This window comes from Lampetra fluviatilis, chromosome 19 (genome assembly GCF_964198595.1).
Source record: "Lampetra fluviatilis chromosome 19, kcLamFluv1.1, whole genome shotgun sequence".
Lineage (NCBI taxonomy): Eukaryota > Metazoa > Chordata > Hyperoartia > Petromyzontiformes > Petromyzontidae > Lampetra > Lampetra fluviatilis.
In genome coordinates this window covers 10,135,195-10,257,282 of record NC_136293.1, presented here as the reverse complement: position 1 = coordinate 10,257,282, position 122,088 = coordinate 10,135,195, and the positions used below count along the sequence as shown (strand labels likewise).

At 46.8% G+C, this 122,088-nt stretch overlaps 2 protein-coding genes across 6 annotated transcripts; both read left to right on the top strand.

Moving 5' to 3' along the window:
• The first annotated feature begins 21,146 nt into the window (after positions 1-21,146).
• Positions 21,147-51,298, top strand: LOC144937647 (short transient receptor potential channel 4-like). Of its 5 annotated transcripts, XM_078865025.1 has the most exons (13): positions 21,147-21,669; positions 21,901-22,151; positions 23,887-23,974; positions 29,542-29,933; positions 35,893-36,414; positions 37,699-38,035; positions 39,943-40,082; positions 41,173-41,492; positions 42,797-43,022; positions 46,817-47,044; positions 48,117-48,158; positions 49,596-49,685; positions 50,043-51,298. In XM_078865025.1, the coding sequence occupies exons 4-13, from the start codon at positions 29,556-29,558 to the stop codon at positions 50,856-50,858; spliced, it is 3,099 nt and encodes a 1,032-aa protein (XP_078721151.1). In that variant the 5' UTR covers positions 21,147-21,669; positions 21,901-22,151; positions 23,887-23,974; positions 29,542-29,555; the 3' UTR covers positions 50,859-51,298. The 5 variants fall into 5 exon arrangements, with proteins under 5 accessions (XP_078721151.1, XP_078721154.1, XP_078721152.1 ...); XM_078865028.1 differs by lacking the exon at positions 23,887-23,974 and having other exon boundaries at positions 42,797-42,992; XM_078865026.1 differs by lacking the exon at positions 23,887-23,974 and having other exon boundaries at positions 21,148-21,669; positions 21,906-22,151.
• A 10,088-nt stretch (positions 51,299-61,386) lies between these two features.
• Positions 61,387-108,420, top strand: LOC144937650 (transforming growth factor-beta-induced protein ig-h3-like). Its single transcript, XM_078865032.1, has 18 exons — positions 61,387-61,630; positions 65,962-66,060; positions 70,100-70,164; positions 70,907-71,064; positions 73,074-73,238; positions 74,173-74,319; positions 77,286-77,427; positions 79,391-79,603; positions 80,953-81,090; positions 83,431-83,579; positions 86,797-86,933; positions 88,345-88,475; positions 91,770-91,903; positions 93,395-93,497; positions 95,157-95,233; positions 96,513-96,546; positions 103,853-103,930; positions 106,972-108,420. Exons 1-18 carry the CDS (start codon positions 61,482-61,484, stop codon positions 107,142-107,144), a joined length of 2,292 nt encoding a protein of 763 aa, XP_078721158.1. The 5' UTR covers positions 61,387-61,481; the 3' UTR covers positions 107,145-108,420.
• The last annotated feature ends 13,668 nt before the right edge of the window (positions 108,421-122,088 follow it).

The following is a 122,088-nucleotide window of genomic DNA, read 5'->3' as shown; positions in this document are numbered from 1 at the left end:
GAATGAGGGCTGCGTTAAGTTGGATGGAGGCCTGGGTCTGTAATGATATTGAGGAGTCTCTCTTTGTGTGGTCACTCCCCTGCCCTCGCTCTTTCCCCACCACTCACGTCCGATGCCAAACGCTCCTCTGTTATTCGCCTTGGTTATTTCCGATACGTGTCTTTTCAAACGTTGAATATGAATATTAAAGCTAAAGCGAGGTTAAAACTAAAACAACTAGTTAGATTTCTGCCCATGACCTGTGGTAATGCACATAGCGATGCTATGGGATCAATGACCAAATTCTATATTTGAAGCTTTCGTGACTGCAAGGATTCATATTCTTAGGTTTTTTCGGTAAAGTCACGTAGGTAAAAAATTTAATTAATACAAGTCAAATTAAAATACTTTTATTAATTTTCATTTTTTACCTACGTGACTTTACCCAAAAAAAACGAAGAAAAATGACCAAATTACCTACAGCTACGTGATTACATTTCATCCATTAGAAAGTAGTTCATGTTGTTGGTGGGGAATGGTGCACCTCAAATTCCGAGGCTCCGGGCTGCAACTCCTAAAGCCCCAACCGCGTTGATTGTCGTGATAGTGACGATGAAGCAAAACATTACGTTCGGCAATCTCCTCGCCACGATTAGATACGCTGAGTGTGCAAATAAGTAGGGCTCGAAATTCACAAATGCGCCGTTTGTGCAATCGTAATGATCTTAATATTTGTACTGCTCCTGCTTAATTGCTTATTATTAAACCATTACGAGGTTCGACACACGACGGCGATTGTTCGCAGATCACTAGAATTACCGAGGCGCAGAGCAAAATCTGGTCGCGTGAAACCGCGTGAAATATTGCCACCCATTCAAGCCACACTGACGTCCCGCTGCTCAGATGCTATCGTATGAGGCTGCCTGTAATTGGAATTTTTCCCACCTGCAGAAGACACTGCACGCAGACAGATGGGACTTAAGCCTTCAACAGACTGCAATGGAAAAAAAAAGCCTCACCGCTTGGATCCACGGCCCTGGAGTGATCACGTAGCGAAGCCACTTACTTAGCGTTAAAGCTCTTCAATATGTAATTGCATTGGTTTTACTACCATGCCACAGAATATGTAAGTAACGTAATATGCGAACTCCGTACAGGTGTGAAGGTTACGGAAATCTAAGACTCGTAATCGATGGTGGAAAAATGTGACCGTCAGATGCACAAGATGATGGAAGCTTGACACGGGTATAAACTCTACCTGACTATATACAGAAGTGGAAATAATCAGAAAATAAAGGAACCGCAACTGAAAATATCCAGAGGCAGCCTCGAAAGTGTTTCTGAAAAATGTCCTCAGGTACTGGCGCGCTTCCCGTTGGGCCCGCACTAGATACAAACTACGGGGGGTCTTTGATGTCCTCCTCTCCCCTACAGTTTTATGCCGATTGTATGATTGTTATCAGGTCGAGATGAAGAATCCATTCTGATCTCTCGCACAAGACTAGAACTCCTTCGTGCTCCACAACTGCTCACGAAAGCAGGTGTTGCAGAGCAACCTCCGGACATCCCTAAAAGAGCGGTCTCTGTTCCACACAGTTGTTGGGTGCATATTGCGTGACATGTCGTACGTAGTCAGTACACGTCATCCCTCAAAGCCACTATTAATGCTACCATTCACTGTTCTGTTCAAAAGAGAATTGATTCTTGGATCAAATTGTGACCTGGAAGAGTGATAATTAATCCGATTGCTGAGGGGCGGATTGTTCCGTCCCTCGTGATCATTGATTACATCCTGGGAGCTGGGGGTTATAGCAAATGGCACAGGTCATAATTCTTTGACATATACACACACTTCACAGAATCCATCTTTGTGTAACACACACACATGCTCGTATATGGGTAGCATTGCTTTTGCACAATTATTCATTGCTTGACATTTATGGATATTACCAAAACATGGGAATGCTGACATGGATACAATGGTAAGCACACTCCACTTATAGTCCAGATGTCACTGATTCGATCTCCAGGCCCGGCAGATGAAACAATGGTGCAAGTTTCTTAATTCCCCACGCCTATGCCCATCCAACAGTGTTGCCAGACTAACCAGTTAGTCGATCGGACTAGCCACAGTTAGTTGATCAGCAGGCTCCGTGTGTGTGTGTGGGTAAAGTTTGGATAATCCCACATCTTCCAAGACATCCGTCTAGCCTGGAAGAGTAGGCCAACATATCCTCTAACGAAACTCTCTAGAGGTTCCTCTCGTGGACGGCATTCTGCTAGCAGTGGCACGAGCAAGTTATTTCAGGGCTGCACCTTTAACTTTTACTTTTTATTTTAAATTAATACAATATATGGATAGCAACAACAAGTGGTGTGAATAACGTATTGATCAACAGCAGATTGACTTCATAACGAGAGGGAAAACCGGAAGGATTTGGTTAAGTTCAATGCTTCTCTGGGGTTATAGCCTGGGGTTAGGATTAGGGTATGGGTCAGAGTGTCTTCAGCTTTTTGATTGGGTCACGTCTTTTGAGTTGAGGACCGAGCAAATGCATCGCAAACTTTGCACATGACGTTCACAATTCTAACAAATACGTCACATCTCTCCCAAACCATCGAGCCACAGCTGGTGTCTTAATGCATTTTTCATGAAACGATCAAGGCGGCAAACAAGCCAAAAAAGCAAAATTCTCTCAAAATAAATAAACAAATAATATGTGTACAGTGCTTTTTTTCTCTCCCTATAAAGCAGAGTACCCATGACTCCCCAGGGCATTGCCTCCAGGGGCCATTGAATGACCTCAGCTATCGAAAACGATGGCCTTCCTTAAATCACCATAGTTTATATTTATTTATATAAATGGACAATTTGAAAATAAATCCACGAGAGTGGAATTCAATAGATCGCAGGCCACGGGAACAAGATGTGACAACACACAAACAGCCAGGGATTATTGCATTGCTCGTTTACAGAACATCCGTCAGCAATGCCTGCCCTCGGCCGGACGTGTTGTTTCCCCCGTCAACATGTGGCTAATGGAGTGACATTTTTCATTTACCCTACCAGAGACACCCCCCCGCCCCCCCCCCCTCAAAAGGTGCGAAGGAGCCGATCTCCGCAGGGCACAATTGCATAGCTCGTGTCAATTTAAGAAGCATTTGTCTGCAAAACATTGCCATGCGGCCGTTTATATTTATAAATGATACAAGGGGTGGAGCGGTGATGAAATGGTTCACGCTCGCCGCGCTTTGAGTCCGGAAACCGAGTTTGATTCCTTAGTCACGGTGAATGGGAGACCTTCATCCATTGGTGGGCTGAAAGTGATGGGAATTTAGTTTGGTATTTGTATTATATCGAATAAATTCATGCATTACCTACAAATTCCTTTCGTTACTTGTGATGAATGTTCGTGGATTTCGTGATGACTATTTATCACGGGTAAAAAAGTGTCCGATTATTTTTTTCCGTGGCTGCCTCAATTGTGTCCCGTAGCATCTCTCTTCGATGTGTGTGAGTACGTATGCATGTCTTGCCCCTGAACGTCAAACACTGCAGTCTGAAGCATCCTGCCTATCGGACTAACGTCTGCATCAGTGTCTCACACCGTCTTCCCGCCACCTTGCTGTCAGCTGAAGATATATAGTGGCCCAAGCTTGTGAGCCATAACTAAGCAGTGATCCGTATTTTTTGAGTGGGTTGATACTTTCTTATTATTTGAGAGTGGGTATTTTGTCATTATTTTTAATACTATTTTTTTATTGTTCTTATTATTTTATTACTTTATTTAAAATCTTATTATTTATTATTATTACAATTTTCAGTGGGTTGATACTTTGTTATTATTATTATTTTAGAGTGGGTCTTTAATCATTATCTTTAATAATATTCATGATTTTCATTATTATTTTTATATTGTTATAGTTCTTATTATTTTATTACTTTATTTAATATCTTATTATTATTTATTATTATTACAATTTTCAGTGGGTTGATACTTTATTATTATTCATACCGTGCCCTCTCCGTGGAAGTGCTTTGATTTTCTGCTGTGATATTATTATTTGCACCATTTCCTAACGTTGGATCTGCCTATTTCCAACCTCTGATATTCCCCGTTAACATATGTGAGCAACTATGACAATTATACGGCTTTCCCTGCGAGCATTCGATAACGATGCCAGCCCTTTAACGTGCTTTAACAATCGCAGTATGTGCGATAAAAGTAAAACGAACGGGAAAAAACCGTGAAAAAAATAACTTTCTCTCACGTTTCTACTTCGCGTATCTTGTTAATAACCCGAAGTTGTATTATTCATGAGCATTTGCCGCGAACATAGAATGCAATTCATTTTATACGAAATAAAACGACAAATCCATTGAATCGGATAGGCCTCATCTCTTGTAAAAAGAAATGGCGCACAGCTTTGCAAATGCCGAACGAGCTCAGACTCTTCTGCACGTCGTTGAAAACAGCAGAGGTGTGGACTCGAGTCATGTGACTTGGACTCGAGTCAGACTCGAGTCATGAATTTGATGACTTGCGACTCGACTTGGACTTGCATAACAATGACTTTGTCCCACCTCTGAGATGTGGACTCGAGTCATGTGACTTGGACTCGAGTCAGACTCGAGTCATGAATTTGATGACTTGCGACTCGACTTGGACTTGCATAACAATGACTTTGTCCCACCTATGAGATGTGGACTCGAGTCATGTGACTTGGACTCGAGTCAGACTCGAGTCATGAATTTGATGACTTGCGACTCGACTTGGACTTGCATAACAATGACTTTGTCCCACCTATGAGATGTGGACTCGAGTCATGTGACTTGGACTCGAGTCAGACTCGAGTCATGAATTTGATGACTTGCGACTCGACTTGGACTTGCATAACAATGACTTTGTCCCACCTATGAGATGTGGACTCGAGTCATGTGACTTGGACTCGAGTCAGACTCGAGTCATGAATTTGATGACTTGCGACTCGACTTGGACTTGCATAACAATGACTTTGTCCCACCTATGAGATGTGGACTCGAGTCATGTGACTTGGACTCGAGTCAGACTCGAGTCATGAATTTGATGACTTGCGACTCGACTTGGACTTGCATAACAATGACTTTGTCCCACCTATGAGATGTGGACTCGAGTCATGTGACTTGGACTCGAGTCAGACTCGAGTCATGAATTTGATGACTTGCGACTCGACTTGGACTTGCATAACAATGACTTTGTCCCACCTCTGGAAAACAGCTTCCTTGCCCTGGAACTAGCGCAACATACTCCTCCTTAAACAACATTTCTTCAAATTTTCCGAATAAAAAACCTTTGCACAATTGTAATAATGGATGACGGAATATATATCTTATTTCTATTTTATTAAGACAGAGAGAGAGAGTCCAGCAAATCTCCCACTGTGGACGCCCAAGCCCTGAGGGTCCGTTTGACCACGAGTGCCTTGTCTGAAAAAAACGCCAGTGGGGAAGGGCAATCGATATGGACATGAGCCCAGGAGTGTTTTTTTTTAAGAAATCATCTTGACGACCGATTCCATTAGGTGGCTCACACTGCAGTGGAAAATGTCTCTGGCCATCCAAACATTATTGCTGATGTTAGAAGGCCATTAATTCAAACAGGAAAGAGTCCCATTACAAGATTACAGCAGGTGGTGGTGATGATGATGATGATGATACAATAAAATTGTAATGCCTGCCACATACCGAAATGGGGTAGAGCAGTGGCGCAGTGGTCAGCATAGCGTGCTATAACAACGCAGTGCCTTGAGTTTTGATTTCGAGACGTGTTCTGATATTAACACATTCCTGCGGAGGGAGCTGGTAAGAACGTTGGGTTGCTCGGTCAATGGTCAGGGTCAACGGCGGTGTGGTGCATTCCGCAAATATGCCCGACTGTGAGGGCGGGCACAAGCCGGCGTGAGTAGGTTAAACGTTGAGTTTTATAAGGACACCACGGGGTGACCAGCCCCTCCCCACCCAGCCCCACCCCTCCCACCCCCCACCCAGCCTCACCCTCCCCACCCAGCCCCTCCCCACCCTCCCCATCCAGGCCCTCCCCACCCAGCCCCTCCCCACCCAGCCCCTCCCCACCCTCCCCTCCCCACCCAGCCCCTCCCTCCCCACCCAGCCCCTCCCCGCACGACGGACGGACGGACACAATAATCCCCTGTGGGCTGGTGTAACCAGGAGGTTCCTACCAGTATCACTGGGGAGCGATGTCTGATTTGAACTCGCACTGACCCGTGTGGTGAAGTGTACGGTCAAACAAAATGCCCATGACCAAAATTGCGCGGGGAAGTCTTCACCAGGCCCAGGACTGTGAATTCAAATTGTTTCACAATGGCTGTATTTAACACGTAGGCTTTCGCGACCAATATTATTCATAATCACCGTTTTTGGGTTTAGATCGCGTTATGTATAAATGTGTCGTAACCCTCCACCACCCGACACGGCCATTCTGGCGAATTGCCCGATGATGCTGGATGCAATTACCAGCGAAACGTCGTACTCAAATTGTAAATGTTGTGGTTTCACGCTTCAACACACCGGTGGGCAAAAGCAGTGAACTATTTGTCTTTTGTCAACGTGACACTTTTTTACTGATTGGCCGTGTCGGGTGGTGGAGGGTTACGACACATTTATAAAGAACGCGATCTAAACCCAAAAACGGTGATTATGAATGGCTTTATTATTACACGGCGATGAGTGATCAGGCCTCAGGAGTCGCCCGTCGCAGAGATGAAGCGATGAGATTGGTTCGCGTGGAGGTTCGAGCTACATGGCTCGTTGCATTGTGGGACCGTGAGACATGGCGGTAGATCTGGGAGGCCTTCAGCTACAGTACATACATTATGATTGACTATGATGATGATGATGAAAGTTTTTATTAAAGTGTTGTCGAATCAGCTTTAACAATAATCTGTCTTATTACGGTCCAAGGAGTGAAACTTGCAAAGATTTGTTTTCGTATGGCCCAACAGAAGTGTGAGCACAAAGCAGGGAGATTGATGTTTGTTTTCAGAACATGCTAAGGGCAGACTAAATCATTTCTGCATCAATACTTTCAAATTATTCAGCGAGTGAATGCTGTAAGCATACACTTGGTTGGATTGAAGTGGATGCTTTGCCGGTGATGTTGTGATGCGTGTTATGTACAGGCAAATGAAAACAAAAACGATCAAATGAATGAAAAATACGAAAGAATTAACTCAATCATGATCTTGTGATCTTCAGCGATATACATAGTGGGGAGAGGTGTGGTGGAAGCAATCACCTTTGAAGGCTTCTTTTTATTTCGTATGGATTCAAAGCCGCAGATTAAAGATGTAATTTTAGATGTGTTATCCAATCAATTTGAAAGCCAGCACGGCACACAAGGGAGTGGGTGAACAGCACCACGCCCGACCGCCTTTGTCTACCCAGTGACGATGCTTATACACTGGACCAGGTACTCATTTGAGGCTGAGTCAACCTACGGGAAGCCCAAGATCGGTTCAGATAATCGGATTCTTATTCTAAGACATGATTTCGAATTAAGTCATTGGAGGATGTTTCATGTATTTCTTAACGTTTGCACTGTCCACATACTGAGCTGTTAAAACGGCAAACATTAATATTTTATGCATTATAAAAGAAACTCTCTAAATCAACTGGCAGCTTTTCCCAGGAACTACGAGATCCTTTCAGAAGGAATGTTTTTGTGAGTCTGCTAAAACACGACCCGACATTACGTACCGTAGGATTCAATCTTCAACGTCGCGATGCGGAGAAACTGGAGACAATGAATACAATAATCCACATTTTCCAGGCACACTTATTCGATATAACTTAACGTTACGACTCTGCTGTCCGTGTGTGTCCATCTCAACGCTAACAATATGCTTCACATACTCTTTGGTTCTTTCGGTAAAGCCAGGTCGGTAGAAAAATAATAGATCACGATGTTTCGATCGCAACACAAGCAATCGTCATCAGGTGGGACAACCCTTCAGCATTTTGTTCTTGCTGTGGTTGTCCCACCTGATGACGATTGCTTGTGTTGCTTGCGATCGAAACGTCGTGATCTATTATTTTTCTACCTACGTGACTTTACCAAAAGAACCATAGCGTATGGATTCCTGCAGTTACGAAAGCTTCAAATCAACACGCTTCACTTCACAGTAATGATCATACCCAGTGGCTGCATACCGCAGGGCCCGGCACCACGTGGTTTGGTTTGCCTTCCTGGAGCAATGACAGTGAAACATCTCTTGCGTCGATATGATGGGGGTACTTTAGGCGATGAGACCCTTGCAAACGAGATGTTCCATTCACAAAGGGACTTTCCAGGCGAAATCTTTTCCTGAATTATCGTGACTTGAAACATATCGGCCGATCGGTGACAATCACTGCTGGCATCTGCGCAGGTTTTCCATTCTGAGATACCGATAATGGGATGCGATTGCTGCAACCTCTGCGTCACGCTTCTCATCCCTTGGAAAAGATCAGATAGCAAGGAGTATGTATGTATGTTGAACTTCTTTCGCACCGTATACGTGACCAACCGTGCCAATCGGAGGTGCGGGGGAAGGACAGCAACAAATGTGTTGAGCATTTGTGGTGGACCACCTTCGAGTGACTCTTACCCACAAACCAATGTGGATAATGATCCGCATTGAATTGGTGGCAAATGTAACCTTTTCTAAGTGTAACGACTTCGGACTCGAACTGTAGAGGGTTATTTTATTTAACTTTTAACGCGGATTAGGACCCCGGCGTCACGAATGTAGCAGCGACGTCGACGAGACAACATCGGAGGCCGTCGGACTGCGAGAAGGGCTGCGTGCAGAACGAGAGAGTGAGCGAGAGAATGAGCGACAGAACGAGCGAGAGAGCGAGCGAGAGAGTGAGCGAGAGGTGGGGGTTTACATAAAGCAATGTTTAAAAAAATAAAAAAAAACATTTACGAAATGATGAACGAAGCAAAGTGCCGAATACATCGAGCATCTTCTTGTTTCCATTGATCGTAAAAAAAAAGAGAGAGCGAGAGAGTGACCGAGAGAGTGAGCGAGAGAGTGAGCGAGAGGTGGGGGTTTACATAAAGCAAAGTAAAAAAAAATTACGAAATGATGAACGAAGCAAAGTGCCGAATACACCGATCATCTTGCAACCATTTTATTTTCTCTCTCTAGCCTGTTGTCACCGCTTGTCCCTTAGTTGACGCACTGTCTTTGCAATCGGTCGAATTTGCCACCACTTCCAGGTTCCGTGACACACACACGCACACCGATTAACGGAAGAAGAATAATGCGCGGATGATAGGAATGTTTTGTGGATTTATTGGGGGCCGTGGATAATGGGAGCTGCGGGTGATGGAGTAACAAATCACGTGATGCTGCAGGTTGTTAAGTCGGGGACACAAATCGGCGCGTTGTGCGTGGGGGCCGCTGTGGGTCACGTGGGGCAGGCGGCTTTCATTTGTCGCGCAAAATACGCGGTTTAAAATTACCGATTTGGCGTATGCCGCGCATGGATGTATGTTGACCTTCGTTCGCGCCGTACGTAGCCGGCCGTTTCACGCACGTGGAGGTGCAAAATAATTCGTGTTCATCATTCGCAATATATTATTATTTTGTCACAAACTAAAGACATTGATTTAAAGGTAAAAAAAAATAATGTGTTATTCATGGGCACGTTTTACCACTACAATTTAGGCCGTTGGTGTCTACATGCCTGTCCACAGGGACTGTTGGTTTGGGGGTGCTGATGTCCATTGTTTGTCTCTTAAGTGCTACACGAGGGTGCCATAACACCCTGCTCTCCCATACGGCCTCGTCTAAGGCCATGCTAATAACTCCGTATTTGGTACAGTGGTCGAAAATCACAAATATACGGCAGTATGCCATGCTGGCGCTTATCGGTACATCGGTGATGTATCCCTTCACTTTTACAAACGGTTCCCCTTCCTATGCCACGATGTTTCCACAGAGGGAGGGACGGCAGTGAAGGTGGCCTGCAGGAAGAAATAGGTGTCATCCCGGTTCTTTTTTCTCTCTCCAATTTAACCACTAAAAACAAACATGCTTCAACTGACGGGCAGACCTCCCGTAATGCCTGCATGCGCATTCAATATTCACATTGCACGCAACGGGGGACCGGACCACCAGTTTGGAAAACAAAATTATGATAAGAGGTCTTTGTGGAGGGATCTCACATTTGCTTCTGCGGTCGGAGTGAAATTGTATTACGTGCGTGCAGTATGTGCGATTTGCTGAACTTCTTTCGCGCCGTACAGGTGCAGCATCTGCTTGGCTTGGACTTGCACAGCAGCAGCAGGAGTCGGGGGGACGGGGGTGGGGGGGGGAAGCGTCGACAGGCAAAGTTTCCACCCTGCTGACGTGACCGCTGAAAAACCTTTCACCGCTTCGGCTGACCCAAGGGAAGAGATGCCTGTCATTTGTGCTAAAACGCAATGAATCCCACTGCGAATACAAAAGGAGAGAGAATAAAACATAACCCTGCTTTTATAAATGCTTCAGGGCTTTCTCTATATATACACATATCCCCCGTATGGCCTTTAGCAGACTGTTGGGACAACTGCTGTTAGTGAGACTGCGTCGACGTAAGGGAGGCCCAGGACCGGTTCAGATAATCGTCGCTGGTGTTGGCCGTGAGCGAGAATCGAACCCAGGTCGCCAGGTTCGTGGCGCAGCGTAGCGCTAATCGCTTCACTACCACACACACACACACGCTCGTATACACGCGTACAAATACGACCAGGTGCCATTGTGCGTGCATTTAATAGCGTGACGTGGAAGTACGGCTGGCAGGTCCCAATTAGTTCAAGAACAACAAACGCAACAATATGGATTTATGAAAGCGCGCGAAAGCCAACTGGATCTCAAGACAGAAGAAGAAAAGACACCGTGGTGGCGTGCGCGGCACGAGAAAGGATGGGACAAATATCTTTACTTATTCAAAGCCATGGGACAGTGATCGGTAGGAGACAAAAAAGCAGGCCCACCCCTTCCCTCCATCCCCAGGTACCCACCGTAATTTCCGTGCCCACTAAACCTCCCTCCCCATAACCCATCCCTATTCTCCGCTACCCTCATTGTACCACTCATAACCCTTGTGAAGCGCCTTGGATAAAGGCGCTACATATAAATAGAAGAGGTCTTAAGCCTAGACTCGAATAGGGTGGGTGGGTAGGGGCGGCAGGGGGACTTTCAGCGCACGCACGGATGGCTGATGAGAGCCAGTTCCAGACTCGGGGGGGGAGGGGGCACGAGAGAAGGGGGAGAAACTTCCCACTGAGCGAGGCGGCTCGACTGGGGGGGGGGGGGGGTTCGCAGTCGCTGTAGTGGCGTACACGTGAGTTAGGGCGAGGGGGGGGGCAGTGCGGTGAGGTGTGAAGGAGGGAGAGGGGGTCTGGTGGGGGACGGTGAATCCGTGGAGGTGTGCGTGTGCATGCATGTATGTATGTGCGTACGTATTTTGGACTTCTTTTGCACCGTATGTAGCAAACATCGCGAATCGGAGGTGTGCGCGCGCGTGTGTGTGTGTGCGCGCGCACGATACTCACTTGCAAGGCAGTAAAGGGTAATAATAGCAATAAGCGATTTAGCAAATAAGTGTCTTTCTTAGGCAGGCAGTGTTTATGTTTTATCCCACAGCGTATGTCGTTTTTAATCCTCGTTCAGAATTTTTTTTTTTAACCCAGTGAAGAATTGGGGGGGGAGGGGACACTTTTAAAGACTCGATGTACAGGTAATTAATTAAAATGTGACATAGCAAAAGCTGCACATATCACATTACGTACTCCGTGATTTATTTTTGCCTCCTCAAAGGAAATTAATCTCCACGACCGCATTTAAGAGCACCGTCTTGATTTGAAAGTATCAATTTTTTTACGAGGAGCACCGTGCAAGCTTTTCGTGACACAAGAGAAGGGTTTAGGCCATGTGCTAAGTCAAAATGTTTCTCGACGATTCACCTACATGCGAGGCCTCCTCTTGTTTTCACGCCATTGTGCAGCCAGCAGCAATCGTTCCAAAGGCTCTTCGGGTCGAAGAGTTGTGATGAAGACCTCGCCGCTCATCAAATCCGCATTGCCGCGTCCAGAAAAATTGCACAACATTAACACATTCCTTTGGTGTTAAATCCATCTCCTCTCATTCCTATAAATCGTCAACCATCAGTCGTTTATCAACCGACTTCTGGATACATGTTTTTCCGAGTCTGTCGCCATCCTACATGGCCCCCACAATGCCACAATCCAAACGACTGTCACAAATTACCCTAAGCCTATCACTCCATCTCTATGGCATCCCTGTTGTGCAATTTTCTTTTGGGCTGCCACTCCATGACCAGTCTCGAACCACCAGCCATCACCGCGCTGCGTGGTGTAATCTGCCCGAGCCCACCTGACTTAGCAGTCAATGCGACGCCTCTGCCTTGCGTTCATTCTCTAATCCACGTGTTCCTCTTTCTGTGTCCCAGTGCCATTCCTAGGCGTGGGCATAGTCATTATTCTGGGAAACTGATCATTTGGTGTTGCTGCTGCATTGGAGTGGTGCATACGCAGAATTAACAGACAACGATACAACTCTACACATTCGACAATGACACTGCCTCATATATAATCGACAACGTTTCTGGAAATGGTGCTTTATAGCTATCTTGTGCCATGAAAAAGGGTCTTTGCGTTAAACGTCATCTATTATGCATTTTTTAATGCAGTGTTATTAATGGTTATTTTTATTTGTGTTTTTTTTCCATTATTTTTTTACCATGACCAATGTTTTGTTTAATTGTATTGGTTCATGTCAACCTTTCTGTCCATCTCTTTATTTAATCATCTCCATCCCAATATTTATTTCAATAAGTTACCTTGATATTCATCATCTTCTGTTTTCAAGTTGTGTCCTTTCCAGCGTGTTTCGTTTCAGCATTTATTTTCCTCCGAATTATATTGCCATAAAATATAAATTGTGGGGTGTGGGGGGGGAGTGATTGCGCAATGCTTAGTGACCAGCATTACATTCTCAGCCAGGTTACAGATTCGAAAGGCAATTTTCTCTGCTCAGTGCCCAATATATAAAACACTTTGCCTTCTTACAAAATGGCTTGAGGAACCAAACCGAAATGATAAGATCTAAATGATTGCCTCTGTTTTGCTAAACACTACATTGTCCTGACCACGGAAACTACCTTTGTTGAAGAAATAATGGCATGCAACGACTGACTGATTATTTTGAAGGCTTCCTTGAGTTGAGTCAGATTTGTCACACTTAGGCTTACTCCGTTTAAATGCTTACATCGACTATACCATGCGGAAACATCCAAAGTAAACTATTGCCCTTCGCCCAAGATGTCCTCCGAATATTCAGCAAACATTACCATGACATTTTTTAATAAATAAAAAATCACAGTCCCTTTGTCAGGTCTCCTAGTGACCGACGTGGCATTATCTAGGACCGCTCTGCTGGTCGGTCTGAGTTGGACCAGTTCAGTTGTTAGCTGCGACCGCCACCGCTGTTAGCCGTGTGCTGGGAGTCGCAATTGCACGCAGAGTAGCAGCCAGAGTAGCGAACACGCCCCAGAGGGCAACCACGGCGGACATGGAGCCACGTGATTCACCGGTGGGCATGCGCCAGACGGATTGTTGAACAGCGAGACAATGAGGGATGGAAACTACTTGGAGAGGCCTGCCTCCAATAGTGGCATGACAAAGGACTATAGATCATTATGATTATCATTGTATGTACTATTTTTTTAAATGTATTTTTCAAGCTTGCGAGCGTTCAAAGATGTCATTATCTCGTTTCAAACGTAGTGTCAGTGACGTCATGAGGCAATGCTTTCTTAACAGATAAAAGCTAGCATAAATATTGGGACAAATATGCATTGCAACACACATGACCAATGGAATAAGATCAAGCCTTAACTAAACTTGGACGTGAATAAATGTAGAGTGGTAACATTGAATGCGAATTTTTTGGGACTACTTTATATATTTTAACATGATTTCAATAATAGGAAATGTGTTCTCGCAAGACTACAGAATATTGTATGCAGATAAGATTATTTAACATTTAATCAATTTAACAGCCCGTAGTTTAAATTACTGTACGAAAATTTGTCAGTTTCATAGTGGACTGATGACTAATCACTGAAGGCAATCTAATTCTAATTAAAACTTTTAAAATATATAATTTTGCATGCATGCCGTAAAGTGGACACGAAAGCACAGTGGACACGTTATCCCCAAAAAGTGAGTAAAATATATATTTTTGTAAACACTAAGCAGAAGCATTTGTGCAAATTCACAACCCATCTGCCATTGTCACTCTCTGCCATTTGGCAAAGCGGGTGAACTGCATTTTGCTGTGGCATTCTGATGAGTTCAGAGTTGGCAGTGTAACGTCCCCAATTGTGCCCCCCCCCCCCGACCCCGCCTCCCCCACCACATAGATAGTGTATTGTGGGCGACAGTCCAAAAAGCATGCCATCTGCTTGCTTGTGCAGCTTAACTGTCCCGTGGTACTCTTAATGAAATTGGCAGATTTGTACATTCCGCCTTGGCCCAGCCATTTACACTACCTCCAATGAACATGTAAGCACCGCGGATATATCGAAAAGAGAATACAGGGCTTTTTCACGACAAATCATAATCATAATCTGTGCAAAGATAATTGGAAAAGTTATATTTAAATCGGAATAAGGTCTTGTTTGCCGAGGGAGCCAGTTACGTAGGGAAATCATCGTACTATGTGTGGTGGGCATTGCCGAATATTTGTCTCCGACAAATTCCACCAGTGTGTTTGCACATACGCCGTGGAAGACTTTTCAAAGTTCGCCCACGAGGTGTGAATGGAATACATTTTATTTGGCGGATGTTTTACGTGCTGTGTAAAAATGGGCCACTGCCCAAAACGTTGCCTCTTGTTATCTGTTTCATTACCAGGCCACCAATGTTATGGACCAATGTGTTTAGGTTTGCATTACAGAACACCCCACAGTTACAGAGGGCATGCTAAAATAGCAATTTTAACAAATGTCACTTTTTTTCGATTTAAAGCTTTCGTGACTGCAGGGATTCATCTTCTTGGTTCTTTCGGTAAAGCCACGTAGGAGGGAAATAATAAAATAATAAAAAATAAAACATAATAAAATAATATTATATAATAAAATAATGTCACTTGCCAATTGAAGGCCTCGCTTGCAATTGTGCTGCAAGCTTCTGCTTTAGCACAGGCTCGAGTCCAGTGCAGGAGAGGATGAGCCATTGTGATGCAACTGCATGTCTGCATTTACAGTGCTTCATTAAACACAAGACCAGCAAGTGTTGTGTGTGTATTAACTTGCCCATGCGTGCAATCTGTGGTGCCACACAGCACAATACTATTAAGCCACATCTGCTGGCTTATGCAATTTATCTCAATGCTATTGGGAATTTTAATAATATGCCTTCATTTTGGCTTTTTAAATGTGTTGGACCTCGCTGCTGAATCTGAAGAGCCCGAATATGATAGCTTGTATGAAGGCAACTTGTAGTGAGCCACAATCATAGCTCTTTAAAACTATTATTATTTCAACATTAGTTTCCTGAAGATTAAGTTGGTGACAGTGGTTATAGATGGGTTCCATGGCCCTTTATGACCGGTACCAGTTGTAAGGGAAAATGTGGACGGAGTAGATGACTTTGTATGCTTTTGTCGTGAATGGATAACACAGGGCATTATGAAATGGAGGTCAACATACATATAGCGTTAGTAGCATAGCTTTTGATGGAGTACATAAACCACTTTGGAAGATTGGAAAAGTCAACAAATGGATGTTTGAGGCAGGAGTAATGCCTTTGTTTGCTGTAAGGGCCAAAGGCTTGTATTTCAATGAAGCAACTAGGAAAGGTGGTACGTGCAATTTGAAAATGATAGGAATTTCATGGATGCAACTCGGACGTTTGCAATAGAATGTGACGACGTGTTGTTGTAGATGTAGTCACGAAGAGTTGGCTGTGATGGGTAAGACACGTCCAAGTCGGAGAAGGGTAGGTGGCCCAGACTGGCACTGGAGTAGCACTCAGGGTCCGGGGATCAAGGGGGAAGCTTAAATCCAGGTGGCGTTGATGATGAGGCTGGAGGTGGTCAGATGTCACCGTTGCGAGACCCATGGGGGTTCGCGGAAAGAAGCAATACTAGTTTTAGATTTGAAGCTTTCGTGACTGCAAGGATTCATATTCTTAGGTTGTTTCGGTAAAGTCACGTAGGTAAAAAATTAAAATCAATAAAAGTAAAATAAAAATAAAATAAAAGTCACGACGTTTTGGAGGCAACACAAGCTTCCGTCTTCAGGTGGAACCGTCACATCACTTGATACAGCAATCTTGCTGTTTTTTGTTTGTTGCGGTTGCACCCGATTCAAGAGCCGAATGACTCACAGGGCTATACCTAATAAATGAACTTGAACTTGACGTGCGCTATGGTATTTAGAGCCGCGTGCCTCGCAGTTACGTTGCCTATCTCCACAAGCAGTTCATATGAGAGTAAACATACGCCCGCAAATGCCGGTAATAGCATCATCACCTTGCGGGGAAACTGTGATTAAGTGTAACAATATGAAGCAGAACGCTGTTTGCAGGAAACAAGGGGTGTAGATATTTACAACAACTGAAGAAAATAATCCTCGTCGCATGTGGATGAAATGCATCGGGATTGACAAAAGACCCCGGCTAGCTGGCAATACTCAGAAACACAATCATATGTAATTGCCCACACTATTAAAGTGATTTGCTCCATTATGTTAGAATGACATCAGTAGCAATGGCTTTGTCGACTGTTTAGAGAGTTTCTGTTTTAATCTACTTTTGTTTAGTGTGTCTGTGTGTGTTTTTTAATAATAATGATTGACAGTTCTTTGTCAATCCACTTTTGGATGAAGGCCTTTCTATGGCTGTGTAGGTCATGCAGGTCATGCAGGCTGATTGACCATGCGTCATGTTGGTTGGTTAAAGAAAGGGGAATCAAGCAAGACCAGTGCAATTACCACTCCTGTTAGCCGTGGCAGATAATCAAACTTGGTACAATGCGTGAACCATTGCGTTCCCCTTTCATTTCAATACAATTATTGACATGCACTTCACCGAATATTGCAAACTTGATATAAACCTGCCACGATATACGCAGATATTCTATTCTTGAATTTCAATGAATTCTTGAATCCACCCGGGCAGAGCGTTGAGTTTCACGCCTGCGTACATTGTGGGTTTTCTCCAGGCACTCAGTGACAAATACCTACGAATGCAATTGGTTAAACATCCTAATGCAGGACCCTCGTGAAACAAACCAAAAAACAGTCATGAGACTAACCGAGGCTTGCATGGGTAAATAAAGGGCTTTCTAGTTCATAATTACAAAAGCGGGTTTATTGTAAGAAAATTACCCATCGTTTGACGGATAAATGCGCTTCGCTTACATCTTAATGTGTTTTTGTCCTACTTTGGAAATGTATTCAATTAGTTTTATTTCCTATAATGGACTGTTACTCTGTGTGATGCAGCCCCAGTGCTCCTTTTTATCTCGACACACCATATGCTCATCTACTGAGCGGATAAGGAACCCGCGATGTTATTTAGTACCGTGGACAGCTCCTAATAATAAAGGCACAACGGCAGGCCGAATAAGCTGTCCGATTCAAAGCGGTCAATCATCATAAACACACATGTTACCCTTACAGTATAGCCATTGCCAGACTGTTGGAGAAAGTGCTGTTAGCGAGCACCTATTCAGGCCGGCGCGGCACACGAGGGCGTGTTGTTTTCAGCACCAAGCCTGGCTGCTGTTCTCTCAGCAATGGTGATGTTTAAATGCCTGTACCAGGTGCTCGTTTTTAATGTCGAGTTGACCTCTGGGAGGCACTAGGACCGATGCAGATAATTGTTGCCATTGATGTTAGTCATGGTCAGCAAAGCGCAAACCGCTACACCGCCAATCCCTACATTGTTGCCTTTATTAGTATTATTGTTATTGTAAACACATACGTAGGTTACGGAACATCGCATCTTCAGAGTCAGGAAAAAAACTGTTTGGTTAGCTTGTTCAAACGCAACATCCCATTATTATGATGGTTACCGCAAAATGCGACGGCTACTATTATTGCACTCAGGGTCTTGTTATTCCCTTTTGTTGTTGTATCCCTCCTCTCCCGAGTTCCAGCTGACGGAGGCGATGCACAGGGACGTGAACCCGAGTGCTCTGCTGCCCCGGAGGGCACGAATAGCGGTGGCGGAATGAGTTAGCTGCACGCAGCAAGCCACGCAAAAAAAACAGGAACTCACGAATCTAACGTTCACCGCAACTCTGTGTGTGTATGTATGTACGTGTGTGCGTGCGTAGTGGGGAGCGGTAGTGTAGCGGTTAGCGCGCAGCGCTACAAACTCGGCGACCCGAGTTCGTTTCCCGCTAACGGCCAACACCAGTGACGATTATCTGAACCGATCCTGGGCCTCCCTTCGGTTGACTCAGCTTCAAAGGAGTACCTGGTGAGGTGTGTAAACATCGCCACTGGGGAGACAAAGGCGGTCGGGCGTGGTGCTGGTTACCCACCCCCTCGTGTGCCGTGCCGGCCTTCTTAGGTGCTTGCTAACAGCACTTGCCCCAACAGTCTGTTAAGGCTATACGGGGGATCTTTGTCTTTGTGTGTGTGTGTGACCCTGGCGTGACAACCATTTCCTATCGCGTTGATGAAATGCGAAAGTGAAAGCTTTAAAAAGGAGAGGGTGTAATTCAGCACAGCCCCTTGCGTATATGTTCACGGTTGTGCTGTACTGCAGCCCTCCAATTCGGTGGGAGCGAATAACACGTCAGGGGCCGCAAGAGGCGGTTGTTTTAGTACCATGGACAGCTCTCCGTGCTCGACTCGGCTACGAGCGAGTGCGCCTGCAAAAGCCGCCCTCGCCCAACGCGGTTTCATAATCGTACACAAAAAAATAAAAAAAATATCCCCCCGTGTAGCACCTAGAAGAGACTGCTGGGACAAGGATTACGTATGTGCATACCGATAATGTAGACTGATGTACTTACTGTAAGTAGTTAGCAGCGTATGGCCTTACAAACCCCCAGGACCGATACGGCGTGGGGAGCATGCATGCCTTCATTGAGCAATGGACTCACAAAGAGCTGGAGAAGAGATGGTGATCTGAGAAAATCGATATTGATGCATGGATATATCTGGGTATTACAATTACGGGCACAAGTTCGTCTCCACATCTAAAACACAGTATTATTTAAACTACTGTCATTAGGTAAAGCACGCTTACACACACTTTTGTTGCCAGAAAAATGGGGAAAAACCTATTCTCATATTGTGGTGCTGGCAAAGGAGGTCCCATGATGAAAGCACACTTAGCTATATTTCTTTTTTCAGAAGCGACCTGGCCACCAATGATAAGCTCACCGAAGTGGATTATCGTGGAAATGTACAGCAGCCAAAAACTCCAATCACGGTTGGGATCGAACCCACGACCTGCTGCATACCAGGCGAGGGAGTTAACATCTCGCCACCGTGGCGCCCCTACAGTTATATGACATTTAAGCCTATTGCCTATGAGCGTAATACAATCCACAGCATTTGATATATATAGCGTCTGCCATAAATACACGAGCATGTTGGGACTCCGTTTAATTTTGGCACTAGCATGCTGCGTGGACCGGCCTAACATCGTGACTATGGGGCATGAGTACGAGTTATAAGCGCGAATTTTAAGCCATCAAATTTAATTAAACATAAATAAGTAGGCACGCAGAGTCAATATTGCGTGACCGAATCGTACGCAGTGGAGGAGAGAGATGCGTCTTCTCTTTCGCTGCGTTATTTAAACAATGGGCTCGAGCCAAAAAGGATTGCCAGCGGTAAGAGAACACCGCTCCAATTATTTAGAGTATCGGTGGATTAGCCACCACGGAGAATGATATGAGGTTCAGTCGGCTCGTGGTGTTTTCTGTTTACCGATGGGTTTATTTTTCCCGCACGACACGCCACGTGCAGCAATCCGCTCGAATGCGTCCGCGTGCAATGTGCGCTTCCTACATACCTGAGGTCAGCGCTTCGTGTCAGGCGGGTCCGTTCGGGTTGGCGACAAGGAAAAAATAGTTCAGTCAGCGGCACACCACATTCAGTACACGCTCCAGCTATGGCTGTGGCTAATAGTCGCGTCCCTACAGCGGTCTATCAGTGACCCGGGAAATATTAGATGGGAAATGAATCTCGTCTCAAGCTACTTTCTCGATGTACGCGTGCACGCGTGCACGCAACAGCCCACGCCGCAAGCAATGCCTCGTGAATGCGCAGGTGTCTGAATTACGAAATATCGGCGACATAAATTCGCGTGTTTTATTCATGTGTGTGCATGCAGAAAACATCTTCGCTGCACACTGCGCACCAAGGAGATCCCTGCATACGCATGAGTAAGATGGATTGTTAATGCGGCGCCGCGAAGGACGGTGATGGCAGGAGTCACTCCATCTAGCAGTTGATAGAAAATGGAAGTTGATACGAATGCGTTTGAGTGCACTTCAACCAATTACCGCATTATCTGCCGCTACTGCACATGATGCAGTGCTATAGTGTGCCCAAGAAATCACAATCTGCGCTCGTGAGCAGTCTACGTGAGAAATTAATCGACCGTATTGTATATCTAAATTGTATATCTAAATTGGTTCAGTCTCTCGACCGGAGAGCATTGAAGGCTTGTGTTAACAGCCACCGTTTGTCCAAACAAGAACACTCTGGACGGGGTTCGACGTGCTACGTCCCATCAGCAGCGTCGGGCCCCACGAAACGAATACTATAATGTCATTACCATTAACGACAGTGCAAAGACAAAGATCCCCATATAGCATTTACAGACTTTTGGGACAAGGGCTCTTAGCGAGCCCCGATGAAGGCCACCGTCCTTGGGGATAATGATGATGAAGGCCGGCACGGCACATGAGGGTTGGGTGGCCAGCACCACGCCCGACTGCCTTTATCTCCCCAGTGGCGATGTTTGCAAACCGCACCAGGTACTCGTTTGAACCTTATTCGACCTCGGGGAGTTCAGAGGGACCGGTTCACATCACCGTCACTGGTGTTGGCCGTGAGCTGTTATCGAACTCGAGCCACCGGTTTTGTAACGCAGCGTCGCGCTAACCACCTCACTGCCGCTCCTCGTACGAGAGTGCGCGCGCGCGCGTGCGCGCGGACAGAGACAAACACACACACACGCACACGTGCAGTGTTACTGCAGCGGAGAACGCACGCAGCGGCTGCGAGAGTGGGGGAGTGTTGTACGGGGAGGAGCGCGCAGAACGCGCACACACACACACAGCCCCACTCACTCGCACGAGGCACGGGGCACTCGCACAGACCCGGAGGAGGAGGAGGAGGCGCGCGCGCGTGCACGCGGAGCTGCAGGAACGGAGTCGCGCGCGGCTTCGAGGGATGCCGCTTGCACAGTCGCTCGTATTGCGTACCGTGGACGTTCCAGCGCAACGATAATGATGACGACAATTACCATTGTAACAACAACAACAACAACCGGTGTGCCTGTCCGTGCCAGTATGATTTCAAATATGCAGTTTTCACCAGATCGTATCAATGCGCTCTCGTCTTGCCAAGCCCTTGGACGACAAGAAGACTGAATTCAGGTATTACATTAGTTGCAATTATGTTTTGCAAACATTGATCAGTCGGACGCTTTTGTTTTGAAGAGCGACTTTGATGTGCGCTGTGCTGTATCTTTGTACGTGTTTTATTATTATTATTATTAAATATACATGCACATGATCTCATTACGGTACAGGTGCCGCATCCGCTTTGTTTGCTGCGGCTGCTGTTGATGATAATGGTGATGATGTTTTTGTTCGCTTCAACGACAGCGCAGCGGATCGAACGCGAGACGCACGGAGCGTCCGTCCATCGCACGGACAAAGCGCAATGCGTGCGTGGATAAGTGACCTCGGCAGACGACCACCACCACCAGCAACAACAACAACAGCAACAACAGCAACTGAGCTCCGGACACTGTCATGAGCTCCTCAAGAGTCCAAGAACCCCAAAGGACGACGAGCCGTCGTGTCGCACCCTCGGGTCTCGCTTCACGTTCTGCCTACGCAGCGCACAAATGACGGTGGGTTGGTTTGGCCCCTCACCTCCTTGTTCCGCACACGAAACATCACTCCGCATACTTTCATCGGCTCGATTGCATGACCCCCACCACCCCCCCCCCCCGTTTGTTGCCAGGCCACTTTTGCCACAGCGACGATCTGAACGCGCAGAAAGCGATGTTTGTGTCTTGCTTGATTTTTCGTTGTTGTTGCTGTGTGGGTACAACACACGGGATGCTCCTTGTTCGAGTGGTGTAACCAGATGGACCGGAGGGATGAAGAATGAAAGAGGGGGGGGGACGTGTTATTTTGCATATTTTATAAAGTGTCCGTCAAACGTGGAATTGAGATTCGACCCACGTCCGTGCTTGCTCGCTCGCCAATATTGAACGTGTTTACTTAGCCGTGGGCTCACTCACACTTCGGCTTGTGGTTCTTTTTGTTGTTGTTGTACTACGCCGCCGCCTGTGAAACGCGAAGGCTTCAACAGGTGACTTTGATCATCGTGGCTGCGTGCGCTGCGAGAATTCTAGATCGGTGCTTACGATACAATGGGGGCGCGGAGACCGCAACGGGTTGTCGAGAAATCGTCTCGCGCGTCGCGGAGCCGATGCATCGTTTTAGTTGTTCGTTTAATCAGCGTCAGCAGCAGCCATGATCGATCCACCGCTGGATGAAGGCCTCCACAAGCCGCTTCCGTTGCTCGCGATTCTTGCGATGTTAATGATGATGATGACGATGATAACAACCACAAAGCAGCGGCGCGCGAGCTCATTTCACCGCTGCATCTTTTATCGGTGGGCGGACTTACTCCACCTGGCCACGTTTCATTTTGTTGGATCGCCAATCAGTCATTAATTTTTCTCGACCGTCGGCCCACCATCCCTTCTGAGCGACGCGCCCTGTCCCCAAGTGCGCACTTTACTTTGGATCGGCTCGGCACGTGGTGATCGCTAAGAGGCTCCAAAACGAGACGCCAAAGAGGCAGAGGGAGCGAGCGAGCGATGGAGCGGGCTGCTCCGGTGATGACTCTGAACAATGCGTCCGGAGAGGCGCGCAACAGACGCGGCACAAAAGACCGGTGGATCGCGATATCGCTCCCGAACCGCGAAACGCGTAATTCATTCGTCATCTCTCTCGCTCTCTCCTCTCTCTAATCTCTGCCCGCGTCGGTCACAATCACACAGGCTGCTGCTCGTTTTTGTTCGACGGAGCAGCAGCGAGCTTAGGAGCCCTTTTCAACACGACGAGCGCGCGAATGCCCTCCACGAGGAACGCCTTATCCGTGCATAATTAACCCTCGGTTTTCTTTTCGGTTAGTTGCAGAGGTTATGGATAATTATTAAAACCACCGATCGCGGGATGGCGGTGGGGGTAGGAGAGTGGTGATGCAGTTACGTTCGGATAACGACGCTGGTTCAAAAGCGACGTGGCTCCCGCAGCCCTGCGGCGAACCTGCTTGGGCTTTAGCGGCCACCCATCAAACAGCACATTGAAGGCTCAACCCGCTTAGAAATTAAGGGAGGTTTTCATTTTATTAATTGCCGTATGGTGTATTGATTTTTTAAAATATAATTAAGACGGTGCTAGGAGGATTCTTGTTGATGCGACTGGTGGCGTGCCTGTCGATGCTTCGGGTGCACATATTTTTGTTTAACTTAGTAGTTGATGGGGTGTTTGTTAAGTCTTTTTTTTATTCTGGCCAAAATAGAAACTGTGCGTTTGACGAATACGGCCGACTGGCGTTGTGCGTGGCAGACCGAGGATGGGATTTTTGCCCCCGAACTGTGCTTCTGTGCCGCCACCTGGTGGTAGTTTCCACTCCCACGGCACGACAAGACACAACGTGAGCAACGCATTCGTTTATCGGAGCCACAAGACGAAGACCCCCCCACCCCCGTATAGCCTTAACAGCGCCTAAGAAGGGCGGAACGGCATACCAGGGGGGGGGGGTGGCCAGGAGCACGCCCGGCCGCCTTTGTCTCCCCCGTGGCGATGTTTACACACCGCACGAGATACTCATTGGAGGCTGAGTGGATGTAGGTGAAGCCCAGGACCGGTTCAGATGAACGTCACTGGTGTTGGCTGTAGGCAGGAATAGTATTGTATATAGGTACACCCCCCTCCCCCTCTCTCTCTCTCTTCCCAACAGAGACACTCTAATTTTACAGGGAATATATATTATTTGAGAAAACATTTTATTTCAAAGCCTCTACGCACCTTCCACCAATCTTAATATTTATATTAAATGTTGGGACCATTCCACCTCTGTAAGATATGGAGCCATCATCACTTTAACAATATAACAAAATAAAATCACCTGTCGGAAATGTTTTTTTTTAATGAAAATGGTTCATCCATTTAAGGCACTAAATCAATGGGATCTCTTTAAAGTACTCACCCTATGATGCCTAGTGGTTCAAGTGCAATTCATACTGATAGGAACCTCCTGGTTACACCAGCCCACAGGGGATTATTGTGTCCGTCGTGCAGGGAGGGGCTGGGTGGGAGGGAGGGGTTGGGTGGGGATGGGAGGGTGGGGAGGGGCTGGGTGGGGAGGGTGGGGAGGGGCTGGGTGGGGAGGGTGGGGCTGGGTGGGGGGTGGGAGGGGTGGGGCTGGGTGGGGACGGGCTGGTCACCCCGTGGTGCCCTTATAAAACTCAACGTTTAACCTACTCACGCCGGCTTGTGCCCGCCCTCACAGTCAGCAATATTTGCGGAATACACCACGCCGCCGTTGACCCTGGCCATTGACCGAGCAACGCAACGTTCCTACCAGCTCCCTCCGCAGGAATGTGTTAATATCTGGGTGGTATTCAGGTAGGGTTACCACCCATACTCGATTAGCATGGACAGTCAATATTTCAGATGCAATATTTACATCCCTCAGCACTTGCTATTATTATCACTACTGCTACGCGTGTTTACCCAGCAGAGCCTCACTAATTCTTTTTTCAGGATGTTCCAGCCAACTTCTCACAGCAGGGGGCAATGTTGCTATGTATTGTCCCAATTGGGTTAATTTGCAAGTAATGTTTCAGCAATGGTATGTGTTTGTTGTTGTCAATATCAGTTACACATTGTGCGTGTGGGTTTCTTTTAGCTATGGGAGGAAATCGGGGAAACCAGGAGGAATCCCACACACAGAGAAATCCACACGGATAGAGTCGCCAGAGTCGGGAATCAAACCCAGGCGCCTGTTGCTGTGAAGCACAACGCGTTACCACTGCGCTTTCGTGCTGCATACTATTTTACTCTTTCAATTGATTGTACGGTTTGATTATGTTGTCCAATTAAAACGGGTTGCCAGCTAATATGACTTTGAAGTGCAAATTACCAAATTACCCTGACTGCCGAAACTTATCAGATCGCAGCAGCTAAGCTGGGTTGAGCATGAATGGTGCTTTGATTTGAGCTTTCCGCAGACTTGATTAAAATGCATTTCTGAACGGTATTCGGCCCACGAATGCGTGTGTGACTTCATCTTTGCATTCGTTGCTCGAGTCTCCATCTGATCTCCGTAGACCACACCGAAGGCAGGCAGTGAATGAGGATTCATGAGTGGGCATGTAACAGGGTGGGCAACGTTCTCACCAAGCGGGTGCAGCTGTAATGCTCGACGATTGCGATTCCGTACCAACTGCTTGGCCACGGAACAGGCGGCTTGTATGGGAGTAGCATGCGCAGTAGCAACAGCAAAATTGCACGGCAAACGGACTCTACAACAGCGGCAGTAGCCGGTTGTAAATGCCTTACTGCCACCGGACTCAGCTGATGGTGAATTATATTCACACTGCTAGTTCACCCGTTGCCTCTGCGGTGTACGGAGAACGAGGTGGTTTAAATGGAGGGCGACTTGAGCAACAGCCTGGCGTTGAGGTCGCAGCGACGCAGTCGGTCGCGCACGCAGCGTGTGCCAAGGGGCTGGCTGCGGTTGCCTACGTGGTGAGCGGTAGAGACGGCCAGCAGTGAAGCAAAGTCAAGCGTTGCTCCGTGCGTCCTCTCCTTCAAACGCATCTGCGCTTCTCGCCGTCGCCAACCCCGCCCCGAACATGGTGAAGTATGGTCATGTAATGCAGGTTTTTGGGTTAGATCGCCGCCAACATAATTTAGTAAATAATATTGGTCGAGAAAGCCTTCGTGTTGTATATGCTCAAATAGCCCCCCCTTCCCCCCAGCAGTGGATGGAGAAAAGCGGGACTACGTGTGCACGAATCTGCAGTGCTGTACATATTATTATTTTTTTACGCGCGATTTCTGTCCGTATTTTTTGAAATCACAAGGTTGGCAACCCCAATATTCAGGTCACATGGAACGTGATATGCTTTCGACTGGCGCTACGAGGACGTTGATGATCGCCATTCCAGGTGACGTGGTGGTCACGTTTCGAATTGTAAAATGTCAATATTTTTACGGGGAGCGATTTTAATAGCCGCCAATTTTTTTTCGTCTAGGAAGCAGATTAGGCAACTGCACGAGACATTCCTATTTTTAGTGGTCCATTTAGGGTTTACTTTTACAGATAATTAATAACACACGGGCCTGACCATGGAACATCAACACGCGTCGAATTATTTGAGGTCTCTCTAGGTCATTTCATTGTCATACCAAACCACGTGACCGTACCAAGGTAAAAACACGTGATTGGAATGTCTCCCTGTGAATTCGAAGTGTTTCGTACGGACATAGCATAGCCGCTGCTGGGCATGAAAATCCTTCTCATGTGGCTAAGTAGGTGTCATTACATCCTGGGGCAATTGCATTTGCCACGGTGTGTGACGGCTATTCCATGAAACCGACATGCGACTACCCCTTCAGAGCCTCGTATATAAATTGCTATTTTAAAAAATATATCTATATTCATAATCAAACACAGCGAAAGCAACACATGCAATTGATTACTGCTTCTCATATTTGGACTCGTCACTGGGGTTAAATTATCGGCGAGCCATGAAATCCTTCAGGGCATACATATAAATAACATCGATACTGAACCTACACGGCAGTAGAGTAATTGTATCATTTAAATTATTTACCTTGGCATTGTTATTGACATCTATAATTTAGCGGGCTTTGATTACAGATAAAGTGCTAAGTGTTATTCAATTAGCAACGGCAAGCCTTCCCAGCGACTGCGTCACTGAAATTCATCACGCTTACCTCGACTGTTGCGTTTAGGAAACCTAAAAGAGTGGTTTGCAGTGAGATGGCTGAATGGGGAAGCGATGGCGCAGACGTGAGAGCACTGCACTCGAGCGAGCTGAGTTTGAGTCGCATCCGCGGCAGAGGTCGCAAACGGGTTTTGATTCCTTACCCGTACCCGTACCCGGCCGCACCAGGGTCGCAAATGGGTACCCAGCCGGATAAGGGTACCCGTTCCCTACCCGTACCCGTACCCTACCCGAAATGAGTGACAAACGGTTACTCACCAGTGACTCACGGCCTACCCGTACCCGTACCCGGCCGCACCAGGGTCGCAAACGGCTACCCGTACCCGGCCGGGTACGAGTAGCCGGGTATCGGGTAGGGTACGGGTATCGGGTACCCGGTTGCGACCTCTGATCCGCGGCTATCATCACAGTGGCGCGCAGTCTCTGAACGCGACCTGTGCACTCCGCTTCACCGAGCCGCATTGACCAACGTGGCCATGTCAAACAACCCCAGTGAATTTAACACGTAGGCTTTCGCGACCAATATTATTCATAATCAACGTTTTTGGGTTTAGATCGCGTTATTTATAAATGTGTCGTGACCTTCCACCACCCGATATGGCCAATCAGTAAAAAAAAAATATGAAAATGTTGTGGTTTCACGCTTCAACACACCGGTGCGGCTAAAGCTGTGAACTGTTTGTCTTTTGTCAACGTGACACTTTTTTACTGATTGACCGTGTCGGGTGGTGGAGGGTTACGAAAACATTTATAAATAACGCGATATAAACTCAAAAACGTTGATTCTGAACCACAGTGAACAATTTCTGTGTGGAAGAAGCCTTCCGCCAGCAGTGGATTGGCGAAGGGCTGTAATTATTATTTATCGTAATTGTATTAACAATACACAACGTTCAGAATACATACTTTCATTTTAGGAACTGCTCCCATCGTGACATCTCGGCGAGTGAACCAATAACTATACACAAGGCCGTAGCCATGGAGTCAACATTTGGGGGAACAAATCTTCCAGGGGGTCTGGAGGTCCCGTCCCAGAAGAAAATCTAAATTTGAAAACGAATTTCGTGCCATTTCCTGCCTAAAATATTAAAAACATTCACTAACACATAGGAAGGACTTTTTTTTTACAATAATGTCTAATAGTGTATTGTATTACATTGCTCTGTTTTTTTCTTTTTTTACCTTTTCTTGTTTCATTGTATGTAATGGCAGAGATTAGGGATTAATAAAGTACAACCATAACCACAATCATATAAACAGAAATCTATTTTATAGCAATATATTGGGAGGGACATTTTGAGCATATTTGAATATTGGGGGGGATGTGTGTCCCCCAATATATATTATAATTACGGCCTTGACTATACATTTGCACATGAGCAAACGAGATCTTACATACGTACGTCTACGCAACAGAAGGACCCATGAAAGCCAACCATAAGTACATCTGGTATTTGTGCCAGCCTTATAGTGCACGGCGATCGTAAAGACGCGACGTGTCACAGACAATTATAATCTTCAGTAGTTTGACAGCAGGGGGAGGGGGGCCGGTGGTGGTGGTGGGGTGGGCGACGTTGCTAAGTGACTTCACTCCAATTGGGTATCTTAGCGAATTATTTTTAAATGTGGCAAGTTTGAGACCGTCATTCCAGTCGTGCTGCTGTGCTTCAGCCGGGCCTCTCCTGCCAGCATCGCCGACCGCCTTGCGTGTACGTGTGTGCTCGTGCTGAACTTCTTTCGCACCGTACGTAGCCAACCGTGCTAGAATCGGAGGTGTGGGAGGACACAAAAACACAAAAATCTGCTCTAAAGAAGCCAGTTTTCAATCCTGACGATTTAAAAGTGCACAGCTCATCTTGTCCGCCACGCCGTTTGCCTTGCGTGCACATACGTATGCTGAACTTCTTTCGCACCGTACGTAGCCAACCGTGCTAAAATCGGAGGTGCGGGAGGACACAAAAACACAAAAATCTGCTCTAAAGAAACCAGTTTTCAAACATGACGATTTAAAGTGCACAGCTCATCTTGTCCGCCACGCCGTTTGCCTTGCGTGCACGTACATATGCTGAACTTCTTTCGCACCGTACGTAGCCAACCGTGCTAAAATCGTAGGTGGGGGGCGGGGGTGTGAATGACGACAAACTAAAAAAAAACACGAAATTCATCACGAAAGTTAAAAAAAGTGAGTTTTCCAACCGACACGACGTGAGAGTGCACGTGTCCTCTTGTCGGCCGCGCGCAGGCCGGCCAGCGAACATGGCCCAACTCTACTACAAGCGCAGCGAGCAGGCCCCCTACCGCGACCGCATCCCGCTGCGCATCGTGCGCGCCGAGGCCGAGCTGTCGCCCGCCGAGAAGCTCTACCTGAGCGCCGTCGACAAGGGCGACTACGCCGGCGTCAAGCGCTCCCTCGAGGAGGCCCAGATCTACTTCAACATCAACATCAACTGCACCGACCCGCTGGGCCGCAGCGCGCTGCTCATCGCCATCGAGAACGAGAACCTGGAGGTGATCGAGCTGCTGCTGAGCAGCAACGTGTTCGTGGGCGATGCGCTGCTCCACGCCATCCGCAAGGAGGTGGTCGGAGCCGTCGAGCTGCTACTCAACCACAAGAAGCCCCGGGGTGACAAGCAGGTATGAGTCGAAGTCAAAGGTACACCGCAATCCGCACCCCACTCCTTGTGTCCCCACTGCAGAGGTCGCAACCGGGTACCCGATACCCGTACCCTAACCGATACCCGGCTACCCGGCCGGGCCGGGTACAGGTACGGGTAGCCGTTTGCGACCCTGATGCGGCCGGGTACGGGTACGGGTAGGCCGTGAGTCACTGGTGAGTAATCGTTTGTCACTCATTTCGGGTAGGGTACGGGTACGGGTAGGGAACGGGTTTGCAGCCCTGGTGCAGCCGGGTACGGGTAAGGAATCAAAACCCGTTTGCGACCTCTGCCCCACTGGCACATCCTGAGCCGAGCCGGCGTAAGGAGCCCGGCGTCTCAAGCTGAACGTGCACACCGCCTACAGACAACTTTCATTACGAATAAAGAAAATGTTGTTCCACTCGCCAAGCCGAGCCACCATGGGAAACTGACTTGTGTGGGATAGTTTGGCACTGGTTATATGCCAAGCTGTATTATGCTGGCCTCGCAAGACATCTGAGTCTGATTTGGGGGGGCAACTCGGGGCAGGGTACGGGTGGGTGACGCGTTCATTGCGTGTGACGCGTTCATTGCGTGTGACGTCAGTCAATGCAAGTCTGGGTTGTTGTGGTTATGGCTACTTGCCATGTGCCGACTACTGCAATCGACCAGCAATCCAGAAAATATTCAGTGAGTAATTAAGCCTTCCTCATTCCCTAACTTCACGATTGCCCATTTTTATCGGATTTATCCACACACAAAAATGTGACAGTGCCTCCACCGCCAACAGGGGAGATGTGAACTATACCCAGAGTGTCTCACTGCTCAATTAGGGCTGTGTTCGTGTCCATCTCAAGCCCTGGGCCAGCGATGGAAATTCATCATTGTCAAGATGGGAAAGAGTTTCTTTACAGGATGGCCACTGTTGACTTTTGACCTGATGCGGTTGTCTGGCTTGACCACCTGGATGTGAAATTGGAGTTGTTGCTCTGCATCTACATCAGCCAATGCAGCGCCCCTTTGTGTGTGGTTAACTCTAAATGTACATCGACAATACATCGAAAACAGGTCCAAAATTGCCTTTGAAATAAAAAAATCTGAAAATCTAAAATATGAAAATGTTAAATCTGAAAGGCATCCTTAGCGCTGATATAGAAGAACAAGCAGTCCACGTATCAAAGCACGTTGAACTAAAAGTGTTTAGAAAGGCTGCGATCAGATTTTGTGATATTTTAGTGTTTAAAAAAAACCGAAAATTAAGCCGAGATCCAAAGTTTCAGACGATCTAAAATCTGTGATGCTTTTGCATTCATCCAAAACCAGAACTGAAGCCAATAATTGGCCATCATTTTCACATTTCCCCCGCCAAAATGGTGACGACGCTTTTGCTATTGTGCAGACACATAAATGTGCAGTACATCACAATGCAAATGATCCAAATACCCGAAAAACATCCGAAAGTGTCCTTGAAAATCCCAATATCCCAATTCCGATATATTTTAATCTGAAACTCATCCCTCGTGTGTACATAACTCAAGGCACTGCTGCCATGCTCATGAAAAATCTACAGATGTTGTCAAATGTCAGAAGGGCTATCGATTGGAGGCTGCGCGTCTCAAAGGAACTAAAGCATCATAAAAATCCCCCACAACAAAAAAAACGTTTCCACGATCCATGTCACGATCCGTCTTTCGCTTTTAAACGTGATGGAGACCGTTAACGAATCAAAACAAACATCACCATCGGCAATCCGAGCGACAATTTGGAATGGTGCTTCGGGATTTGTTTTTTAATTCAATCTTTTCCCTCCTCAATCGTAACTCAGTTGTGGAGCTGCCATGGCGTAATGGTTAGCACACCGTACCTGCAATTCAAAGGTCGCCAGTTCGATTTGACCTCTCGGTCTGAGCAGTTGAAACAATGGGCAAGTTGCTTAAATCCCCCCCCCCCTCGCTTCTGTCCACCCACCAGTATAAATTGGCACCCAAGAGTTAGTAGATTTGCAGTTCCCGTGTAGTGAGGTAAAATGCGGGTACTTCTTCTAAAACGTGTGGCGAGCGTGGAAAAAAATCTTCTCTGTTCACCTCCAGAGGGAATCTGAAGAGCTCTTTCTAGCGGAGGCTGATCATTACAAATTGAAATGAGATTTGAGATGCAGTATATAAAGAGGCTGAAACGTCCCCATTTGTTCAACACCGGTGTACTCCAAATCGACAGGGAGCTGTCTCAACACTCAATAAAACCGATAGTCTCTGCAAGATCAAATCGCTCTGTATGGGCCCTCTAGCATTCCATAGCAGTCCATTAATAAACACGTAGTCTATTCTCTATTTTCCAATTAATGGCTTTGTCATAGCCATACGACGATGGTTATCATCCCACATAACAAAACACATTAGATTGTATGAGAATAGGTTTGTCCCTTTCTGGCAATAACACAGTTATGTTAAGATGTTAAAACACCAAACAAAAACCTTTTGCAAGGAGTCATGTCTGCATTAAACACTTGTGGTGAACATGCAAACAAAAAACAAGCTCTATGACAGTATATGCATTCTTGATTTGAGGCTTTCGTGACTGCAGGGATCCACACTCTTTGGCTCTTTCGGTAAAGTCGCATAGCTTGTGTGGCGATCGAAACGTCGTGATCTATGATTATTTTCTACCTACTTGACTTTACCGAAAGAACCAAAGATTGTCTTTGAAACTGATTGGTCCACACCAGAGACGGCTTTCTTTAGAGCCTAGTCTCAAACAGTGTTAGACCAGAGGACGCCAAAAGGGTAAAACCTATTCTTATATTTTGATACTGGCAAGGGAGGTCCCATGAAAATGATATCGTATTTACTCTGCCTTGGAATGTCACTATTGATTTCAGCCGTGGGCTCCGCAATCTTCGGTATAAACCATCACTATCCAATGATCCTGAGCATGTTGACACTGTTTGTTCAATATGTTATTTTATCCCAATTTTATTTCAATTGTGCCATTGCCGTCAGGATCTCATCGGCGCCATCTGACCACCTCGGCAAAGACCCCCCCCTCCCCCCCGTGTCCTTGTTTAACCTGGTCGGGTGGCACCGTTGGTAGATCACTCGACTCACGATTGGAAGATTACAAGTTCAAAATCGCAATCAGAAGTCGACTCGGTCAGTATAATAGTGTCCCACACTCTTCTACTTATTCTTTGGTTCTTTCGGTAAAGTCACGTTGGTAAAAAAAAATTTTTTATAAAAAATAACAAAACCCACAACGTTTCGATCGCAGTCTTAATGACGACCGCTTGTGTTGTGATCGAAACGTCGTGGGTTTTTTTTCTATCTACGTGACTTCACCGAAAGGACCAAAGGATATGAATTCCTGCAGTCACGAAAGATTTAAGTAAAAATTATTCTACTTATTCTGCTTTCGTGTGGCTGCTGTAGGTGCAGAGCAACAACTCCAATTTCACATTCAGGTGGTTAAGCCAGACAGCCGCGTCAGGGCCAGCGGGGTGTATCGTACAATGGCTCACTCAGCCTTATCTAGACCACCAGCTCAAGGAAACTGAACGTGTCGGCCATTTTTTTTGCGAATCAGTTGTAGAGTGCAGTAAAACCGTGTGTTTGTTATTGATGTTGTTGTTGTTACGTTACAAGACAGTGCCGTTACGTCTCTTCTCTACCTAGCCAACACTTGGTGGGCCACTGTTCCGAATGATGTGTTGTTTTATCGAACACTACACCGATTTATTGCAAAGATGGCAATTCAATAAATACGTTTAGGCACCTTGGGGATGTGTATAAATGCAGCCGATGCCATTGCAACTCCTCGTTCAGTAGCTTGGGGAAGAGCGAGTGGTCTGGCACAAGGAGTTTATTTTACTATGTTATTTATTTTGCAGTCTTATATTGCCACGCAAGCCACTATCCGCCTGTCCGATGGTGGCTTTGTCGATTTTTTTAAACTGTCATAATTAATGAAGCGACATTTGCATGAGTGACATGAAGCCCCATTGTGTGCTATGAAGAATGTCCATAGCCAAAAACGTCACCGACTGAGATATATATGTTTTTCCTATCAGCGACACAGTATTATAAATAATGTATTGAGGTTTTTTTTTTCGTGATTTGAAGCCTCATTTGGATTTGTCCTCCACTGTACTTCGGCAGGTAGCCCCTCACCTCATTGCGATTAGCACGGCCATAGGTTATCTGTAGCTCATCATCAATGTCATAGCTTCCTGATTCTCTCTGGATAAAATGAGCTCTTACTGGTCTCTGTATGACAAAAAAAACTCCACTAGCAAGTGCTGTGACTGACAGACAAGAAACTAAAGTTAATTTTATATAATTATTGTGCTGCTTTCAAGTCATATCAAGAGGTGGCCAAACATCTTGCAATCTTTAAAACAGTCTCGCCAGATAAATGTACTGATAGATGAAACCACACAGCTATTTATTGCAGTCACTGCTATGGCCATCTCTGACGCTGCACTTTGTATACAATACTCCGTTCATCCACTGCAAAGGGCTTACCGCACACCACTGACACAATAAATCTACGACGCGCTGCCCTTGTGAACTTGAAACTGAAAAAGGAATTTTTCCGTGCGGTTCGTGGTGAGCGTGTGAATTGCGATCCACTCCGCCTGAGAAGCTGATTAAGCCTAATTATAGATTTGAAGCTTTCGTGACTGCAAGGATTCATACTCTTTGTTCTTTCGGTAAAGTCACGTAGGTAAGCCTACAAGTCGAGTGCCCACATTCAGGTGCCAGGAGCTCGCACGTTCTCAATTCATGTTCCGACGAGGCCACAATGAACCCGAGTTAGCCAACTCTCTGCCCTGGAGACTGCGAGTGTTGACATTCTCATCATCATCATCATCACCCTGCGTTCGTGCAATTAAGCTGAAAGTGGCTTTCTGGAGAGGGCAGAGCCCCATGGGCGGAGTTTGCGGGGGGGGGGGCAATACCCCTCCCAAACTGGACACCTTCATGGATTTATATTCAGTAATTTACAATTTTCTTGGTTCTTTCGGTAAAGTCACGTAGAAGGGAAATAATAAAATAATACAAATAAAACATAATAAAATACTTTACCGAAAGAACCAAGAAGATGAATCCCTGCAGTCACGAAAGCTTTAAATCGAAATTTAGTTTACAATTAATATTACATTTTTATTAATGATATGCACCTGTGATTCATAATGTGAGGGACAAAGCGAACTCGTGCCTCCCCAACTATAAAAGAAAAAACTCCGCCTATGCTGAGCCCCAGCTGCTGAAGGCTGAGCCCTCCTTTGACAATCTTCTCCCGATCCCGTTCCGATGACATACGTGTACATCAACAAAAAGGTTATTTAAAATAACCGAATCGGTTCCTTGGCACCCACAAGGCCATGCAGAAGGGCATGTGGCACAGTTAAAGCGCCAGCTATCGGAGAGTGCGGTCGTGTCGCTGCAGTTCTCTGCGGTGAGTACAATGTCTTTAAAAACAGCGGCGCAATATGTATCCTCTTATACATTCAGGGTAAGATGCATTTCAGGCAACGGCAGATCGTATCGTTAACTCGTTCTGCTTGCGTATAACATTTGTTGAGACTTTGTTTCGCGTTGACCGCGTTGTGCCGTGCCCCCCCCACCCAGCCACCCCTGTGAGATTTAACATGCCCCCACGTAGCACGAGGTCATACTACAGGGGCCGGTGCTCGCGAAGCCATTCCTGGGGCTGCAAAGCATTAAATAAAGTTATTTTGATGTCACACGTCAATTATTATTCACCGTTTAGCATTTAAGATTCGTTCAAAGTTTGTTTAACATTTACTGCTCCCCGCTCTCCCCGAATTTAGCATGCATCCCCTATAATCAAGATTAACGCCACAGGGCCTGGCTTTCTCACTGCCTCCGTCTTTTCGTGTTTAAAATCCTGCACACGCACGCACGAACGCACGAACGCGCGAACACACGAACACGCAGGTGCCGCCCGTTCTGCTCGACCGCCAGTTCTCCGAGTTCACGCCCGACATCACGCCCATCGTGCTGGCGGCGCACGCCAACAACTACGAGATCATCAAGCTGCTGGTTCGGCGCGGCGTCTCCATCCCGAGGCCGCACCCCGTGCGCTGCTCGTGCGTCGAGTGCGTGTCGAGCTCCGAGGTGGACAGCCTGCGGCACTCGCGCTCCCGCCTCAACATCTACCGCGCGCTCGCCAGCCCCTCGCTGGTGGCGCTCTCCAGCGAAGACCCCATCCTCACTGCCTTCCAGCTCAGCTGGGAGCTCAAGGAGCTGAGCAAGGTGGAGAACGAGTTCAAGTCCGAGTACGAGGAGCTGTCGCAGCAGTGCAAGCGCTTCGCCAAGGACCTGCTCGACCAGACGCGCAGCTCCAAGGAGCTCGAGATCATCCTCAACCACAACGACGACCCCAAGGCGGTCGTGGACCCCAACAATCCGTACAACCTCGACCGCCTGCAGCTCGCCATCAAGTACCACCAGAAGGAGGTGCGCGTGGATGACGTCGTAGGGAGAGGCACGGGCAAACATGATGAATTGTCACAATTTGGGGAAGGCGATTCGAATTTCGATTTGAAGCTTTCGTGACTGCAGGGATTCATTTTCTTGGTTCTTTCGGTAAAGTCACGTAGAAGGGAAATAATAAAATAATTAAAATAAAACATAATAAAATAAAATGATGAGTAAACTCCTTTGTCAAGGCGCTCTGCTCCTCCCGCCCAGCTTAAAAACACGCTGCCAAGCTTGGCGGTGTTCATTGGGACGCTGTCTTTCCGACAGCCCTGTTCTTCACCTGTGGACGGCTGCTTGTGTTGTGGCCGAAATGTCGTGAGAATTTTATTTTATTACGTTTTATTTGTATGATTTCCCTTCTACGTGACTTTTCCGAAAGAACCAAGAATGTGATTCGAATTGTCACAATTTGGGGTCATGATTCGATACAGTTCGTCTGTTGGCGGGTTTATTCGTTTTGTTTGTATTTGGCTATTAAGAGTCAAATGTGGCATCAGCTCAAAAAATCAATCGCCTCATCTTGTACACATATTCTGTCCGACGTGGGTTTGAATCTTCGTCCTTAGCCAAATGTGCCAGCACATCACACTCCATGTACATAATTTAATTGAGAGTGACGCCACAGTGATGGAGTGCTATATAATGACATTAAACTTCAAAGTCTCGTCTACATCAATGAATCTTTGAACTCACGTCAGATGGCACCGGACGCAACTGCGCGATAACCTACAAGACAGGAAGCTTATTTGTGTTCCAGCGTCATTAGCGTCGCTGCGCCGAACTCAAAGGACCCATCTAGAGGTCTTCCATAATAGAGGTTTTTTTTTTAGTTAGATCGCGTAAATATATATGAAAGTGTCGTTAAAACCAGCCACCACCCGACACAGCCAACTAGTAAGGGTTGTCACGTCAACAGAACGTGGCCAATTCGTCACGAGTACAGCACACCGGTGTGTGTTGGAGAGCCAAGCCACAACATTTACAATCTAAGCACGACGTTTTGCCAGTAATTACAACCAGCTTCATCAGGCGACAGCCATATTTGTGGAGAAGTCCTCCTGTTTCGTTCCTTATACAGGGGCGTAGCTGTGGTGGCCACGCTGGATGATATTGGCCGTGAAAGCCTACGTGTTAAACTTCCAGAGGTCTGTTCGTAAGTTGGATGTTCGTAACTAGAGGCGTCCCTGTACCTCGCTTGGCACTGATGGCGATCGTGCCTTGTTGTTGTTGTTGTTTTTGTTGTTGTTTTTCTCCTCGCAGTTCGTCGCTCAGCCCAACTGCCAGCAGCTGCTGGCCACGCTGTGGTACGACGGCTTCCCCGGCTGGAGGCGGCGGCACTGGGCCATCAAGCTCTTCACCTGCCTCGCCATCGGCCTACTCTTCCCCGTGCTCTCCCTCTGCTACCTGATCGTGCCCAAAAGCAGGTTCGGCGTCTTCATCAAGAAGCCGTTCATCAAGTTCATCTGCCACACGGCATCGTACCTCACCTTCCTGCTGCTTCTGCTGCTGGCCTCACAGCACATCGTGCAGACGGACCTGAGCATGCAGGGTCCGCCGCCGACCAAAGTGGAATGGATTGTGCTGCCGTGGATAGTAGGTGAGGGCTTGGTTTCGCCTGTGATGGTGTGTGTCGCGTGTGTCTGTGTGTCAGTGCGCGTGTGTGTGGGGAGCGGTGGTGTAGTGGTTTAGCGCGATGCGCTACGAACCTGGCGACCTGGGTTCGATTCCCGCTCACGGCCAACACCAATGACGATTATCTGAACCGGTCCTGGGCCTCCCCTAGGTCGACTCAGTCTGAAATGAGTACCTGGTGCGGTGTGAACATCGCCACTAGGGAGACAAAGGCGGTCGGGCGTGGTGCTGGCCACCCACATCCTCGTGTACCGTTCCGGACTTCATAGGTGCTCGCTAACAGCACTTGCCCCTACAGTCTATCAAGGCTATACGGGGGATCTTTGTTGATTTTTGTGTGGGGAGTGGTAGTGTAGTGGTTTAGCGCGCTGCGCTACGAACCCCGGCGAACCGGGTTCGATTCCCGCTCACGGCCAACATCCGTGACGATTATCTGAACCGGTCCTGGGCCTCCCCTCGTTCGACTCAGCCTCAAATGAGTACCTGGTGCAGTGTGCACACATCAGCACTGGAAAGAGAAATACGGCCGGGCGTGGCATTGGCCACCCACCCCCGCGTCTGCCGTGCCGGCCTTCATAGGCGCTCGCTAACAACACTTGCCCCAACAGTCTGCTAAAGGGCTATCATGGGGCATCTTTGTCTTTTACGTGTGAGTCTGTGAGAGCATGGGTCAGCTTGGCCACATTCCACGTGGGACATGAAGGGACATGCACAGAAAACGTCAGCTGAGGCCACACGAGGCTAGGGCTTAGTTCAAGGGTGATGAACCTATGGCCCGCGACTTCATTTCATACGGCCCGTGGCCACAGGAGGCTGCAAGCAGTATGCAATTAATTTTATCTGTCACTGCGAGCATCTCAAGCGACAATAATCGAGATCTCGAGGGGGGGGGATATTTTCAACGCTGCGTACTGAGGGACCTCTTTTAAGTGTCGAGGTTGTGTGATCATGTGTGGCCCACCACAGAAATGTCATCAGTGGAATCATGTACCCTACTCGGAAACAAAAACGGGACGTGTAATAGCCATACAGAGGACTTTTAAAGGGTTAATGTTGTTATGATGTATTTGTCAATGTGACGTGTTCATGTATTGCTTCTGAACTAAATTTGGCTTCCTATCATTTAAAAAAAACGTGTTTACGGCAGGTTTAGTATTCACCCTCTGATGTATAAATTATTAAAATAATCACCATTTTCTTTGGTTTTAATGTGATTTTGGGATTCAAAGGAATGCCTCAAATATGTTTTAAAAAAATAATATAATTTAATAGCGGTCGAAAAAATATAACAGTACACCACGGCAAGATAGGCCAATCAAAATTATTTTGTAATTACGCAATGGCTTTTAAATCCAGCGATTGTTGATCAAATGTAGTGGCACGATTTAGAGTGAGCAGGCTTAAGGCGTTTCGGGGCCGTCCATAAATGACGTCACGCACCTACGGGGGGGGGTCAGACATTTGTGATGATGTGTGACGGGGGGAGGGTTTGAGAAATGTGACGTCACATCAAAATGCGCAACTTCAAATAAATATAGACAACACGTTCTACTTAATGAAATAGACTTTTTAATAAATATTTTCTCCTACAACATCAGAGTGCAGCGCCACATTAAATACGCACTACAATGACAATAGTTTCAAGCGATTTGAAGAATGTTTTATTTTGGGGGGGGCAGAGCTTTGTGACGTCATATTTGAGCCCCCCTCTGACTTTTTGTGACGCCGTGTGACGAAGGGGGGTGGTAAAAAATCGTCCAAATTCGCGTGATGTCATTTATGGACAGCCCCTTAGGCGCTTGACCGAATGCGCAGGATTCGGGGTAAACGCGTAACGACGACATCGAGTGATGGCGTGTGCTGTTTTCGAAGGATTCATCTGGGCAGAGATCAAACAGATGTGGGACCGTGGACTGATGCAGTACGTCAACGACTGGTGGAACCTCATGGACTTCGTCATGAACTCGCTGTATCTTGCCACAATCTCGCTCAAGGTTGTGGCGTACGTCAAGGTACCCACAGCACTATCAGCAGCAGCAGCATCAAAGCATGGGATATTTTTGTTTCATGTTTATATTAAATCTTTCCCATCATCAAAAAGAAACCGGAAGAAAAACTGAAATAAAAAAACTTTATAGGTACCGAGGCTCCCACAAGGCCATGCGGGAGGGCGTGTGAAATAAATTGGCGCCACCTATCGTAGATGGCGGCCGTGTCGCTACAGTTCTCTGCGGTGAGTACAGTGTCTTTAAAAACAACGACGCTACGCCTCTCTAAATACAATTAACGCTGAGCCTCTTGTACTTTCCGAGACTCAGAGGTGAACGGGAGGGACCCCACCCTGCAACTTGCAAACGTCTCAGAACAGGAAAGAGTTAATATTTTCAATTTTGCACTTTTTCTAATCTTTTCCTCCAGTTGTATTTCAATTAAGGCAGGTAGCGCTGTTTGCCCTATGCCTCAGATCTGAGGGGTACCTCAGAAGGTACCTATTCATTTTCGGGGGGTATTTTCAAAGGGGGGGGGGCTATCCCACTATTTTTTCCCGGGTCTCCAAATAATTTTCAGCGGTGCTTCAGAAATTAGATGCAACAACAACAAAAACAATCTAACACGTAGGTTTTCGCGACCAATATTATTAATAATCAACGTTTTTGGGTTAGATCGCGTTATTTATAAATGTGCCGTAACCCTCCACCACCCGACACAGCCAATTACCAGCGAAACGTCGTACTCAAAAAATTGTAAATGTTGTGGTTTCACGCTTCAACACACCGGTGGGCTAAAGCAGTGAACTATTTTGTCTTTTGTCAACGTGACACTTTTTTGCTGATTGGCCGTGTCGGGTGGTGGAGGGTTACGACACATTTACAAATTACGCGATCTAACCCAAAAACGTTGAATTATGAATAACAAAAACAATTCCCGTTTCCAACCATGCCACCTCATGAAATGACCAGGCGGCGGTGACCTCATTCCATCTCTCGACATTCACCTCACGGAGCGAATCGGCCCCTGCCACTAGGCAAGTGTCTTTAGAACCACACCGCGGGCGGTTCTGATGACCACCGTGTGTGCCCGCGTGCCTCCTCCACTGTGCAGTACAACGGCTCGCGTCCGAGGGACGACTGGGAGATGTGGCACCCTACGCTCGTGGCCGAGGCCCTCTTCGCCATCGCCAACATCTTCAGCTCGCTGCGTCTCATCTCGCTCTTCACGGCAAACTCGCACTTGGGGCCCCTGCAGATCTCGCTGGGCCGCATGCTGCTCGACATCCTCAAGTTCCTCTTCATCTACTGCCTCGTGCTGCTCGCCTTCGCCAACGGGCTCAATCAGCTGTACTTCTACTACGAGACCAGCGCGGACGATGAGAACAACTGCAAGGGCATCCGATGTGAGAAGCAGAATAACGCCTTCTCCACGTGCGTAACCACAACGGGACCGGGAAGAGAGAGAGAGAGAGAGAAAGGCGACGGCTCGGACGGTTCTACCGCTTTTCGACACTTTCGCGGATTTTTTTGGTTGTTTTTTCTTTCAAATGTGCGGTCTCTCTGCTTTGATTGAATGCATTGTGTGCGGTCACGAGGTGAATGGTTTATCTGTGAGTCAGTGCGTCGGCTGGAGCCCTGCTGTGTTATTTTTCATGTTTTTCACATTTCATTGTCAGCTCTGTCCTTTTTATGTCTGTAACATGGGGGTCATGATAACTGTCGTCGAGGATTGTCCGATTGAAATATAATTTTAGTTTGTTGTTGTTGCTGCTATAAGTGACTTGCTCTGTACAACAAAACAAAACAAAAAACGGCCACATTTATGAAAGGGTTTCCCAAACCCTAGGAATTAACAAAAATATAAACCGGCGCAAAAGTCAAATAATCAATTTTGACCACGGCAATGAAGTCACGCACGGGATGCGCCGTGCCTCGCTTCCCCATGGTGTCTTTCTACGTGACGCCATCTCGTTGTGTGCTGCGGCAGGGAAACATTACAATCGCACGCTAAACACCGCCGACGACAATCTGCATGTTGGAAAACGTTGCATGATTCATGGCGTTTGCATGTTTTTTTTCTTCCTTATTTTAGAACTGCCTCCAATTAGCTGAGCTATTTTAAGAGACTCTGGAGCACATGGTAAGCTGCGGAAAAAAAAAATGTAAAGCATCACTTTGGTTCGGCGAATTACCGTAGTCATCTGTGTGTGTGCGGGCGCACATATCCATGTATGTCCGCGTGGCACATGCGTGTGCATTTACACTTGTGTGCAGTGAAGGGAGCGGTGGCAAAGTGGTTAGTGCATTGTGCTATAATCTCACTAGCCTTGGCTCGATTCCCGGCCATCAATAATATCTGTGGCAAGCGGTATCTGAACCTATTCTGGGCCTACTCAGATTGACTCAGCCTTAAGTAAGTACCTGGTGCATTCTGCGAACACCAGGTATGGGCAGACAAAGGTGATCAGTTCGTGGTATACCGATTGTACCACGTATTTCCACGTGATAAGCCACTTCGTTGAGCTATCATTTGTGGCCAGGTCGCTTCCGAAAAAAAGATCTGTACAGCTCAGTGGGCCTTACCTGGTCAAATAACAAATAGTTAAGACCACAACCCTGTGTGCCGCACCGGGGCCTTATAAGGCGTGCAGCCTTATAGACTGTCCCAACAGTCTATAAGGCTACAATGGGGGAATCTCTCTTTGTGTGTTTGTTTATTTCCTACCCTCGTACAGGCTGTTTGAAACGCTGCAGTCGCTCTTTTGGTCCATCTTTGGGCTCATCAACCTGTACGTGACCAACGTGCGTCCACGGCACGAGTTCACCGAGTTTGTGGGCGCCACCATGTTCGGCACGTACAACGTAATCTCGCTCGTGGTGCTGCTAAACATGCTCATCGCCATGATGAACAACTCGTACCAGCTCATCGCGGTGAGGAGCGGCGAGTCCAGCATTATCAGCGTGCGCACTCTCACGATGCGGCGCGACACACGCACACACACACTCACTTGCCCGTCTCGCGTGCCCGCGCGCACGTGCGCACACGCACACGCGCGCACGTGCGCACACGCACACGCGCGCACACGCACACGCGCGCGCGTTACTACCGTATCGCGCGCGCGCACACACACGCACTCAGTCGCGACTTCTTCGCACGGTCCATGCGCAACGCCTTTTTAATGCCGCAGCAGAATGAGGGCCCCCGTTCAACACCGTGCCCAGTGCGTTGGGAGCGCTGGGCTACAACGTCACCAAATTGGCCGTCGTGGGTTGGTGAAGGACGGGGACATAAAGCTGAGTTTCAGATATCCCTCGCCGCCACCGACGTTACCCGTGGCCAGGTACTGAATGCAGGTCCCCAGGTTCATGGTGCGGCGTGCTGATCACTGCGCCACTGCCTCACGCCCACGGCGTTGTGTATCCCACCCAGGACAATGCATGCGCATCGAGCAAAATGTTAAACAAAAACAATGAACCGCTCTACACTGTAAAGTTAGACTGACCTAATTTTAGACTTCATTTGAACCGAGCCCCCTGCTAATAATCTTACATCCGAATCAAACGAAATTGATAAATGCATTGCCGTTAGGGGCAATTACACACGCAACAAAGGAGTTATGCCGAATGCATCTCTCTCATAGCCCTTTGATCGCACTTCCTCTCAGTACTCCAGTGACTCTCAGCACATCCGAACCTCATTGAATTGCTCGAAACTTTATTTTTTTTTTCCGTGAGCAAATCAACGTCGTGGCTTTCGTCATACGGCGAGCAGATAAATTCCGTACTTGGCCGTGTCCAAACTAAAATCTCCACGCCAGAAGCCGAATGCGTTCTGTTAAAAATGTCTCCATATATTGCAGTCGGGTGGTGCGCAGCTGGTGCAGTCAATGGACACACTGCCTGCACCACGCTAAGAACGTGGCCACTTGAGTTTGATTCCCGCCCACGGCTATAGAGCATCATCAGTGGTGGGTGATATCTTTCTTCACCAAGCCGGCACTAACCGGTACGGTGAAGCACGGTCATGAACCACCCATTAGATGGCATTACAAAATAAATATCATGAGAAGAAACGCAATCTTTGCACGGCGAATTGGAGTGCTTGCGCACAGCAATGGTTGTCTGCTGTTGATTGTTATTTGGAGTTTGCGCCTCCCTCTGATGGCACAGGCGTAGAGAACCCACAGGCATCACGTGACTTCAAAACGGCTCGCAGACAATATTTCGCCATCGCCGCAAGCATCTTAGCCACACTTATCAGGTGCTGAAGGGGGGGGGCGGATATTTTTTGACCTGGCAGTCACTTCCGTCACTGTAAGGGAAGTGACAGCAGTGTGTTAAAGCGAGGCATTGCAAAGAAAGGTTGTTTTTTTTAAGTCCTGTTTGCCCCTCCAAAGTTACTAACCCCTCCTTTAGCAGCGCTAATTGTCCGTGCGAGGTCTCAGGACACCGTTTCATTGTCCGAACAAAGCCCACGCGAGTGCAATGGAGTCACTAAACAGCTGCTTGCAAGAGTAAAACATAAGGACAGCACGCAGTAGCATTACGGCCTCGTAGCAAGGCCAAATGGATAATGAACGCCAGCCAAGTAACGCACTCAAGTACAAGGGTAATGTTTTCTACGTCTTAATCGGCTGTCAGTTACCACTGTCATATGTTACTCACACATTGGCTTAAGACACTCATATGGAAATGCGTGCAAACTACTCGCCTTGACTTGGAGGGTTTTAAAAGGGACATTTTTTTCTGTGTCAAACGCACGTGATGTCAAAAAATCATGATATTTCTAAATGTGCACACTGCCAAGCGCTTAGACCGAATGATCACAATGCACAGCTCTTAAGGCCTCTAGGGTCCGATTTTATATCCAGCCATTTACACCTCCAACTGTTGCCAATTAAAACGTGAATCACGTGGCAGCACTGTGTGCAAGGCACATCACTTTATTTTGCTACGTGGACAAGACTTTCACGTCAATTTGCATTTACGCACTAGGCATGTTTTTCTTTACACTTCCACTACAGACTCAATTAAAATGTTCGTTGTTTTTATTTTGTGTAAACATTGAGAGCTGCGGACTTAATCATAACTGTAAAAGCATAAATAATACAACCCCTCTTTTGTCGATATGCTGCTGGATGATGGTTATTATGGGTTGATGAAAGAGGATAGTGGCTCGGGACCACTAATGAAATATCACTCGCCACTGGATGTTAGCCGTGACCAGGATTCGAGCTTGGCACACGCCCAGTTCACGGCACACAACGCGCACGACGCTCGCATGAATTGAAATTAATTACGGCTTAAGCCCAAGGTCGCGTCGTAATTATATTTACGTAAGCAAAGATGAAGCCAATGTAATTACTCTAGCCGAAACACAGTACGAGCACGAGCGGGTATGAATCATGCGGGCTCGATGGTGGAATTCTCCACTTCGGTGTCAAAAATGAACACATTTAATTATGGAGTGGGGAGAAATGGAAGTATAATGACAAACTCATCGATAAATCTTGATAGGCAATCAGAAATGCGTGTTGTTGTTGTTAGGTTAGATTCGCTGATCTATGATGCACGATGCTCATGCATGACCGTTAGTGTCACATCAGCGCTCATGTTAATGTGTCTTGCCTGTGCTTTATGACAGAAAAATGGGGCTTGTTTTTTTTTTACCAGCTTAAAGCCATCAACATTCCAGCCAGATGGTGTTCTCCCTAATTGGATTTAACAAATATGGAATTATAACGAAATCCTAAACAGAATGCGAAACCATTTTTAAATCGCCGTCAATTACACTTCATTATAATTAGGGGTCATAGACCCCACACAATAAACCTTTCATTATGAAGAGCTAGGCACACAATAAGGCTCCATTTCAGCCAGACAGCAAACACATTTCAGGATTCACAAGTGCTCTTTGACTCACCCCGTGAGCCACGCGCAATTTAACATTTGGACACCGTTGCGATCATCATCCACCGATTTGCAAAACTCAATGAAGAGGCGCTGCGAGCACTACGGAGTGTCGCGATTTGATTCGACGATCAAACTCTCTTTCATCTCGGATTTACCGTCGCATTATATTGCTGCTGTACTCATATGCCGTTCGGTTCGCTCCGTCACCAATGCCATCACCGAGTCTTCGACACAACTAGTAACGACTATTTAAAACATTTATTTATTTTGCCTGATTAAAGTCCCCACTAAGCTATACCGCTCTTTTTTTCAAAAACGACCTGGCCACCACAAATGTTAGCTCAACAAAGTGGCTTAATCACGTGGAAATGTACCGCAAACAAATACTCGAAACGCGTGTTGATTCTAAATGTGGAGGGGAATAAAACGGAGCACCCGGAGAAAAATCCACGAGACTACGTGGCAGAACATGCATTACTCCAAAGATACAAGAGTCAGGGTCGGGCTCGAATCTAGGACATCCTGTATACCAGGCGAGGTCGTTAACATCTCCCCACCGTGGCGCACCCCACGGTCGATCCGATACAGCCACGAGGCATCCTCCTCCAACTCCACCCACGAGGTTCTCTCGCTCACAGAATCCGGTTGGCAGGGTCAACCCGATGGGCAGGGTCAACCCGATGGGGAAACGATGAGTCACAAAAGGGCCCAAAAGCGACGCAGTTGCCCCCCGCCCCGCCCTGCGTATCGTTCTTCCCGCACTCGGCGCCAGCTTCGGCATTAACGCCGAGTCCCGCACACGTGCCGCTCCCTCCCTCCCTCCGTCTCCCCCGCCCGCGCAGGACCACGCCGACATCGAGTGGAAGTTTGCGCGCACCAAGCTGTGGATGAGCTACTTCGAGGAGGGCGGCACCCTCCCGACCCCGTTCAACATCATCCCGAGCCCCAAGTCCGTGTGGTACCTGTGCCAGTGGCTCGGCCGCCGCCTCTGCCCGTGCAGCCTCCTGAGCGCGCGACGGAAGAGACACGAGAGCCTCGGGACGCTGGGAGTGCGGGCCCAAATGACGCTGGTAACCAGTCGGTGGCGCTTGGCACGGGCAACACCAAGCTCGAGCTTTAAGCCACCCACCCACCCATCTCTCCCACACACATACACCGCCACAAGCAGATAACAATTCTCCCCTTACCGCCACCCCCCCCCGCCCCCGGATTCATGAAAAGCTATGAGTGTGGCAAAGGTCGGCTTAATTTCGCATGATAATCATAACGTGATTATTCACATTACAAGATCGAATTAATCTCTCTCATCTCTATCTCGTTTGCATCGCTCTACTCTCATCTGGCTACGTATCGATCTCCTGTTCATATCTGTTCTGTCATTTCACTGGCATTTTGTAAATGGAACTTGGGGCTCCCAAAAATATTTTTTACTTTCGGCCCCCCCATCCCTCCCAGTGGGCCAGCCACTCCTTTTGAAGCGAGGTTAATCGGTGGCTCACCGGTTATCACCCTGCGCCATGAACCCACCCACCCGAGGTCGATTCCGGGCCATGGCTAACACCAGTGGCGAGTGATGTCTGAACCAGCGTGGCCACTCCTGGGAATGACGTCAGAGAAACCAGCACGTGACACACAGCTCACCTTGCTTTGTGTGTTTAGTTTGTGTCGTCCTTCCTCCGATTTGCACTGCTGGTTATGTCTTGTGCGAAAGAAGTGCAACATACATACAACTGATCGTATGGAAAGCTTTTGTTACTACTGAGCAACTAAATGTGACCTACATTTACAAATGCTGCTGTACCGGTAGATGGTAGGCAACTGCATGCCGACCAGGGAGGTGATGCCACGCGACGGTGCTGTACGAGACACTTCAAAGTGAAGGAGAGGCAGTCAATCATGGGCAGAGGAGACGAGGAAAGTTTTGAGCTTGGACTCGAACGGGGAGAGTGGGAGTCGGCAGCGCAGTGACCCCTAGGTGCCCCCAGCCACCTGTTGTGTCGGTGCTAGTCAAACGCGTTCGTCTGGTGATCGTTTTGATGTGGCAGGGAGGTCGTGTGTGTGTGGCCTCTAGAGGGACGGAGCTGCTGCCCTCCGCTGATGAGGATCGAGTCAAATGTGCTTGTGTCATCGCTGTGTTTGCAGAGACGTGCGGCCGACAACTTGAGACGCAACCACCAGTACCAGGTGTGTAAGCGGGGGTCACCACCCCTGCGTAATTGGTATGGCCTGCGTGATGTTTCAGATGGGTTTACTGCGCGCTATTTTTTTGGCACTTTAAATAGCAACTGTCCCAAACACCTGTCTTCCAGGATGTATGACTTTGAAGTACAACACGTCATCTTCGTCCGTATTATTTTTTTTAAATGACACCTAGGCAGCCAGATGTGTATCGTCTTTGCCATCGTGACAATATAATCGCACTATGTAGGGTTTTTTTTGCGGTTGTGCTGTATACAACTCCGTGGTGTGTTTGGGTTGAACACGCGTGTCATTCGGATTGATGCCTGAAGATTCGCTCCACGTGTTGCGACCTTCATCCGAACATCCTGGGAGCTTCGCGATGAGCTGAATAACTGATCAATTCTGTTTTTTTTAAAGCTCCCATCGAACAAAGATGGCCACTGCATCGCACGCTTCCACAGCCGTCTGGAACTCTCTTCCTTCCGATATTAGGAAGCCATTGGAGCTATGCACTTTTAAATCATCTAGATTGAAAACTAATACTGGTCGGAACCACCTGGTTCCACCAGCCCACAGGGGATTATTGCATTGTGGCCGAAACGTCGTGAGAATTTTATCATGTTTTATTTTTATTATTTTATTATTTCCCTTCTGCGTGACTTTACCGAAAGAACCAAGAATATCTTAACACCTGTTTTATTACCGGAATGGTAAACCCCATTCTTATTTTTCATCATTTTCTCTGTCAATTAATTTGGAAACTCGAAATCCTAATTCGTGAGTCAAATGTCGAGGCTCCGGATTGAGAGCTGGTGAAGTAAGCCTTACACCCGCTGAGCGGTGAGGGAATTAATGAACCTCGTTCATCAAGGGGGCATTTTAACTTACATATTTAAGTTCCATTTGTTTTCGGTTCGATCACGGACAAGCTCTGCTGTTTCGATTTAAAGCTTTCGTGACTGCAGGGATTCATCTTCTTGGTTCTTTCGGTAAAGTCACGTAGAATGGAAATAATAAAATAATGAAAATAAAACATAATAAATTAATTCTCACGACGTTTCGGCCACAACGCAAGCAGCCGTCCTCAGGTGAAGAACAGGTCTGTCGAGAAGACAGTCATTCAGACTCTGTCTTCTCGACAGACCTTTTCTGTCTTCTTCACCTGATGACGGCTGCTTGCGTTGTGGCCGAAACGTCGTGAGAATTATTTAATTATGTTTTATTTTTATTATTTTATTATTTCCATTCTACGTGACTTTACCGACAGAACCAAGAAGATGAAGCTCTGCTGTTGTCTTTTGTTTTCGTTGCTGCTGTGCTCACGCAGCACCACGAATCCAACCCCTTTGTAAAATAGCCGGGCAACCGGCTAAAGGGGTGCGTCCGTGTAACGAATGAAATGAACTCGAACAAACCCAAGCACTGTGCACGGTCGTTCAGGAGGTCATCAAGAACCTGGTGAAGCGCTACGTCGCTGCGATGATACGAGAAGCGAGGACGGAGGAGGGTCTGACGGAAGAAAACTTTAAGGTAGCATTTAACGATTGCATGTTTGTACAATGCACCGCGACCGCTGTGAGAGACTTGCGCTTTAAGCTACGTCATTATCCAAGTCACGGTTTACGTTAAAAGTGCTGCGGGCAGCGCAGGGCAGTCCACCAACATCCATTATCGTACGGTACTTCTATGCGCCTATCTTTACTTCCCGCCTTCCATAGCCGCGCGAAGTATGGGTCAAATAACCCCCGTGGCTCACGCGGTGCACGGATGCCATCATCCAGCGGTGGATTGACAAAGGGGCCATCCACGTACGCACGCACGTGTGCGCTTGCGCTCCGAACTTCTTTCGCACCGGTACGTAGCCAACGTGTGTCCCCGTTCGCACAGGAGCTCAAGCAAGACATCTCGAGCTTCCGCTACGAGGTGCTGGGACTGCTCAAGAAGGGGTCCCGGAAGCGCATCGCCGACCGTGGCGACGTCCTCAACGCGGCGGACTCCCGCGGCGATCGCTCGGCGGAGGAGGAGGAGGAGGAGGCCTGCGGCGCCGCGTCGTCGCTCGCCGTGGTGGACGCCACCGCCACCGCCGCCCGGGCGCCCCTGTGCCTCAGCCCCAACGGAGTCCTGATCTACGACACGGACTCCGCCAGCGCCGCGTGCGCGCGCCTGGACGATCGCAGGTCGCTGTCTCGCAAGCGCGTCTTCGCCTGGAGGTCGAAGGTGAAGAGCCGCGGCTGCGGAGGCGTCGCGGCGACGACGGCGGCGGCGCGAGAGCCGCACGCCGCGCCCTCCGCCGAGGCCGCGGCGGCGGCGCCGTCGCAGCTCAACGGCGCCATCCGCACCGTGTCCGAGGAGGTGGACAGGCTGCCCGGACGGGGCGGGTGCGACGACGGGCCGGGAGGGGCATCCCGGGCGCTCGAGGACGCTCACGACGCGCGGGCGCTCCCTCGCTCCCCGGCGGCTTTCTTGAGCGCGGCGACCGTGACGTCGCGGCCGTGGTCGTCGAGGGGAGGGCGGGCTCCGGCGGGCGGCACGGCGCGGGGCGACGGGCGCGAACGGACGAAGGGCGCGTGCGCGCCGTCGCCCCCGTTCGCCTCGGACGCGGAGCTCGCCGACGCGCCGGACGAGTCTTACGACACGTGCGAGGAGGATGGGGCTCCCAAGCGGCCCGTCTACCGGGACTCATTTGCGACCACGAGGCTGTGAGCGGACGAGCGGCCGCAGATCGTTGCGTTTGTATCGAAGGCTCTGTGCCGCACCGGGGGTGGAGGAGGAGGAGGGAGGAGGTAATGGGGACGGCGGTGGGAAGCTGCTTGGCTCACAAGTAGCATGTCGACTATTAAAGGGCGTGTTCCATACGTTTGTTACACAAAATAGTTTAATATGAAATAAAAGCAATTACGAAGAGCATAGTACGTTTGAATTTATTGCCATGCTACGCTGGGTTGTGCTCGTCATCTGTGTCCGTGTGGATGGGTGTTATATAAGTCAATACAACTACCTTGAGAATGCGTTATTTCATAAATTAATTATCAGTGGGTGGAGCGGTGGCTCGATGACGAATGCACCCCGCTAGCATCAGTGGCGGGTCCTCGCTCCTCCGGCCCCTTCACCAACAGTGCAATGTTTGCTGGGTCGGCCTCACGTATCATGACATTCACATGTCATGATACGTGAGAGAGGACGACTGTGGGCGTACGTTTTGTGCAGAGAGTGACAGTAATTTCAAGATTCCTCTAGTTCAGCTCAATATATATATATATGCATGTATATATCACCATCATTGTGATCGGCCATGATCCATCCGCTGCTGGATGAATGTCTCCTAAAGCTATTGCACTCTGTCCAGGTCTTCCTCGCAGCGGCTTTTGGCGGCCGTCTGGAACGCTCTTCCTTCCGATATTAGGAAGCCACTGTAGCTGTGCACTTCTAAATCTATGTTGAAAACTAATTTCTTTAGGACTGCTGTTTGTGTTCAGTTTGTTGTCCTTCCCCCGCACCTCCGATTTGCACGGTTGGCTACGTACGGTGCGAAATAAGTTAAACGTACGGCCATACAACAATCACAAAGAGCACCTGTGCATCGTCTGATCTCATTGCTCCATCGCTGCCGTGGATCTACTCTCGAGTGTGGTTCAAGTTTTCAAGTTTCAAGTTTCATTTATTAGGTATAGTCCTGTGAGCCATGCGGCTCTTGAGTCGGGTGCAACCGCAACAAACAAAATATGAACACAGAACATCTTAAAGCGACGACGCGCAACAGAAGCATCCTGGATAAACCAGCAAATCGTCCCTTTCCTGCCGCTCAATTGTAAGTCTCAACTGTGGGTCTTCCTCCCTGTTAGTGACATGGCCTGCTCCAAGCACACACTCGTCACAGCAATTGACAGGATGTCTTTTCCTCCCATCATATCCCCCAATCTGTGCGTTCCTCCTTAGGTCGCTCGATAGGTGGGGGGGAGTTATATTCAGCAGCTAACACAATTAAAATCCCACGCGAAACTTACAGGAAATGGTCAAATCCGATGAAAGTTAGAGCTGGAAAGGACCACCGCTTGACGTGCAATTATGACCGTAACCCACGAAGGCAATTTTGACTGCAGAATAATTAATGAATTCGTACACGAGGATCATTATGGTGTCAAAATGAATTGCACGCTGTTTTAACGGGAAGGCCACCATGCGTACACTGCTATTAGTGGATGCCATATTTCTCTCACATTCAGAGTTATTATGCACGTCTAATTATGAGGTCATACGGCTCGATGAACTAATCACAAATGAGCTGAAAGCATACCAAAATGTCAACCGCAGTCTCTTGATGTTAAATGACCTCTGAATCATTTTACACTTCTACCAGCCGCCCGCTTCCAAGATAAGTCTGGCCAGGGTTGAAGAGTAGGCCAAGTTCCCGCCTGGAGGGGCTCTCTGGGCTGCCGACGAGCGGATGGCCTTCCACCAACAGTCGTGTGAGCAAGCAATTACAGGGCTGCACCTTTATCGACGACTGCACCAGCTCCCGTTCGTGCGGTTGCACGACTGCTCGCGTATTCTAACCGACCCCACACCTCACCTTCCCGTCCCCCCCTACAAAAGCGAGTCGTGTTATGGGCATTAATCCCACAACCAAAATTGACTCCGAATGCACCTGATCTGTTCAGATCTCGCACAGCTAGAGCAGTATGGAGCCTGGCTGTTACCTGGATGGGTCACCACCGGGTGGTAGGGGCGGCCATTCTTATGATCGCGTATCCAAAGGGAACGTCATCCTCCTCTTATTCTCGTTGTTTTTCATCGTTTGGATCCTGAATCCTTCTCCAATGACTGCCCAGGTGCACGCATTCTGCCGCGTTTTCGATTTTTTTGGTGTGTCCCTTCAAAGGTCTTTTCTTCGCTCAAACTTGTTGGGCCACACTTTTGTTTTGCTTTTGCAGTATTTATCGTGTGACGATTACCATTGTTATTATCTCAGGGATGTTGCCATGGCGTAATGGTTAGCACGCTGGAATTCGCAACCCAGAGGTCACCGGTTCAATCGCCCCAGTGTGGGAGATCAATGGCCTGGTGCGTCGTGAACCCTCCCCCGTCCACCTGGAGACACCACACGTGTACGGCGGAGGGTGTGGGGGGGGGGGGAGTAAAACTTGGGTAACTCCCACATCTTCCAAGATGTCTGGCCATGGCGAAAGCGTCGGGGCTTTCTTGAGCCCTCCGTCGAGCGGGAGCGCTCATCTGCCAGCAAGTGGCATGAGCAAAGCAATTGCGACAAATTATACCTTTCCCCCCTTAATTTGTTCATAATCTCAGGCAAATTTTGGCTTGAACAACAACAACAAAACTCCTTGCAAAGAATCCACATGGTGTCGCTCTCGGTCAACGCCGTCTTTGAGATTACCCCCCCCCCCATCACCACCACCCACCAGGCGATGCACGGGAGGGAAATTCCTTGGGTGTCGATGAAGTCCCGCCACTGCGTTCTCTCACTTGGGTCCTGAGGAGCCATCGCCGAGCAGTCGAGTGGGGCGGTCGGAGGGGGGCTGAGCGACCGCCGGTGCACGCATTCCACACGTCAAGTGAGGCTAACTTTTACCAGCTATTGTCAAGGAGATGGATAGCGGAAACTCCTGTGTGTGTGTGTGGAACATTTTGGGTTTATTTTTTTATATACGTATAAAATATATGATTATATATATACACACAACTCATAAATATGCAGACGGGTGTAATTCATTTGCAGGTTCTCCAGTGTTGTTATTCAGCCCGAAGGAAAAATTAACTTGAGAATTTGTAATTGAGCCCACACTAAAAATCAGTGACACAAGCATAATTTAATCCACCCATTGTGCCCACAGGCATGTCATGAATAATTAACGGTGTTGATGATTAAATTGTGCCACACCACGAATTACGTGCAGCCCTTTGCCACAACTGCATGCGGACTTCTCAATACCGTGCATGCGATGGGGAGGTTAATCGACCACACTTCACTACACTGGTCAGTGCGTACGAGTGTAGTTGGGATGCACAGACTTTGGAGCATAGGAGTACACCAACAATAAATATTGCTGCCCTGTCCTTAACTGACAACGTAGCTCAGCAGCAGCCGACAACTCCAGTCGTATGCATGGTGGTCACCCATCCAGCCGCAAAGCCAGGCTCAACGCTGCTTGGCTTTCGAGATCTGGCAAAACCGGGTGCATTCCGGGTGATCTGGTCGCAAGAGAATGTGGAATTTCCGCCAACGACTCCGGACTGTGAACAAAAGACGAGTGGCGCCCAAGCAATTGAGGAGGAGACTGCTCGACCTTTGACCTCGAATGATAATTCAAACGGTTTATGTCGTTTCGTTTGTGGTCACGAACAAGCTGAGCATATACAAACAACCGGAGAGCCGTTAAAAATGGTTGGCAATTAGACGCGATGGTGTGTTTATGCCTCGTAAGAAGTTGAATTAGATTTACCATCGCTGGCCACGCACTCCCGCAACAATAACATAACAGCTGTTGTTATCCTCCCCTGAGCCACATGTGGCTCGGGATATCAAGGCACCCTCATCCCTTTTGGCTGCGAGTCAAACCTCAGCCACTCCTGCGGCCGGCTACTGTGAAGCAGATGCAGCCAGAGCTCTGCGTGACACTCCTGCACTTGGGCCAAATTCTCCGCGCTGCTTGGACAGAGCGCGCGCACTCGGACGCACAGATGCACACACGAGCGAGAGTTTCACTCTTCAGTTACATCACCGGTGATTCAACATCACCGTAATCTTGGGTGAGGGGCGCATTGGCACAAGGTATGGCAGGGAGATTAAGGAGCTGGGAAAGAGGGTGCTTTTGCACTGGGTTAATCGGTACCGTGGGCATATGTGCTTTTGTCGGGTGGAAAATTGACCTTTGACCTGATCATCATTCACTCTTCGCTGCTAGATGAAGGTGTTCCTCCGGATTTATTTGACAGCTTTGCCTTTGGTGTTGTGCAGCTGCGACCAATCACGTTTAGCACACGGTGAACTTGATTCCGCAACTCCATCTCCCCTTTGGAGGTTACCACCAGATGACCTTCCTTTTCTGACCACCAGGCCATCACTGGTTTCCATATAATGAGCATGGTGCATTTGTTATCCCAAGTCCACTTGTATTTGTTTAGGTACCTTTTTTTAATATGTTACCACCGATTATATTCCATACCTCTTCCAATACATCTGGCCAAATACCCTCTGTAGGGACTCTCGTGCTCCCTCGAGTAAGGGCCCTGCCGCGAGCAGTGGTGCGTTCAAGTTATCTAAGGTTGAAGTTAACTAAACTAAACTATTTTTATTTTACCACTGTGCTACGTAGCTCTTTTTCAGAAGCGACCTGGCCACAAACGATAGCTCAACAAAGTGGCAGCCAAAAACTCTAAACGCACATTGATTCTAAACGTGGAGGGGAAACCCGGAGGACCCAGAGATAAAAATCCACGTGCAAACTCCAAATATACAACAAGTGTCAGGGTCGGGATTGAACTCACGATCTCCTGTATACCAGGCGAGGTAGTTAACATCTCGCCACCGTGGCGCCCTGTAATTTCAGGGCTGTACCTTTACCTCTAACGTGGCAGGCGTGGCGTATTGTCAACAATTGCGTCTAACAGCGAGAAGGGCCTGGGGTTGATTCCTGATGCTGGCGCCTTTATGCCTGGAATTTTTATGTTCTCCTGCTCTATGTGGAGGTTTCTCTGGGTTCTCTGGCTTCCTCCCAGAGCTAGAAACCATGCGATCATCTCAGCGGTATCGCCCAAACATCCAATTGCTTAAAAATTGCCTGCAAATTACTCAATTGGAATCACACACCGCAGCAACATTGACTCCGCCCCCCAATCCCGCTTCAAAAACTTGGCAGGACCCTCATTGAAAAGGAGTCTGAGACTCAGCGAGGCTTTCCTCACTAAAATCAGGCGTGATTATATACAATCCAAGTCGCGTTATCGGAGCAAGTGCAATAGGCAAAGAACCCTGAGAACCCCGCAGTCAGCAAATCATCACGTCATGTCGGAAAATAGCCTTGAGAAGGTGATGTCACGTAGAAGCCGCGGGAGGGCACTTCAAAGGGTTCTTGTGAGCCAGTCTCACTCGATGAAGAACAGTTCGCGGCCACGTCAATCATCGGACACGTTTATGAATCAGTCGAGACCCAGGATGAACCAATTTTTTTTTTTAACGAAATTTTCCGTGACTGGGCCTAGACCAGAAAGCTGTCTGCACTTGAGAAATGGGATTAAACGCACGTGGTCGCCAGCATTTGAGGACGGAATTTAAGAGCCGTTGGCTCATTTACGATACCGCTGACCGCCCTCCCCCCCAACGCCCCTCACTCACGCCCCCAGCCTCATCCACTTAGCCACACGTTTCATAACGTTGAGCATAAACACGATGAAGGAAGTCAACTCTTTACACCAAACGAGCGTCTTTACGTGACAGCTACACGACGTGCCGTTGCATGCGGAGTCTTGTTTAAAACAACTTTCTTATGTTGAGTGCCGACTGCCGCGGGTTTCTTTCCGTTGCGGAAAAAATGCTGCCAACTCCAACTTTTGCCTTGGGATCGCATTCATTCGCTTCATGCACTCAAGTTGTATAGCTCCAAACAATCCCCTTTGGGGGGGTGGGGGGGCAGGAGTGTCTACCGTGAGACCTCTTATCAGCGCGGATTATCTAAAAACACTATCCCCTATCCCCCATCTTGCAGCTCAGTTCACACAGTATAGAAAATAAGTGCAGGAAGCATTGATAGTTATCACTGCAGATTCCCTGACAAGGGATTATACATGATTGCGCTGAAATAAAATACACAGGCAATGTTTTTTTACATTTTATTGCTTTGAATGCCATGTGTAACCGTGCTACAGACAACACATCAGTGTGTCGTTGTGACATCGACAGTAGACATAACAATCTATGTTTAGTGAATCACGTTTAGTTCATCCCGTACGCTGTGGGCGGACAACCCCATTTCACGTAGAATGAATATTTAACAGCGCCATTTATTTACCCAGGAAAAGCCTCGCTGAATCTCAGGACTCTTTTTGAGGAGCCTGCTCTGAGACCGTTTAGCCATCCCATGGTGAACAGTTTGGCTTTGTGCAGAAGACAACAGGCGTACCCGGACAAATATCCACCGTGCGTACGTGGGAATGACGCTCGGTACGGCCCTCTGCTCGCCACGTTGCAGCGCAATGCCCGCAAGAGCAGGCAGGCCATGACAAGGTCACCGACACAAAACTAACCGGGCTCATATTTGCGAAAATTCCAAAAGCAAAGGGCAGCGGACGTATTTAGGGAAATCCGAGCACTTAAACCGCATCGATGTACAACCCCGCACGCAGTTCTTTTGTAGTTCACACAATATGTGATTTGTTTGGATGCATTTTTCAATATTTGCAGGCAGTGACCGCGTCGGAAATCCTATACCATTGATCGCACGCATCTCCCCCCCGGGGGGAGGGACGTTACTCGCGTCTCAAAGTCTGGTTCGCGTTTAGCCAGGTCTGTTAAGTGCGTTTGCCGTTACTCATCCGGCGGTCAGAAGTTGACCTGTGACCTTCCCAAAAAAATCTTTATATACTCCTCTCTTCATGCGCCCCCCTCTACAACTCAAACCAGCGCCACACCACCTCACCCCACAACCCCGCCACCCCCTGCACCCATCCGGCGCCCAGAAACGTTAACTTTATTCACATGGTCAGCATGCGCTAGTGATAGCGTAATGCCTAAGCATAAAATATATGCGGTCACTTCTGGATGACTGTAAATCGTGTCGTAAGTTGCTTGTGCAATCTTTTTTAGGGGCGCCTCGATGGCGAGATGTTAACGACCTCGCCTGCGGGTTCCATCCTGACCCCGACGCCTGTTTATTTGGAGTTTACGTGTCTCTCTCCCCGTGGTCAAATTATGTTTTTTCTCCGGGTCCTCCCGTTTTCCATTTAGAAATATTTAGAAATATACGTTTCGAGTAATTGTCTGCGGGAAATTGGCAAGTGATAAATCACTTTGTTGAGCTATCATTTGTGGCCAGGTTGCTTTTGAAAAAATCTTTTAGAGCTCAGTGGGGCTTACCTGGTAAAACATGAAAAGAATTGTTTAGTTTTTGTAAATAGTCAGGGCCAATTCTCCACTGGTCACGTAGCTCAGCGGTAGAGCGAGCTACTTGCAATCAGGAGGTTGCGAGTTGGGGGTTGACTCAGCCCATCATCCCCTGGGGTTGATAAAATACGGAATCACTCTGTGAGGAAGCCAACAGTGGTTGTCATTTAGATGGAATTCTAACCTGCCATTGGAATGTTGATCTTCCACGGCTGGCTCAAGGAGGTTAACAGGTGACCACTGCCTCAACGCTCATTTGAGCATCGGAAATTACTTTGACTTTTGATTGGCCAATAGGCAATCAATAAATACTTCTTTTAAGTGCCAATTTCTCCCTCAATCAAGTAGGCATCGGTGCACATGGCCTCAAATTATGGGTTTTACAAAGCAGGAGGGATTTTTTTTATTCCAAGTACATGATGCAAGAATAATGTCAAAGCTTTTGGACTTAAAAAGATAAGGGCATTGATTTTTTTTTATCTGTTACATACTTACAACAAAAACAACAACAACAAAAACCCTGCTTGTATCTCGAGAAACGTGTGTCTCACGCATTGTTTCGCGAGTTATCTCATTCAACAAAACTATGTGTCGCCCCTGCAGTCAAGCAGGTTGGTAGACATTACCTTTCGAAGCCTTCCTGTCTCCCATCTTGGTGTGAACAGATGAGCACCACCTCAGTGCTTATTTGAGAATTTAGGCGGTGTATTTTATAAAACGCCTATACGTTTTAAAAAAAAACACATCTACCACCATCTTTCGTGGTTCTGCAATGCAATGGTCCGTCCAGCTCCTGCACGTGACCCAAGTTCTTTGCCCACTCTCCCTGGTGGATAAAACATGTGCGCATTGGCGGGGTGTTTATAGTATTTGGCTGCTACAAATGTCCACATGATAAGCCAATAATTTCTGGGAGCCAGGTCGCTTCTGAAAAATAGCTATATAGCTCAGTGGGCCTTACCTGGTGAAATATAAAACATATATACAGATAGTTGAGGTTACGTTTATTAATAGTTGATGCGTGAATGTATCTCAAGATGCTGGAGAGATAACTGCAAATGTGGGCATCTCTAGAGTGATATTCTTGGTTCTTCGGTAAAGTCACGTAGAAGGGAAATAATACACACCTGATGATGATTGCTTGTGTTGCAGTCGAATCGTCGTTAGAATTTTAATTGTTTTATATTTATATTATTGTATTATTTCCCTTCTACGTGACTTTACCGAAAGAACCAAGAATATGAATCCCTGCAGTCACGAAAGCTTTAAATCAAAAAATCTGTAGAGTTATTGAGATGTATTTATTTTTAGCAGGGAAAAACAGGCAGACTGCTTCAGGACGGAGATTGTTTTGATACAAGAGCAAATGACGACGCAGCAGCGAGAGGCAGAACCTCATCGACAGACAAGAAGGGGCAATTCTTGAGGCATCGTCATCGTCGGCTTTGATCTCTCCACTGATGGATTGAACAAGGAGATTGGTCTCAAGAGGGTGCGGGCAGCCAGAGGACGGCTCGATTAGCAAGCTTGGCTACGTAAAATGCGAAAGAAGTTCAACATACATACTGCACATAGACTAACACCACCCATAGACTCAACACTGCGCCTCCGATTAGCATGGCTGGCTACGTACGGTACGAAAGAAGTTCAACATACATACTGCACATAGACTAACACCACCCAATAGACTCAACACGGCACCTCCGATTAACACGGCTGGCTGCGTACGGTGCGAAAGAAGTTCAACATATGTACTCGCTCTTCATCACCGTTCTCTGCTGCCCTCTCTTTTTGGCGTGGCCTCCAAGACACCATTTTCTTCCCTCCGTCCCAAACTCAAGAGATGGACTTGACGATCGCTTCCCTCTGCCTGCTTCACCGCTAACCCTGCCACTTGAGCCTTTCGTGTATCTGACCTGCCGAGCGATGTCTCCTTTATCTCGCTATGTGCCCGCTGTGCACATTCCTCTTTGAGTCCCGTCTCATTGTCATCACCGTGCTCGCAAGGAATTGCCTTTCAGCTGCTTTCGGTGTGGCAGTTTGAAAATGTGTGTACAAAAAAAAGTGCCCATCTTTGCTCACTTATCGAGTGCGTCTTGATAGATTTCCCACGGATTTCCGTTTCAATATGAAACGATGTCATCATTAGCCATGACCTATCCACTGCTGGATGAAGGTATCTCCAGGCTGCCACCATCTTCCGAGGTTCTGCGATGCAATGGTCTATCTAGCTCCTCCGCATGAGCTAATTCCATTGCCCTATCTTCCTGGTGGACAGACGTATGTATCTATATCACTCTTCATGAATATATTTGGGTGCAAGTTTTTCAGAGTTTGCTCATTAATGAAGATGATTAGTCAACTTACCATGTTAAACTCATTAAATAATTGTTCACCAGCTGAAATGCAATGATTGCTTGCAAATTTCATAACGTGAAATAACAGGTGGTTTCATTTAGTTATTACCAAGAACGAACCATCAATGGGTGGCATTTTTTCCCAAATTTGCATGCGTGCTGCATGAAGTAATAACATAAAAATGCGTTTCTTTATTTATTCCACCCCTGACCTCCAAAAATGAAAGCGTATCTCTTATCGCCACACATCTGCAATGGAAAACGGCTGCACGCATGGTGTCAGATTTTACAGCCTGTGTAATTGCAGCTATGCAGCGCTGAAATTGCGCTCATTAAAAGGAGGGGTGGGTGGGTGGGTGGGGAGAAAGTTCAAAACATTTCCTGGAGTCCGGAAAGAAACAAAAGTTGCGATGCCTTTGGGTGGAGCGAATTGGGTCTCTAATAGGATCCCAAATATTTTCCTAAAATTTGACACACACACACACACCATCCCACCCATGCTCTCTTTCCTACCCTACCCCCCAACTCACAATCTCACCCACTCCCTACTAACACCCTCCCCCTCCCCCGCCTCACCATACATCCCTGGAGAAACTTCAAAACCCCTTCCCCTCCTCTTCCAACGCTGCAAACAACGCCCCCCCCCACCCCCAAACCTACTCACACCCCACCAACCCCCCCTAACCAATCCCACCAGCGTTAACGCACACATAAAAGTGGAGGAGCCAGTGAGCCGTGCTGTTAATTTGGGTGAACGGGACCCAGGAGGCTCTAGCTACCACCACTTGAACTGAGGACAAAACACATTGTTGTTGTTGTTGTTTTTATTCTTCCACTAGTTCAGTAACATTAACAATGGGGTATGCGAGCGCACTTCGGAGTGTGTCTGTGGCCCAGCTTGGCACCTTACTGCTGCATCTCCTGCTGCTGCTGCCCGACGGGGAAGCGAGCCCCTACTTCAACCGACTGCTGCTGCACAGTCGCATCCGAGGCAGGAGCGAGGGGTAAGTGCGACGAGCGAGTGAGGCTTTGGGCTGACCCTGGATCGTGGTGTTTTGCCACCTTTTTGGCACGAAGAAATTTGACCGCCATGGGTCTTGCCACCCGTCCTAATATTCCCCAGGATCGTCCTCTTTTTGAGCTAGATGTTTTCTTGGAAAAAATGTAAATCTTCGCAGGACGTTAAAGGTCCAGGTTTTTTTCTCAGTTGCAAAATAAAAATATAAATATTTTAATACACCACCCAAGACAATGCACTTGCGTGTGGTTAACCGCTATTCTGGTATTGAAGTATGTCCTGTTTTTTTTAATATATATACCTCCGAAGGTGAAAAGAATGACCGTGCACAAGGGATATGCAGTCAGTTTCCATGGCAAATTGGATTCAATTTATTCTATTCGCGTATCTTTTTTTCTTTTAAATTAAATGTATTTAAAAAAATTCACTGAACAAATGAAAATGTAAAAGTCATTCGATAAATGTGTTTCGATTCATGAACAGTATAAATAAGTATATCATCTTCACGTTTTGTTGAATGCATTTCGGATATTTTAAGTTGAAATAAAGTTGTTTTTAAATGTGATGGATTCCATCCAATTACACGCGGATAATTAGGAACACAGACTAAAACAATACATAACTCACTGTATACAATGCCAGTAGTGACCACCCCACGTGCTAGTGTCAGGCAAATGCCAGTTAAGCATAAATCATTTGTTTTTTTTAAAATGGAAAGTTCGCAGTGTTGCTCTATTTGTTGTGAAATCATGACTGATTTTCACGATGTAATTTGCTCTGGATAGCTTGATCTCGTGCCAGCCCGTTTCCCCAACATGACCTGGCACTATTCCTTTTGTTCATTCTCTTTTCCCTCTTTCCTTCGGTGTGGTTCTGGAAAAATGCTTTGGAATTTCTCAGCTTACTTGGAGCCCAGTTGGTTAGCGGGCTATGGGGAAGTGGTCGATTGGGTTAAAATGGAAAATGTCATAATACTTGGTCACATTATTGGAGTGTATTTCATCTGGGTCACCATAATAAATTAACCGTGCACTTTGATGGATCTCATTGCCCTGCTACCTGGAGAGCTTGCCAGCGCTGATGCCATTATTTAATTTCCTCACTGCCTTGATTTACTTATTTGTTTTGTTGCCATTTCCTCAAGTGTTATTCCAACTGTGCTATCAGGATCATGCTGGGTGACAAACTGGTCACGTCGAAATCCTCACGGAGCATTCCATCACGCCCGTGTGTTAAAGTAAAGGCTCATTGAAGCAGATGTCACGAAACAGTTTCTCAGATCCCTTCTAGACCCTGTTATACAAACACTAAAGGGCACATTTTCCCACTTAACCTGCTACAGAGAAATGTCCATCGCCTGGCAGTCAAAGCAACATTTTTCTTAACTCAAACCAAGTGGAAAAAAAACACAAATTATAAAGTGATGGGGGATTTTTTGTTGTTGTGCAGTCATTGGTGACGTGGCTGAGAACATCACCTCGCTAGCCTTGAGAACCCAGTTGAAACAAGCGCAAGCGAGACCCGGATTCAAACCCAAGGTCTCATCGGTGCCAGATCAGTGCTCTGACCCCAGGGTCACTCAGCCACGACTTGCTCCCATATCATCTGCATTGCTTTAAGTTGGCCCTTTGTATTGGTGCTTTTTTGTCTCTTGTCCCAGTTATTCATGAATCAAGCCAATCCATTTATTGTTGAGTGCAGATACAACATCTAACATGCTGGTTTTTGTGTTCCAACTAGCAGCCCACACGTCCTTTGGACTTGACTGTCTGTCCGTCCCGTCCTCCAGCCAGCTAGCCAGCCAGCAAAACTTGCTTGATGAGAGGCATTCAATGAAAAAAATCCTTTAAAATATAAACAGAAACATACGTACTCTTAGTTTTTTTTTCGGTAAAGTCACGTGGGTAAAAAATGTAATTAAAATTTATAAAAGTAAAATAAAAATCACGACTTTTCGGAGGCAACACAAGCTACCGTCTTCAGGTGGAACCGTCCCAGCACGATTGCTGTATTACTTGATACAGCAATCGTGCTGTGACGGTTCCACCTGAAGACGGAAGCTTGTGTGGCCTCCGAAACGTCGTGATTTTTATTTTACTTTTATCAATTTTAATTTTATTTTTTTTACCTACGTGACTTTACCGAAAAAAACCTAAGAGGACGAATCCTTGCAGTCACGAAAGCTTCAAATCTAGAAAGAAAAAAAAAGAAACATACGTGTTTGTTTTATTATCTAAACTGCATTATAAATAACTTGCAAATACTATAATAAAGGGCTTAAAAATTAGCCATGCTGTAGATGAGTGAAACTCTTAATTATTTCAGCTTAAAACGTTTTAAACTACTCCTGGCATATATATATACACAGGACACGTATATATTACTGCATATGTTATATAGAGAGTGTACATCTTCGTATACAAATACTAAATATGTACATATATTCATACAGATAATCATTGAAATGAAACCCCATAAAAACTACATTACGCAATTAATGTTTGACTGGCAACAAACGATCACCATATTACGAGGTCTGTTACATTAATCAACTGAAGGGTCACAGTTTTGAGTTCATTAATTAATCGGACGGCTCGTGCTATCTTAGCGAAAACGACGCTTTCAAAATGTTAATTTGAGGTTATTTTTATGGGGATTGATTTACGAGAGCATCTGGAATTGTTATGGGCCCACAACCAAGGGGGCTTTGAAAATGTCTCCAGCTTCAAGTTCTCCCGTTCACGTTTAATCGCCTTATGCAATCGCACCCACAAGCCAAAGATCCCCCGTAAAGCCTCCCCCGACTGTCGGAGCAAGTGCTGCTCGCTAGCATACGTAAAAGTCCGCACGGCACAGGCGATGTCCACGTGCCTTTGTGTTCCCCTGTACTGATGGTTACGCACCGCGGCTGGGTGCTCATTTAAGGTTGAGTCGGCCTAGGGGAGGCCCTGGACCGGTCGCGAAGATTCACCGCTGTTATTGACCGTGGGCGGGAATCAAACTCGCGTTGACGGGTCCGTAGTGCCATGTGCTAACCACCGCAGTAGCGTTCTCCACAATTCCATCAGCACACGTGTACACACACACACACAGCAAGTTTCCATTGTGGGATTTCAGTTTTGGCTCTGAGAATTAAGAGCTCAAATATGAAAACTATTCAAGGGTTCCTCGGTTAGGGTTATTATGGTCACATTCCCTATGGAAAATAAACTTCCAAGGTTCTGACTTTCAAAGTAAAAAAAACCTTCCAATGACATTTGTGGAAAAGCGTTTTGCATTCCTGACAAACCCTGAAGCAACTCTTTTTTTATTTGGCTGACAAGGTGATGTACAGCTGTGATACATGCACTGGAACGTAGGGTTGGTGGGGCACGCCAAGCTGGAGCCATTACAATAAAACTCCTCTCATATGCACATCGCAACTCTTATTATCCGCAATTATCGCCGTTTTCTTTTCGTCCCCATCTTGCATATTCCCAAAACGGATTCCCATTAACATCACTGACAATATGAGCTGCGGTGTTGGTTCTCCCTGCATAACTGATGGGTTCTGTGGTGTGGGCATTAGAAACCCACCTTCATGGCAATGAGGTGCCTTCACAAGGTAGTACAGCAAGCAGGCGATCGATTGTATTCTCCTCTCGTGTGTGGGTTTGTCTCCAGGGATTCCAAATTATTTCCACGTACAACAAAATCACTCAACTAAAATACAAAAAAAAATTACTCCTGAAGAAGTCTTTATACTCAGTGAGCATAGCCTTTGCAGACTTTTTGGGGCGAGTGCTGTTAGCGAGTACCTATGAAGGCCAGCACAGCATACGAGGGTGTGGGAGGCCAGCACCACGCCCGGCCGCCTTTGTGTACCCAGTGGCGATGTTTACTACACACCGCACCAAGTACTCATTTGAGGCTGAGTCGACCTAGGAGGAGGCTCATGACCGGTTCAGATAATCGTGACTGGTGTTGGCCGTGAGCGGGAATCGTTAGGTGTCGCTAGGTACAATGATGTATATATCACTATTGACTGTTAATAATGTCTATAGTCTGGGGGAGTAGTGGCACAGCCGTTAGCAGACTGCACTCTAAAATGAATGGCCACCCACGTTTCAATCGCCGGACGCGACTAACGTCAGGGGGAGAGTCACCTGCGGTGAGGTATGGTCAGGCAACCCCCTTGACTGACCACGGCGTGGGAAAGAAAGGCCTCCATTCAGCGGTGGATTGACGACGGGGTGCGTAAATATAATTTTGACAGCTTGGAAAGTTCCCGTCCTTGAGGTTGGAGGCCATTCGGCCCATCTGCGTGCGTCCCCACAGGGCCAACACGTGTGCAGTGCAGCAGATTGACGGCACGAGCAAGCGCTACTTCTCTTCGTGCAAGTCCTGGTATCAGAAGAAGATCTGCGGCAAGCCGACGTAAGGAGGGCTGGGGAGGCGGTCGGTTTGGGGAGGGAGAAATTCACATGACACGAACATATTCTTAGGTTTTTTCGGTAAAGTCACGTAGGTAAAACATCAAAATTAATAAAAAAAATTAATAAAATCACGACGTTTCGGAGGCAACACAAGCCTCCGTCATCAGGTGGGACCGTCACAGCCAGATATTTTATTTTATTTTTTTATTAATTTTGATGTTTTACCTACGTGACTTTACCGAAAAAACCTAAGAATATGAATCCTTGCAGTCACGAAAGCTTCAAATCTAGAATTAATGACACGAACAGCTTACGCATGTGTGTGCACATCCCCAAGTAGCTGTATACTGTGTTTGCTTAATGACTGGTTTATTAACAAAAATGAAAGTAACGAAGCAAAGAAATGGGCTGCATTGGCAGTCGTACGCAAACTTGAATAAAACAAATCACCTTATTCTTCTTTAACACTGCCTTATATTTCATCAGTGCTATATGTGCACACATTGGTTGGTGGCATCAACAGTTATTGTCATCTTGTTATGTATTGTTGAATGTATACTTTTTTTTCTACTCAAATGATATTCACGGAAAATGTGCTTCGATATCGATGAAGCATTCATCACACCAACTTTATTCTAATTGACCAGACTTTCTCATGGCCCCACGAACGAGTAAAGTGAGATTATCCAATTCTAAATCGATCAATTTCTTTGCCCGTGTCTCTCCGCTCCGAAGAACGGCTGTTGCCAAAAAAATGCCACCCAACCCGTATGATGTTAATATATGAGAGTTGTAAACAAATGCGTTGCGTTGTTGTTGAATTGAATTTTTTTTATATGCAACTCACATGCTAACAGGGTTGCACTGAGCCACTGGGTAACTGGGAATTTACTCAGCGAGCTAGTTCTGCACTTGGGTCATCCTAAAATTGGCCAAACTTAAATCTCAACCGCCAGTTATTTATATTTGGCTAAGCCTGCTATGGCCAAACTCCAAGTCTGGCTTATGGAGCAAATGCCTGCTTGCCTGATTTCCCAGTCAAAAACCCTGGCCGTTAATTCATGCCACTACTCAACCTTTCAAAAGTTATCAGGATTTACACGCTACTGAAGAAAAAGCCAGCAGCAACATAGAAATAACTATAGCACTGACCACAAAAGTTAACATCTTCAACAGCAGGAGCACGACTGAATTTCTCCAAAAGTATTTTCTGTGACTCCCCAACCCCCCCAACTCTCTGCACCCTATCACATCCACCCCGCCAAAGTGGGTGGGAGAGAAATGTTTTCCAGAGCTCAGCTCCAGATGAAATTAAGGACGATAATGACACGTGTCGCATGGGTCTCTGCAACAGTGGCTGGTGGTGGTGGCGACTGGAAGCTATCTACACTCGCCATTTCGAACTAAGACACGTATTTCTGAAACGTGTAATTATTAAAATCAATCATTCCTTGGCATTGTCAGCTCGTGACTCGACCTGGCTTTCCCTGAAGGATGGGAGTTGCTGAATGTTTTATACACACACACATATATCATCAATGTGTTACGGGAAGGGGGGGGAGGAGTTGCAATGTAGGTAGAGGTGCAATGGTTAGCACGCTGCACTGACAACCCAGCAACCAAGGTTTGAATCCTGGCCATGGGTAACATCAATGGCAAATGATAGGTGAATCGGGCATATGCTCCCCACATCACCAGCCTGCACTGCGCAGCGTGGCTCAACTTATGAGGCATGGGGGAGGCATTCAGCTATCAGTGGATGACAAAAGACTGTGAATGATCACTATTATTATTAATGATGTCAATGTGTACAACATTGCCTGCATTTTTTTGGCCAGCGCCGTAACAAAGACATTGAATTCCACGCGTTACAATGCACTTCTAAAGTGTCACATGTTTATTTATTCGCAATATTTTGTTATACAGCGCCCTGGGATGCTCCACATGAAGAGCGCTATACACACACACACGCAGAATATATTGCATTGTACACAGGGCCGGATTAAGATTTTGTAGACACCCCTGGGCTCCAGGTACTGTGAGGCCCCCCAGTACTATTTTCAAACAGGAAAACAAAGTTATAGAAGAAAAAATATTTTTACAATCCTAACAACAAATACAATTCGGCATTCACAAATTAAATAACTTTCCACTTCATCTCTGGAGGCCGTCAAGCTGTCGGGAGGCCCCTGGGTTGCAACCCCTAAATCCCCGTGCCTTAATCCGGCCCTGATTGTACACCTGGGTTGCCCCGGTTGAGAACCCAGCGCCTCTGAACCGTGATGGCCAGGACCCGAATACTGCCCCCAGGGACGGTTTGACGGACGGGTTACCATCCGTGATGGGCAGAATCGCGTCTGACCATCACGGTTCGGAGGCTTACCGGGTTTGTAGCCTCCCCAAACCCAGAGCTGAGAAGAAGCCTTGACACGCGCCGCCTGGGGGGGCGCGAGTGGAACTGGGAAGGGCTCTGGGGACGGACATGCGGCAGCAGCAGCAGAGCGGAGAGCAAATTAAATGGTAACATGTGGCCGCGTCTAGACATCAAAGGCGCGCGCCGCGTATAGGGGAGAACCGCCTTGACGATTTTCTCTGCACCCGCGCCACAGGGCGGATTGCAATCCACCGTTACCATGCCGACTGCATAAATGTAAGGCTATGTAAAGCTCGGGGGGGGGGGGTAGGAATCTTATTATTATTATAATCGTTATAGTTCGACATATTTTCGTACGAACCGAGCAAGCAAGATGAGACCGACCCTCGTACCATCTCTGGGCCCCCCCCCCGCCCCCCGCGTCGTTCTGGTGATGGGGGGTGGGGAGGTCATTCCATCGGCGTGAGCGGCGGGTGATATATTATGATTTTTTACCGAGTGATATTTTATGATATTTTACCGAGTGATATTTTATGATATTTTATCGCGTGATGCTTTATCGAGTGAAATAGTTTTCCCCCTTCGAGATTACACAGCTTGAAATGGAATTCCACCGATGATCGTGCACATACGGCATGTTATGCTTTTTAATAATTGCGCCGAGCAATGAGGACACGTTAAGTGCACAATGTTACAATTTTAACGTATAATAAGATGTGTTTTTTGTGCGGTGCTTAATTTTCTGCACGCCGCACACCACATCCGATATACCCCTCGCTATGACTGTGGTTACTGGTCGCGTGTCTTCTCCTGTCTACCAGCGAGCATGGACACTATTAATTCATAAATTAAGCTGGTTTATGATGTTAAAGTATCCTTCTGTGATCATTTGTAATGTATTTATATTTTTTGTAAAAAAAAAAAGTCATGTCTGGCCAGCTACAATTCATCAAAATGTCACAGGGGCTTTATCTGGATAATGGCGAGCTTAGAGTGATATTTTATTTTTGTTCAGCAGGCATGCTGCCGATATAGGCAACAAATAAATGTGTTAATACAAATGACGAGTTTTCGGTTTGAACACATATATATGGCAAAACGAAATGTTGTACCATAAAAAACATCTTAAAACCCAGCTCAAAAAATTGCTTCCACCATCAACAAACGTGCTGTAACGAGCATAATCATTTCGCTGCAAATTCATCCTCGCTACAGTCAGCAGGGGGGAGTGTTTTCCCTCTTCATAAGCTAAAGGAATAAACCCTGCTATTTTTTTTACTCAATAAGTGCATTTAGCAGTCTTGCCACTGCAAGGAGCTAGAGTATTTCTCACTGCACAGCCTATGATCGAGTAGGGATAGCTTGGCTGGCATGGGGCCCCTGGTGCAAGGGATGAAATGGGGGTACGGGGGTCGGGGGCTCGATCCAATTTCCCCCTCTCTTCATAGCCCAGCTTCTGTGCCCCTCCGTCCCGTGGACCGCAGTTGCACCGCCTTCACACTCGTCAGCTAAGCCAACTAGCAACATACTTTGCACGGAACTTTATTCTTATCTTTAATTTTACCAACAAATAATATGACGTCTCCTTGGCATTGGTGCACGTTGTATTTGTTTTGTCGTGGCATTTTTTAAAATCAAAGCTGGATTGTCAATGTTTTATTCATAGAACTGTGAACTATGAATGCTGCCCTGGATTCATATCGATTGAGGGAGAGAAAGGATGCCCTGCAAGTGAGTTGAACGAGCTGCATCGCCCTTCACGAACATTGGGTTCTAAGTTGCTGTTTCACAAGCTACGTGTGCCTCTTGTATACAGCTGGGAGAACAGCGTGTTTACAAGGGCCTTGGGAAGAACTTATAAACACTTAAGACATAAAAACGCTATACGAGGCTTCAATGAATTGACGGGGTCTGCTTTGGCAACATTGGACTTTTGTGCAAATATAAAAAAACAACCATGCACACAACTATTCTATTTACTTGAAACCATGGAGCAGTGGATTAGCATCGTTTGGCAATTGGATGCCTGTAATATAGCACGTTTGTGTTAACGATTGTTGGATCTCGTATGTTTCAGACTCTTAATCCCACAGCGCCCCAGGGTGACCAGGAGATGGCAGTACAACAATTGGTCCATTAATTCCCTCCGCAAGGACCTTTTGAGTGCTATTGCCACGTGCCGCATGGATTTTTTTTTCCTGCGAGGACTACGGTTTCATCCCACATGGCAAAGGCGCTCTTTAAAATAACACCAAATTATTCAACCAAGACAGCGGCTTTGGGCATTCCGGCACCGTACGTTGCCATCATGGCGCCATGCTGGCATCATGGCACAGTATGATGGCATCGTGCCATGATGGCAACGTACGGTCCCATGGTGGCATCGTACGGAAGCCAATTCTGACACGCGTACAATCGTGGTTGATCTTGACCTGCACTCATCTTTGTGCGCGTGTGCCTCGCGCGTTGCCAGTCGCGCCGCTGTCCAACGTGTTCAGCACGCTGGAGACTGTGGACGCCACCGCGACGCAGGAATACTCCCAGCGCGCCGAGCTACGCGGCGAGCTGGACGGGCACGCAACCGTCACCTACTTCGCCCCGCAGAACGAGGGGTGGACGGAGCTGCCCACGGTGAGCGAGCCTCACGACAAGCGCCACCACCACCACCGCCACCGACACACAAAAGACAAAGATCCCCCCCGGTATAGCCTTAACAGGCTGTTCGGTCAAGTGCTGTAAGCGAGCACCCTATGAAGGGCGGAACGGAACACGAGGGGGTGGGTGGCCTAGCACGATGTTTACACACCGGACCAGGTACTCGCTTGCGGCTGAGTCGACCTAGGGGAGGCTCAAGACCGATTCAGATAATCGTCACCGGTATTGGTGGCCGTGAGTGGGAATCGAACTCGGGTCGCCAGGTTCCGTAGCGCAGCAAGCTACCCGCTACGCCACCGCTCCCCCACCGCTCCCCACCATACAGCGCTTCCCGGTTTCATCCCACATGGCAAAGGCGCTCTTGAAAATAACACCAAATTATTCAACCAAGACAGCGGCTTTGGGCATGCCGGCACCGTACGTTGCTTGCCCCACCCCATCCAGCCCGATGCTGCTTCTTTCTGGAGCCCAATCCACAGGGCATGGCACTCATGGCCATGGCATTGTAGCCAGGTTACAAGTGGGAGCTATCAGCTGTAACAAGTTCAAGTTCATTTATTAGATATAGCCCTGTGAGCCATTCGGCTCTTGAATCGGGTGCAACCGCAACGAACAAAAAACAAAAACACGAACAAAAAACATCTTAAAGTGAATATGTGACTAAGTGCAAACAGAAAATCCAAGAAAAGACTGCAAAATATTGCAGAAAAAACACAAATTTGTCACATACGATGTGGCGATAATAACAATGAGTAATAACAGTAATTACGGGGGTGGAGCGTAATTAGCACACGGGATTTGCAATCCAGAGGTCGCTCCATCGATCTCCCACCGTGGCAGTTGAAGCAATGGGCACGTTTCTTAAATGCCCAAGTCTCTGTCCACCCAACAATGTAAACGCGTACGAAGGCACAACTCTCAAAGCTTCACACGGATAGATTAGATTGCTGTCCAGAAGTTGCCCGAGTCAGCTTGAACACTAAGCCCACAACACCCCTGAATTAACGAGACGCAAACTCTGCTCAGCTTCCAAGAGTTGACACGATGGGGGCACATTCGAAGTGATTTGGTAGTCGGTGTGTAACCCCCTTTGGAGTGCATCGTAACTCGCAATAATGAGATTCCAAGATCAAATCCCAGCGAGGGGTCAACTCGGCCCACCTGCCATGGCATTTCCCCTGTTAATTCATTTCCAATCAGTTCTCAGTATCCTGGGATTTGCATGTCACCGTGCGTGATTAATGGGAAACATTCGTTTTCAATTATCCGAGTGGGAACATTGCTCCTTGGTGCGGGGTATTGTGAGCTGCCAGGCCATCTGCGTGTGTACTGCATGTGGCCGTGGTCTCTTTCTCTCTGCGTGTGGGTGCGTGCGCGCGTGCGCGTGCGTGCGTAACGGTGTCTCGCTCCCCAACGAACCTCCCGGAGCGTGAGACCTCGTTGAATGTGGAGGAGTGCATCAAGTCACGGGGGTGGTGGGTGGGTGGGTGGCATGACACAGACAAATTTAAACAAACGCTGAACAGGAATTAGTGACGGTTTCATCTGCTTTTGACGACCACGTATTTTGCTCGAGCTCTCATTGCGACGCCCACTACTAAATTGTCGTACCTTTTGCGTGAATATATTTTTCGACTTGACGATAACGAATTTCACAAAGGGAGCTCATCTTTCAGGAGGAGGCGGGGGGGTTATCAGCCCCCTTCAGCCCCTCCCCTCCTTCCCCTCCAATGCTTCTGGGCTGTCAGTCTCTCACCTGCTCTGACTCTCTTTCTCACACTCACCTATCCCGAAAGACAAACATCCCCCGAGTAGCCCTTACCAGACTGTTGGGGCAAGTAACGAGTAGCACCTATGAAGGTTGACAAGGCACGCGACGAGGGTAAGAGTGACCAGCACCACGCCATGACCGCCTTTGTCTCCCTATAATGACGATATCTTTTACCTGTCCACAACAAACGCACGCACGCGCACGATGCCTCCAGGAAGTCTTGGACGCGCTGGTCAGCAACGTGAACCGGGAGTTGCGGAACGCCCTCTACTACCACATGGTGAACCGCAGGCTCCTGGCCAGTGACCTCAAGCACGGCAGCACGCTGACCTCCATGTACGAGAAGCTGGGCGTCATGGTCCACCACTACCCCAACGGGGTGAGTGGCAAAACACCACAGCACACCGCGTCAACCCACACGCTTTACCCGCCCGTATTCTTGTACAGGAAAATATTGAGTTTCCAGGTCCACACGGCGCACAGCCGTTTCAATACGGGCAACAAATATATAGGTTGTGTCTATTTGTTTGTGTTTATCCCTTGTGATGGGACTTTTTTATGATGAATATTGAGATTTATACGGGCCATGGGGTGACCAATGAGGTCTGAAATGGTCTGTAATAAGGTGGGACACTGATAAGGGGTTGACAGCTATGAAACGCGTCCGTGAGAGATGCGGTCACATTCGCAAATGCGATTTGTAACTGAACGGTTCTAAGGTTGCGTCGTGATCACGGATGTTACCCTTCTGGACACGGGCCACATTGCCCCGAGTGGTTTTCACAAACGCTGGAGGTACAAGGCCAGATTGGGAATAAAGGACGATTTGCAAAAACATGCAAACGGCGTTTTTTTTGGTGTGTGCCCTCATCACGGCTTTTTTCTCAAGTTTAGCCCCCGAATTAATCATAAACATCCAAAGACAAACGAGTGTTGAAAAGTGAATTGTTCACAGCACGTAGGCTTTCACGACCAATGTTATATTTAACAATTGTGAGTTGTTGTTATTTAACGCACGCTGATTCAAGACACCACCGGACCCCGTTGCTTTTAATCCCACGAGATCGCCCGCGGTGTCTCACAACCGCAACTTGCTTTTACTTTTTACATTTTAATCAACTGTAGGTAGTTCGTCTATATATATATTTTCGTTATCATTGTTTATAAGCTTTCTAATGTCGATGTTGCGTTTGAGTGTTGTAATGCTGCGACGACGGCTCCTTTCCAGTGGCGCGTCCGTGCCAGAAAGGTGGCAACGGTATGCGAACCAAAACAGAATAAAAAAATTCACTTGACTTGTCCCTTGCTTGCAGATCATCACCGTGAACTGTGCCCGCCTGCTCAAGCCCAACAACCTGGCCACAAACGGCGTGGTGCACGTGATCGACAGGGTCATCGCGCCGCCCTCCACGAACATGCGACAGATCCTCGAGTCGGACGATAATCTGGCCACGCTGCGGGTAAGAGACACCAGGACTCAGGCTCGTGGTCACGGGGTCGAAGGGTTTAGAGTTCTAGAGGAAAACACTCGAATGCATGTCACGGGTGACTCGGGAGATCGCGTGCACAGGTATCGGCACCGCTGAGACCCTGGTTCGAACTCGGCCAAGGGTAGTGAATGGATGGTGTCAGTTGCATCAATCGCTTTAATATATATATCCACATTGCATTAAATATGGGTTTTTATCAAATTTGGCAACATTCTAGCTTTGAGATCTCATACGCATCAGCTTGACTGCTGTGTTACGAACATTCCTTCGCAAATAGGGCATGCGGGAAGGAGTGCCCATAGCGTGGATGAATATAATGTCGTTAGCTCCTTCTGCGTGCTGTGCTATACCACAGCGTGATCCACTATTCTGTCAGGGTTCAAAATAGATTCCTCTTGCAGCTAAATTGAGGGAAAGACTTATTTTAAAATCTTGCAATAGTTGAGCGTGCCCATGAATGGTGCAGCAATGGACATAATCCGCAGAAGACAAAAATGAGGCAATGTTTGAAGATGTGGAAACTGCATATTAAATGCGTTGCATTATGGGTTGCATGTTTATGGAAAAGGTGTGGCAGCTATACTTCTCGATACAGCCAGGCGCAGTGTAACAGCTGAGGTTATATTCAATTGGAGATTCTGAGCGTTTCATCTCATTCAGGGCGAGCAAATGAACATTCAAAAACACAGACAGAAATTATTCCGGCACCCTAAGGCAGAACTCACCTGAAAACTACCCTTCAGACGCAGTTGGGCTTTGCTGGAGCAACACAGCAATTGTTTATCGTTTTTACGCCAGTGATGAAACGTACGTGGCCTCAAGCCTGTGCTTCATGTGCTGCGTTCTGCTGCCAATCCCCTTGCGTGTGGCACCCACGGTCTGCCCCACAGGGCAAACTTGCATGGGCCAGCGATTACAAAGCATTTACAGTTGTGTACAGATGTATCCTCTCATAGATCCCACACTAAACCGTGTGTACCTTTGCCAATGATACGATACTTAGAACTTCCACACTCACGTGTATTGTAAGCCATGGTGATGCAAATCTTTTACAATCTACCCATACCAGGGGTCCAGCAGTAGTCCATTGGTAAGCACACACTGTGCTCTGAAACCAACTACCTGAGTTTAATTCCCAGCCGTGGCTAAAATCAGTGGTTATTGTTAAGGAATGTCTTTCAAACGAATCTTGGGTCAACTTCAACCGTACGAAATAATTTTATCAACAGTCTTTGTCTACGCTTCGCCGCTTTTTTTTATCTGATAAGTAAATAGTCTCATCAGGGCGGAGCAGTGGCAAGCTGCCGAGGGCGCTGCGCTATGAACCCGATGACCTGAACTCAAATCTGAGTGACATCTGAAGCAGTCCTGGGCCTCCCTTTATCAACCCACATTGAACCATGCCCGCGACTAACATGAGCTGCTGATGCGTTGATTCAGCAACGGATTTATTAATGACTGTACATTGAAAAAAATTGTAACTCCTGAACCATGTTTTAATCATGAGTAAACAGTTTATCTGAACGCGTACTAATGAGAGCTGTTGCATGAGAAAAAATATATATTTAAACGTCAAAAAACGGCATGCCTTAAGAACATCTTACTTTCCGATAACTAATCGGGTTATCTGAAGGTCACCATCGGCTTGGAAGTTATTTTACTTCTAAAGCCCCGTCTGTTGTTGTGCCAACATTGCTCAAGTGACACGCGAAAAGCACGCGCACAAGCACCCACTCAGAGGCGCGCACACACGCACGAGCACTTACCACCTACTCTGCGGTAATCTCAAATACGTAATGCAACTTAATAATAATAATAGAATAATATAACACATTCCTGCGGAGGGAGCTGGTAGGAACATTGGGTTTGCTCGGTCAATGGCCAGGGTCAACGGCGGCGTGGTGTATTCCGCAAATATGCCCGACTGTGAGGGCGGGCACAAGCCGGCGTGAGTAGGTTAAATGTTGAGTTTTATAAGGGCACCACGGGGTGACCAGCCCCTCCCCACCCAGCCCCACCCCTCCCACCCCCCACCCAGCCCCACCCTCCCCACCCAGCCCCACCCCTCCCACCCCCCACCCAGCCCTTCCCCACCCTTCCCACCCAGCCCCTCCCCTCCCCACCCAGCCCCACCCTCTCCACCCAGCCCCTCCCCACCCTCCCCTCCCCACCCAGCCCCTCCCTCTCCACCGAGCCCCTCCCTGCACGACGGACGGACACAATAATCCCCTGTGGGCTGGTGGAACCAGGTGGTTCCTACCAGTATAAGAAGCTGCGTATCAATGCACTGCTGTAACAAGGCCTCCCCACACCTTTTGGTCACGAGGGGTTGCTTGACCATACCTTACCATGCCTGGCCAGTGTGGGACGGTGAAGCACAAGAAGAATAGTCAAGAGAGTAAAATATTTACAAAAATGTGTTTCACCATGGCCGCTTGTACATTGAAGTAAGGAGGGGAGCACATCGCCATTGCCACTATGGGACCGCAACAGTGCATGTAGATGTTAACCGCACGTTTCGTAATTATTTTTATAACACGCACACACACACTCCCCCGCACACACACCCACACACACACTCCCCCGCACACACACACACACTCCCCCCCCCGCACACACACACACCCGCACCCCCGCACACACACACACACTCCCACACACACACACACACTCTGCCACACGCACTCCCACACACACACACACTCCCCCGCACACGCACACACACTCCCCCCCCACACACGCACACACACTCCCACACACACACACACACTCCCACACACACACACACTCTGCCACACACACACACACTCCCACGCACACACACACACTCCCCAACACACACACACACACTCCCCCCCCCCGCACACACACACACTCTCACACACACACTCCCCCACACACACCCACACACACCCTCCCCGCTGTGCGTTCTCCAGGCTGCAGTGGCAGAGGCTGGCCTGTTGGACGACCTGGAGAAGGACGGCGCCGTCACTTTCTTCGCTCCGACCAACGAGGCCTTCGAGAAGCTCCCCACTGAAGTCCTGCAGAGGATCTTGTCCGATCCCATTGCACTGAAAGGTAGAGGAATCTTGTTTAAAAATAAAAATAATAATAAAAGAATAATAATAATAATAATTAAAAGTCGCTGCCATCTAAGCTTTCCTAATTAATATTGTTTCTACTCTTTGGTTTTTTAGGTAAAGTCACGTAGGTAAAATAATAAAAAAAATAAAAAATGAAAACAACTAAATTAAATCACGACGTTTCGGGCACAACACAAGCGTCCGTCTTCAGGTGGGGACAACGTAGCGAAAGCACAACCACTTAAGCGTCGTGATTTAATTGAGTTGTTTTAATTATTTATTTATTATATTTTTTACCTACGTGACTTTACCGAAAAAACCAAAGAGTATGGATTCTTGCATTCACGAAAACTTCAAATCTATAATCAATATTATTTTAACGGGTTTAGTTTGCAGGCCCTTGTCAATGCACGTCTGGGTGAAAAACTCTCCACGCCATTTTGGCCGTGATGGTTTTTTGACCATACTTCACCACGCTGGTCAATGCAGGCTGGTGAAGAGGGTGGCCAGCAAGGGCGGAGTTTGCGGGGGGGGGCACGGGGGAGTCAAGGCCCCCCCCCCCACCCCCAATAGAGAAGTCAAACTCCCAACTATAGTGACCAGGACAGGTTCAGATATCGCTGGCCACCGATGTTAGCCATGCCTGAGAATCGAACTCATGACGAGGGTGCCATTGCTCCACTCCAAAGGTGATGGACGCCATTGTTAAAATGCCAAGAACCGCCATTTAGTCTCAGATATCGTTAGGACAAGCGTTGTTAGCGATCACCTGTTCAGGATGGCAACGATAAACACGCTTTCTGTGTCGCGGTGGGCGTCAAAAGTTCCCGTGACATTGTTCGAAAACCAGAGAGAGTAGTCACTGCAAATTTGCCAGATTTGAAAAATGACCAGCAGATCACCTCAGCGGCTAACAACCACACGGCAACATTGCCCTCCCCCCTAGCTGCAGACGAAACCCGTCCGTGACAATGACGCATTCGTGATCGCCGAACGCGATGAAAAGAACGCGAATACCAACTGTGCAAAATTATTATCGTCAATTATTAAGTCTCACTTCTGGATGGCATCTGAGGAGCGCTTGACGTTATAACTGTAAGTTGCGACGAATAATCCAATCAATGTGGCATGATGAGTTAAATACAATCAGAATGGTAACCTCCTGTGTGTAAGTGTACATTGTCGGGAAGCCACTTGAGTGATGCACTTTTAGATCGAAAACTAATTTCTTTAGAACAGATTCTTTTTGTGTTTAGTTTGTCCCCCCCCCATTAGCACGGTTGGCTACGTACGGTGCAAAAAAAGTTCAGCGTACACACACGCAATGGGCAGCGATTGGCGGCTGTACGATTAGCAGATCGCACTTCGCCACATTAAATAAGTATAACCCGTAAAAACAAAGTTTTTCACAATAAATCCTTTATATGCGTGGCGGCTAGAGTCCCTCTCGTCCTCTGGCTTGAGATGGCTGCCACCTATGGGTCAGATGATTGCATTGCACCATTAAGCAATTGGTAATTAAATATAATATTTTTGTCCTAATAAGTGTAAAATTTTGGAAAAAAAATTTCACGAACATTAATTGTCTCGCACAACGAGTCTGTGTGCAAAATGTCAGCTCGATTGGATCACGGGAAGTGGGTTAAAAAACGACCGAAAGATTTGCACGGTCCTAAGCAAGCAAGCGAACTTAATATAAAGGATTTTAAAAAAGGCCGACTCGTTCATTCTCCGTTCGTGAACAGCCGTGCCTGCCGTGCCTGCGCTGTTCTTCGAACACACAGTGTCTCCTAAACCATCGAGCAACGTGAGCTTCTCTCGTACCGTGCACAGCCAAACGTGCACATCGAACGACAGCGAGCCGGACGCAACAATAAGTGCAGCGCTCTGCTCGCCTCTCGAACAATGCGTTCACGCGTCTCACCCCCCCTCCCAACACCCCGCATCCACGTGCACAGCCCTGCTCAACAACCACATGGTGGACAGCCTCCAGTGCTCCGAGGCCGTGCTGAGCAACGCAAATCTCGAGAGTTTGGAGGGGACGCCTCTGACGGTCGGCTGCGACGGCGACAAGCTGACGCTCAACGGCAAGGCCATCGTCACCAAGAAGGATGTGCTCGCACGCAACGGCGTGGTGCACCTCATCGACGATGTTCTCGTGCCCAACTCAGGTTCGTGGAAATTTAATCCTCCCACTTCCCCCCCCCCCGTTTTGAGCGCTCGGCAAATCGGGTGACTCTTTGCTTCAGAAGTTTTTTTTTTTGGGGAGGGGGGTCCGTTAAGTTTTGTTGTTCTTACCCCCCTTCCCTCTCCCCCCGGCGGTGGCTGGCTACGTACGGTGAGAAAGAAGTGCAATATACATATGCAGTGTTTTCTTGGTTCTTTCGGTAAAGTCACGTAGAAGGGAAAAAATAATTTTATTATGTTGTATTTTTTTATTTCCCTTCTGCGTGACTTTAGCGAAAGAACCAAGAAGATGAGTCACGAAAGCTTTACATCGAAATTCATATGCAGTGTGTCAATGTTTAGAAGAGAGTCGCTCTGAGGCAACACGTATTTTTATTGACAAATAATCCCTAACACAAAGGGGGCAAGGGCCCCTTACACCCCATACTCCTCCCACTGGCGATTCTAGCCCTTCTTGAGTGAAGCTTGTTGGTCTTCACTGGTATGTAAGCTGGAACCGAACCTTGCCAGGGGTATGGCTCTGCCCGTGGGCTCTTCTCTTCAGGAGGCTCTTGATTTTCGGGTGGATGACGATTGCCTGGACCGTTCAGAGGTCCGGCTTTTATACAAGTCCTTTGGCTACCGTTCCATCGCCGGTCTTATCCATCGGCCATCATCATCCCCTCTTCGTGATTCGAAGCAATTTTTTTTCTGAAATTAGGAAGCCACTGGAGCTATGCACTTTTAAATCTCGATTGAAAAATCATTTCTTTAGAAGCTGCTCTTTGCCTGTAGTTTGTTGTCCTTCCCCCGCACCTCCGATTAGCGCGGTTGGCTACGTACGGTGCGAAAGAAGTTCAACATACATACAGCACATGCATGTGTTTGGACCAAGCTCACTTAGTTTTCAGTAAGTTAGCCCACTGAAAAAAAAACCCCCATCAATAATAATCCATCAAGCCTCTGACAATGTGCATGTTAATACAATTGTTAACAGTTAGGTAAAATAAGTTCATTCAAACGCTTAACAAAGGCGGCCAAAGTGAAATCACCGACTGCAGCGCTGTTTCGCGACAAAATCCATCTTACTTAATATCGCGTTGCAACGCCACACTAAAAGTGCCCCGTAAGAAAATAAATGCACGCGGCATGTTTTGCTTACGGTAGTCAGATTACTTTCGCACTTTGCCCCCTCGCGCTCAGAGGCAACAAAATATATATGTATTTTTTTACGACCGCGAGATTAATTGCAAATTTTTTTGTTTAGTTTAGTTCACATATATATTGCTCACTGCACATGTGCGTGGGTTTGACACACCTTGCCACCCCCCCCCTCTACCGCCATCCCCCACAGCCAAGTCTGTGTTTGAGCTGGCCGATTCGGCCGGCGTCACGAGCTTCATCGACATGTTCGCCGAGGCTGGCCTCAAGGGCTCCCTGAAGCCGGGAGAGGCGTACACCCTCCTCGCTCCGAAGAACGAGGCCTTCACCGGTACGCGTGCCCGCGTTGGGCCCCCCCCCCCTTCCTCCTCCTCCTCCTGCTCCTGCCTGTGCAGGCATTGGCAAGCACCACGGGCAAAACAAAAGGAAAATCTCAACACATTCGTCGACGGCCCTGCCCTAAGATGAAACATGTATAATCGATGACCTTTCGGAAAATTGGCTCGTACATACTCATTGTTATTTTATGCGCTTTGCAGAAGAGTCATTGCCTGAAACGTCGCCAATGATGTGTTTCCTTTTAAGGACACGCAGAGTATTTGCGACAAATTTGTTGAGTTATTTTTTATTTTGCAACACTTTGTTTTCATCATCAACATCACCGCTGTTAAGGGTGGTTGCTGTGGTGTAATGGTTAGAACATGTGTACTTGCAACACAGATGTCACCGGTTCGATTCCATCTCCTGGCACGGCATGTGCAACAAGTTTATTAATAATTCTTCCCCCACCCCACCCCCTCCACCTCTGTCCACCCAGCAGTATGAGTACACCACAGTAACACCACAGTTTTACCACGGTTAGTCATTCGGCAGGGTAAAGTGCGGGTATTCCAACCTCTCCCAAGACGTCTGGCCAGCATTGTCAAGTAGGCCAAACAATTCTCCAAAGGGACTCTCTAAAGATCCATGTAATGGAGGCACTTTGGACAGCAGTAGCATGAGCAAGTTATTGCAAGGCTGTGCCTTTGTCTATCATCATTATTTATATCGTATTTATATATGTTGAACTTCTTTCGCACCGTACGTAGCCAACCGTGATATTCAGAGGTGCGGGGGAAGGACAACAAACTAACCACAATAAGCAGTTCTAAAGACATGAGTTTTCGATGTCGATTTAAAAAGGGACATTCCGTGATCAGGGACATAGCGTGATTGACATTGCCCTGGTGCAAGGAATCAAATGGGGGTCCCATATAGATGTCATCCCTTCTGTAGCCCAGAACCCAGGCCCCTATACCCTATGAGACTTGGTGCAGTTGCACCGCTTACACACTCGACAGCTATGCCATTGACTTATACTGAGCGGCACACGATTAAGAACTTGATCTGACAACCGGTTTTGGTGAGCGATTATAATAACCGATTACTATACATTTGCATATGGACAAATTAGATCAAGCGATACATAACTGGTTGTAATAATAGAAATACGAAAAACTATAGAGCCAAGAACAGTTGCTCTCAATTTCAAGCAGAGCCATCTGCAATGCCGTGGTCTACAGAATCTTGGTGAAAATGTGAAACAAAAAGACTTGAGACTAAACTGTTTGACCTTAGACAATGCAATGACCCTGTAACTGCTGTGTTGTTCACATTATACATAGATGGAGGAGCCACATTGGCTCTCGTGTATATTTATTCAATGTTTCCATGGGCTGCGTTTTGGCTGCTCGTTTTTAATTTGCTGTTGTCCGCTGCACGATGCTGATTATCAGTGATGCAGAGAGAATAAACACCATCTGGAGGGGCCATAATAAAACATGTACTGTTGTAAATCCAAATAAATAAAAATACATAATATAATGTGGAGCCCTTTTGTAAATGCAACGCTGGATGAAGGGACCTCCCATACTGTGTGAGTCATTGGGGTTGTTTGACCAGAATCAGCATATTTATTTCTACTGGAAGAATCCGATGAGTTATAAAGCTCTTTTTCACAGATGACCAGTAGGGGCACGTTACAACAACAAACAGTACAATAGTAGTGCAAAGTACAGGAGAGGCAGGCAAATCACCCAAAAATATACAAACATAAAACTAAACTATCCCCATCCTACCAGGCAAAGCCCACTGAGGTATGAACTTATTTTTCAGAAGCAACCTGGCCACAAATGATAGCTCACCGAAGTGGCTTACCGTGTGGAAATGTAAATGATAAGCGTGGGCTGGTGGAGGTGCGGTGGCCCAGAACTGCTTCCCATGTCACTCGCCACCAATGTTCGGCCATGGCCATGAATGTCATTCACATGCCGGGTTATCCTAAGCCCTCTACTCATCAGACAATGCAGAGAAGCATGGATAAAAGTAGTGATCATAAACTCTCGGCATGGTCGTCGTTGTTGTTGAGATCAAAACTAATGTTGCTCTATTGCAATTCGTAAACATTACAACTGATGATGAAAATTTGTTTTACACAATTCATTTTTGCGGATGTAATGACACACACACGTTGCATGTCGTTGACAAGATTTGATGTCACTGCCATTGCGGTTTGGCTCTTTATTCCACGTTGAGATCGAGCGTCGCCTTTCCAACGGTCGCCTTTCCTGCCGAGCGGCTGAACTGACGAGTTGTTTTTATTTGTTGTTTATTTTTTGTTGACCGCGTCAAGACACCACGATCTTCGAGCTGTCCGACGACATCGCGGAGCTGCTCAAGAACCACGTGATCAAGGGGCAGGTCTCGCTATACCAGCTCTACAACGGACAGGAGCTCGAGACCCTGGGCGGAAAGAAGATCCGCATCTTCATCTACAGAAAAGTTCGGGGATCACACTGCACACCACCGCACCACCGCACCCCCACCCGCCAGCTTCATTTTTGCTGGAGTTGTCCGAGGCTGAGTTACAGAAAATATTTGCCAGCCCCCTCCCCCGCTACTGCCAGGGGTGTGTGAGTGGGGAGTGGCTCATGAGTGGGAGGAGCCTCGATAATTTTCCATGAGAATTGAATCCCTGAACAGCATGCTGACCCACAAGAGGCGCGTGAACATTCGACCCCGGACGAAATTGACCTTTAAGCGCTTGTCCATCAATAATATACACGACATTTTTGTTTGTTTGTTTGTTCCAACAGCGTCACGTTGCAATTGTTTACAATTGCGATGATGATTGCTTGTGTTGCAGTCGAAACGTCGTGAGAATTTTTATTTTTTATATTTATATTATTATTTCCCTTCTACGTGACTTTACCGAAAGAACCAAGAATACGTAAACATCGTGAAGATGAGACTAGCTTCGGTAGGCGCTTTATTGTCCATAGCCCCACCAATGTAGCTGTCCACGCAGGAAAGTGACCGTCTGCACGGGGGCTAATCCTTGCTCCGCTTTTTGTTCTTGAGTTGAAAGTGGACTTCTGTACAAGCATTCGAACATCTTTCAGCGCATCAATCGTGGGTATGGCGATCATAACAACAGGTATCTTTCAATAAGACAATAGCAGTAGTAGTATTATTATTATTAAAGCACTGTAATTCAATTCTCCATCAACAGATGTCCCTAGCAAACAATCATAACTCGTCAATCACTCCATTAAATAACCTTTGCCTGCTCGCCAGGTCAGGCCACTCGCTCTCCAAAACAAACTTCAGAATCAAAATATGTATTTAGACTGGAGGAGGAATCCGATGAGCTATGAAGCTCTATTTCACAGATGTCCAGTAACTTGCATTTGACAAAGAGGAACTGTGAGTGTGTGTCCAATGCTCAGATTTCTACGACATTGCTCATATATTTACTAAAATTGAATTATTGGACGAACAATTTTCCATAAACTAACAGTATTATAAGTAGTGAAAAGGTGACACGAACATGTATAATGAATAAATAGATTCATATGGATGTGTTTTTTTTTCCCTTTAGAAATACAAATTATTAATATTCTGCTGTGCATCAATTCCCAATTGTAACTGTGCTGAATGCAATTTTCCCCACCACATGTCTTCAATTCCTGACAATGTTTTGCAGTTCAAACTATCAAATGTCCCATCCATAAACATTACTCTTGAGCCATATTGGAATATACATCGCCACTTGGCACATGGTACAGCATTGCCACTTTAAAAAAACCAAACATTGTATCACGGCATTTGACAACATAAAATGTTCCTTTTGCAGTGTTTATTTTAATGAATACCCCGGTAAGGTGTATTCTGTATTTACGTCCCACTGAGAGCTTGTCGAATACAAGACAGAATGCAGAAGCAATGCTGAACATTAACACGAATGGGTCTTTCGTGTGTTTCATAAAAGTTCCTCGGGAAAAAATCCATCGGAATTTACGACGAGGATAAAAATCCACCTCCTTCAAACCTTTGTCAAATAGAGTAGAGGTTTTTTTTAGGTTAGACCGTGTAAATATGTAAATGTGTCGTTAAACCCGCCACCACCCGACACAACCAACTAGGAAGGTTTGTCACGTAAACAGAACGTGCCAATTCGTTACTAGTACAGTGTTGGAGAGTAAACCCACAACATTTACAATCTGAGTACGACGTTTTTCGTCAGTAATTACAACTAGCTTCATCAGGTGACAGCCAGATTTGTGGAGACATCATCTTGTTTCGTTACTTAAATAGAGGGGTAGATGTGATGGCATCACTTGTGAGCACTTCATGAGCAACGTGGGTGGTGGGGGGGATGAATGAATGTGGTGTGCTGTACTAGTAACGAATTGGCACGTTCTGTTTACGTGACCGGTTTTAACGACTCATTCATTTTTTTACGCGATCTACCCCAAAAAAACCTGGATTATGGATGATATCGTTCTTGAAAGCCTACGTGTGAAACTTTGTCAAATACTTCGTATATCTTAAGCATACTACGGTGTCGCAATACACGAGATGGTCTGCATTGTTAGTTTACCCCCCCCCCTCCCCACAATTAGGGTGCCACTCACAATGCAAATGGGAAAGTGAAAGTTTCAGTTTTCCTGGATCTCCCTCCTCCCAATTCGTTGCTTTAAGTGTCAAAGTCAACGGCTGACGATCTCATTCGAAGCTGTTCATATTCACAGTTTCGCTCGGTATCAACTCCACGTCTTCTGTGCGTCTATGCCTCGACTACGACTCGAAGCCTCGACTCTAAGCCTCGACTACGACTCACTGCCTCGACTATGACTCTATGCTTCAACTCCGTTGAGCAACCAGAAAGTGTTGAGCGATTGTCTTTAAACTCGCAGTGCCTCGGTTGAACGGGCAGCAAAATAAAACCAGCAGGCGTGACCTTAAAAACAATAAATTCTGAATGTTGAGTTGCATCCTAGGCCCTGTGGATGCAAAGTTATTGGTGGTCTTGGACACTTGTTGTGATCCTAAGCTCACGCATGCTACTGCCTACGTATGTATGGGGCCGTCCATAAATGACGTCACGCACCTGGGGGGGGGGGGGTCAGACATTTGTGACGATGTGTGACGAGGGGCGGGGGGGTGTTTGAAAAGTGTGACGTCACATCAAAATGCGCAACTTTAAATAAATATAGACAACACGTTCTACTTAATCAAATAGACTTTTTAATAAATGTTTTCTCCTACAACATCAGAGTGTAGCGCCACATTAAAAACGCACTACAATGACAATAGTTTAAAGCGATTTGAAGCATGTTTTATTTGGGGGGGGGGGCAGAGCTTTGTGACGTCATATTTAAGGGGGGGTCTGACATTTTGTGACGCCATGTGACGTGGGGGGGGGGGTCAAAAATCGTCCAAAATCGCGTGACGTCATTTATGGACGGCCCCTATGTCTACCTACGTATGTTGAGCTTCTTTCGCATCGTACGTAGCCAGCCGTGCTAATTGGAGGCACGGGTGAAGGACAAGGAGCTAAACGCAAAAAGCAGGGCAGCGCACTGCACAGTCTTGCTTCTTAATTCCGTCGGCACATCCGGGAAATGTTTGACACTCGTGTGAGGAATGATATTAAGCAGCAAAATGTTGATTGATGGCCATTTAACATCGTCACACTAACGGGGATTTCTTGCAGGCAATCTGCATCGAAAACTCTTGCGTCTCCAACATGGGCAAGGAGGGCCGACTGGGAATCTTACACGTGATCAACAAACTCATCCAGGTCCCCGAACGCTCGTTTCTCGAGATTCTGCAGGCAGATCGTCGCTTCAGGTGAGCGTGCCATCAGGCACGACTTCGTCTTTCCCTCAATATTATCCCGGGCCGTCGGTCGGACTGGTGTGGTTGCCACGTGCCGAGTAGAAGCCACAAGCCGCGAGCGGTGGCGAGATGTTAACTACCTCGCCCGGTGTACAGGAGGCGGTCGGTTCGATGCCGACCCTGATGCCTGCTGTAGATTTAGAGTTTGCATGTCCTCCCCGTGATCGTGTGGATTTTTCTCCAGGTCCTCCGGATTTTCCCTCCACATTTAGAATCAGCACGCGTTTAGAGTATTTGGCTGCTGTCAATTCCCACGTGATAAGCCACTTCGTTGAGCTATCGTTTGTGGCCAGGTCGCTTCTGAAAAAGAGCTACATAGCTCAGTGGACCTTACCTGGTAAAATGAAAAATAGTTCATAGTTTAATAGTATGATGGATGTGGCCTTCTGGGTGCGCAACTATTTTCCGGGTCGCCGATTTGGACAGACCCGGCAGAAATGAAGCCCCATGTGTGTGTGTGTGCGCGTGCGATCTATGATTTAATGATCGCGAAGAATGCCAAACTCGCTGAGCCACATGTACATCTTGATTAAAACAGTGAAGCGATTACGCTACTGGTTTACATTGGCCAAGGCGTGACATTTCACCCGGTGTCTAACACGAATCATAGAGCAATGCCACACCATGAAGCCATACTCAATTACCAGATTCCTTAATTCAACTAGTACAGAACCTCCCAAACCTTCGAGCTCCGCTCTTGAGAAAAGCAACGGTAGTAGCAGTCGCAGCGTGATGGTGGTGGTGGGAATGCCATATGCATTTTATCCGAATGTGCTGTCTCTGTTAATATATATGCTTTCTTTGTACAGCAGCTTGATACACGTAGGTATTTAGTTGCGAAATGTAATGAAAATTATTATTACTCAAGCTAAACCAATTATATTCTGTTATGCAAAGGGTCGATTTCCTAACACATTGACCTGTTGTATAATTCAATTACAAGGCGGTGTTTGTTATTCACAATGGTGGCACATATTTTTAGCCTCTGCTTATTGTAATAAGTAATTGAAATTACACGAACCCTGGGCAACAATAATTACGACCAACCATACGTTTGCAATAAAAACCAAAAAGAGGCCCAACCTCAACTTATTCTTACAACGGCACAAGCCCTCGACGCTGAGCCCCACGAACAAACGTGAACCTGCAGCCCGCAGTCCAGCGCCATCATTAATCCTGACTGATATTCTAATTAAAACCCCAATGGGAGAGCCGCTTGATCTCCAACCTCCCCGAGCTGTACAAAATATGCAGCTGCCGCACATTAACCCCCCGCTAAGTATTCCCAGACTGCGAGAGGCACACAAATGGCTTTCACGTGCGGCGCCCTTTGCTTTTATTTTGTGGCTTTCATCCCCCGCAGCACTCTGGTCGAGCTGATAAGGACCGCGGGGCTCACGGAAAAACTTCGAAGTGGCGGTCGCCTGACTCTCTTCGCTCCAACAAACGAGGCCTTTGCTGCTCTGCCGAAGGCCGAGCTGAACAGGCTAAAGGGTGCGTTTGCCTCGGGTGTGTCGTTCGATGCGACGGGCACCTTCTCTTTCAACACGAAGCACGTCGTTACGATTTACAACCTCTCTCTCTCTCTTCCTTGCTCAGCTTTAATGGCTTCAAGAACCTTACTCTTTGCCACCACGCTGTTATTCTCTTGTGTCGGTAATGATCGAAAGACGCCGCAAAGACTTCAGCTTGTTGCAATAAAAGGCAAAGGTGGAGACCTGCAATTTCTCCACTCGTGCCATTGCTGGCAGAAGAGTGTCTACTAGAGGCAGTTGTAGATCCCCCCTCCCCCCAGTCTAGAGCGTATTTTATTAGACTCGTTCATGCTGGCCAACACATCTTGTAAGAGGTGAGAGTACCCACATTTTAACCCATCACACATATCCCGCCGAATGACTGTGATGTACCCATTTAGACTGCTGGGTGGAGAGAGGCAGGATTTCGGACATTTGCAGCATTCTTTCAGCTGTCACGCCAGGAGATTGAACCGGCAGCCCCTGGATTGCAAGTCCAGTGTGCCACTCACCATTACACCACTGTGGCAGACTTCCCTAAACACGAATCAATGCAGAGTTTATATAACCCTAGATTTGAAGCTTTCGTGACTGCAAGGATTCATATTCTTAGGTTTTTTACGGTAAAGTCACGTATGTAAAAAATTTAAATTAATAAAAGTAAAATAAAATAAAAAATATAAATCACGACGTTTCGGAGGCAACACAAGCCTCCGTCTTCAGGTGGAACCGTCACAGCACGCTTGCTGTATCAAGTAAATGATAAATTCCAAGAGATACTACCCCGTATATATACTGGTTGAGGGGGGGGATGAGTCAGGACAGGCCCCCTTTTTATTATTATGGTAAGGTTGGTGCGGCTTGAGACTACGGCTAGTCTACATAACAAAGGACTGAGCCTTTTTTTATTTTACTTTTATTAATTTTAATTTTTTACCTACGTGACTTTACCGAAAAAACCTAAGAATATTTATATAACACATTTTTTTTTTGTTAAAGAACCATCCAGCCTTTGTTAATCATGCGTCTTGATGTGAGGTCACATTTAGATACCACACATTGAAAACTTTTATATTGTGTTGTTACATATTGTATTGTGAGCAAACTTCACTTGAGCAATGAAAATCAAGTCTTGCACTCCAACAATGCATGCATTGCTTATTGAGTGTATGCACATTAACCAGCACGGTGAAGTATGGTCAAACAAACCACGTGACCGTGTGGGGAGGCCATCATTCAGCAGTGAACTCACAAAGTTCTGACAATTTTAATAATTAGACGTTACCTTTAGAACTAACGGAATGAAAGCTACAGCACAAATACACACGCAACACAAACAAGGCATTAAAATAATAAAAAAATAATCCACTATGCGTAACGGTATTTATATTTCCATTGCGTTCTGTAAGGTTAAAGTGTATCACTTTTTGTGACCACAGCAATTTTTGGGGGGGAGGGGGAGGGGTTTAATTGCTGTGGAGATTCGCAGCGCGTTCATTGACCCCCCACCCCGTGAAAGTGAAAGTAATGCTGACAGGGCGAGTCTCATATTGCCCTGAAATCATAAATATGGAGGAGAGACGCAGAGAAACATTTGTTCCCACTAAAGTTTTATTTTTATTTTCATGAGCAAATAGTGCCCACGATTTCACAAACACCCTCTGCTTCTGTCTGGCGTGGGCTCGCGAAACTGCCAGAGTTTTACGAGCCCCCCCCCCCCCCACCAAAGTGCTTTGATTGCCAATGCAGACTGGCACTTACCTCGGCTGTGTCGAGTTTGCGCCATTGGCATTGGGCCCCTTCTGCTCAGAACGGAATCCTCCATCCGTCACTTCGTTCCCCCCACCCCCACCACCTCCCCCCCATCCACCTTTCCCCTCCCGCGGCTGCACCGCCTGCACACTGACTAGCCATGCCACTGACGTCACCGCACGTGGTAGGCGCTTGCCACACCGATCTTCCGCAGCCAACAGTCCTCGCTCTGCGCCAGGGGACCCCTGAAGAAATCGCCGCTTTGTGCAACAAAGTAAAAAAAACAGCGAATACAATACCTCAATTTTCCTTTGCACTTAATAACACAATTAAATAAACAAAAACAATTATTTCCCAATTCACGAAATCCTGAGTTTCCTTTAAAAGTGATTTGTGCGTGGGTAGGAAATCGGAGCACCGGGAGGAAACACAGCACGCACGTGAAGGCAATGACGCTCAAAAGCTCCGCTCAGATTGTTTCACACAACCCACACTTTCTGCACTCCCATTTCCTGGATGAGTGGCAGCCCCAGCGGGTTTGATTCTCACAGATCTGGGCAAAGTCTCAGAGCTGGGTTTTTATTGAAAGGAGAAAATTCTTACGTTGCGTGAAGGTCATCGTGCACGAAGGTAATTTTAGGGCAACCTTCTTCGGCAATAGTTGCCAAATTCTATGCCATCCATGTTCATGTTCCTGGAGAGAAAATTAATTGGCAGCGACAATTTCCAATGACACGCCATACAATTGGACGAGTGTATCAAGGCATTTAGTTAAACTCTTAAAGGCGTTCATTGTGACACCCTGAAGTCAAATTCCCTTAATGTAAGAGAAACATTTTAGTTAAGTGTTGCGCTTAAGTGAAATATCTAAGGTTTCTATACTGGCACCTTTAAAAGACATTGCCTAAGGTAAAAGAGTACTTTTCCCCATAGTGCGTTATTCTTAAGGGTGACCCCTAAAGTGTTTTATGCAATCCTGTACACATTCCACCGGTCTGAGCCATGCGTTATGCAATCCAGAGTCCCCAGGGAATTCATTGTGCTGAAGTCAGAACTTGGGGTCAGCAGACACAAGTGACCCAGTCTGAGTTTCCCAAATTTGCCACTGCATATGCGGCTAAAGCAGGTAATTGAACAGTTTATTATTATGATTATGAACACTTACCAGCAAACTTCAACCACGCTGAATAGCTCCGTGGAGTTTGATTTGCTTCTTTCGAAAGGCTGCCCAGGGCTCATCGTAGGAGGGGGAGCGTGCAATGATTCACCACTGCATATCCCGGACCGCACAATTTGATGAATTGTCACGGGTCAGCGACATCATTTATTTTTTTAAATAGATGTTTGCTTCGTTTATACGATGTTGATTCAGGGTGGCTCAAAGCTGAGAGCCCTGAGCCAGCATCGCTGACATCCTGAGTTCGAATCTGGACATGTGCTCATAATTATTAAACGAGCCTCTGCATCGGCCGCGGGTAAGCAAACTCTGAAACCCCGGGCGTCCACGTGCGCGTCCCCACAGGCAATCCCAAGGAGCTGGAATCCCTTCTTAACTTCCACCTGGCTAGCGAGGTGCTCGTGAGCGGAGGCATCGTCGGCGGGGCCAAAAACGTGCTGAGGACCCTGCACGGAGGCCTGCTCGAGATCGAAAGCAGCGTGAGTGCGCGCGACCACACGGAGCACGTTTTTAGAGGTGCACGCAGCGACAGGCGCGGCGGAGAGTCGGAGGGCACTGCCTGCTTGGGGCTTACGCTGAAGGGCAGCAAGATGAGCGCGTGAATTAGGGAACGTCCAGGAGTGAAATGTATCGTTCATAAGTATTTTTTTTGGGGGGGGGGTTCATGTGAAATTGCTTAAAATCATATTTACTTTGCCTCTTAAAGTCTAATCATAGTCTGCCAAAGCGATCGCGTAAATATACAAATATGTCGTTATACCAGCCACCACCCGACATGGCAAACTAGTAAGGGTTGTCACGTAAACAGAACGTGGCCAATTCGTCACTTGTACAGCACACCGCTGTGTTGAAAAGCCTACGTGTTATACTGAAATATATCGTATTGACTGTGAAGAAAAGCAAGAGGGCTTGGGTAGGACACGCCACGAAAGGGTTGATGGCCAGTGGTGATATGTTAACTACCTCGCCTGGTATGCAGGAGGTTTTGGGTTCGATCCCGACCCTGGTGCCTGTTGTATATTTGAAGTTTGCATGTTCTCCCCGTGGTCGCATGGATTTTTCGCCGGGTCCTCCGGTTTTTCCCTGCCCATTTAGAAACACGCGTTCAGAGTAGGTCGCTGCTCTAAATTTCCCCGCGACAAGCCACTTCGTTGAGTTATCATTTGTGATAACCAGGTCGCTTTTGAACAAGAGTTGCATAGCTCACCTTACCTGGTGAAATAAAAAGTTTAGTTTAGTTTTAGAGGGGCAGCCATGGTAGGAAATATGCCTGAGAGAGGACATCGACTGTGAAAATTGAGTGATTTAATTGTATTATTACAAGAGCCAGGCAGATTGTTACATTCCACGTCTTTGAGAGATGGTGGTGGCTTGGGGCAGCCTTCATCCAACAGTGGCTAGATAATAGCTGATGATGACATTGAGGTGGCTTGTGAGTCAGAACGATAAGCTGGCAACTACTGAGGCCCTGGGTCAATCTGGGTGTCATCCGTCCACGTTGAAGCCACACTCTCAAATGTAGCGAAGTGATGGTCTCAGCTCCTGCCAAAGATGACTGCAATAATAGCCCATCAAATTAAAATTGGCCTATCGCTTAATTTGGCAAATTCCATCTTTATAAATAATTATATCAGTTTGACTGCCAAAGTGAAAGGCTGTATCCCTAGTGTATGGATTTTTTTAAAGGTCACTTAAATGGATCTCATGAGAAATTATGTGAAATCTACTTATGCGGGCCGCTCTTTAAGATACGCGATTACTCCCCTTTGTAAGCGTTCCCAATGGGATACAACCCATTATATGGTGCCGATAGCACAGTCGGAATACATTTTGGGGAAAGTTTTAACAAGCGAATAAAAAGCCCGTCAACTGAGCGCACATCACTATGCACGCCGTGAACTACGGGTGGAAGCCATTCTGTTTTATTTGATTGCGAATCGTTTAATTTATTTTACGTCTTACATTTACAGAAAGATGGCTCGTTTCTGGTCAACGGAAAGAAGGTGGTTGAAAGTGATCTCATGGCGACCAGCGGTGCCATCCACATCATCAATGGCGTCCTGGCACCAACATGTAAGCCTTCTATTGTACTTGTACACATCTTAGTGTCAGTGCACTGCTAGATCATGGCCTCCGCATGCCTTGCAGGTTAATGGAGCATGGCAATCCAGTACTTCGCCGTGCTAGACAGTCGCGGTTGGTGAATGTGCAGAGCGTAGACAGTACAGCAATGTTCTGCATACTGCCATCTGCTGCCTGCCCACAGCGTAGCCCCCCAGCTTGACAACAGTAATTCATGGTGGTCACCCACGCAAGCACTATTAAGACTCAGCGCTGCTTAGCTACCAATCACCACCGAAGTCAGGTGCTGTCTGAGTGTAAACGCTCAGTAATCGACTGAGAACACCTCCCTATATAGTGGACCGCAGAGCTTGGGTGATTGCAAGTGCCAGCTCATCGTGTGGCTGCCTTTCAGCTTGTCTGTGTCTCCTTGCACCTCCGAGTTGTTCTCTATCCCTAATGCTGTACGTGTTACAAGTTGAAATTATTGTTATGTGGGCATAAGTAACCCGTTGGGCTCGATGTGTTACATTTTGAGTGGTCAGACAATTGATGAGTAAGCACTTAACGCAATGAGTTGGTTTTCACGAGGTTGATGGGTCAATTCCCACCACAGCCACCCAGGAAATTATGAAAGCATGTGATCAGCTGTTCAATTATTGAATCCCAAAACAAATAATGAAGGTGGTAAGTTGGTGGTGTTTCCGTGATCTCCCCTGCAAGTTAATGATTCAGCTCTATGTAGTTTTTTTGCAATAAGTAAATAATGAATCATATTCGTTTTACTGCTTAAGTCACCGTAGCAGATACAGTATGTGCCTGAAATTAATGACCAAGAATAAATCAAGTTTGTAATGAATACTGCTATATACACTCTAATGTAAATTTCGATTTAAAGCTTTCGTGACTGCAGGGATTCATCTTCTTGGTTCTTTCGGTAAAGTCACGTAGAATGGAAATAATAAAAATAAAAAAAATTCTCACGACGTATCGGCCACAACACAAGCAGCCGTCCTCAGGTGGAGAACAGAAGACTGTCTTCTCGACAGACCTGTTCTCCACCTGAGGACGGTTGCTTGCGTTGTGGCCGAAACGTCGTGAGAAAATTTTTTTTTCCATTCTACGTGACTTTACCGAAAGAACCAAGAAGATCACTCTAATGTAGTTTCAATGTAACCCATTGACATCAATAGCCTCAACTGACGCCAATTGTCTTTCGGGAGCCACTCTATGAAGTCTAATAATTATCTTCGTACACAACGAGTGAATTGGTGAGACAGTAATTAGTGCAGTAGAAACCGAACCACTGCAGGCCCCCCCCACCCCGCGCTTCACCAACCCGCGCTAAACAGCGTGGTCAAATATGGTCAAACAACCCCAATAACCGGCACGCTGTAGGGAGTCCTTCATCCCGCTTTGGACCGGCAGGACAGTAAATTATTACTATTATTTATTGCATAGACAAGGCATGCTAAATTAGTAGCAGATGGCAAGGGCACCATACGAACACTTGGCCAACGATGCGTTTTGGCAGACTATGATTAGACTTTAAGAGGCAAAGTAAATATGATTTTAAGCAATTTCACATGAACCAGAAAAAAACAAGCGAAGCCTCAACGCTTGAAAAGAAAAACTGAAAAAACCCACACTTCGTGTGTTTCTGTTGCTTAGCTGCGACCAGCAACAAGTTTGGACTCTCCAAGAGTTCAATGGCCTCGGGGTCAACCCACGTTGGTGGCAGGACCAAGGTGACGACGAGGACTACGACTAAGGACACGTCCCCGCCTTCACGCTGACACTCGCCCGACCCACTCACGGTCCCGGCTAAGGCAAACCCATGTCAAGCGAACCTTCGTTCCCCATGAGTTGTTGAATGAATGCACGGTCGTAAAAAAACAACACAGAAGCCCCCCCCCCCCCCCCGAGTTTTTAAAGCAACGCATACTCGTGACGAATGCGTCTGTCGAACTTCTTTCGCGCCCTACGTAGCCAACCCGTGCCAATCGGAGGTGCGAACGAACGATGTCACAGCAGACTTCGCCTGCTGTGACACGGTGACCATGAACGTGGCCAGCGGCATCGAAATTTAGAAGAAGAAAAAAAGGGGGGGGGGGGCGATAAGTGAATCACGGAGAGCAAGCGTGGGGTGAAGGACACGCTTAGAATGTCTCTATGGCTGAGAGACGGGAAGAGGAGCACGTGGGTCAGAGGACTTGTTATCCACAGTTGGGACAAGTAATTGTGCTTCGACAGGATATGTTGATAGACGGGATAACGGCCAGTGGTCTAGGATTAACAACGGAGCGGCAGCCGAAGGAAAGGAACACGCCCGGGAGGAGATGGCTCAATGAGATAAATCATTGCTGATGATGATAATAACGAGGCTTAGACATTAGCCTACTGTCTTCTAGCACCGGTCACTGATTTAAGCTGAGATAAGCCGAGACCCTAACCCACTAGCCTTATAACCAGTTTACGATTTAAGACCATGCCGAGGTTAAACATAGCTTTGTTTTCATGTATGTACATTTGAACTGAACACAATAGTGTCAATAAGTTGTTTTTGCTCGACAAAAAACACACGCACAGAAGGTACTGCACAAATGCACGAGCACGCTGTACACACAATGCTTGCATGTGATGCTTGTGCCGCAAATTCAGTTGGGTGAATACCAGAGTTCGGTTTTCTGTGTTATTTTCTCTTCCTGTGGCCCAGGTGTTAGCCATTATTAATCACAAGTGCATTCCTACGGCCGTGCCATTTGCTTTCTTTCCGAACAAAGTTTGTTTTAACATCTGGACCTAAGTTATGTACCACTTATGGACCGCCGTATATTATGCGCTGTAACCGCTATATTGTGGTGAAAACATGGCGTAATTTATTTATTTATTGACGACTTTACGCCAAAGGGGTCGACGTCGAGGTTTGAAAAACGAATTCAGACCCCTTTGAAGTATTGCGCTCGTGTGTTGGAGTGTGAAATCAACAAAAAACGGAATATACTCATCGCCGATGTTTCGTTTCAGATTATCGATGGAGGAAGCACGCTGTCAAAAGCAGGTACCTACGAAATATCACGAAGCAAAATGCCACCAGTTTATATTGATGACAATAAGACTTAAATAGTATAATAACTGCATACTCTGTGCGCGGTACGGTTGCACAAAGTGCCACGCAATACAATGATGCAAACGGAATGCCGGACCGATTCAAAGCCATCTCCATAAAATAGTGTTTCAAAACGATAGCCTTACATATGATGAAAGCGTATACACGATGTGATAAACATTTTCATTACATTAAAATAAAACATTTTTATTTGCTTAATGTTTTAAGTTCAATTGTTACAAACAGGGTCCCGATGAGCCAGTTTCCCGGCTATTTGTGGTGCCGCGGTGACTAGGAGATGTTAACTACCTCGCCCGGTATGCAGGAGGTCGTGGGTTCGATCCCGGCCATGACGCCAGCTGCCATATATTTTGAGTTGCATTTCTCTCTCTGCGTGGTTTTTCTCCGGTTCCCCCGGTTTTCCCCTCCACATTTAGAATCAACGTGCGTTTAGAGTATTTGACTGCTGCAATCAATGTCCACGTGATAAGCCGCTTCGTTGAACTGTCATTTGTGACCAGGTCGCTTCTAAAAAGAGCTACATAGCCCAAGTGGGCCTTACCTGGTGAAATAAAAAGTTTAGTTTAGTTATAAAGGGGCAGCCATCGTAGGAAGCATGCCTGAGAGAGGACATCGACTGTGGAAATGGAGTGACTGAATCGGATTGCTTGCAAGCGCCCGGCAAATTGTTACATTCCAAGTCTCTGAGAGATGGTGGTGGATTTAGGACACTTTGATCCAGCAGCGATGAGATAATGGCTGATGGCATTGAGGTGGCGCGTGAACACAGCGGCGACAACGATAACAACAAAACAACAACAACAAAATACGTCAATACAGTATTGCAGAGAGTGAGCACAGGGTTATGGGCAGTTAGAGGGAGCGTCGTTGACAGGGGACGTGGTGCAAGGAATGAAACGAGACCCCATCGTCCTCTACATCAGCGGTCCCCAACCTTTTTGGCACCAGGGACCGGTTTCGTGGAAGACAATTTTTTCACGGACCGGGGGGGAGGGGGGGGTCATCATTGGGTCTTTCCCCCTTTGCAAAGAAGCTCTCCAGCGACGTTTGTTTGTTACTCATTTTGGCTATTGGGGGTTAGCAGCTTGTGGGCTTACCACAACTGTGACTGAGACTAATGCGCAGTGCGGTAAAAAGGCGCGGACGAAAGTGGGAAATAAAATAATGGGGGCGGGCCACGCGGGAACTCACCGCTCTCACCTCCTGCTGCTGTGCGGCCCGGTTCCTAACAGGACACGGACCGGTACCGGTACCAGTCCGTGGCCCGGTTGGGTTGGGGACCCCTGCTCTAGATGGCCCAGCGCTTGGGCCCCCTCGAGCCCATAGGCCCTGGTGCCGTTTGCACCGCCTGCACCACTGCTCATGGCTGGAGGCTTACCAAGTATATGGCCATCGTTTTGAACCATTCATTCACTTCTGTGCTTTTTTTTCCGATAACAAGCCAGATTCAACACGTTATGACTTAACAACAATGCACGGTTTTTTTTCCTCTTCCCCTGGTCAGAGAAAGAAAGCTAACGCTTAAAAACACGAGGATAACAAACAAATGGATAACGAATTTATCTTGGAATGTGTGCATTATGCGGTTAGTAAACCTTGTGTCCTTACGCGCGTGACGTAGGTTTACTTTGCCGATGAGGTTTCTTTTTGTTCACTTCTGTTGTGTGTGCGCGCGAACTTCTGCGTGAGGGCGTTCATTAAAACGCGCTCGCCGCACTGGGGCGGCAGGCCGCTTCGTGAAAGGCAACGAGCGTGGAATTTTGCGAGGCCAATTGGTGGCTAGCGACGCAAACTGTTCACGCTTCTTACGCCGCACGTCAACGTAACGCTCGGGGGAAAAAAATATCTACGCTTACACGCAGTGTCAGATTAAGCTAAGTGCGGGGCCTGTAGCATATGTTATAAAGGGGCCCTAAATTAATTAAAAAAACTTAAATAGTAAAAACGCAAATTTTTTACTTGCATAGTAAAGTAATTATATTTTTTCATTTGCTATACAGCCACATAATAGGACAAATCGATAAACTTGAACACGAGTCGTTCGTAAAAGTTGAAGGCGGTATAGTACTATAGTAATAGAGCAAGTGCAGAATCACTGAACCAGGATTGATAGTATCTTAATTTGGAGCTTTCGTGACTGCAGTAATTACTCTTTGGTTCTTTCGGTAAAGTCACGTATAAAGATAAAATAATAAATAAAATAATAGCACACAACGTTTCGATTGCAACACAAGCAATCATCATCAGGTATAAATGAAATAGCAACAAAATACCCCTCTGTCTATTTAAGGCCTCGCCACAGAGACGATCTCCCTCTCTGTACCTGTGTTACTCTCTACCTATGTATCTTGGTGATATCTGTCTGCTTATATGTCTGTCTATAGTTTTCTGGTTAGATTTTTGTTGCTATTTCATTTATACCTGATGATGATTGCTTGTGTTGCAATCGAAACGTCGTATGCTATTATTTTATTTATTATTTTATCTTTATACGTGACTTTACCGAAATAACCAAAGACGGGATTGATAGCTTGAAAGCATTTAGCGTGGGGCCCTTGAAAGTGCGGGGCTCGTAGTATATGTAGCTGCTTTTGCTACTAGGATCATCTGGAACTGCTTACACGACACAAAAAGTAAAGTCAATGCGATTGACGGTGATTCACCGATGTTAATTTACCTGCTCGGCGTTACTTGCAATTCATGAGCATCTACGGATCGTATCCGTCAAGAATAACGAGGGAATACTGCATCCGTGTTGTTTTAGGACAGCGTTATTGACGAATGTGTTGAGCTTCATGTTACTTGTGCTTGCGGACCACTGCCAAAGCAGTATCACAAATTCGTTTTGTCTCTGCCCTGCACTCGACAGCTGCCATAACGAGAAAGCGTAAACCCTCGCCTCGTTGTGGTTCTCTGCACAGGGCTACCATGTAGTGTTCGCCAATGGCTCGTCGCATACAAAATAACCACTCCTCCCCACATTAAAAAAAAACATATGCTGGCCTCACTCCGAACAAAAGTTCTGAGCGATGACGCCATGGCCTCTTAGTGGGTGGCTTCTTGGGAGTTGTCAAAAAAGGCGCCGCGAGCGTGTATTCCATCACGGAGCGCGCCGCTGTGTGCAATTAGAGAGAACGCAAACACAAGCATGTTCTTTGCAATGTGCCAAATCTCACAGTGACAGCAGCCAAATTTGAAGGTGGCATCGTCCGCGGCGTTCAATAGCTTCGTAGCTCATCGGACTCCTCCAGGACAACTAAAGATTCTGATCCTGACGTGTCGAGCAACAATACGAACGCAACTTTGCACGTCGACCTGTGGCGTGGTTACACCGCAGACAAAGCACACGCGGCATCGCGAGACTGCCACGTGTGCGTTTGCGGGTCGTGCCGCACAGCGCCCCGATTTGTTTGCGGGTCATGCCGCGTGCCGCTCGCAACTTTGCCCCGGCGTGCCGCCGCATGTGCAGAGGGCTTCGTCGGAGAATTCCGTTCCTGAAGAAGCTCCCAGCTCGCAGGGCATAACGTCGGACATCGCACCAAACAACAGCCGATATTGCGATACGATCGGCTGACGTAGAACCCGACACTGCCGGCAGCTGCATGCATGGCAGCAGTGCCATTGATAATTGTTTTTTTACCCTTCTATCTGGCAACAAAACTGACACCTTTTTTACAAGGAGTCACGTTTGCATAGACCACAATACCTGCAGTCATAATGCAAAAAAAACACAACTCTGATCATGTATGCACTGTCATTGAAGTTGATTGGTCCACACACGAGACAGCTTTCCTTAGAGCCTAGTCTCACATGGGTTGGACCAGATGACGCCAAAAGGCGCACAACTCAAAGACAATGCACCATAAGAGTATGAGAGCTCGGGGTAAAGCATTTACACCATTGGAACCTCATTTGCCAGTAAACAATATGATAATTGTTTTTTTACCCTTCTACCTGGCAACAAAACTGACACAAAAAGGTGTCAGTTTTGTTGTCAGATGGAAGGGTAAAATACCAATTATCAGATTTTTTACTGGCAAATGAGGTTCCAATGGAGCAGTGCCATTGTTTCATGGTGAAGATTGGCGGCAGGGTTCGTGTTTATTCCTGGCAGGATCTGAATGGGTTTTGTATCATTTTTTTTCCCGGTCATCCTTGTGGCATCAGCTTTTGGCTGCCCATCGAACAAAAACGGTCACCGCCACCGCGCGCTTTCAGATGCGTTTTTGAGGCCATCTGGGAACGCTCTTCCTGTCCCACATTGATAAAGCCACTGGAGCTGTGCACTTTAAAATCTGAATCAAAAACTCATTTATTTAGAAGTGCCTTTTGTGTTTCCTTTGTTGTCCTTCTCCCCGCACCTCCGATTACCACGGTTGGCTACGTACGGTGCGAAAGAATTTCAACTTACATGCATGCGTACTAAGTAAATGACGGACGCTTGTGTTGCGACCGAAACGTGTTTTCTTTTGATATTTTTTCTACCTACGTGACTTTACCGACAGAACCAGAGAGTATAGATTCCTGCAGTCACGAAAGCTTCAAAGCAAGCCTTTCGTCTGCCATAATTTCGCTCGTACCTGTCTGCGGCTTTCGACACCCTTGATCACCCCATCCACTCAGTCTAACCGCGGTCTCTGTAGCACCCCACTTGATTGACTCGGCTCTTACCTCGCTGCCCGTTCATCTGCTGCCTCTTTCAAGCCGTGGTTCTTCATCCCCCCCCCCCATCACGGTTCGCACCCCCCCCCACCCCCCGTGGTTCCGCACTAAGTCCTCTCCTACTCAACCTTCTACACGTGCCCCCTCAAGCCCATCCTTTTTTTCTTTCAATATCTCGTATCACCTATTCGCCGACGACACTCAAATCTTCTTTTCCTTCAAGGCTCACACCCCCGGACCTTTCCCACCACACATCGCATCCTGCCTCATGGCGACCATCCAAGCATGGATGACACAAACTTTCCTTTCCCTGAATCCTTCTAAGACCACCGTGCTCTCCCCCCCCCCACCCCCACTCAGTCTAACTTGGATCGCGTCCGTCCAAATTCTCGGCGTCACCTTCGATTCCTCATTTTCCTTCACGTCCCACATCGCCAACGCCACCGGCGCGTGCCACTTACATCGGTTCAGAATCAGGGAAATTCGCCCCCTCATCACCGCTGACAAACTTCTTGTGCACTCCCAATGAGCCCTCACTCGTCTGGATTGTTGCAACTCAGTCTCCCTAATAAAGGTTTTTTTTGGGTTAGAGCGCGTAAAAGTATAAATGTGTCGTTAAACCCGCCACCACCCGACACAGCCAACTAGAAAGGGTTGTCACGTAAACAGAACGTGGTCAATTCGTTACTAGGACAGCACAACGGTGTGTTGGAGAGCCAAGCCACAACATTTACAATCCGAGCACGACGTTTCGCCAGTAATTACAACCAGCTTCATCAGGCGACAGCCAGATGTGTGGTCTCCCTGCCTACGCCCTTGCCCCTCTACAGCAAATAACCTCCACCTCACCTCTCATTGCTCCCCTCTCCTTCAACAACTTCACCGGCTTGCTATCTAGTCATGGGGCCGTCCATAAATGACGTCACGCACCTAGGGGGGGGGGAGTCAGACATTTGTGACGATGTGTGACGAGGGGGGGGGGGGTGTTAGAGAAATGTGACGTCACATCAAAATGCGCAACTTTAAATAAATATAGACAACACGTTCTACTTAATTAAATAGACTTTTTAATAAATGTTTTCTCCTACACCATCAGAGTGCAGCGCCACATTAAATACGCACTACAATGACATGAAGCATGTGTTATTTTTTTTTTGGGGGGGGCAGAGCTTTGTGACGTCATATTTGAGGGGGGGGTCTGACTTTTTGTGACGAAGGGGGGGGGTCAAAAATCGTCCAAAATCACGTGACGTCATTTATGGACAGCCCCTATCACCGCTGCCTCTTTAAATTGCTCACCTTCATTTTCAATGCTTTGCATGGTCTGCGCCCCCCTCCCCCGCTCCTTACCTTTTTTCTCTCGTTTCTTTACATGTTCCATCACGCCCGCTCCGGTCACAGGCTGTCCATCCTCTTACTGTCCCTCCTCCACCCTGCGCCCAGCCTCACTTTTGCTCCTTCACTCTGCTAGCCCCCTTACACTGGAACTCCCTCTGCACATCCGACTCTCCCCCCTCGCCTTCCTGTGGTCGCACTGCCCTCACGCCCTGTCTCTTTTCTCTACTCCGCATTTTCCCTTCCTCTCCCGCCACCCCTGCCAGCACCACCTGACGCCTCTAACTCCTCCACCGTCGCAGCCTCCACCTCGCTCCCTCCACCCTCGTCACTACGCGATCCCCATCCTTATCTTGCCATTCTGCACCGTAGCCAGTAAGCATTGTCAAGAGCCTTGGTGAAAGGCGCTTTATTAACCCAAAATAGAATACAATTAAATAGTCCAGAAATTTCTCACGGTTCATACTAACAATGCACTGCACCTAATGCCCATTTTCTTATTGGATACACTCTGCGAGCTTTCTCCTAAGTTAAACAGTGAGCAAATTGATGGGTGTAGGACAAACACGTTTTTTTTGCCTCTGATTAAGCAAGCATCAGTTACCATCTAGAAATACATGTTTGTGCTCAGCATAGTCCAAGTTTCACGATCCATTTTTGCAGGTCTATTAAAATGTATTCTGTAAAGCATAATCTTTGTAAATGTTCAAAGTGACAATTTTGAAGTCAGCAGCATTGACAGTTTTGTCCATAATAAGTAATTTTTTTTATTTTTTCCCCATGCATGTCCATTCCTTCTTGGGCACAAAAAATAGACAAATGTGGACATTGCTAGGGGGTAAACGTGAAACATGCAGTTATGATCCCCCAAAAAATTGCCAATCAACCGAGCTACAAAAACCTTCCTACAATCATCACCGCGCCAATATGTTCCTCCCCATACCTCCTGAATGTCTGGTGGCCCCTGTGCCATGTGGCGGTCAGCTGACGTTAGCCGCATGCAGAGCCGGCCCAGCCACTAAGCGACCCTTGCAATTGCAAAGGGCCCCGTGGCCAGCAGAGGGCCCCCTAGAGTCACTGATAGCTAGTGGGTGAAAAAAATCATACATCAAAGGGGCCTCCAACCAAATTTTGCTTAGGGCCCCCAAAGGTCTAGGGCCGGTTCTGGCCACATGGAATAGGCGTCGGTGCTCGCGTTAAACCACCCGCTTGCGTGGCTGTGATTGCGCCCGTACGGCAGGAACGACGGTGACCCGCACGATCGTGGTTGACGGAGACGACGGGATCTCGGAGGGCACATTCTCACAGCTCCAGTCTGGTGAGCGGTTCCGCACAGCGCGCGTGGCTCCATGGGCAGGACAGTCGGTCGATCGGTCGATGGGTCGGTCGGTGGGTTAGTCAGTTGGTCAGTGGGACCGTCGGTTGGATGGTTGGTGGGTCAGTGGGTGGTCGGTCGTTCAGTGGGTCGTTCAATGGGTTCGATCAGTCAGTGGGTTCAGAGGGTCGGGATGTTTGGTCAAACAGCGAGTTCGGTCGGCCGGTCGGTCAGTCAGTCAGTAGGTCGATGGGTACGTGAGTTGGTCAGTGGGTCAGAGGGTTGGTCGAACAGTGGGGTCAGCTGTTGGGTCGGCGGGTCGGTCGGTCGGTGGCTTCAAAAGCCAACGTGCCAAGTGAAATCGTGCAACGCATTAAACCCACGTTTAAAACTGTTCTAAAGAGGTTCTGGTAAGCACAGGAAAAATATGGCATTTAATAGCATGCACGTTATATACCAAAATGTGTGTTCTAGTTCATAGAGAAGTGCACTGCACGGATTTTAACTCGTACAAAATCCGTGCAGTGAGTAGCTCGCAAAAGTTGGATTTTTGTTATGCACTATTCTAGTGCTTAAAACAATAATACATTTTGTTCTCAAAGAAACAGTATTGTAGATGTTTCCTAAATGTATTTCAAACATAGCGCTGACCTCACCTCTATCCGGGAATTATGCCTCAACCTGGCAGGAAGTTACGTGGAGCCCACACACACGCACACAACCATGCCATCAACAGACACGTGGCTTCCCACACAGCGTCAGCGATGATTGGCCAGTGCACGTCGGGAAAGTGTTTGTACGCCGCACTGTGAACTCGTCGGCCAGAGTTATAGTCCATCATCGGTGGGTTTGATCTTCCACGAAGCTCATGGTCCACCCCAAAACGTGGCAGATGCAGATACCCGATGCACAAATGGAAACATTTTAAAACGCTCCGGTGTGCGACTGTGGTCATCCAGAACAGGCCGTAAAACATATAACGACGCAATGTCCGATCCACAAACGACGAAAGGAGATATCACATCGATACACTACACCGCTGCTGCTCCTGACGCGATTATCTGCTGGCTTGACCACCTGAGTGTGAAATTATAGTCGTTGCTCTGCATCTACATCAGCTGCCATACGGAAGAGAGAGAGAGAGAGGCAGTGGCTTAGTGATATCCGTACTGCTCCTGCCCCCCCTACCACTACGCCAACTCGCTGTGACTCACCTGGTGAAGCATGGCCAAACTAATTCTAGATTTGAAGCTTTCGTGACTGCAGGGATGCATACTCTTAGGTTTTTTCCGGTAAAGTCACGTAAATAAAATTAAAATTAATAAAAGTAATAATAGAAATAAAATAAAATAATAAATCACAGTTTTTTTTCTATTATTAATAATATTTTATTTCTATTAATAATAATAAATAATAAACAATTAGTGATTTATTATTTTATTTTATTTCTATTACTACTTTTGTTCATTTTAATTATATTTTTTACCTACGTGACTTTACCGAAAAAACGTAAGAGTATGGCCAAACTACTCCCATGACCGACGCGGCATGGTGAGTCCTTTATCCAGCGATAGATTTCACAAAAGGCCGTGAATTATAACTTATTCGGTCGGCTACGTATGATTCGCACGGTTGGCTACGTACGATGCGAAAGGAAAGTTCAACATACATACATGCTCGATGAATACCACAATTCTGAACTTAATGCACTCTTATAGGTGACTGAAAGTCACATTTGAAACCGGTACATCATATGCAATAGGAATTCCTGAAGGACCTATCAAAAACAGAAATCCGAGATTGTTGTAAACATTGCAAAGTCAGGATTGCGAGGGCCCATTCAATAGCAATACATATTAAATAATATTTTGAATGTGCTTCAGGCAATACATTTTAAGTTAAGATAATCGTATTTTTATGATACAACATTTTTTGCAAGTAAATTATTGGACAGCTGAGCTCGTAAAGGCACGAGCCAAAAGAGCTACATGACCTTTATGTAGTCCAGAAAGTTTTCCAATTTACTCAAATAAAACTTCCAATCTTCTTGGTTCTTTCGATAAAGTCACGTAGAAGGGAAATAATACAATAATAAAAATAAAACATAATAAAATACAATAATGTTATATTTTTATTATTTTATTATTTCCCTTCTACGCGACTTTACCGAAAGAACCAAGAAGATGAATCCCTGCAGTCACGAAAGCTTTAAATCGAAAAACTTCCAATGTTTAAACAAAAAAATCCCCATTGTTGTGCTCTCAGCGTCATGTCATGAAACGAGGAACCTATTCGGATCTCTTTTTTTAAAGAGTGGAGCAACCCTTCGTCCAAGGCAACATCCATGAAAGTTGATATCACAGAGCCACATCCGAGATCCCTGAAAAGTGACAGTTGGTGCACGACAATCGAGGGCCGAACCGGCACTTACCCACCACCCGCTCTGCACACGACCGTCATGTTGGTCACACAACGGCCGAACCGAAATTTTAATTCTCCAGCTGGCAGTTGGCCAAGTGAAATGTAGAAGAAACATTTTATGTCATTGGGGTTTTTTTTTCATGCAGTCATTGGTGAATGCAGGCTGAGACCTTCCATTAACCTTCGAGAAAAAGTCCGTTTGGGGCAGCAAGCCCATTCCCCATCTTTCTATCTCCTGCTTTTCATTACCGGGTTGGCCTGTGTTGTCGGTGTGTGTACGTGCGTCACAAAGCGATGTATCTGCCCCACACATTGCTTCAATAAAAATTCAAAATAAAAATCCTATGTTATCTCTGCCCTATAAAAACGAAACACAATGCCCCCCAGCATGCTTGAATCAAGCAATTAAACTGCGTATTATTATTCTTAGGGTTTTTTTTCGGTAAAGTCACGTAGGTAAAAAAATTTAATTAATAAAAGTAAAATAAAAATAAAATAAAAATCACGACGTTTCGGAGGCAACACAAGCTTCCGTCTTCATGTGGAACCGTTACAGCACGATTGCTGTATCACGTAATTATTCTTTTTTTTTGTCGTTTCGCTTGGGCAATGTGTGCTGTAAGGTGGGACGAGGGTTTCCAAGATCAACAAGGTGGTGAAGCCGTCCGGCCAGAAGAAAACCACGGTGAAGAAGACCGTCACAAACGCCGACGGCACCACCAGCACACAGACCTTCACGCTCGAGGGGGACGATATCGAGGGGCAGATCCGCAGGCTCTCGCAGCCGAGCAAGTAAACCCGTGGCTCGCACGTGATGATGCTGCCTTCCCAGGTGATCGTCTGATGGGAAATATGTGAAGAGCAGTTACTAGACGGCAATTAAACACATCTTCAAGTGTGTAAAAACAATAGTTCATCAAACCAGTGCAAACATTTTTAAATACAGTGGAAGCTGGCTATGAGCACACACCTTGAGAGCAATGCTTTGTTGCTTATATCCAAAGTAGTTTTCTTGTGTCCGAAATTGCTCTTTATTTACGTATGTACGTTGCACTTCTTTCGCACCGTACGTTGCCAACAGTGCTAACTTACCCCCACCAGTGTAATGTAAGGATGTGTTGCTTATATCAGAGCCGTGCTTATGTAAGGTGTGCTTATATGCAGCTTCGACTGTATTATGCCAACGTGCCCACAATTTGTCGTGTCATTGCAACAACCTGCAGCAGCGGGATTACTTCAGCCGAGCCTGGCACGTAGTACCCTTTTGAAGGCACATATCACAATGTAACATTATTCTTTTATAAGTATTCGTGTTCTATGTTCGCATGTGGGAGTACATCAGCTTGTTTGGGCAAGAGGCTTTTTTATATGTTTGGCTTAAAAGCAGCTGGACAATGTTAATCGCAATGGTCGTGTCTGTGTGTATAGAACAAAAAATACTTTGGCATTAAATTCACACTGAAAGTCCACAGCCCAAGTTGATCGTTTTTCTTCTGCTCACCATTGTTTTACGTTTGGCCGTCATTAACTGTTGGGAGTTTTTGTTGTTGTTGTTAATGTTCGAAATTGCTTTGATTGGACTTTAATTTGAACTATAAGCAATGCCACATTACGTATACTTCCCAACAAACAATGCGGCCTTTCCCCCCACGGTGTAACATTACATACCTTGGTGTGTGTGTTTTTGTCTCGTTAAAAAAAACCCTCGACACATTGTGTATGCAACTTTTCACAAAGACTTCGCAAAGAATACACTATTTAATAATGCGACGTCATGGCGGGGGTTAACCGTGCCACGTGTTTGTCAACCTCTGCACTGCAATCTGCTCGTTCTAATTCACTTTTTAAAGGCTCACAATATTCTCGGCGAACTACGCGATGAGTCTCGAACACACATTTTACAAAGTGAAACATTGTGCTTGGAAAACATCCGTACACATATTCATCGGTGTGTGAGACACTACAAAAGGATATCTGTACTTGCAGAGCGATATTCAAATTGCAAAAGCTTCCTTGAACAAGCCGCTGTTATCGTGTATTACGCATGATGTCTTAACATCTTAGAATGTGAATGCTTCACTCAAAACCGTTGTAATTGTTTCCATTTTAGAGTTACATGTGTAAGATTCTAACGGCGTGTATTGAAATCAAGTGTTTTTTTTTTTCCATGGAATGGAGAAAGCATTCAACACCAAACTGAAACATTGATTTTGTACGTACATTGAACGTCTTTCGCACCGTACGTAGCGAACCGTGCTCATCGGAGGTGCTAGGGAAGGGTAACAAAGGATGTTGCACATATGGAGACGTTTAAACAAAGGAGATATATATCTGATGGGCTGAACATCAGAATACTCCTTTTGTAGTGAAAGTTTCCATTACAGAGTGGGAAACAGATCCTGAACACGAGCCAATGCAGACGTGGGGCGGCGTGCCGTGCTGTCGGACGAGTGTTCCTCCTCCTCACCATCCTTGTTAGTCTTAGAAATGTGCTTGCCCCTCGCTGCCTGCGTATTGACACGTGTGCCACTTGACGATTCAAAACACCCCCCCCCTCCCCCACGCAAACGTCGCTCACATCTGCCTCCAATTCCACGCCGGCGATGCCCGCGACAAAGCGCGCACAATGCTCGGCTGAAGAAACGCGTTGCCGTGCCGTCGATCGCGACAGCGCTTGCAACCCATTGCCCCCCCCCCCCCCCATTAAAAAAGGTTGCGAGATGCACGGGGGTATAGCACGGTGAGCGATAAAATGGTAAGATGAATTCTAGATTTGAAGCTTTCGTGACTGCAAGGATTCGGTAAAGTCACGTAGGTAAAACATTAAAATTAATAAAAGTAAAATAAAATTAAATATTTTATTTTTTTATTTTACTTTTATTAATTTTAATGTTTTACCTACGTGACTTTACCAAAAAAACCTAAGAATATGGTAAGATGAAATTTCACGATGCTATATAATTCGGATTGTAGCGTCTAAATGCGACAGCAACTCAAGTCACTCTCGACAAAACGAGTGGGCGTGTTTTTAGCGGAGTCGCCCACGTTGTATGAATTAGGAGAACGGGGGCTTGATTATTTTTTTTACCAGTCGCCAAAGTGCATGCATTCTAATCTCAAAAAATACGAGCAAAATACTCAATTTGGAGAAAAAATATTTACACCACCGAAAGGAAATTTCTTTTTTTTTAGGTGGTTTTCATATGGTGCTCATCTCCCTGTTTGCAGCCCTGGTGGAAGAGTCACATTCCTACGGTGGGTGAGAGTCTCGTCCCTGGACCAAACAGCGAGTTCACACGTCCACAGTCGGTGGTGAATATTAACCAAAGTGTCTTGTCGACCCCCGACCCGGGAATTGAACTCGCGAACATTATTTGTCAATTACGAGCCATAAGTGCCCCAACCGCTGTGAGTATTGCGCGGAATACGAACATCGGGACATCCGGGGATAAACATTTGTTGGGTGATCGTTAGAAAAAGAGTGGTAGCCACAGGTCAGCGCGTAGCAAGCAGCACCCCCCCCCCCCCCGTGATTTTTCTTTCTCCGTAGCTAGGCAATGCATTTACCGACTATGTATCTGTTTGTTTAAAAAAATAAAGAATAAAAGCACGAACTTTCTTCACGTTACCATTTCGCTTGGTATTTATTTACCTCTTCGACGCGGTGTTTTGTTGCGGGTTTTTGTTGTTGTTGAGAAACGTGCATCTCGAGGATTTGGCTGCTGATATGAATTTCAAAACAAAGGAGTGGCTCAAGAAGAAGCACATTAAGGTCCTGCAGTGGCCTAGCCAGTCTCCAGACCATAATCCCATAGAAAATCTGTGGAGGGAGCTGAAAGTTCGAGTAGCCAAACGTCAGCCTCGAAACCTTAATGACTTGGAGAAGATCTGCAAAGGGGAGTGGGACAAAATCCCTCCTGAGATGTGTGCAAACCTAGTGGCCAACAAGGGGTTTGCCACCAAGTACTAAGTCATGTTTTGCAGAGGGGTCAAATACTTATTTCCCTAATTAAAACGCAAATCATTTTATAACATTTTTGACATGCATTTTTCTGGATTTTTTTGTTGTTATTCTGTCTCTCACTGTTCAAATAAACCTACCATTAAAATGATAGACTGATCATTTCTTTGTCAGTGGGCAAACGTACAAAATCAGCAGGGGATCAAATACTTTTTTCCCTCACTGTACATCCTCCTCTCTCCTTGCAGTTGTTGTGGTTTCTGTTTAGTTTGGGTTTTCAAACAAGATACGGTGCCTTTCACAGCGACCCTGTGGGTCTCGTCGGAACATCTGGAAATGCTTGGCATTGCTCCAGGTTTTGGGCTTTGCTACAGCTGAGCTGGGTATCCAATGGCCCAACCACTCCACACACGGCAATTACCCCAGACTGGCCCCATCACTAAGGGCAGAGGGACACGTTTGAGAAACTTTTACTTAAAAAAAACGTGCATATTTATTGACCAACTTTTGCTTTTTTTTCCAGCCCAACCGCCCTCAGGCAAGGCTAAGAATGTTTTCACAACGAAACGATTTTAATTCGCGTGCCGTATTCTCTGGATAATAAGATGCCCCTGGAAAGTAAGACGCACCCCAAACTTGTGCCCGGTGTCAATGTAATTATACAGATCTGGTCGCACATGCACAAAGATCCCCCATATAGCCTGTAACAGAGTGTTGGGGCAAGTGCTGTTAGCGAGCACCTATGAAGGCCGGCACGGCACGGCACACGGGGGAGTGCCACGCCCGGCCTCCTTTGTCTCCCCAGTGGCGATGTTTACACACCGCACCAGGTACCCATTTGAGTCTGAGTAGACCTAGGAGAGGCCCAGGTCCGGTTCAGATAATCGTCACCGGTGTTGGCCTTGAGCGGGAATATAACTCGGATGGCCGGGTTCGTAGCGCGGCGCGCTAACCGCTACACCGCCGCTCCCCACACACAGACACACAGACACACACACAGACACAGACACCACACACACAAACACCACACACACACAGACACACACACAGACACCACACACACAGACACCACACACACACAGACACACAGACACACACATGCACCGGTGTCTAAGACGCACCCGCCAACTTTTGCTTCAAAATACAGGGGGGAGACAGCGTAAGTCATGAACCAGAGAATACGGTCACAAATGTCAAGTTCAAGTTCAAGTTAATATTTTAAGCATAGCCCTGTGAGCCATTCGGCTCTTGAATCGGGTGCAACCGCAACAAACAAAAAACAAAAACATGAACAAAAAACATCTTAAAGTGAATATGTGACTATTCTTAGGTTTTTTCGGTAAAGTCACGTAGGTAAAACATCAAAATTAATAAAAAATAAAATAATTTTGATGTTTTACCTACGTGACTTTACCGAAAAAACATGAGAATATGAATCCTTGCAGTCACGAAAGCTTCAAATCTAGAATATGTGACTAAGTGCAAACAGAAAATCCAAGAAAAGACAGCAAAATATTGCAGAAAAAAACACCGTACACCAACGCTGTGTGCAATATCCAAAGAGACAACTTCATGGTGCGGTTTAGAACCGGCGAAACAGAGACGCCGCAATATGGTTTCCCTCCGTCATCGCGAAATAGGGAAAGCACAGTTTGATGCTCGGGAGGAAGCGGATCCATTTACTTGTGGCGGGAGGAAAAAAAATAAACCTCTGGGCGATTTGATAAATTGTCGCGACTCAATAGAACAAGGAATCAGTGTGTGTGTGTGTTTCGTGAGCTTCGGGATCTATTCGAATCGACGCATTGATGCACTCTCATCTATCTAGATATTACCCACTGCATTTGAAATGTCATTTAGGAATGAAGATTTTAGTTTCGCGTGCTCATTTGGGCACATTTGCCAGAACAACCCCCGTCGTAAATCATTTGCACAAAAAACACACTACAAGACAAAATGTTTCTTGCAACCAAAAACTCACAAAAATGTCATTTGAGCTCATTTCAAGATTCTCCATTACTTAACTTTAAAAAGGCACATTGAGAGCAAATGTAACAAAGGCGGTGCAACAACAAGCTTAACAAGGACACAAATTTCGTAGATGAATCGTACATCACGCGCGTCCTCGAGAAACAACGCACAAACGCCCCCGATGTCCACTCTCGCGTTTTTGAGAAACTCCAGCACGGATTATTATTTTTTGGAGTTCGGTCACTGTTGTGTTTTTGTGTGTGTGTGTGAAATGCCGCAGAGCACATGCGAGCGGTTGACACGGAATCACGTGCGTAATGTAACCCCGGTGGGTTACGACGTTAAAGCGGTCGATGGCAGAAGACTAACGAACAACAACAATAAAATCACTACGCACGCCGCCACCGTCATCGTCAAGCGCCTTGGCGCTCGTTACCGGGCGGCCGCGAACGTTGATTTAGTTTTCGCGTCGTCACGCTTTGCACCGCAACCCTTGGTCACGGAGAGGGTAGAATTTTTAAAAACTTGGCCATCGTTTTAAGCAGCGCAGCTCGGAACAACAAAAACAACAACAACAAATTCTAGATTTGAAGCTTTCGTGACTGCAAGGATTCATATTCTTAGGTTTTTTCGGTAAAGTCACGTAGGTAAAACATTAAAATTAATAAAAGTAAAATAAAAATAAAATAAAAATCACGACGTTTCGGAGGCAACACAAGCCTCCGTCTTCAGGTGGAACCGTCACAGCACGATAGCTCTCACTTGATACAGCTATCGTGCTGTGACGGTTCCACCTGAAGACGGAAGCTTGTGTTGCCTCCGAAACGTTGTGATTTTTATTTTACTTTTATTAATTTTAATTTTTTACCTACGTGACTTTACCGAAAAAAACCTAAGAATAACAACAACAAATGCCCGCGCATTGATTGCGGGTGATTTCACGGCGAGGCCGCGTGTCGCCCCATAAACAAAAATCCAGTTCTTGAATGTATCGAGGCTCTCGTCGTGTTTGGAGCAGACTTGCCAAATGAACACCCCCCCCCTCCTCCCCACCTCTCCGCATAGATGTTGTAGAAAATGAACAAACAATTACGCTGATAAAGTGAGCTAAGTTGTTTTCTTCCCTCCGGCACATTTTAAAACACGTTTCGGTGTACATGAGTTCGAGTAACAAAGTTGACTTGGCAGGCTGACCCTTAGCTGTTTGAACAGAAAAATAATTGCCGCTCCATGTGTTTTAATTACGCAACTGTCAACTGGTCATCTGTTTTAAGTCTTTGTCCTTGCTCGGTCTTTAATCAGCTGCAATGAGCAGTCAGCCCCGATGCCCTACAGCAGCTACTTTCTCGCTGTAATTGTGAGACACTCCGAATGGATCCATTCAAGCTGGTGCCTTCTGTGATCCTGCCCAGACATTCGATGCAGCAGCTGTGCCCACTGTATCATCTGAGACATCGGCGCTTAGCATTCTCCGTAGTTCAGCGTTGAATGTTTCCTCGTGTATTAATTCGACATCAATGCCGAGAAGCAAATGTGCCGCTGCTAAATAACGCATCGTCTCTGATTAACAGGTAGGCTTTCGCGACCAATTTCATCCATGTTCTGTTTACGTGACAAACCTTAGTAATTGACCGTGTCGGGTGGTGGCGGGTTGAACGACATATTTGTGTTCATGCGATCTAACCCAAAGAAAAAACCTCTATTGTGCATCATCTCTGTTCGCTTCGGTGAATTTCCCAAGGAAGAGAGGCAAGGTAGTAATCTTTCAGACTAGCAAAGTGTAGTAATAGGTTTTTACCCTTTCAACTGGTACAAAAACTGACACCTTCATATAAGGCATCATGTTTGCAATAACCACAACACAAACAGTCAAAATGCAAACAAAAAGAAACAACTCTGATGATGATAATGATATGCACTGTCCTTGAAGTTGATCGGTCCACACCCGAGACAGCTTTTCTTAGAGCCTAGTCTCCATTTGTGTTGGACCAGATGACGCCAAAAGGTCTCATAGTGTAGCAAAGTGTATTTGTGGAAAGCACGTTTACACTTGTCCAAAAAGTACCACAAATTGCGTGGATAGACTGCCTACAGAGATAGCGCGTGCATAGACTGCCTACAGAGATAAGGGCATGATTACTTAGAGCAATTCAGGGTTGCGTGGACTTGTGTCTGTTCACGGTGGTGAATGGAGCAGGCCACTTATTGGCCGTTCGAGTCACGTTATCCCATTTACCTTCGACATATATCAGTAAAAAAAGCATAGCTTCTTACACTCACGAGTCCGTGCATGCATCGTTGTGTTCAAGAATCGACATTAATCTGCGAATTGATACAACCATAGGTAAAGCTAAAAGTGCAGCCCTGCAATTTCCTGCCCGTGCACTGCTAGAGATACCCCCTCCCCCCCCCCCCCCCAGTGTATTTTCATGACTCTGCCATGCTGACCAGACGTCTTGGTAACGTTCGGAGTATTCCACACTTTACTCCACCAGCCGCGACCTGCCGATCGACTCGATAGAAACCCATAACAAGGCATCGAGTATTAGTAAAAACATTAATTGTAAACCCGTGCAAAATACCGCACCTACTATTGTGCAATATTTACTGACGTAACTTTCAGTTAAAGCTAGGTGCGAGTACACTGGGACAAAAGGGTCCCTTTTATAAGATGGACCTCGGAGAATTTTTAACTGGCCGTGTGAAATACTTTCAACATATTCCAACCGTAATTTCTCAAAGGGGAAAAAACAGCGACAAAGGAATGCGAAGCTTCACAAAGAGCCTGCTCAGACATTTATTGTTCCGCTCGCTTGCCCGAGACTGCAGCAATTACATAAACCAATTTGAGACTCGAAAATTTTTCTTGCAATTTGCAAGACGGGAAGAAAGGGGAGAGAGAATTTAGATTATCCAAAGGGGGCAATTATCATCGTGAGAGGCTGCTCGGTTGCATACGGAAGATGTTAACCCATTCCGCTGTCGATTCCTGAAACGTTGGCAGAAGTAGATTTTGGGGACATCAATGATTGAATATACTGTAGCGTGTTGTTATTTACATGGTGTGCATGCTTGCACGCAGTCTTTCAATCATCACCGAAACAATTAAAACCTTTCATAGTTTTAAGTTATGCTGCAAAAGCGAGCAAAGGTTATTGTTGATCTCCAGTTTACAGCACTGAGCCAGTGGTAGAAATTCCACATTGCCCTGGCAGGGGCAAGTGTGTCCACTGGTCAACTCCTGTAGACTTCTCAAAGTTGGTATATTTTATCGACTTTGGCAGGATGATGGGTTAAGTCCGTCTGCCCCCCCCTCCCCCAATCAACTTAATTTCGCAACCTTCAAATTAAAATCTGTGACCACTGTCACCCAGGCAGATTGGGGATTTCAAATGGGGATTTATGGACCCACAGTGGATCACAACCATCATTTTGTATCTACAACGGTCTAAGATGTACCAGTATTAATGATACACTGCTCACCACCATGGGGCTCTATGAGATATTGAGGCAGATTTGAGAGGTTATGAATCAAATAAATTAAATAGCACTTCTTTCGATAATACTGATATAATGTAGTAGTAATAGTAATGCCATCTATTTAAAACAGCAGAGCCTCATTGAGTCTCATGACATTGTTTTCAGGAGGATCCTGCATTTAGATGCTTGGTCAAATTCATTATTTAATGTTTGCAATGTGGGAAGAAATTGCATTACCCATAAAAAAATTTCACGTATACCAGGGCATAATACTCAGTCTGCACAGTTATGATTCAAGGATCTGTTGGTGCCTACAACACATATCAAGCCTGTAACACCTGGTATTCCCAGACAGTCTTCCATCCCAGAACTAATCAGGCCCAACCCTGTATCATGTGCCTGGTCTGACAAGATAGGAGAACACTCGGGGAAAGTTTGGTCATCGGCAAAGAAATGCAAAGCGAGACATCTCAGACTTGGAAGATAAACCGACTTTCCCCAGGGGAGGGCAGATAAGTGGGATAATTGTCTCGCAAAGGCACAAACAGCTGTTAGTGCGGACACTTTGGCTTTATCCGCAAGGGACCCCTGGGAGTGCACCGTGGAGACGGAATCGGGAGGATGTTTAGTGCAGCCTTAATGGTGTTATAATTTCGCTGAAATTACATGGTGCACCGCGTTTCCCTTACCACTGATCCGAGTTAAAATGTCGAAGCTGAAGCCAACATTTTCATCATGACCCCCCCCCCCCCCCGTGTAGATCAGCTCAGCTGTGAGTGAGCACCCGGCTGTCAGGTTTCCAGTGTTCACCACACCCGCGCTACACGCACAGGCCCACAGCTTAATTTCTCACTGGAAAATTGTCCAGGGCCCGAGCATGCCGGGATGTGGCTGTGCGATCAGCAAGCCACAGCCACAACGAAAGGTATTCTGGATGCGTTACTCGGCTGTGTGGAAATATTTCCAGTGATTTCGATTTTAAGCTTTCGTGACTGCAGGTGAAGACCAGGTCTGTCGGGGAGACAGCGTCTCACCTGAGGACGGCTGCTTGCGTTGTGGCCGAAACGTCGTGAGAATTATTTTATTATGTTTTATTTTGTATTATTTAATTGCTTCCCTTGTACGTGACTTTACCGAAAGAACCAAGAAGATGATTTCCAGTGATGTTCAGCCTCGGACAGCTCCGGCCAAAACGAAGGCCTGCGGTGCCGGCGTGTTTGTCAATCGGCTGCTGCACGAGGCCCTCTCGGCACCATGCGGATTGGGGACGGGGTGGTTATTTGACGTCCTTCGCCACGCTGGTCAGTGCGAATTATTATTGAAGGTGGGCAGCATGGAGGGATAGTGAAATAGGGTGTGCTGTTGCCTCCTCGTCGTGCCTGCCATGTCAGCCCCATGGCGCTTTGGCAACTTGTTTGTGTGTGGTGGCTACCCAATAAAGCGCTGTCCAGGCTCAATCCGGCTTAGCTTATGAGCTCTTACGAGATCAGGCGCATTCACCAACGATTTGGTCAAGGAGCAGTGTTCGGTCACACAGCATATCTCGTGGAAGCTACGTGGGATTGAGACCGGTTAGTTTTTGGATGGGTGGCCACTGGGGGCTTGTCACTGGCGAGGAGATGACAGTGTTGAATGTGGTCAACTAACATGTGCGGTGGATTTTTTTCTCCAGGTTATCTGCTAGGAAGTCATACGTTCATGAATGGAATTAGCACCAAACATGTCAGTTGCAGGACTTTCCAGAGAAACGTGTACTGAGACTTAGTGAGGCTTTCCTGGGTATATAATTTACATTTTTTACGCATTTATATTACTACATTTGGAGAGAAAAAAAATCTACATTTTTTGGTCTTTGTTTTGAAAATATAAAAAGCTTTTCCAATCGTCAAGTAAGTCGACGGGAATGATGTTATTCATCTTCATACGCTGTGGGTAACACTGGTGTTCGTGGGCAGGCAGTATGATGTGGCACTAAGAGGCATGTGGTTCGTGTTATTGACGCTGAGCCAATAGCTTGCGATAAGCTGAAGGGGCCTTTTCACATGCCCCCAAAATTGGTGGCGCACTCAGAGACCAACACCCGGAACACGCTTTGGTCTGCAGGCAGGCTACGTTACAAATTACCCACTCGTAAAAAAAAACTCTGAAAACCTCTATGGATTCTGAATCAGTATGACAAGCGCAGTTATAGTGATTAGGAAATGCAATCATTGCATTATGATGGTACTAATGAGTAATTAGCCCAACAGATTATGTATTTAAAAATCACATCAATGAGAATTAATTAACAAACCAGAATAACTTCAACGTGTATCGTAGGATGAAAATGTAGATTAAGTACAAAAAAGTGGAAACAATACATTTGTAGATTATAAAAAAAATCATATTTAAAAAGTAAAAAAATACATATAATTCCCCTGCGTAATGAACACAACACAATTTGGATTTAAAAATCATCTGAAGCGCATCTCCAGATGGTCTACACTCGGAGTAAACACATGCTCACCCCCGGAGTCAAAACGGGAGGGGCAATGTAAGTTTTGTGTTTCTATTTTGGCAGGGAAGGAGGTTGAGTGCTACGAGTCAGAAAGGGACTTGAGACCCATGAAGACAATTCATAAAGGAAGACGGTCATTTGCAGTCGTGTATACAAAGGCAGCATGAGAAAATGACAGTGCCTACAGAAATTATATATACAAGTCACACACACCCAAAAAAACATGTTACTTTACAAACTCACATTTAATGAACTCGGTAACGGATCACCCTGCATGAGTAATACCCTTGGGCCAACACTCACATTTGTGAGTGGTCACGCTCGGAGGATGAACACTCCACTTGGGTGGGGGAAGGTTGATGAGCTTCATGGGCCATGTTGCGTTGAAGCTCCAAGTCTGGCTGCCACTGGACTCTGTTCCACATTTTCCACCGGGACATCACGAGTTGCGCCAACACCGGGCCCCATACAGCGTGGGGTGGATTTCCACCGGATATTTGCCGAGCTGAGCCAGAACCAAACCCGTAAAACTCCGGCCTCACAATGTGTGTATGTTGAACGTTTTTTGCACCGTACGTAGCCAACCGTGCTAACGAGACACTTTAAACTGGCAAGCAGGGCCAGGTGCAGGGATAATAATCATCATCCACATTTGTTTGTTTGAATTAAGCCCAGAGGGGCCGCACTCCTGTTTACAATCCACAAGTCGTAGTGAGCAATATGCAATGATTGAAAACGTGCCTCTTTGTCCATGTGGGTACGTTGCTTCTCATAGAGTCAGTTTATTTTTCCAAAGAACTCCAACCGTGGTTCCGCTGAACTCTTTATTTCATAATTGTAATGCTCGTCCGCCTTTCACAAAATCAATTTGGCACGTAGACTTTTTTTTTATGCAGCCATGGTGAAATGCTCGGCACATTAAACTTAAAATTCAGCCGTCACCGGTTCGATCTCCTGGCATGCCAGCTGGAGCAATGGCCAAGTTTATTCAAATCGCCCCACGTTTGTCCACTCAACGGGATAATTGGTCGATCGACAGGTTGCGTGTGGTGGGGTAAAGTCTGGGTACATCCACATATTCCAATGATGTCTGCTCATTGTGGAAAGAGTAGGCCAAAATTCTATTTCACTATTTTAATTTACAATTTTTTTACCAGGTAAGGCCCACTGAGCTATATAGCTCTTTTTCAGAAGCGACCTGGCCACAAATGGTAGCTCAACGAAGTGGCTTATCGTGTGGAAATTTATAGCAGCCAAATACTCTGAACGCGTGTTGATACTTAATGTGGAGTGGAAATCAGGGGGACCCGGGGAAAAATCCACGCGACCACGGGGAGAGAGGCATGCAAATTCCAAAAATACAACAGGCGTCAGGGTCGGGATCGAACCCACGACCTCGTGCATACCAATCGAGGTAGTTAACATCTCGCAACTGCGGCGCCCCCAATTGCAAGCAATTGCAGGGGCTGCCCCTATACATTATTTCGAGGCTCTCCAGAGCTCCGTCGAGTCCAGGTTTTTCCACAGACATACAGACAAAGACACGGTATTTGACCTGATGAGCTATAAAGTAATTTTTCACAGATGATGAATTTGCAGAGAAGGTTACGTAGGTAGGTAGATCAATTAAACAACAGAATGTGAAGTAAAATAAAACGAATGTGAACTCGAACCCGAAGAAAAGATAATTGTATGTAAAATAAATAACGGCGATAGTTTTAAAAAAGGTATATGCAATGAGTGGATGAATCGCAGTTGTAATGTCACAGTTGTCAAAAGACATTTGCAAGTAACGGTGGCACGTGCTGCTGCGGTTGATATCGAGCGAGATTTTTGAGAAGCACTTCACCATGAAGGAGAGAGGAGGACACAAGGGTACTTTACAATGTGGATGCCGCAACGGCGAAAGCATCGGTACCAAGTCCAATTCTTGCTCGACATTTGAAGTTCAAATTAAATTCCTTGGGTTCGACAGCGGTGTTAAAGTGCTGACTATTTGCATGTGGATTTCTGCCATTAAGAATGTTATTGTCTGTATGTATGTATATTGAACTTCTTTCGCAGCATACGTAGCAAACTGGGCTAATCGAAGTTGCGGGGAAGGACAGAAAACTAAACACAAAAAACTGTTCGAAAGAAATTAGTTTTAATTTGGATGATTTAAAAGTGCATAGCTCCAATGGCTTCCCAATATTGGAAGGAAGAACGTTCCAGACGGCCAGGAGAAGCGCATCTGATGCAGTCGGCCATCTTAGTTCGATGGCAAGCCAAAAGCCGCTGTCAGGATGATGCTCCTTGCAGCAAGCAAGCAATTGCAGGGGCTGCCCCTTCAGCTTTACTTTACATACTCCTGTTGCGTTTTCCAGTATCGTCACTCCAACAATTATTTCCCTTGCTCAGCGAACCCGTCGCACTTGACCTTTGCTTTAACACGGTATCCTTATTCCAGTGTTTCATCACTTTGCCTGCTTCAGTTGACTGGATCAAGGCAATCTCTGTCAGCTACAGCAGGTAACTTTCAGACAAAGCGGCCATTTATTTTAAGTGCTCACACGCTAAGCCGCGGGTTGCACAGAGCGCTGCGTCTCACACATAAGCTACGGGCGGCGATTTTGAACCGCAGCTTAGGATCACAAAGTGCGAGTGTATGAGAGCGGCCCGTTTGCCAATGGTCGTGCATTCAAGTAAAATCGCACATTTGTCATTTTTGACTTGGCTGGAATAGGATATGTATCAGCCACACCCCATTCCACAGTTACTCCCATCAGAATACCAGCTTTGTTCATCAAAGAGGGTTTTTTAGAACAATCGTGTGGACAGTTACACGCCCTAGCCATCGCTGGGTTACACATCCTGCCTTTAAAGGGTGCGAAAAAAAAACAGAACTCCAAAAATACAAATTCAAAGACCTACTCGATTATTTTACCGCTGTGCAATGCGACTGTGAACCTAGCCACCTTGAATTCGATTTCCAGCTTCGTCTTGCATCAGTGACAAGTGATATCTGAATTGGTCGGAGGCCTGCTTCCCTCCCACTCAGCTCCACGAGCCAGTGTGGTGAAGTAGAGAAAAACAACTCCCGTTGCTTACACAACACGGGGACGGAAACCTTCATCCACAAGTAGACTGACAACGTGCTGCAACATTTAATTCAATAATAATCGCAGGCCACTTCTTTTGGCATTACCGTTTCGTTCTGTGCTTTATTTTACGGAGAGATGTTGTGCATTACGGCACAGCTGCTGCAGATTGACCCTCTGATTTCTGAACAACATTATTTTCCCAGGGCAGGACACGTTTGCTATTTTACGACGACTGTTTGGTCGTTTTGTTCCGTGGTCAGTGGTGCTCCCATCCTGCCGGGCGTTGCTTCACCGTGAACGCCACTCATATTGTTTCACAACTACAGCTGAGCAGTTTTTTTTTATTATCGCCACAAATGACGACGATAATTTTGAGCCCCTTTGTCAAACAACCGCTGGGCAAAGGCCCCCCCCCCCCTCATGCAGTGTCGGTCATGGTGATGTGTTTTACCATACTTCACCACGCCGCTCGGTGTGGTTTGGCGAAATGGAGGGGGGGGGAGTGGGGGTCCAGAACCGGTTTAGATATCAATCGATGTTATCCGTGGCCAAATATCAAACACCGTCATGATTCTTGTACCGTAATCATGACAAAACTTGACGGCATTCAATCTGACCTGGACAGTAACGAGGCTTCAGATCATATTTTTGTCTTCCTGGTTCTTTCGGTAAAGTCACGTAGAAGGGAAGTAATAAAATGATAATAATAAAGCATAATAAAATTATTATATTATTTTATTTTATTATG

Coding starts and splice junctions, on each gene's coding strand:
- LOC144937650 (XM_078865032.1), top strand. CDS start 61,482: ATGGGGTATGCGAGCGCACTTCGGAGTGTGTCTGTGGCCCAGCTTGGC. Junction 91,904..93,394: donor TGCTCGAGATCGAAAGCAGC/GTGAGTGCGCGC, acceptor TTACATTTACAG/AAAGATGGCTCGTTTCTGGT. Junction 95,234..96,512: donor ACGTTGGTGGCAGGACCAAG/GTGACGACGAGG, acceptor GTTTCGTTTCAG/ATTATCGATGGAGGAAGCAC.
- LOC144937647 (XM_078865025.1), top strand. CDS start 29,556: ATGGCCCAACTCTACTACAAGCGCAGCGAGCAGGCCCCCTACCGCGAC. Junction 40,083..41,172: donor AGGTTGTGGCGTACGTCAAG/GTACCCACAGCA, acceptor TCCACTGTGCAG/TACAACGGCTCGCGTCCGAG. Junction 47,045..48,116: donor TGCGGGCCCAAATGACGCTG/GTAACCAGTCGG, acceptor CTGTGTTTGCAG/AGACGTGCGGCCGACAACTT.